The 122,020-nt window shown below is 51.3% G+C and overlaps 1 protein-coding gene across 2 annotated transcripts; it reads right to left on the reverse strand.

Moving 5' to 3' along the window:
* Window positions 1-46,197: 46,197 nt before the first annotated feature.
* Window positions 46,198-120,173, reverse strand: FGF18 (fibroblast growth factor 18). 2 transcript variants are annotated; one of them, XM_082006212.1, is made up of 6 exons: window positions 119,695-120,173; window positions 119,380-119,416; window positions 97,961-98,098; window positions 91,954-92,134; window positions 64,798-64,904; window positions 46,198-47,265 (listed from the first exon to the last, which is right to left on the reverse strand). In XM_082006212.1, exons 1-6 carry the CDS (start codon window positions 119,724-119,726, stop codon window positions 46,999-47,001), a joined length of 762 nt encoding a protein of 253 aa, XP_081862338.1. In that variant the 5' UTR covers window positions 119,727-120,173; the 3' UTR covers window positions 46,198-46,998. The 2 variants fall into 2 exon arrangements, with proteins under 2 accessions (XP_081862338.1, XP_081862339.1); XM_082006213.1 differs by lacking the exon at window positions 97,961-98,098.
* Window positions 120,174-122,020: the final 1,847 nt, after the last annotated feature.

Here is a 122,020-nt window from a genome sequence, read left to right on the forward strand (position 1 = left end):
AGGTGAGCACCGGGAAGCCCTGAACCCCACACACGGCGCAGCCCGGCATCAGAACAAGACCACAAAAACGCGGTTTTCCCGTAAGACACTGACTTTTCCTTTGCCCACAAATCTGAATGGCACTGCCGAAGGTTTCGATGCTGGATAACCCTTGTGAAGGAGCGGAGATGGCAGCGAAGCCTCTGCTTCAAGCAAACTGGAGCAGTGATGGTGCTGAGGTCCGGAAAGACCCGAAGCGCACGCGGGGGGAGCTCAGACGACGGACATCCTTCCCTTCCCGTCCTAGGCACCAGCCGCTCGGTCTGTCAGGGTTCAAAAGCGCGGGCAGGGAAAACACAGGCAGGTAGCGGGCTGTGCCTTGCCATCAGAGCACCGCGCCTCCGTCCCTCTCCGTGCGGGGCTGAGCCGAACTGGCGCGGTTGAAGCAGTGATTTCAGAATTCAGTCAAATCTCTGCATTTCTGCCAGCAGCCATCCCAGTGGACGGGCCGTATACCTTTAAGTGCTGCTCACTTGCCCTCTAAAAGGGAGAAAATAACTTTAAAAAAAAAAAAAACTGTTAGGAGTTATATTACCTACAACAGCTGAATTTAATTAGTACCGCAATCACAACAAATATTTAAAAGGTCTAAAAAGCCGTGAAGGGAAATTTGCTTTCCTAGGAGAGAGAGACCCGTGCCTCGTGCGCGCCGTGCACAACAGAGCGCTGCCATGAGTGACTCACGTTGGAGACACTTCACACAACCGCGGATTTTTGTAATCATAGCGTGAGCTGGAGTATGGAGGCCGGAGGTGGAGGTTTTGGTACAAATCAGAATTTCCTCGTCCTGTTGCCGTGCCCTTTCCAAGCGCTGGCCCGTTTCTAGGCACGTGGTCTGTTGGTGCTCTGTGCAATCCAGTCACTGCAATCTCTCCCTTAGCTCTGCCTCCAGATGGGGGGAAAGTTTTTTCTCCCAATACGATAAAACCTGAAAAAACAGCAACAAGAAGCAGAGAGTAGAAGTTTTCCTGCTTAAGACCCGAGAGCAGCGCAGCAGCCCCAAGGGAGACACCGGCGAATACCGGGACAGTTGGGCCATTTCTGCTCCAGAGCTGGACTTTGGACGAGGCGGGATGGAGAGACTCTCTGCAGCCCTCTCCCCAGCACCCACATCGGATCAGCAACCAGAGGTGTTTGGCGAGTTGGGTAACGCCAAGACCTTTATCCTTACCAGGTTTCCATTGTGTGTGTGCCTACGTGTATTTACGAGACCATAAAAAGAGTAAGGATAATGGCTTTCTCCTATGGAGGGGCACAGCAGACAACAGCCTCAGCGTCCCTTAAAATCCTCCTGGCAGGAAAGTACCCCAGGTGGAGGAGGGGTCCTCGCAGCCCTGGGGACTCAGGTGATGTGGGTTGTGACTCTGCCCCAGAACATGAACATGGAGCATCCAAAGAGTTACACTGGCGATGTCGGGAGCAGTTTAGTAGCCCTGACCCCAAACAGCCCAAACCCTTCTTTGTCACCGGTCCCACTGGGCTGCGCCTCCCGACGCGGGCAAGCTCTCCGATATTTGTGGCCATTGCACAGGGCCAACGATCGACATCGTTACCGCACTGTGCTGGGGGCCGGGCCCAGTCCTGGCGTGGTTACCGCATCCAGGGGTGCTTTCTCCTTCCCTCAAGAGCCACAGGGCACCTTCTGCTAAATCACCCCCAGGGCCACGAATTACAGGGGACTGGGGAGAAGCGTCCCTGTGGGGGAGCATCAGGCAACGAGCCTGATTCATCACACGCTTCCCGCATTCTCCCACCTGTCCCACCTCCCCAGAAACCCTTCGAGCAGAGAGGCTACGGTCGGATGAGGTGTTGGTACAGGCAGCAAGGATGCGGTTCTAGCAGCAGCTTCTCGCTGGGCTGCACCGCTCAGCAGTGGAAAAGGAGCTTTCAATACCCTACCAGAGTAGACGGGGCAGCGCCTTAAACGAGCGGAAGGCCAAGGAGAAAGGCTGGCTGCCCTGGCAAGGAGCTTGGTTATTTACTAGCCTGGGATGACAAAAATGAAAACAGCTCTGTGTCTGAGCAAACAGGAGAAATAAATAGCGCAAGTGATGAAGGCAGCGCAGGCAGCCTGGGAGTATCTGGTGTTGCTTGTTGTGGCCTCTTCCAGTGACCACTGCATCCGTGGAAAGCATCTCCTTCACAGCAGCGAGCTCTGCCAGGTCCCAGTGTGGGACCGAGGGAAATCCTGGCCCCCGGGAAGGAGCAAGTGGGCTCCCGCGTCGCGTATCGTGCCGGGGCGAATTCCTCCCCGTGGTTGCGCTCCCACGACCTCGCTGAACTCGGCAGGCGAGGAGGGGACGTGGCTTTCATGTCTGCGCAAGCACACTGCCTCGCCACGCGCGGGCTTGCTGCCCCGCGCAGGCTGTCTGGACCGGAGGTCTGGACAAGAAGCAACTGCATGTTACGTCCTGATTTACTTCTTGAGTTGGAGGGGTGCGTAGGAGTGAGGAATTTGAGGAGGTTTTGGTTTATCTCCTGCTCCCGTTTCCTGCTGCATCTTGAGCACGTCACACTTGCTGTTGATCTAACCCAGCTACTCTCGCCTCGGGGCAAGAAGAAGGAAGAAGGACTCCAGGATCTCGCTGGAGCAGCATCTCTGGGGCGTCCCCTGAGGCCCTGCATTTCGGTCCTTCTTCTTCAGGGCACTGTGCCACAGCCTGCCCAGGCAGCTTGCTTGGTCCTAACCCTGGCCAGGGAAAGTGGATATCCATTCTGTGCTTCACCAGAGAGTCCCTGGATGTCTTCTCACCCAGCAGTTAGAGTTAACTTTTTAAACGTGTTTAGGCACCCATGCCACAACTTATATTTCACTTAAGTATTTCCTTTTGGCTGGCTCTAAACTTTCAGAGAAACCTTAACCAACAGTTTGCACAGGGGCTTAGGTGGACCTTTGCCATGCAGCTCTGGGCTCTTACTGAACTGAGAAGGACCTCAATTCCTGGTTACCTTTAAAAACCAGCAAACTAACCCTTGGCTTCTTCAGATCTCAGGTTTGTGAGGTGAAGGTACAATCCTTCACTGTGACAGAACGGCAGACACACGGCACTACACACTGCGAGGCACTCGGATATTACAGACATGTCAGACCTTCAGAAGAAGGTCACATCTTCTTCCTTCTTCCCAGAGGACCGAGCTCAGCAGAAGTTTGCTTTAACTCCTTGGGCTGGGACAAGGCTTCAAGCAACTGAGATCCCCAGGAGAAAGGCGTGACCGCAGTTTGGTAAGATCCATGCCTACCTCCCCTTCCAGTGAGCACCTGGGAAGCCACCCAGTTCTGTCGTGGTTTAACACCGGTTTCTCGATGTCTCCTGTGGAACATCTCTATGCCAAGGAAGGACACGGGAGTCCCAAGCTTGGCCACCTCCACCCAGACCTCCCCCAGCCCGAGCCAGCTCGCGGAGCAGCAGGAAGCTGAACGCAGCCCCAGGCTTGGCAGCGGCAACGCTTCGATGAGGGGTGTCAGTCCCATCATCTAGCAGTCCCCCCGAACTCATTGCCTGCCTTCCGCCAACACGCTCCCGAGGTGGAGGGGGATAGAAGCCTGGAGCCAAGCACAATGTCTGGAGCACTTGCTCTCCTGCAGCGTTAGGAGCAGGCCCTCTGCCAGGCGGGGCTGGCCAGGGCCATGGGCTTCTTTTTTCAGAAGGTCTTGGAGAGGCAGAGAGACCCTAAAAGTGTCCCCTTGGCTCCAGGCAGGGCTGAATCCCCTGCCTGCAGGTATGTTGGCAAGCCCAAAATTTGCCATTTGCACATTTCCAGTGCCTTTCCCTTCATGAATTTGTGGTTTTTTGGGGTACAGAGAAGAGACAACACAGACTTTGACTTCATCCGCTAGACTCCATCACTTGAGAGCAAAAGCAAATGCACTTTGAGCTCTGAGACCCCGAAGTGTCACTACCCAGGCAGGGTGACCATGTGCCACACGGGACGTGCAGGGCTCCGGCTGGTGCCACCATCGCACGCGTAGAAAAGGGGCATTTCTCTGCCACGCGGTTGATGAGATGCTGGGAACTGCCTGAGGGACAACTGGGTCAAGGATCCGGGTGATCCAGATCCTTCCCAAGAGGAGATTCAGGGCGTCCCTTGCAGAAATGGGAGAGAAAGGGGCTTTTTCCTGCCGCCTTGTTCTATTTTAAGGAAAATATATGACACAGTATGTGGTTTAACACGCTTTACATACCAAAAATGAAATGAGTACAAAAGAATCATCTGTTTGGGGAGGGAGTCTGCTAAAAAGGAACCAGCGTGGGGCAAAAGAACAGCGTAAATAGTTAACTTAAACAAGACACAGTTTGGTGCAGCTTGGCTCCGTTCGTAACCAACACGTGGGAACTCTGGGCAAAACCATATTGCACTAGTTATAGACTCATCTCGTAGACTTAGAGTTGGAAAAGACTTATTAGGTCATTGAGTCCATCCCACCTGCTAGTGAAGGATTGTTCCCTGCAGAATTTTCTCTATTGCTTTGTACGGTCCAATTTTAAATGATCCAAGCGACGTGGTCTCAGCCACTTCCTTGGGGAGACTCTTGCACAGATATATTTTGTTTAACTCAGTCCTTTAAATGGTTAACCCTTTTCCTTCCCAGCTCACCTCGTGTTTTCATTTTATGTTTCAACTCGCTGAGTCGTGAGGAGTTTAATTTTATGTTTCCCATGTACTCTACTTACACAGTTATGGCCATACAACTATCGCTGCTGCCCGCTCTGAAACAGAGCATCATATCCAATGGCTAAAAACATGATAATAATGTATCACAAAAAATAAAACAGATTTGCTTTAACCATGCATGTAGATGAGCTTCTCAGAGCCACAGAACATTCAGGATGTTCCAGTACGACACGTGTCAGCGTGGTGTGGGTGCTCAGCTGTGTCCCTCTTTGGTAGAAAATTAACTGATTTCTAGCTCAATATATTTCACCTTCACAGGTAGGATGTAAAGTCACTATAGCTTAGAGCTCAGTAAGGTGTTGAACGCGGGCAAATTCATCTGAGAGTATTCCCGTTAAGTTCCAAGGGGCAAATTTAACCCAGGGACAAGCCTGGCTTGTATTTTGCCCATCTCAGCGAAAGTGATTCTTTAAGAAAAATAAAATGCTAGCTAACCACAGGCCAGGTATCGGGAAGAAAAAACCCTGACCTGGTTCCTCATCGTTCCTCTATCTTTCTCAAATTCCTTTCTTCTAGCATTGCACCGCGAAGTGCGCCGTGAAGACCCATCGTTAGCTATCGGCGCATGGCGCTGCTCCCGCTGCTGGCACAGCTCGGCTCCGGCGGAAGCATGTGAAAACGGACCCAACGCGAAGGCGAAGGCAGGGACTGACGCAGGATTCTTGAATGGAGGATTTGAGAGGGTTTTTTTTGCTTCACGCTGCAAAATGCAAAGACATCCAAGACGTGCAGCTCCGTGACTTCAGGAGTTGCAAAGAAGGAATGCGTGCAAGGAGGACGATGTGTAGGTTACCCAGCAGCGTCTGTCCCCAGAACTCCAAGAACGCAACAAAGGATGTTGCAATACCTTGCCAGTTTCCCACACTTCAAAGGTCAGGGATTGCTCCATTAATCTCGTAATCCGTAGGAATTATGGAAAACGTGCAGTATACCTTTCTGGAAAGGGAGATTTGCAGAGATAAAGGTAGTATATTTTATCAGGCAAACTGATGTAGATGAAAACCACCTGCCAAGCCTTTAGGCCTACAGCACAGATATGTAAGATCTTACTTCTGTCTGAAAAGTCTGGATTTGTATTCCCCCAGCCCCCTGTGGTGGGAACACAACTACTAACGCTTTCGGACAGAGGGGGTTCTTACCTTTTTCCCTTACACAAAAAGCAAACAGGTCCTTCCAGTTCAAATACTTTTTCCTGTAAGTGAGTGTCAACAGAAGGAGCAAAGGATAACCTGCGAGGGAGGCAGCCCGAGGCACGTGTTCTCCCTAAGGATCTGCGGTCTGGTTTGTGTTTGAAATCTTTGCAGTCCCTGTGGAAAACTCACACCGCAAACAATTCTGCGCTGGTATTTGTGTTTTATTGATACGAAGAGGCATGCAGCTTGGGCAAGGGATCAATCAGCCTTGGAAAAGGCACGGGAGCACCCGTCTGAGTCTGCAAGCACAGAGCGTTGCACCAGGACAGTTATTTCTGTTCGCAAACACGCACTTAGCACAACCCTGTTCATACCCATCAAATTTTCCAGCACACTCCGGGCTGCGGATTCCTAGAGGAAAGCGTCTGAGCGGAGCGTTGAACAGCTCCCCGCTTCAGGCAGCAACGCCTGTAGGGGTTTGGTGACCCCACCACGGGAGCACTGGCACAGCCGTTACATGGATGAATCCAACCCTGCCGGACACTCACCTACAGCAAAAGGCTAAAGGAAGGAGGAAATTAAAGTGCCGTAGAACTTGTAAAGAAAAGCGAGAGATGGCAGAAGAAACCTAATAACCGGGGCAGCCAGACAGTGAATCATGACCAGACAGTAACTTCAAAGCAATATATTCAGCCAAATTTTTCTTCACTCAGGGCTTAGTGTGAATAAGGTGAGCAGGATTTGGTCCGTTCAGTGAGGCCAGCGCTGCTCGCCTCTTGTGCAAAAGCCTCCAGACAGCCAGCGTAGCCATGGTGGCACCTTGTCATGCCAGTAGAGTCCATGAGACTCCCATGTTTGCCCACTGCTGGAAGCAGGGAGCTGGAAAGCTGCCGGGAGAGACCCTGCCAGGATCCAGAATGTGGGGTTTTACATCAGACAAGTTATGTTACTGAGGTATAATATGTATATATTTATATACGCACTAGTACATTTAGATTTTGTTGTTGTTGTTGCTTCTGAGACCTTTTCCCTGGTTACGCAGCCGTGGACCAAACAGTGGAGGTGTCACACCTAAAGACAATTTTAGTTCCTGGGCATTTCAACGACCATTTTCGCTGCTTCCCAACAGCAAATGCAACCCAGAGTGCTACATTCATCCCATGTTGCTTAAGCTGGTGGAGAACAACGCTCCTCACGTGATGAACAAGCTGCTCTAATGACCACCTCTGAGTTTTGTTTTCTTTACCCGTAACACAGAGCTCATAGGGTGGGGATGGGAGAGGCGTTACACGGACTGTGCTCCCTCCTCTGCTGGGACCACCGCAGATGACACCCTCCCACGGCTGTGCCAAAGAAGTACCATGCCTCTGGGTTCTTCACTGGCTTCGTTCTGTGCGGTGCACAGCGATGTCTTTGTGCCAAAGGTGGTTTCTCGCCCTAGGTAAGCGCAAGAGAAGCAGCGGAAACCACAACCTTCCACTGTTTTTTGTTTGTTTGTTTGGAAACTCCCAAACCACGGAGCCTATTTTTAGAGGGAGGATCAGGAAGCGGTGGAGAGGGAAAGCTGGAAGGTAGGCATGAGGTGAGAGCTGGCTAGGGGAGGGGGTCCCAGGCGGAGGCGAAAACCATGCGAGAGCCAAACTTTGCAAGAGCGAGCTTGGCCGCCGGCGAGCGCCCGGCCCCAGCTGGCAGGAGGGGACGGGGCGAGGAGGCCAGCGCGGCAGGAGCGAGTGCCGGCTGGAGAAGGGAGAGGGGAGATGAGGTCAGCGAGGTGCTGGTGGGTGGAGTGGGTCCCGGGAGGGAGGTCACATCCAAGAGTGCAATTTCGTATAAGCCAGAGCGAGCGATGAATTAGTCTGTTTAGTGCAACGCAGATAACAGCGACGGAGGCTGAGGCTGTCTCTGACTCAGGTTTCCTTATTCTGAGCTTTCTAAAAGATCACCTTTTATTGCCTTGTCTACAGCCAAACAAATAGATAAATAACCCTGTGCCTCTCCCCCAAGCCGCCTTATCATAAGGGTGTGAGTAAGCCTTGGTGCCTGGATCCAAATTCACCCTCCCAGCCTCCTGGGATGTCCGTCACGCTACCCCGTTCAGATCTACGTGCATCCTCAGGACTCGAACGTACCCCCATCGTAAACACCACACCACTTTCTATAGGAGACCTTCTAGGTGTACTTCAGTGAGTCCTCCTACAGTCAGCGGTAACCTGGTGGGCTCCCGCGAGCTCCGTAGTCAGAGAAGTTCGCTCTCAGATGAAAGGAGGTTCTCAAGTGTAGCAGGATCCTCCCAAACTTCAGACCCAGTTACTGATCAATTATTAGTTCTATCACCACAGGGCAGAGGGGACCCGGCCATCGACCAGTTTGGTGGGCATTGAGCAGAACAAACCTGCTGCGAAGAACTAAAAACTCCTCACCATTTCTTCTGTGGAGACAACAGCTCTCCCCATCTACCTTCTTGGTTTTCCTTAAAGCAGAGCATACATTAAAAGAGCCCTGTGTCTTTACTCCCATAGGAAGGTGGAGGTGCATAACAGTTGGTAGCGAGACCCCAGTCTCGACGTGCTAGATGATAAACCACTCTGAGGCTTGTGAAAGAGTTGATGTAAATGAATGGTAACAGTCAAGATCAGACAACCGCAGCTGTGTAAACACACTGCTGCTGCTAGCTCACAGCTTTGCGTAGGTGACCCACCGGGCCAACAGGTCTCGCTAGCTCTGGGGTGCGTGAGCATCACCATCCGGTGCTAAGTCGGCGAATCCAGCCTACGGGGCTTCATTACCATCTTCCAAAGCCAACACGCCTCCATCTGCTACAGTCGGGTTTCGAGCCTCTGAAGGTATTTAGTGCAATCAACGGGAATCAGGGAGCTAAATATCCTCGAGGATCCTGGCCTAAGGCCACAGTGTTTAGAGAAACATTTAAACACGTGCTTCACTGTCAGCATGTTGGTAAGTGTTTTCCTGCATAGAGGGACTTACCCAGGCAGTTAAGTGCTTTTCTGCACGGCTTCTGGCCCTGCTGTTGGACCAAGCCCTTGAGGGCTCAGCCGTGGTCCCGTTACCACAGCAAGCAAGTTCAAGGGCAAACCCAAACTTGCCAGGCCTGAGCTGACCTGTTGTAACCTGTCAAATCACAGTAGCTCCACACATCTCAGCCCCGAGGGGTGCTCCTGTGCTTCCTACCTGGTCGCCCACTCCTGGCCGTTGCAAGGTGAACCGGGAGCTCCCTGCGGGGCAGCTGTGGGGCAGCTGTGGGGCAGCATGACTTGCCTAGGGCACAGTTACAAGTGCTTGTAGGGCATGGGTACCCGGCTGAGCACTCACGGGGCTGCAACCACGCTTACTCTGCTCACCTGGCTGACGGCAGGCACTCCTGAAAGGCGTTGCTGCCTGACAGCTTCCCCTTGGTAAAACGAAATCTGCTCGTCCCTTCCCTGCGGCGAGTGCTGCCGGCGGGGGTCTCAGCCACCCCAGCAGCCCCCAAGCCGAGCCTGCTCCTCCGTACGCAGCATGAAGTGCCGCTCCTCTCGCGGAAGGAACAGGGCTGCCCACAGGGCACTTATCCTGGGCGTTACGACTTACATTTGAGAGAGCAGGAAGGGCTGAGTAACGAATGTGCTTCCTCGCTCCACAGAACCCCAGTGATTCTAACACGAATCCTCCGATTTTAGCTATGCAGAAGCCAACAGAGCGCAACACACCGACGGATGAAAAGCACGTTGCTCCTACGTTGCAAGCGATGAAGTTCGTAAAGCACATGTAAAGCTCACCACCCTTCAGCTAGAAGGTACCAACCTTCAGCTGAGACGCGGTAGCAGCGGTTTGGATCCTCATAGCAGGTACAAACATGAAGCACAACGGGGTACTACTGCGGCTGGGGGTGCACATCACCAGTTGCCATGTCTCAGCCGAGAAGCCAGAGGTCGGGAGCTCCTGACCTGATGCAAAAAAGTGCCAAATGCTCTCCTTCCCTTCCAAAGGAAACAGCAGAGTCAGCACAATCCTAACCTACACCCAGGCTCCAGCGAGTCAGCTCCGGACTGGAAAATCCCATTACCACCCATCGAGACACCGTTAAACAATTTCCCAGATCACGGATGGGCTGCACGGGAGCCCGGGCTGCAGCAGCACATCCACGCTTCCAGGCTGGGCCCTCCTGGGTCACGCGGACGCTTTGCCCGACCTGTTAAATCCACCCGGTTGAAGAACACACCTTTTTGGCCCAGCCAGGCTAGGAAGCGGGAGCACTCAGCACCTCCTACAACCGGGCTTGCTCCTAACCTGGGATTTTTTGGCCTGTTACAGGTCTGGGCCGTGAAAATACCGAACATACCATGCAAAGTGCAGTGCATCTCCGTGCTCGCTTGGCTTGAGGTAGAACTCTTCCCAAAGCAAGTATTCCAGGCTTGCATATAAATTAAAGCTCATAAATCGGTGGAGGAAAAAAAAAAAAATCTTTTGTATGGAAATGGCCAGCTTGTTAGAAGGGAGTTAAAGGCTACAGGCGGTTTTCGATGGAGCCTTGCTGGCTGTCAAGAACGTGCGAGGCAGCGGAGTTGTTTGGGTTGGGAGCACGAGTCAGGTTTTTCTCCCCTCTTTTGAGGACAATGAAATGTAACAGCTTTCCTTCCCCTCTGAGCTGCGCCGAGCGACCCGAGACGGGAGACAACAGCACAGATACAATCTCTGGAAATCATGAAGTGACTGCAGAATGGCTGAGGAGTTCTGAATAACTAAATAAAGTCCTCTGTGTTTTCTTTAGCAAGTAAAGAAAATACTTTTAGCGTTTTAGTGTGACTTTTGGGGTCAAGGGGGAATCTCGAGTCCAACTACAACAAGCCGGTGTGGAAATTGCTGCCAAGAGTCTGATAGTTAGGCTGTGAGCTTGCCTTGAGGCTCAGATGTGCGAATACCGCTCACGGGAGGCAGGCTGAATTTGAGGTTTTGCCCGGATCATGGGAATCTAGGGCTTGCTGTATGTCCTTGCTTTCAAAAAGCTGACCGGGGCTGCTGCCCCGCAGCAGCCCGTCGGCAGGTGCCGATGCTCCGTCACGCTGCGGAGATGGAGGAACACCCGGGAGTCACAGAGCCTGTAGAGACATCAAGGACACCCAGCACGGAGTCGCTGTTTTGCAGCCTACAACCACCTCCCCGCCGCAGGACACATCTCCCCCCCCGGGGATTCTCGGGTCTGCTTCAGTCCGCCTGAGGACGAAGCGCTCCCAAGCTGCCAACCGCAGGTCAGCGTCCGAGCAGCTCGACCCGCTGCCCGGTGCAGACGATTGCATCACGAGCCAATGCATTACAACGTCGTGGGTTTGTTAAATTCCTTTAGGAAATCGCTAATCAGCACAGAGCGGCGGGGCCAGGGTCACAAAGCATGTTAAGGGGAGAGTCAGGAGCCAACCTCGCAGCAGGGGCTCTGGAGATGGAGGTCCCTGGAGGCTGAATGTTTTTTAACCGCAGTTTCTGACTCTCATCTTGCTGTTTCTGAAAAACCCAGGACCATCGTGCTTTCACCAGACTCTTCCCCAAACATAGTCTTTCAGCTTTCCTCCTGTGTCTGCCATGGTGAAAGTGGCAACAAGTGTGGCACAGAAATAATAGTGTCCAGGGGAACATGTTCGCACTGGCACAATATAGATGTGAGCCAAGGGGAGCTAAAAGGCACAATAAACAGGAAAAAAGTGTTCCTATTTCTCAGCTTCCTGATGTTTGATGCATTTTACTATTGGAATTGCCACCTCTACACATCCGCCTTGAAGTCTTAACCTTTGCTTGGCTTGCACTGTATAAATCAGAGCCAGAATCTTCCAATTCTGAATAAAGTAAAAATTAATAATTCTAGCTTCAAATATACATTCAAGAGATTTTTCAGGGGGTGGGGGGGGGCTTACTACCTTGCTTATTCTAGGTAGTAGACGCATGCTTGTATTAGCACATCCACCAGAGGCACGCCAGGCCTGGTTCCAATTTCATTTACCCCACCTGTCTCCATCAGCATGGTGGAACAACCCGGCCACCATGAAGAGCAGAACTGCACTTCACCGTTTATTTCTCATGCTAGCAGTAGTATTGCTGTAGCCACGATGGGCTTTTGTTAGACCAATAGAGCTGGAAAAAAAAAAAAACAGACAATCTTTCAGTTGTACAAGGGCTTCTTCTGCTTTTCTGGTATCATCACAGTTAGCCTAATAAAAGCTACTACCTCTCCCTTCAAAATGGTCTTTCATGATGATTTCGTGACATTCATGACATTCAGGCAAATGAAATCCAGGTTACAAGAAAGACCATGGGTATTTTGTCTTATTTTCTTCCGTTACACTACGGTATATGCAAACAAGGAGCACCTCGGGTTCAACGGCGTTGCCTGTACCTCTTGGGCGGTTATAGCATACAGCTTCATCCCGAGGCCATCTGCTCTCACAGCGAAAGCCAACATCTGACATACCACGTGCCATGAAACAGCCTCCAAAGGACAGTAGTGGGCAAACGATACCCCGCATCTGCTCAGCTCACATTCATTTCTCGCCACCTAAGGTTTGGCTGAAGCAGCTTTTCTAAACCCAGATACATATGTTGGCTTAGAGGCACCATAGTAAAGTAGCCTAACAAACCAAAGCAATTGGTTTTAATAAGAATCTTGGCTTGTTTTGACAATGCACTGAATCTTCATGTTGGCACCACCGATGTTTTTTTAGGAAAATGTATGCATCTTTGCAGCACTCGGCAACTAAATCCTCTCTTCACTTCATGGAAAGGGTTTCCTGGCTATCCACTTTCTAATGCATTCCAAGTCCCTCGCAGCTGATTGTTGTCTGAGCTGGAAACACTTTTGGGTTAAGCTCAGCCATGTGCCCCCGTTGCACGCCGCGTGCGGGCCGGTGAGCGGGGCGTGCAGGTCGCAGACTGTGTCCTTTGTGCTTCCTGACGTGCTTGCAGAAGCGTGCAAGGCTAAATGGAGGCACTGCGATGCTTCCTGCATCACGTTGTGCAGATGTGTTTGCAACAGCTACGGAAGCGGCTGTCTCCTGCTACCCTGCCTTATTACAGGCAGTAGCAATACTCCCAGAGTTCAAAGGCATTTCATGCTCGCTGAGCGTTTTTCAGCAAGAAATCTGAGATTAAATAAACTTGAATCCTCTCTGAGGAGAAAGCAGAAGATGGCGGGAGAGGAGCTGACTCTCCGCTGCGCAGCATGCATCTCGGTGTACCTTGGAAAAGACCCAGGCGAGGTGCACCCCAAACCCACGCCTGGGCAGGACGTGCCACTGCTGGGGCCAGGTCTGTGCCTGCCGCGATGCTGTGGATTCTAAAGCGGGTTCGTGCCAGGGCTGCCAACCTGCTCAAAGCCCAAAACAGGCCCAAGATGTTTCCTAGCCTTTGTCCTCGCATCTCTGGGCTGACTCCCGAGGGCCTTGCTGAGGACAGGATTTACATTGGGTTTACAGCTTTTCTCCCATTTTCAACCGTAAAAGGTGATAAGTTAGCTTGTCACCAACAGAAATATTTAGCTTTAGGTGGGTACAGGCACAAGAACCTGTCTCCCTGGAAAGAGTAACTGCTGACCTGCTCATTAGCAGAAGACCACATTCTGCTCTGGTGCTGAAGAAGCAGTGCCCAGGGCACATCAGTGGCTGTGGACAAAAAGGTGACGCCGAGTGTTGCTCATCCAGGATCCCGAGAGCACAAGGAATCAAACTGATGCTTTTCCTCTTCCTAACAACTCTGCCTCTGTGGGAAAAAGAAAATACTTGAGTCATACAACTGCCTGAAGCCATTCCCGCTGGCGAGGGGTGTTTACTCAGCTGCTAGAACACTGCCCTCAGCAATTCGGAAATGCCGTTCCTGGGCGCCCTCCGCACCCTGAGCTGGGGTGGGCACGGGCTCCCTCAGCAGCAGCTGAACCCGGCTGAGCTGGGACGTTTCGTGTCCGTACGTCTGCAAGACTGAGGTCTGGAGGTGAGACCTGTCCCCAGGAGCTGGGGGAAGCCGCGTGCTCAGCTGCGTGGTTGGGGCTCACCATCACCAGCTTCTAAAGGTGTTTGTGCTCCTAAAGATGCAGGTAGCTGTGCAGACGTATCCAAGAAAAAGGGGCACGGAGACCTACGCCTTCGATGCCTCAGTGCTCAACTCCCATCGACTTCACCGAGACAAAGATATATAATACCACTGAGGCTCTGGGCCCAGTGTGGTTTGGAAAATCCCGCTAGATACCATTCCTCGTCTTTAGGTGACTAAATACTTCCAAAATCCCATCCCAAATACCCTCAGAGATTTTGGACGGCCTGCACCTAAGTCTTTCCTGGGCTGCCTGGTTGAAAGTCACTGTTACAATGCTGGAAAAACTTTCCAGGTTAGGAAAAAGCCATCAAGCTCATAAGTTGAGAACGATGCAGTGGCAATTAGCACATCTTCGCTGCTGTAGACAATACGCTGTGAGTCCAGGACGGATCTAAAAGCCTGAGAGGCAGACATACAAGAGTGTTATGTCCTCTGTCTGAGAGCCGAATCCCAGGGAGGGTGGAAACAGCAATGTAGGACAGCTGTGAGTATGCTTAGTATTAATATCAAATATAATGGTAATTCAAAACAGAGTCTTTTGGTACGGAGCTGAAACTGCACAAGCCAAGTTATGAAATGATATTAGCATCTGGATCTGAGAAGCAGCTGAGACTAAGCTGGCCAGCGTTTGCCATATGTCTCATCTGCAGAGAATATTTAAATAAGTAAACACAATGAGTTAATAAATACATGAAATAACTTTGCAAGATAAGCACCTCTCTGTGCTAGTGGCATGGCAGATTGTCAGAACTATCACATCCAGTGGAAAGTTTGAAAGGAGAAAATTTAGATGGCACAATACTGGGGCTTTTTTTTTTTTTTTTTTGAGTATTCAACTGACTGAATAGCATAGCCCAGAATGGTGAACATTTACGATGATCCTTATCTGCTGGCAGGTGAGAGAATCCTGTTGCCATTGCCAAAGCCTTAACTCATCAGAAAATCAGTGGTTCTTCTTGGAAACATAAGCTTAAACCTTTCAAAGACCTTCTAGCTACATCCCTGTGTAGGCAAAAGGGACTATAATTTTAACAGCATCAAAGGTATAGAAAGTCGTGCTGCTTTCCAGTAATTCCCTGAACACCTAGAGGGTGAAATAAACCTGCTGGTGGTCTAATCTGTACAGGAGGGGAAAAAAAAATGCTGAATGCTGATTCTGGGAAAGAAATTATTCCTTAAAAACAAGCCAGAGAGATCCAGTGTCCTCATTTCCTTTTTATATGTGCATGTATCTAAACGTCTCCAGCGAGGACTTAACCTAGAGAGGATTTCAGGATTTGGCCCAAGAGAAACTCTTGAGGGACCACCAGAGTTCAGGCTTTTTATTAAGAAATCTCTCCCCTTTGAACAGCGGATCGAGGGCTTGAGCACAAGGTCAATGGCATCCAGTTGCTTGGCCATATCCACAGGCTTCTAAACACATCCAACCCCCTGAGCAGTTCACTCTGACATTCCTTTATTGACAGAGAAGGGAGAAAGCTATTAATTGCATTCCGAGGACATTTTTACCCAGAAATTTTTTTTGTAAGCTCAGCATCTCCCTAGAAGATGTCAACAATTTGATTCTAATAGGCTCTGGCAATGCATCGTACTATCAGTTTATCAGCCTCAGCTTTTTTGCTTTGGGTGGTACAAAACTTCCCTGAAAATTGACGCCACTATTAGCAATAGGTGCTCAAAGTGATCACTTGCAGTAAGCTTTAGAAAAATTCAAAGACTGCGTTTATTTTGGCTCTCCAAACTAGAACACATAACATCATTTTAATTTAGAACAGGACCTTGCTTCAGTTCTTGCGTGGATGGATACAAACAAGACCGAACATCTTAAAGATGCACTAGGTGAGTCCTCCTGACTTCATTCTTGTTCGCTCCCCTTTTACAGAGGATACGATAAATTGGGTCATTCAGTAGAACCAAACCACATACATTCAGGTCTCGTGGGTTTTATTATTTCAAACAGGTGTGAAGTCCCATTTTTCCACACAAAGCAGTGGTGCCTCTCTTCACGAAGTCTTCCACCACCGAGAAGCGTCTCCCCCATGACAAACAAGGCGGGAAGGCAAACAGATGCGTAAAGATCTGACGCACAAAAGTAGGTCATATCTGCACAAACTATCGATATAACTTTTTCCTTGCCTCTTGCATGTAAGTCGTGAACAGAGTTGAATTTTATACCGGCTAGTTGCGATGCTTAGTGGATTAAACGGTTATGCTGCTTAAAGGATAAATGCTTTAGGATTCGGTCTGCATGGTTGAAGCTGCACAAAAAAATTCAGTTGCCGATCCAGCCGCCTTTCCCTATTTTGCTCTCTGACAGGGAGCTGCACATCTGCCAGACAGGTAAGGCAGAAGAGCCCTGTATCACGGGATTGTACTTCGGTTCACGACGCCTTCCCCCTTCTCCTAGCTCTTGGGCAATAATGTGAAGGCTCCATACTCACAAGAACTGACCACAAAGCTAATTTGCACTTCCACCGCCTGATTTGAAGAAGCAAAGCACATTGAGTGGGATTTTGTTAGTGATACAGAGAGGTATAAAATATATTCTAGTGCATGAAACAGAAGGGTGAAACGGCTTGAACCAACTAGACAGAGCAATCAGCCCAAGAGCACAAACACACAGAAATATGATGGGTATGAAATCATTCAGAGCCAATCAGTAAGCTCCCAACTTCTAAAGCAACTTCATAATTGAGTAATGGGACACAGCAGGGTCTGAACTATTGTGTATTATAATCTGAATGGAATGCTGTGAGAAGGCTGGAGCAATCTGATCGCACCGAGCCCTCGCTCACCAGAAATGCCTTTGACATATTTCCTTAAAGCGCAGCAACGAGCGCGGAGTAACTGCTTGTTAATGACACCCTGATGGGTTGTCTGCAGCACTGAAACTGAGATAGCATAGATTGGAAAGCATGTGCCTCTCCTTGGCTGGAGTTAACACACCAGCCCCCCCAGACTGCCCACCCACTTCAACCTTAATCGTCGGCGTGCCTGTACAATCACCAGTTTCACTTCACTACATATTTCCTCCCCCAGAACGTAGCTTATAAAACAAGAGGCACTAATAATCCGAGATGATACTACGCCAGCCTCCTGTCACGGCTTAGTGCTCTTGCTCCGTGCTGGCTAACCCATGGCTATCCGCACAACTATGTAGGCTGGGCTCGTTCCCGTTCCTATTTATCAGTCCCTGCTTGGATACGCGTTAACTCCACCAGAAAAATATCACCTAGTATCACCTCTTTCTGTTTTTAAAGACATCACCCATTCTGACTCCTCTTCACCCCTTTTCTTTCCTCTGCTTGCAGGCAAGCCTGGAAAGGAGGCAAGAGCTGGACTCTGGAAGTGTTTGACAGTGATGCAGCACGGATGGTTTTGGGTCTGGACTCCAAGATGTGCTGTGGGAGGGGGGCAAACCCTCAGCCTGCTGTGAGGTGAAGGCTGGAGCACGTCCTTCCCGTTCAGACCTGTTTTATAGACGCGGTCCACTGTTCCAAGGGCTATTACCGGGCAACAGACCTTGTCCTGGCTCCTGTGCTCCAGGCCAGCTGGAACCACCCTGGGCAGAGGGTGCAGCTTCCTGGAGAGCAAGGGACAGGCTCTGCTCGAGAAGGCTGCGGTGACAAGGGTGGGGACAGCAGCTGTGGCAGAGTTTGCATCATGAGAGCAAACTGGGAGACTCCTGCAAGAAGCAGGAAGCCTGCTTGTGGTGGGGACCAGACTCACAACCAAGCCTCAGAGGTGATGGAAAGATCGGGAACCAGAAGGGACTTGTGCAACTCATTGAACAAGCTGTTGAACCTTCCTGGGTTGCAAGAGATCTCCTTTCTTCCCGCAGAGCTCAGTTTGTTTTTTCAGTGCTTACACTGTTTCAAGAAGCAGCTTGGAGCACTCTTGCCCTCATTCAGCATTTCTGTGCTCTATGAAAACATCAGTTTGGAAATCAGGAATATCCTGGTGTCCTCGCCATGTCAAGGTCCTGGCCAGCTCAGGCTGGATGAGAGCAGCCTCGAGGCTGGTTCTCAGCATCCCAGTGCTCTGCGAAATGGGTGCTCATGTTTGTCAGAGTGTGATCTACTGTCGGAAGGGAGGGAGGGAGGGAGGGATGCTGCACTGCCCATGAGCTCATGGGGACCATCCCGGCTCTGCAACACACGGCACGTGTCAGCGTATGGTGCATTAACCTCAGAGTAACTTTGGCCAGGCTAGCTAAGGCCAGCCGTATGTGTAGTTACAGCTCCTCTCAGGAGCTGCTATAAAATATTACCACAGTTTGGGTTGTGGGCTGCAAGGAGTCTGACATGCTCCATCAGCCAAAGCCCCATCGGACAAAGAACGCACTTAGAAATTAGAAGTGCCTAAAAGTGCTCCTGGGGACAGTCAAAGGGATTAACGCTTGCAGAACCAGACTTTCAAAGGTGCCTAAAGATACGAGAAAGCTCCAGCTGGGGGTTCATAAATGGGTTTCTAGCCCTTGAAACTAGCGGGACTGGATGTCCCAGGAGCTCCACTCCCAGCAAGTCTCAGTACCTCACTGTAGCTGGTGGGACCTGTGGCCCAGACGTGTGGGTGCCCAGTTCCTTCCGGGAGATTGCTGCAGGAGAGAGATGGGCAGCATGGTGCTTCCAAGGGTTAGGAGTCAAGAATAAAGCCAACAAGAAGAGCTGGAATGGGCAGATGTAAGAGATGGAAGATGTAAGAGAATGGAAGGAAAGTGGGAATTGTGCTTCGAAACTGGAAAAACGCTTTCAAAAAATTTATCCCTCATAATTTTAGTCCTCTAAATACCAGGCTGCCTTCTCTCCTCCTCTCAAGAAGTTGTTTTCACAAAACCCGTTAAAAAATCTCTTGCTAAATTCTGAGCTTACAAAGATGCTGCCCAAGGCTCACTTGTGCTTATTGCCAGAGGAGTTGCTGAATAGGTTTGTTCCCTGAAATGACAAATTTTTTAAGCCAATATTCAAGAGTCTCAGCAAGCACAATGGATACCTACAGCCAGGCGCAAGCATAGGAGAAACCTGCTTCTGAGTACTGCCTGCACCCTTTAAATCAGGAGGTCCACTGCATGGGCCACCCCAGCCCCCTGCAACGCCAGCAGGAAGGTTCCCTCTGACTTTGGAGGGACTTTAATCAGGCCCATGTGAGCTGTGTGCATGCATGCAAGACAGTCTGGATTTGGACTGTCCAACACTCACAACAAACAACTCACTAATAAGCTGCAGACCAGGATTTTCTTTTTTTCAGAGGTTATTCAAAGGAACATTTCCAAATAACAAGTTTCTCTGGAGAAAATCCAGCCTTTTCATACAGAAAACTCACATACCGGAAAAAAAGGTGGCATTATGCACATAAACTATTCATTACAAATGACTTTTGCTTTTCCTGTACCTGGAGCTGTGCAATAGCCAAGTTAGCGTCACTGTCTCTCACAAGAGAGAGGGCAAGGGTCTTTATAACCAGCCGTGTGGCATCCAGCTAGACTGAGTTGGTTGTGGGACCTCCTGACACGGCGTTTGTCACTGAGACCCAGTTTGCCACCAGGATGGGAGGTTGCCCCCCGTCCCCTCACCCTCTCAAGCACACCTGGGCCGGCAGAGCTGACGAGGGCAGAGGGGCAGCTCGCGTGGTCGGCTAAGCCAGGCTGGACGGCTTGTTGGAGATCATGGCAATGCGAGAGCACTGGCAGGAGAAGGCACCGTGCTGCCAACTCAGCGAAGGGTTTGACATGAGCGAGAACCTGTGACTGGGAAAGGGCCTAGTTCCGCTCGCGGTTGCTTCCCAAAGCTAGCTGTTTTGCAACACTAATAAAACCAGTAAGTCCATCTTTTGCAATACATGCTCTAATTTCTCTCGCAGACCCAGCAGGAGATGTTCACTCTTGAACCAGGGCATCAGTAAGGCTTCTTCAGAGCTTTCCCTCTGCAGAGGAACAAGGAGGTACAACTGAAATAATACACAATAAAAGCAAAACTCATAACACAGACTACAGAGAGGCAATCGGTCAAGCAACTGAAGGTATCCTACAAGTTCGTGGAGAAAGGCTTCACCAACGCTGCACCACTTGGCTGGGGCTGGGATGGCCACAGAGCAGCAAACAGATTGGGTCTACATCGGTACAGAGATGAAGGTATCTTTGGGGCCAGCGTGGGAGCTTCCTTGCTGCCCTTTCTGTGAATCTCACTTGGACAGCAGCTTCCACCGGGAGCCCCTGACCTTTCTCCTTGGGAGAGGCTTATGGGGAAGGCACAGAGTGCTACTGAAGCCACAGCAGAAACTGGAACAGAGCCAGTGTTAGTTTGCGTGCGTGTTTGTATGTAGACGCCTTATTTTCTAGGTCTACAACCCATTGCTGTGCACCAAAAAAGTCTCCTTTTTTTTTCCCAGCAGCGGTTTGCCTGCCCGCCTCTAGCTTTCAGCCCGCATCGAGAAGCAATCCGAAGCAGCCATCCAACATATTCCCCGCACATGGTCGTAAAAAGAAAAAAAAGAAAGCGCGGGCTGTATCAAACGGGGTGTTGAAACAGGTCTCACCTGTTTACTGAGAGCTTCCCCAGGGTCCGTGGAAGCAAAGCAATAGGACTTCATTGCAAAACAGGGCAAAGCTGTGTAGGTTTCTCCCTTGAAACATAGGTTATCTGCAAGCAGCACCGTCCACATTTACTGGGATACCGTCGTTCACTGTCAATGCCAAAGTCATAACAGAAAACAAACACAGCCCGCAAGGGGAACCCTGTGAGGGCTCCGTTGTCTCAGCACCATGAAGGCTGCATCCTTCACTGGCATGTAACAACTTCCATCTCCCAGTCCTGAATTGCCAAGCTCCCGCGTACCGTCAACGATGTGAGGCACGCCAAAGCTTCAGTGCAAACACGCGCCGGCCTTGGGGTCACAGCCTTACAGTGCATTAGGATTTTACAAAACAACAAGGCTGGTACAATTCCAGACTTGTATTCGTCCTTCTTCATGCATCCAAAAAAGTTCTTATCTATTACCGCAAAACCATCACACACGTCTTCCAACCGCGAAGCTCCTAAGACAAATCCTCTTGTCATGTAATAGTCCAAATGCACGACAGTTGAGGAAACAGTAGAGTCAGGCCTTATTCTGCATCTGCTGTCTTCCCACGTTTTCCCAGTGCAGTGGCAGTCGGACTGTACGGTGTGTGTGGGTGTATGTGGCAGCTGCACCTCCTCAGGTGTAAGTTGAGCCTGGGATGAGTTTTGCGCATCATTAGGTACCCAAAAATGGGGCACGTGTTTTTCTGATTGACAGCTCTTCTTAAGTGTTAGATGATTATTATTTTTTAGCATATACTTCAAGTACATACTTTAACTAGTTTAAAAGGAATTACTGGAAGTGAGGCAGTTGTGGACTTCAGCATCTTTGTTTCATCTTCCTCTGAAGCTGACAGCAGAACAATGTGGACTTTCAGCCTTACCAGACAGTTAAGATCCGTGTGCCACGGGTGTACACGAAATCCCTTTTGAGGAGATTAAATGTCAGTTTGAACCAGCAGTTCCTCAGAACTGATGTTCTCCTTTGGCAGAGGCCCCTCCAGCAGAAGACACGAGTGCACGTTCCAGTACGTCTGTTCCAGCGAACAACTCTTCTTGCCATCTTCCTCCTACTTTCACATCTTGCATCTGCTTGAAATTTAGAGGCTGCTTTAGCAGACCTGACTTTGGCTCCTACCAAAGGCATTCTGACTTGTCAATCTCTGCAATGGCTGCTGCGAGAAGCCTTGATAACAACTTGGGTCGTATCCACTCGTAGAAGCCAGCGCCTAATGCTAGGCCATCTGGACACCCACAAAGTGCCAAACACTGTCGTTCTTATTTAGTCCGGCTTCCTGCTCAAGTCAAATGGTATTTTGATGAGTGACTGCTAAAATGCTCAGGCTTTGACCCTCGCATGTTTGCCTCGCCGTCTCCAGGCCCTCTCCAGCAGTGACGATGGTCTGCTCATCAGCTGTTGACTCAGTTTGCAATAGAGCCAGCTGAAAATTTTTCAACAGAGAAATTTCTCATCCAGTAAAGTCTATTCAAAAATCAAAATATTTCTCAGCAGTTTGTCAATTTCAATGAAATTTTACAACAGGAGAATGTCAAAACATGGTGTTTCATCACCGCCGCAGTGGTTCTTTTCAATGGTATTGACGTGTTTCGTTTCATTATGGTCTTTTTGCTTCCACTGCTGCAATCATAGTTGAATATTGACTCAAACCTTATACAGATTTTATGTTTTGCACTGCCTAATGTCTTAATTTTTCCATTTTTGTATAATAGGAAAGTAGAAACAAAACAAACGTCATTTAAATAAGGCTTTCTTTTCTGAATAGTTTCTAAATTTACATTTCATGGGAAACTTCCAAATTTCACCTTTTCACCTCGATACAGAACAAAAAGAACTGGGGAGTGTCCAAGCTTCTCCTGGAGTGGAAATGCCACCTTCTGACCGGCTCTCCTTACCACTCAGCCCTCACCCAGCTGAAACCCTTGGCTCTGCAGGAAGGTCCAAGGTAGATCTGATTCACAAGCCTAGCAAGAGACGGCGAACACAACTGGCAAACCAGCCTTTTTCAAAACTCAGTCAGTCATCACGGCTTTGAGGCAGCCTGCTATCCTTGCAAGGAAAATGTACCTCAGCAACAGAAATCAGATCTTAAATCAAATCAGATGCAGCTTGAAATATTTATCTACTGCTCTGATGGGAAGAGGAATCATCGTGGAATAAAGTCTCAGAGTTATTTTACTCCTAAAATGGGAGAATTTTTTTTTTTTTCTGAATGTAGTTTGACCAAAAATGAGGGCGATGATACAGGAATGTGAAAAAATTCAGGCCACTGAAGTAATAATACCATGTGGCATTGGACGGGCAGCCTCCCACAGGCTTTGGTTGAGGAGTTAGAACCCACACCGGATCCCACCACAAGCAGAGGAGATTCTTCCTGGAGCGAGTCACGTCACGAGTGCTTGTGAAACGCGAGACCACTCAGCACAGAGCGGTGTATCATCTGGGAGAGATTCAGCCAACCTCTCTTCTTTCAAAGGAGCGCTCCTTTGGACAGAGATGCTCCTTTCTTTCTGAAGGTACCTTCTTGACTACTGGAACTCATCTGCCATTTGCTCAAGTTTACTCGTTTCAGATGTTGTAGCTCCTTCCTGTGTATTTGGTGATCACCTGACGATGCAGTGGAGGAGAGGGTGAGCGGCCATATAGGCTGGTGCAACACGGAGTGAAAGTCATCCGCAGAAAGACAAGCCAAGCATGAGTTTGCAGGATGAGATCTGATCCAAAATGATGTTGGCAAATCAACCACCATTTTCTCTTTGGCTTTCCTTCATTGTCCTTGCAGGTTCCACACTTCTCTAGAGGAGCCATCCCAGAAATCCAGTAGTACCCAGGGGACTGTTTGCCTTACAAAAAAAACTTTGGACTTGTTCTAACCTAAGGCCACCTGTAAAATGACTTCACCCCTGCAAGGCAAACCAGGAGTGGTGGTGTAGTCCTAGGAGCTGAAGAACCTTGCCCGCTGTTGGTAAGAGAATTTAGAAGATCAGGTAATTCCAGGCTGATCTTGACCAAATTGTTCCAATTCCCTCAGCCTTTGCTTCTACACCCACCAATATTTGGTTGTACCGAAGCTACAGCCTCTGGAACACACTCAAGAAGCATGTGTCCAGTTTATGACCTGCTCGTCTGTCCACTTTCCTGAGGGCCCTACAACTTTTTCCACTTGTCATCCAACTGGATGATGAGCCCAGTTGCGAAAGGACCAGGCTCCCATCGCAGGAGCGGGGGCGTTGAGGTTCTCAGGCCACAGGTGCCCACCCCCATCCCAAAGGATTACGAACTACAACTTTAGATCACAAGTAGAACAGGGTGGGAACTTCCTAGCAGAGATAGGAAGCCTCTTAGGGCAATTTCAGTGCAAATAATAAACAAATAATCACATATTTCAAATGTGACTGATATGGGGCCCCCAGCGTTTGAGGTTGGCTACCCTCAGGCAGAGCCCTGAGGACCAGAGGTCCCCCCGACGCGCTGTGATCAGCGTGCGCTGACCACGTACCAGTAGGGAGCAAGGAGACGGAGCCAGGCTGCGGTTTCACAGCTGCACAGCGCTGGCGATGAACTAAGGCCCAGACAGGAAGCCGTTTTCCTCAACAGTAAGGTGCTATTTTTACCCGTCTCCGTTCTCTGACCAAAGAGATGCTTGAAGCCGGTGGGCTCTGCTCCGCTGCAAGTCCAGCCAGCACCAACCTCCCGAGGTGTCCCCTTGCCCGCTGAGGGGCCGGGACAAGGCGCACTCCTGGCTCCCCGCGCTGTCGGCTGCCTGCTGACCACCACCGTTGCCTCCACAGGTCAGACCATTCAAGCCAAAAATCCCACTGGACATATCTGCCCTGCGTAAAGAGGAGCAGGACGGGTCGTGAATGATCTCCCGTGGGTCGAGTAGCCCGCGGTGGGCGCAAGAGCCTGCAACGAGGCAGCGGGGGGTGTGATGGAGCCCGCTCCGTCGCCTCACCAGCCGCTGGCCCTGCTGCTGCAGCACCCAACACGCAGCGCTCGCCCCAAGGGGTTACAGCGGCGGCCACGGACGCATCCGGCGCGTTACTATGGCAGCTGCTGCGTGACGCTCTCGTGCCGCTCTCTACACGCGCAGGCGGCCGTTGCCCATAGCTCCCCGCACGCCCCCCACCCCGGGGGCTGCAGTGGCAGGCAGGCCCCGTCCCCCGCTTGCTGCAAGGTGACAGCCCTGTTCATCCCCCACCTCTCCTTCTCCCCCCCACCCCGGCGGCGATGTGGGCTGAGGGAGTGGCAGCACTTCCCAAATCCCAGAGCAACAGATCTGGAGTGAAGTCACGAATAACTGCAGCTCCACGGGAACGAGCTGGAAAAACGAGCTTGTGAGGGGGGAACATGCTGTTTATGCCAGAACTGCTTGACATCTAGTAACACCGAAAAGCAATGGGGGGGAATATTATCGTCCCTCCCTCGAGTGGCTTATTTCCCCCCAGTTTTGGTGCCCGAGTGCGGGAAATCTGAGCTCAGCCGGATTGAGATGGAGCGAGACGGGCAGGGGTCTGCAGCTCTGGGAAAAACGAGCCCCTGGCCCCGGGTCCCGCGGAGGGGTGGTCAGCGGAGGCTCCTGCGGGCAGCTGGGGCAGCTCTCTGCCGACCCGTGCCGTCCTCCTCCCCGCTCGGCGACATCACGCGCGTCATGTCGGCTCCTTCCAGCCTCGCTTGCCGCACCTGCACGTGCAACGACCCGAGCGCCTCGCCACGCCGCTGTCGCACAGGCTGTCACGCTCCCTTTTCGGCGGGGGTGTTGAATACGAGAAGACGCTCTGACCTCCAATGCTCTTGCCAAAGCTTCGGTCCCACCGTTGTCTCCCCGGTGACCCAGGACCCTGCAACGCTGCACAGATCAAGAGGCTGAAGACTAGACTTAATGAAAACATATAAATTAACATATGCCTCCTAGGGGGGTCGTTAGGCTTAGCTCATTAGCGGTTTAAAGCACATCCAATGCTCTGAGTTATTTGTTTGTTTGTATTTTTGCAGCTGTCCTTAGTTCTCTTAGGTCAAGTAGAGGTGTGAGGTCCAAAATAGCATCAGGATGGCTGAGCTTATGTTTCCAGCCCTGAAAAAACAATGAAGTGCTAATAAAAAAATAAAAAAATAATAAAAAAAGGCTTTGTGAGAAAGATTGCACTCCAAAGCCCTTCGCAAACAACACACACAACAGCATGGAAATGCAGGAGCCTTTGCTCCCCGGGGAGGGGAGCTGCCGCCAGCTACTTTGGGAGGAGAAGCGGAATCTCCGTGGCGTGGGGAGGAAACTTTGGACACGGATGCTGGAGTAAGAGAAGTCACTGGATCTTTGCGCCTTGTCTGCAGCATTGCGGCTCGGCGGAGCGGCTGCCGCGGGGTCAGGGGACGCCGTCCGCCTGATCCGGCTGGCTGTTACCACGGGGAGCCAGTTCTGCCGGCTCCCCGGGAGCACCACCAGGTCCTGCAGCGTGCGTGCCTCTCTCGAGCGGAGGCACTTTAAGCCCAGGCTCATTCTCAGCACATAACCCAGTGAGAGAGAGTTGCTTTTCCCCCATTACCCTGTCCTTAAAAACAAAAACGTTCTCGAAGCAGACCCGATCCTGTTTTAAAGTGTTACTCCTTCTTCCGGCTGAGCACGGCAGTACGGGGCTGGAAGTGCACGTAAAGGCGTAAGTAAAGATTAGAAGCCTCAGAAAAACGACGTAGAAGTGCCGCTGCCCCTCTCTGGAGTGCACTGAGCGCTCGGAGAGACTCCTGTGCATCCCTTTGTGGTCTCTGGAAGCGAAACGCCGTGTTTTCTTCTCCAGCCGGCGACGCTGGAGCGGACCTGCGCGCCTCCGCGTCCTGGGATGGACAGACGCCAAACCGGAGGAGAGGGTCCGCATCTCTGGAGGAGAGCAGGGCCGGTTCCCCAAGGGGCTCGGTCCTGCTTGGCCGGGCGAGTGCGTGTCCCCGGCCTGAGATCCGCGGGGCGAGAAGCAGCGCCGTAGGGAGGCAGTGGCTCGGAGAGGCCCGGGCCGGCGTCGGCATGGTGTGCGGATGGCGGGGCAGCACGTGGCTCCGCGTGGCGCCTTCGCCGCCGAGTGATCTAAAATTGGACTGAATGTTAAGGCAAAGCCGGCGAACCAACAGAAGGGTTACGTGAGGACCCCTCCACTCGCTCCGGTTAACTCCACTGGCGATGTGCCGCCATTTTTTAGCGAAGAAAATCCGCTAAGAATAAGTGACTCCCCGGCTCGTGGTGGACTCTCGGTTCCTGGGTATAAACATCGCTGGGAGGTGATGGAAGAACAAACCGCCAAGCAACACTCCGATGGAAACCTTATCCCCGAAAATTACGCCGAGCGCAGCCTTCAAGCAGAGGTGGGGGAGCGTCTGCCCGCAAGGCCCTGCTCCTGCTACAGCAATCGTGACATGCAGCCAGCTTTGCCATCAAGTGAAAAAAGCGCGTCCTTAGAGCCTCGGAGGTGAAAGCCAGCCCTTCCAGAGAGGGTTTGTGGCAGTACCTAGTGATGGGGTGACTTCCTGAGCAGCTGCGAGGCGCTCGGGCTGTCCTTTTAATTTAACACCAGCCTCTTACCCAGTGATCTCCTCCCTCCCCAGGCAGCCCCGTCCTCCATTGGGTTTAACCTGAAAAGTCACTAGCGGGGGACTCAGCCCGGGCAAAGCCACCAGGACTTTCATTTTCTTCGGCGGAGCCAGAACCCCACCGGGCAGATTTTGGGATGGGGCAAGAAGAGGTTTACTTCCAAGCAGGAGAGGTGCCGTGTGGTTGCGGGAGGAGCTGAGGAAACCTCGGGGGCTGCGGCCCCGGCGAAGGGGCTCTGCAGCTGCCTGCTGAGCCCCGCTCCAGCGCGCAGGACAGAAGTCGGAGGCAGGATCATCTCACGCCGGTCAAACGCAAGCCCGTTCCGGGAGAATTTTGTTGTTTCGTTCCTTCTTCGAGGGAATGAGCTCAGATGAAACTGAAGCAGGTGCTAATTAAAACCAGGACTATTCTTCAAACTGGGCTTTTAATTACTGTAAAAATATGTCAAGGAAAGTTGCAAAGGGGAAGAAAAATAGTAATTTCTTGTGCTACCTGCCATTTTCACTTGATTACCATCACACTTTTCTGTAGAGCAAAAACATCAGTCCTTCATAACAAACTCCTCTCTTGGGGGCTAGTGTGAATTGAGAGCTGTGAGGCCCTGCCATGGGTTCCAAAACTAGCAGCATAATGTCTGTAACAGACATGCTACCTAATTAAATTGTTAGGGAACAGGCTTTTATATCTTTAACACCTAATTTACTATTGTTTCTTTGAAAGTGTTTGGCTTCCCTGTGGTTTTTTGGGCCTCCCTTCTCAGTTTTACGACGGCTTTTAAGTTTTCCGTGGGTGTTTCAACTAAATAACCATTTTGGAGGTTTTGTTAGGGTCCCGGCTCGAGTCGGACCAAGGGAAACAGGGGCCTGTTTTACTGTTGTTCATGCTGGGTGAGTTACCACTACCGTGCTAATTATGTAATTACCCCATTTTAATAGCTATTGTATACCGCTTTATTGCTAACAAATCTTATTTCCTCTTTCTTTGCTCGCTGATCGAACGGTAAATGTATAAGGACACACACAAACATTATACTGCGCTATAAACCGCAATACAAGCCTTGCAAGAGCTGGCAGGGCTCTAACCATAAACTAGCATCTTCAAGGCAGCAGCGGGTTTATCCAAATCTACGTGACAGTAATGATGATATAATTTGTGCCTACAAAGTTGGGTTCGTCTCTCAAATAGCGAGCGCTACGGCCGTCGGTCTCCTAATGCGAGTTTATGTAGCGCTGGCCGCAACGAGCACAGATGATACCGGAGATGTTTAGACTGTGCTGTACCAGAAATGAGTAATGAGCACGTTAATTGATTATTTCCTCCCTGATATTTGAAGCAAGATGAAATATTTGGCCCCAGAGAGGTGGGGGAACGTATGTTCCACGATATTCCTGCATAGTCGGTTGGAGTCCACGGCTGACAGGGCACGGTAGGATACCGTCCAACACACGGACGGTATGAAAATGCAGTGGGGCGGGATGAAAAGGGGGGACGGTACCAAATTCCTAAGGGGGCATCTGAGCACCACAGGAACCAGAAGATGTGAAGAATTATGCTTGAGAAAAAGATGAAAAACATACCATATTGAGAGTAAAAAAAAAAAAAACCACAACAGCAAACCATACCCATACCAAGGGTGCGGAGATGAGAGGAGAACAGAATCCAGCAGTTATTGTCCCTAACAACACGGTGTTACGGACGTGATGGACCTGTGCTTAGCAGGCCAAACCAAACCAGCTTGCGGGCTCCGACGGCTACAGCAAGAGCTGGAAAGAGCTGCTGAAATTATACCGGAGGCCAGCACAGCCCGGGGAAGAGTTAAATATCCTCCAAGATCCTTGTATACCTGCAGGTATTTAAGAAAATGAGCTGCAGGGGGGAGAGGAGGCTTTCATGGCAGAATCCCAGCTCAGGCAGCAATCCCACATCCCGAGCCCATTGCCTGGAGTCAGAGCAGGGAACACATCTGGCGGGGAGCTAAAAGGTCCGGAGGGCTGAAATCTCCCAAAAAAATCCCAAAAGATGGGTGGCAGCACCCAGGACTAGAAGAGGGCAAGTGTCTGGCAGGGACGGAGGGGTTTCACTGTGCATCGGAGACCCCGGCATGCAGGGCTGAGGAGTGGGACCGAGAGAAGGACGTTGTCCAAGGAGGAAATTCACTTGTATCTTGATTTCTGAACGCTAAGCTCTGTCCTTGTATTCCCTATTTATAAATACATATATGTACTGATGCTGCGATCTCTTAAGATTAAAATAAGGCTATCCCCTATGAAATTCCACTGTTGAAGCAAAACCTTCTTGGTTTTCCCCTCTCCTTGTTTTTCCCCACGGCCAGCTCCAGATCTCATGCCCCGGTTTATCTGAAGGGGATCCAGTCTCCAGGTAAAACACACACTGAATTCAGCTGGACTTTCACCCGCGTGATGCTGGTGTCGAGCGCCGTGAGCCATCACGCCTGCTCGACTCCACTGACCCCCACGGGCCCCGGTGCCCCCCTCCAGCCCACCCTCCGCACCGGGAGGATCTCTGCAAGCAGCAGCAAGCTCTGCCACTTCACATTCCTCCTTAAATCCGTCCTTTGCCAGCATATCTACCGAAAAACTGACAGCAAAAAAAAATCGAATTAGGCTGCTGGTGTGCTAAGACCACTGTCTATCATAGTGAGCAATATTGGCTCATCGTCTCCCTGTGCTCGCTCTCTGTCTGCACCCATCTGCTGCCTTTCCCCTCCTGCTCGGGTTCGGCACGCTGGCACCGCACGTCACCTAGGTCAAGGACAAAAGCTTTGTGATGCTGTGGTGGTAGCAATAAAGGCGAGAAGCACACACACACACAGGTATATGATGCATATGTATATGTGTGTGTGTGTATATTTCTATTTCTATTTCTATTTCTATTTCTATTTCTATTTCTATTTCTATTTCTATTTCTATTTCTATTTCTATTTCTATTTCTATTTCTATTTCTATTATTTCTATTGCTATTGCTATTGCTATTGCTATTTCTACTTCTATTGCTATTGCTATTGCTATTATTGCTATTTCTATTATTTCTATTCCTATTCCTATTTCTATTCCTGTTCCTATTCCTATACCTATACCTATACTTATTCAGGGGTCCAGCCTTTGGCAGTCAGTGCCTTGTTTCTCCTGGCTAGGTGGGAAAAAAAGAAAAAAAAAAATCAGAAAACAGGACTTCACCGAAATCGAAATGTCTGCAGAGCGAGCTCTGTTTGAGTAGCTTCTTCCAGCAGGAAAATCGCAGTGTTCCATTTCGTGCTGGACCAAAAGACACTTCCAGCCATCACAGTGGCTCTGGAGACCCACTGAGCAATGTCAGCATGCCCTGACGTAGCACGAGGTAATGGAATTTGTCTTGCCCCTCTGACCAGCACCAGAGCACATCAGGCACAGCCCACTATCATTTAATGGCTCCAAAAAACACTGTGACAGCCTATTAATATGTGGTCATTAACGATCGGATCTCATTCATGCTGGCATAAATGCAAGACTGCATTAATTTTTAAAAGTGCCGGGCTAGCAGAGCAGAAAGCAGAAGCTGATCCCCTCCGTCTCCATTTCTGATACCCAGCTCGTGTCTCAGCCAGTCTCGCTGCTTCTAAGACGTGCTGGTGAGTTTTCAGGAGAAGTTCTGGAGTCTTTTACCCATGGACTATCTCTTTCATCCAGCCCAAAGCAGGTCAGGAATTACTGGAAGCCACCTTCGGAAGACCCAAAAGGGCACGTGGAGCCCAGGATCGTGACGTTTTCCAGCCTTTGGCCAGAAGCATCACCTCCCTCTGCTCAGGGCGCTTCTCTGCATCGTGCTTTGCTGCTTGGGGATCTCGCACGGCAGCCCCATCACCCCGTCTTGGTCTGCAGGGTATCGGCCCTGCCATAAGCCATGCCACGAAGCGGCAAAGCCCCAGCCAACGTTGCACAACCCACATCTCCGTTATGTACCCCCCAGCCTCTATCCTGAACTGATGACCACCCACTATTAGTTTACCACTATTTTGCAGCTGCTGGCCCATGCCCTGGCTGTTCCATCCAGGCATGATGCCGAGGACTAGTCCAGAAGAGCAGCCTTCTACCAGCTACTGCTGTCACGACATCGCCCAAGACCGGTCCACGACCTCTGCGTTTCAGACCCCTCTCTCATTTCCCAGCCAGGTTTTTAGGGTGCCCCTCTGAAGGGTCAAAACCTGATCGATTTGTCGCAACCCCTACTCCCAGGAGCTGTAGGGACATTAGGTCTCTGAGTTGAGATGCCACCTGCAAAGCACCATTCCCCTTCCCTCATTTCACAGATGATTTCCACTGGCTTCTGCCTTCCACCCGCACATGCTGCCCTGAAAGAGTTAAGAAGAATTTACAATATTTTTAACTTATATTACTCACTTGTATTGAATTATTCTTGGATCAGATATTAAATGGAGATTTTCCATATAATATCTGTCACAGATGGAAAAAAACCCATCATCTATGGATGAGTGTGATCCATTCACTGGTTTACGGATATAGCCCTCTCCAGGGATTCTCAGAAATAAACACGATGTCCCTGTTTGCCGGATTTTTGCATTTGGATTGCTGAGCTAGCTGAAAAAATGTGTGAAATCGCATGTAAGCCGACAGCTCCCTATTGACTAGGCATACGAACAAGCTCCCATGTGTTATTTATTCCAGCAAGCCCACGGACTGTGTCGTGCACATGAAATGCTAGCCCGCTCTGAAATTCGAGGGGACAATAATCAATAATGCTTTGTTCGTAACGCAGCTTTCATCTGCAAAGCCCGGAGCAGCATTGGGGCTTGCAAGGGAAGAAGCTGGCTTTGGGGGGGTGCTGCACAGACCCTCACTCCAAAGGCAGAGCTAGAACCAGTCCCTTCAGCCCAGCAAACACCAGGACAAGCTGCCTGCTGACAGGCATCTCTCAGACATGCTAAATACGTGGATTCTTGTTTGTTTGTTGGTTGGTTTTTTTAAGGAAGCCGTCCCTGCCAGAGCAGCTTTCCAGTTACCTGCTATGAGGTACTGCAGTGGTTAAAAACTACTTGTTCTTTTGGAAATTCCCGTGAGGAATTGAGGTTATCAGCGTGCCCATAACAAAGGTACGGCGAGACGGGAAAAGCCAAGCCTAGCTCCACTCCAGCCCCGCTAGCGCCTCGCCATCATTCCCGAACACCACGTTTATGGCAGCATCCTCCTCCCAGGCTGGTCACGCCGCGTCCCCGTGGGTCACCCCCAAACGGCTCACCCCCACCCGCACCGAAGTGATGCCTCCGCGCCGCCGCGCTGCGTGGCACGGCTCCAGGACAGCATCGCCCTCGCCGCACGGCTCCCGGCTCGGGGGATAATTAGTATCTCCCCCATCTGCTAGATTAGCTTGGGGAGGGGAGGCAAGGGAGCGCTGCCAGCGTGTGCTTAACTCTTCCGTCCTCAAGCTTTTCTCTGCTGCTCCCCCCTCGCAGGCTCCCTGGCAAAGCTGGCCGGACGCGGCAAACACCAGACGCAGGAGGTCTGGGGCGGGCAGCCAAATCCTGCCTCGGGGACGGGGCTGCTCCCCTGAAGGGGTGGCACAAATGGGAAGGGTCCGTCCTGCTCCTGCCAGGCCACCACCAAATCCCTGCCAGAGCCCGTCCGTGCCAAAACACCCGCCGTTGTGCCCACGGACAAGCAGATTTGGGTTCCTCAGCTGGAAACCCCCTCCCCACCCCGGCCCCCTCCAAAAGTCCCCGGCCAGCATGGGGGCCGCTGTGCCCGAAGCAGCACCCTCCAGGCTCTGCTTTAAATGGACGCTTACATCGGGGAGACGAGGGAGGATGCTAACAACGGCGGCCCGAACGCAGACGCAGGATTAATGCTGCTCTCGGCAGCAGACTCCTTTCCTGCATTAAAGTCAACACATCACCCAACACTTACTTCACACCCTCCCCGGGGTGGCCGGAGAGTTCCCTTTATAAGGTTAATACCTTCTCCTCCCGCAACCCCCCTAAAGAAACGGGATATTTCCTAGCTAATTTGTATGTGTCTAATTTTCATATCAACAAAACAAAAGTCGTGATTCGGGGCTTTTTCAGGTTTGCTTTATTTCTCGCCGCATTCCCGCTCTCACTGAGCCTGTTTCTGTTCCTCCACTCCTTTCCCAGATTCCAGTATCCACAGGTTTCTGGGTTAAAAACAAAATAACACGAGCTGGAACCTGTTCAGATGATTTTTAAAATTTTTTTTTTAATTTTATTATTTTTATTTTCTTGCTTGGAAAACCTTTTCCCCTCTCTTTCACCCTCCCCGCTGGGGAGTTCAAAGGGACATGTTCGCAAACACGGGCAGCGCTCTCCACACCCACACTTGCCACCTTGAGGGAGGGAGCGGCACAAAAACTCGCTGGTGAACATTTGTGCAAATATTCATTTGGCATCTGCTAATGTCAAGTCTGGCTGGATTGGGGCTGGGAGCTGTAGAAAAGCATAAATGAGTCGGGCAGACAGCAAAAGCTCAGCTACTTCGTTATGCAAACAGGAGCCTCTCGCAGAGGCTCTCGCTGCACGGGGAAGGGGCTCGTGCTCCACCGCGCTTCGTTCGTCCTTTCTCCTACCCTTTAGTTGCGACGACTTTTCTCATGCAAAGACCCTAAACGCTATAGAAACCCCCGGCCCAAAAAAGTTTAGCCTCAAGAAACCAGAGCCCCAAGCGGGGAGCTTTGCCCCTGTGCACAGGCAGCCATGGCACCCGCCCAGGGGCTGCTCTCGCCCCTCTCCTTGCGTCTTTTCCTGCTGTTGCAGCCACGGAGCTCGGCAAAGCACCGCAGGGCTGGGCTCCGATGGCACGCACCGCGCTACAGGAGCGGGTGGTGATGGAGGTCTCGCTGCCGGCGTGAGCGAAGCATTCCAACCACTGCAAAAACCCCTGCTATCCCAGCCGCCGGCGGTAACGGGGCAGCCGTGGCCGGCTGGCGCGTCTCATTAACAGAACGTCCAGGAGTATATAACCGGCGTATTACTGTGCCGGAGCCAGGCCTGGCTACCGGGCACAACCGAAAAGGCTGGAGTCAGTTGCCGCCCACTTGCCCGGTGGCCAACCTTCCCTGAGCGTCTGTGGGACCTTGGGTGACGTGGTCGGCCCCCCCACGGCCACAGGAGGGTCTTCACTGCAGAAACTTTACCCCTTTCATGGAAATTCGGCAGCACCAGCACAGCGGCTGATGGACCACACGCTCTATAATTTACTAGTCAATTAAACACAACCGGTATTGCTTCCTGGAAGTGATGCCTGCAGCACCGAGCGCGCGGGTGTGGAGGGTCCGAGGAAGGGGGTCACAGCGTATCTTGCTCTGGGGCTACAGACGGACGGTTCGGAAACAGCCTGATGGCAACAGCCGAACCAAAAGCTGAACCCCTCGCTCGTGCCCGGCTCTGGATGCGTGCCGCCCTGCCACGGGTGATGGGGGCGGCAGGAGAGGTCCTGGCACTGCACTTCCGACCACGGGAAAATTCAGCATTTCTATTTCAAAATCTACAAACCAAACAGTCTGTGTTAGAGCTGGCTGGAAATTTCTACACGTTTACCGATAAGCAAAAACTTTGTATTAAAGGAAAACTTTATTTTTGTCAAAAATAGAAAAACTGGGACCTGAAATGCATTCTTTTCACATGTCAATATTTCTAGACTTTGTTCCTAGTCTGGAAAAATGCAAAGAACTTTCCAAAAAAAAAATCTGGTTAAAAAACACAAAACTTAATCCTCTAGCTTTTCAAGGCAAAAAGGGAAAAAATTCCCCGTCACGTTTCACCACCCCCCTAGCTAATTCCGGATTTAATGTTTAGTCCTTGTTGAGGAGTTGACACCGCTAATAATATTCCCATTTTGGGGTTGGAAAAGCCCAACAGGCCCACTGTGCTCATCAGGGCGCTGCACAGGAGACGCCGAGCCAGCTCCCGCACCGCGTCTCTGAGCCCCTTCACGTGCTCAGCGCGAGGGTCTGCAGCACCGGGCGCGTGCCGGGAGGCTCCCGCACCGGGGCAGCAGGACGCAGCCCGGACGCAGAAGCCCTGGTAGAAAACCCAGGCTCTTCCAGGGCGGCGCGGAGAGCAGCGGCTGGTCGCTTAACGATTGCAAACGGCTAACGAGCCCGCGGAGCAGGACTCGCGATGAGCTGAGTCTCCCGCTCTCGCCCAGCTGAGCGTCAATCCCCACCGGCGTCCCTCCCCACCCTGAGAGCTTCCACCCAAAGCAGCGGGGTCTTGGATTCCTGGTTTTGACTGGAAACATCGGGGAGATGAATCTGAATTCCTTCTCATCAGCCTAAAGTCTTCTTTATTATTTATGACTGGGAACGATTCCCACCAGGAACGTGTAGCTGGTTATAATTTAAATGTTTCTTCTAACTCGGGAAATTTCCAGGAAGGTCGAGTAGTAAACACAACAATGTGCCCACAAGTTACAAATCAGCGGTCCTGTTTAATTCATTCGCCCAGAAAAATAATTAATGCAAAACTGATGGTGGTTTTTGTTTGTTCCCTAAAACAATGTTATCGGTGCATGCCCTCAGTGCGTTTTTGCTGCAATTATAAAGGTTTTTCCAGCTGGAGAGTGAGTCAGCTTAACTTTTTTCTTTTAAACTAATGACCGTTTAATGGCAGATAAAAGGTTTAGAGGAAAGGATTAGGTACCACTTTCAACAGAGACGGTGGGAGATAATTGACTCGATTTACCCCTGACATGGGTGCAGGGCACCCGTGCACGTGTGCGTGTTGAAGCACAGCGGCGCGAGGGACCCCGCCGGAGACCCGGTGCTCTCCCCACGTGCGTGACCGCTCACTTTTCCCTCCCCATCGCTCGAGCGCGTCCGACTCGACGTCTCTAGTAGGTGTCCCTGTGCCCAACGGGGAGACGCAGCAATTCCCGGTCCGGAACTAGCGATGCCCTTCAAGGAGCAGAGGAGAAGCTGCAGGACAGATGCGAAGCTAATAATAAAATCCTAAAAAGCAGATAATGAAACAAAATGCTCCAACTCCGATATTTGCCAGCAGACGCAGGCACAGCCCTCCCCTGATTCCCCAGCCTCCGGCCACAGCCACAATTTTGCTCACACCCACCACCGCTTCTCTGGAAACTTCCAGACCAAATAATTCAGCTAATCTTTCATCTCTGCATGCTCCTTTGATCCATTTTTCGTGCCCCCGTCACTGCCATTTTCAAGGACTTGGGGCAGTTTCTCCTGAAGCGATGTTTTTTGCCCTTTTCTCCCCCATGGGCAACACCTTTGCGGGGCAGCTCCAGGCGCCCACGCTCCCATCTGCTTGCTGCCAAACCTTCCCCGGAAGCTTTTCCCTGCGTCCCAGGGGACAGCGCAGCCCTTCTTCCTCTGGCTGGGAAGCCGCCGGGAGAGGCTTTGGTCGCTGCTCTGGTGTACGAACCACTTGGCGCGGGTGGAAGGGTGTTCAACAAAGCACATACACACCCTAAAGGTATCTACCCCGTCACAAAGTCCTGCTCCCGGCTCCCTGGCAAGGCAGCACTAACGCAGGAGTAAATTTAAATGTCACGAATTCCACCCACAGGCAGGGTTTTGGTCTATTCCCCACGTCAGTCACTTTTCGAAGGCGATCCCTCCCTCCCGGGGCAGCCACGAGCCGGTATCTGGCTTGTCCCAGGCATCTGCAGACCAATGCCCCAGTGACGGAGAAGGGCTTGTGATTGAGCTGGCGGCGGCCCTTCTTCCCTTGGAGAAGCCAGCTGGGAAAGGGTGAGGGTCTGTTTTCGTTGTCTTCTTCCGAGAGCATGACGTGATCTCGGTTCACACCTTGAAGAGGTACGAAGCAAACATCCAGCCCTGAATCACTTGGCTGCTACAGCAGATCGTAGATTAGAGCACCTTGGGCCGGGTTCAGACCACCTACTGCGACGTCTGACGGCAGCACCCCACAGCTGGGCTGGCCTGGCCAAACCCGCACCCCAAGCGGGCAATGGAGAGGACACCCAGCTACTCCGCAGCGCCCCGGAGCTTTCGGAGCCAGACTCGCCTCCCACCTGGCAGCTATTTTTGATGCTTCCCAGCAAATCACGCTGCGCAGCTGGTCGGGTTCCCGTAGCAAAGGGCCCGCTGCGTGCACGGATCTCCTCCTGAAATCGCGGGAGGAATCCGGCTGCAACATGCCAAATGGATGGGACTTGAACACACAAATCCTCCGGGCGACGAAAGATCTCAGCCCAAATGTATGCGAGGAGCTTGTACAATCAGGCTTTGAAACACTGAGCTCAACACTTGCCATGTCCAAGATCAAACGAGTAATCTCAACTTCTCCACCCCCGGAACGGGACCACTTGCACTTAAGTTGCCTGGCGTGGCTGGTGTGAAAGGCAGCAAGGGTTGGAGAAGACCTGGGTGACCCTGTGAAGGCAGGGGTTGAGAGTTCTCCTCTCCAGCTCCAACTAGGTGGTGAGGGTGGCCGTACAACACTGCCACGCGCCAGCGCTGGCGCCGTCTCAACAGTGAGCAAATGGGATGGTGCCGGCGCGACCTGGAAGGGACTTTGGGATCCAAAAATCACCAAGAGAAAACACAAGCGAGGGTTTGCAAGCAGGGTGGCTGCCACCTGGGCAACGGTCTCCCTGAGGAGAGGTGTCTGTGGAGCTTCTTGTGGGGGTGGAAAGGTAACGGCGGGAGGACGGACCCTCCGAGGGTCCTGTGAGGCCATCACAGAGCGTCTTTGCTGCCCTTTCAGCCAGCAGAGGCGTGTGAGAAATGACAGGCCTGTGCGATAAGACTGGGAAAGGACCCCAAGCACACCTGGAGGTACCTTGTGCTTTCTGCAGAGCTGTTTAAGAAGGAGGAACCACCACGGCTTTCGCTGGGTGGGAAGGGAGAAGCACCCAACCGAAATGGGGGTACGCTGCCATAGCCCTTCCCTCCCGAGGCCAGTCTCCAGGCTCTCTCAGCCTGAACCCAAAGGTTCATCGCCGTGCTGTATGTTAATTTTCCCAAGTCAAGTACCACTCTCTTTCACCAGTTTTGAAGTTTGCTGCCTTTCACTGAATTTCCCCGCCTGCCTTAGGAGAGCAGGTGAGCAGGAGATCCCAATTTGCTTTCTCTGCAGTCTAGACTATTCATTACTTTCCTGTCTCTAAATGAAGCAGGCACAGTCCTTTCAATACCTCCATAAAGCATTCCCTCACCAGGCCTCTAATCATTTTCATTGTCAGCCTCTGAACACTTATTATTTCCACTATATCCCCTTTTGAGATCGGATATCCAGAGAGGAGCCCGGCATGTTAGCAAGGGTCTCCTCTGGATCTCTGCTGTGAGCAGGCAGGCTTTCAGGAATATTTTACATCCCTCCCTTTAGCCATCCTCATATTTTGCTTCACTTTCCTGACAGCGAAAAGGGAAAAAAGACCCCGGAGTCGTTGTGGATAGCTTAATAGAAGCGTAAATTATTACGATTAATTCGGAGCCCGACGACGTGCATGCATAGCTCGGATTATTCCTCGCCGTGCCTTGCCTTGCAGTCGTCAGGGGTGAATTTTGTCTGCCATTGTGCTGCCCATTCACCTAGCTTTGTGTGGTCTGACAATATCTCAACCCAAGGTGGTATATGGTTGCAGGCACTGCCGCTCTCATTATTTACAATGGCTAATTAAGATCCTGCTACAACCTTCATCCCACCCTTAATTCTTATGAAGCAGCCAACAAAAGGTTTTGATTTCCTTTTTGGCTGGAAGACCTTTTGGCTTCTGCAAAAAGGGGATTAAGAATGAAAGCACATAAAGGTATGTGCACAATCACAAAGTCATAACAGCTCTCCGAGTGCAGTCTCCCAGGAATGAAACGCAGCATTAGCAAGAAGGGCTAATTGGGACCGGTTTAAAGAGCGCACATTGTGTAACCGAGTCCGGTAACACTTTTGATCAGGCAGACAACACAGCCACAAATTGCTTTCTTCCCCCTCCAAAATATCTGACCCCGCAGGAAGCGGTGTTTTACCTTTCCCAAGTAGCCCAGACAGACAGACGGGCAGACGGACGGTGCGCATGAGCCGGGCGAGCGCCGTGGGCCGCACCAGCTGCTCCGCGGGGCACGGCCGGGACCAGCCCAGCCCCCCGCCGGCTCCCCGTCCCCCAGGCCCGGCCTCAGGGACCCCGGAGGCCGGTGTCGGCTCTGACAGCGACCGCCAAGGTCACCGTCACTGTGGCTGTAGGATCAGATGGAGCCGGCCGCACGCAACTCGCCCAGACGTTCTCTGCAGGGCGTGTTCTGGGCGCTGCCGCCGGCTGCGGGTTTCAGAGCAATCGCTCTCCGTCACCTCTTTGCCTTCAAAGCAGAGGCGGGTGCGGGTCCCCGGTCTCACATTGCCTCCAGAGAGCCTCCCCGTCGCAAACCTCCTCCTGCGAGCGGGCACCCCTCGAAGGCTCTGCCCCGAGCGCTCCGCTCCCCGGAGCCTGTCCCCAGCCCGAAGGCCTCCCCTCTCGGTCCCCCGTCACCGAGCCAGCTCTGCGAGCCAAGCCTGGGAATCTGGTTCGTTAGCTCTTGGCAATGCCATCCTCCAAAATGTCATGGCATGCAGAAATCTATGAAAACCAGAGACCCGAGACATGTGTTTTTGTTTGTTTGCATGTGCCAACATTTCCAATGGCTCAGAAGTGTGCGCCTGTGAAGGCTGCGTGTGTGTTATTCATTTAGGATCGTTTTCAGCCCTTATAATAGGAGGCTCATTTTATCCTTTTGAAAGCTCTCGAGCAGGGATGATCACAGCCCCAAAGCCTGCCGCGGCTGTAAACAACATTTAAGCTCCGCATCGCTGTCTCTCCTTGGAAAATAGTCCCACAAAGGAGCGGAAGAGTTTTCAGTACGTGCCCGTGTCAGATGCGTGGACAGACAGGGAGCCCGTTCCTCCAGGCTCCTTTGTAAACCCCAGCCAAGGCTTTTTACATCCCGGTTCACGCAAATACGACCATACGATCCAAGTAACGCGTGCTACCTCCCAGGAACTAATGCGCTCATCGCTGGCGTGCCGCAGGCCGCGGCCGATCTCACGCCGTCGCTTTCCCGCCTTGCTCCTGACACTGCTTCCTCCCGTCCTCGCACACAACAACCCCTCAAGCCGACGGCGGCTCAGAACCGGCCGGGACGGGGTGCGCTCCCAGCCGGCTCTCCGCTGCCTCACGAGACGCTCGTCTCTCCCAGCTACCAGCGGAGCGGCGGTGTTGTACCCCAAAACGGGTGCGTGACTCCGCATCTCCTACCCGGGGAGTCTTGGGGTGAAATGTCCCAATTACAAATGTCCCCCGTGATTTCCACAGCTCCTGCGGTCCTTCCCCCGGCCGGGCCATGTTGTCCTTCATCCAGGGCATCCCTCAAAACGCGCCGGGAACCTCAAGACACTCGTGCTGCTTGACCGAAGAAGAAACTCCCCTTAGAGGCTTCGAAGCGGTTACACCTTCTGTTATTCCTGGCCGCCGCAGCTGCTTTTTTCAAAACAAAGGCAGTGTTTTCTATCCTTTAGGCCTGAGCAGACCAATTCATCTCTCTTCACATCGGTTTGATGTGGCTTGGGAAACTCAACCGGCCGTTTCCCAAGCCCGGCGTAACTCAGTTATGCTTCCTGTGGCTCAGCCGTGGGTCCCCCAGGCTGGCAGACACCAGCGATGTGCAGACAGTTGCCCTTTTGTCTGGTCCGAAACTGGAAATCAGCTCTTGCCCAGGGAGGTGTCGGCCACCTTCGGGCTGCCCTGGTCGGACGACAACTTTCCGTAACCTACCGAGTAGAAACGAGTCCCACCCAAAACAAACATGGCCAGGTACTGCAGCAGTGGCCACCAGCCCCGAGCTCACGGCTTGGCTTGTCTCTGCGGGCACCCACTAAATCCGTGGGTCTTGACTGCCGGGGAGAGACCCCGGTATGTGCCAGACCTTGCTGCGGGCCAGGGACTCTGCAGGTGACGCACCGAAGGGGACACTCATGGTCTACATCGCCTCGGGTTGGCACCTTAACACGAGCGTTGCGAGCTTAAAATGCCGTGGGAGAAAAGAAACGGCGTTACGAGCTTTTTTTCCCCATCACCCAGGATTCAGCCTCTGAAGAAAAGGGGGTGGCAGCAGAGGGGCAGCAGAAATGGGTGAGACATGGCCAACCTGGAGAAGGTTTGGGCTGTGGGCCCCTCAGCAGGCTCCATGGGAAGGTGGTGGGTGTTGTCGTCCAGGGAGACAGCGGAGCGAGGTGGCGTTTGCTAAAGAAACGGTAAACGGGGACAGAAGTGGAGTTTCAGAGTGGGGGCTCAAATCTTTTCGGAGAGTTTGAAAACAGCGTCAACTGAGAAATAGGCAGGTGAGATTTTTTTACACATCAAATATTGCTTTTTGCTTTCAAAGTGAAGCTTACGATTTCCCTTTTTTTTTTCCCCTTTAACATTACCTATATTTAGAGATGAAGTAAATTGTTAAATAGAGTGAATTAAATGTTTTTGGTAAACCCAAATCTCTCCACCCAGTACTTTGTCTCACTTAAAAAAAAGAAAATTTCAGTTTGACCTGATTTTTCCTCCCTAATTTTTCAGCTCACACCGTTGGAAATAACAGAGTCTACGTAGGTTACATCATTCGTGAGGAATCTCCTCTCATCCGTCTCCAAACGAATAACAACAAACATTCAAAAAAATAATTGAAGTTTTATATATATCCCTTGGCCATTCAGGTGGTATGGCTGGCACGAGACGTAGGCACTTGAAACAGCTGTTGTGTATCTTAAGTATAAACTTCCACCCTTTGGCACGACACCAGGAAATTATGCATAGGAATATACCTGCTTCCCCGTGCAGCCGACAAAAACCACCATGCTTCACACCTTGAGAGTGGACGGGAGAGAAAAGCTTTTTCCCTGGGGGACGCCCGTGCTTTGTCTGGCCCCTTCCGCTGTGTCGGGCGAGCGGGACCGAGCGGGGCTCTGGGCTGCGCCCAGACAGGCGAAGGGCTTTGCAAGGGAGTATTTACAGCTACACCGACATACACACACCTCCTCCTCCTCCTTCATCGGCAGATACCTGCATGGCAGAGCAATTCGGTACCCTAAAACATAACAACCATCACTCCGCACACACACACTTTTTCACATATTACGACCTCATTTTTCAAAGGTAGATATGGTAATACAGCATGCTCCTAGAGCCAAATTCACGTATGTTTTCTGTTACCCAGCTTGTCCCACCTAGAGCCGACCCTGTTGTTTGCTCAGAGTCAGATCTTCCTTGGTGGACAAACTCTCCTAGACAACTCAAACTGCTAGAACATCTTCTCCAGCTGGAGGCTGAGGTCCTGGCTGAAATCTCATTCCACTGCTTTTGTGAAAGTACGGAGGCGCCGAAATGCTCAGTGAATCCGGGAAAGCTGATGGACATCCGCGGGGCAGAACACGGACCGTAGCACAACGCACGTGCCTGTCAAGCCTTGCTCCGAGAGCCGGTGTTGGCTGGGCGTTGACTTAAACCAGACCTGACTTCTGCCTTGCCATGTTTCTGCAAGCCAAGGTAAGTAAGCGGCTGCAAAGACCAAGACGATTCAAGGCCGTGCAGCCGGCCGGAGTGAGCCGAGCTCAGGCCTCACGGTGCTTTCCAGAATCCCCCCCAAGCTCTGCTGCCAGCGCGTCACCTTACGGACACGCTGCGTTCACTGGCACTAGGGCATCCAGCTCATTTAGGCCATGGCTTTAACTCCAGAAGCCATGGATGTAAGAAATTGGTCTTATCTTCTCATCACTGAGCATTGGGGGAGCATCCCTTGCCCAGACTTCGTTATTTTTGGTCGCTATTGCTTCTTCCTCACCCTGCCTTGCCTTGTGACGTTTATTGGAGGGGTGTATCAGCTACGCTCCCGAAAGCTAATGCTAATTGTGCAGTTACCATACACGCTAGCGTGTGAGAGGTGATGTAGCTGAAGGGATCATCCCTCTGCATAGGTAGGCTGCACCTTTGGGCAGGTGCAATAGTCCCCCTCTTGAAGAAGGGCTCACCTAAAACTGCGAGCGTGCTCCTGGAAGAGGCTTCCCTGCTGCTTCACATCCGCAAAAAGCTGAACTCTAACTGTGAGCCTGTGAACCAGCGCTACGGAGACGATCCTGAGCTAAACAAGACAGCGAGGACAGCCCAGGAAAACGAGCACCACCTCATGTGCTTGTGCTCCCAAAAGACACATTGACAAATGCCGACTGTTGGCAAGAGGGGCAGATCAGGCTCAAACGGGGCAGGCCTAGTGCAGCGACCGCCTGGCTTCATGGCGTGGAGCCCACAATGGCACCTGAGTTTGCATCAACAAGGCAGAGGCAGAACATTACTACCGGCTGCGGAGCAGGAAAGATCACACCAGCTTCAGGGCTCCAGCTGCAGGGATGCCAACTTGGTCAACTCGCTGTCTGCTCCGTGGTCCAGGCAAGGTCCCTGGTGAGCTGGAAGACACCTTGCACAGGAACCAGGACACTATCTTCTCAGCCAGTGGTAAGCCTCACGCAGGCCATTACAACACCATGAGGAAAGGTTTGTCCTACTTGGACCAGAGGCAGAGCCCGGCTGAGCTTTGATTGCCAACCCTTCACCATCACAGGAACAGCATGGGAGACCCACCACCCAGAAGGTCTCACCAAACAAAGCTCTGGACCTACAAAGCTTCCCTCCTGGGATGGACTCACATTTCAGCGTGCCCGGCGGTGCTTGCGCCCGGCTTCATGACAAAGCCAACCGCGGCGTTATCAGACTGTGCCACTATCTGATCTCAGCTATGAAAACATTGCTACAAATCTAGCAGTATTTCTGAAACAGTAGCTACAATATGCTTTTATTAAATCCAATTAAGCAGTGTATTTGTTTAAAGTGTGCCCACCCAGAGCTCCACACACATTAACGCCATCAGTTGCTTCAAGCAATCGCCTAGCATTACGCTCCTCGCTGTTGAGGTTATTTCCACAATAGTAATTAAATCCTCATTAACACTTTTCAATTATAACATAAATCAAATGTAATAGCCTACACGGGGAATCTCAGCTCACGTTCAGGGAGCCCGAAGACTTTCTGAAAGGAAGAAATGTTAGACACCACAGGCAGGCTGCTTCTTCAGTCTGGAGGTCGGCAGAGAGACTTGTCCAACAGGGATGTTGACAACCACTCGCAGCCTCTGGCCTAACCCCCAAGCACAACCCAGGCGCAGAAACACCACGTGCCTGGCGGCCACAAGCACAAGGCTGTCCGTCACCGGGCACTTGATGGATCTCCTCTCTTTCTCTTCATTTCTTGAACATCTCCTCCCCAGAGCACCCTTTTGCCCAATGGGAAGGTGCTCTGAAGGGAACCCGGTGTGAATTCTTCTCATCTTTGCCCCTGCTTTTGTTGTTGTTAGCAAAACCTAAAGAGCAGATGTTTAAACACGAATACTCAACGCACACCATTCCCAGCCAACAAACCTCTCCGACGGCACCTAACCCAGGTGAGCACATACCGCTTCACCCACTTTTCACAGCCCAAGGAACCCGTCTCCCTACTCTCCAGCAAATATCCTTGTAAACCAACGACCCAAGAGCCAGAGGCCCCCAGTTCCCACATGCCAGTCTCCAAACCCAGTGGGCGTTGCAGGACCGGCAGCAGATCCTCCCTGGTTGCTGTCGGCCTCATGGGAGATCCCTTCCGCCCAGCCTTCACCAGCATTTACTGCCTCCACCCCCTCCGAATTTCCCCGACAGCAAACCAACCCTGTCATTCTGACAGTGAAACCATCAGTGCCACGGGCCATGGTGATATTTCAAGGAGAAAAAAGGCACCTGTAAATCCTTTCTCACTCTGGAAATCAACTGGGTTTCTCCTCTTGGAGGCACTAACATGGCAAGTCTCCAGCCGCTCCGAATCCCCCACCGCCCGCGCTCTTCTGAACTTTCCCCAAATCTCTCCCACGTGAATCAATCTGAAGGCAAAGCTGGCAAAGCCTTCCAGCCCCCACCAACCAATTCCACCACCGTGCCATCAGGTCCCGCTGCCGCGCTGGTCTCCAGGTGCGCCACGAGAGCAGCTCCCAGTACATTCACTGGGAGAGGGGCTGCTTGAGCGACCGTCCAGGGGGTGAAGGCATCACCCGTAAGGCTGCCCAGCTTTTCGTGGAGCAGCATGCAGTGACCCTGTTTAGCACTGTTCATTTTTCTCTAGGCTTGTGAGCTTTGGAGATTGGCTCAGATAAGCATCCTCAAGCTTGCGCGCTTATCTGCACCATCTCCCAAAGGGCTTTGATCTGCAGGATTTGGCTGCAGCTCTCAAAGGTACCTTGAGAAAGCTTGTTCTGGGGAGAGTCATTCTTCTGATAACAAGAAAAAGCTTTCTTAGTGGCTTTGAGCATTTTCAGCCCTGGCTGGAATCAGGCTGCACACAGAGAGTAGGAAAAAGTCAAGCGAGCTTCTCCTTCAAGCTTCCCTTGGGCTCAGCTGTCATTTCAGCTAAAATTTGAGGTCAGTTATTCCACCGGCCGCCTTTTTTCCCCCTCTCTGTTTCATGCTGTCTCACCCAACCCACCGCGTGGGTCAATCCATACATAGAGTCACCCCTCGTGGCTTTACGTCGTCCGAGTCCCGCGCAGAACAGCCGGGAGGAAGGCTGGCTGGAGCGACGAGGAGAGCACGTCGCCGGCGGGCCGGGAGAGCTACGGGGGGCGAGGGAGAGGGATTCGGTGGGTCTAGGGCGAGTTTTAAAAGATCTACAATATCGAATTAAATACCTGAAGCAAACAGCCTCTCTCAAAACCTCCGCTGAAGGAAACACAAGCCACACGTAAATACGCGTTGAGTCAGATGCTAATTTTCCAGTTTGCCTTCTGCTTGGCCAAAGCGTTAGGAAATATTTGTTGGGCTGAAAAGCATCAAGTTTAACTCCTGCTCTTGAAAAATGCCAGCGTGGATTCCCCCACTCTCAGGCCACCATCACCCCATGCAAGATTTCTTCCTTGAGGGAACAACCAGGGACGAGGAGGAAGACGGTATTAATAAAAAGAGGAATTACAGAATTAGCAATAAAGTTTATAGTGGGGAAACTACCCCGAACATGTCCTGCTGCCCTCACATAAAATATAAATACGCATTAAAAAACACTACTCAGGGAGGGGAAAGAAGTGTGAACAGCAAAAATATGTACATGTGTTTTAAATAATTTTTTTTAATTGTTGAGGCAGTAATACTTGGTTCATGGAACTGCAATATACAGAGAGGTGAAATAAATAGCTTATATATATATAATATATATAATATAGCTGGTTTTAAAATATTCCCTTATCATTGGTGTACTAGGTCATCTTGTAGTCACTTGAATGTATTTAGCAGCATTCTCCAGAACTGAGCATAATGCAGGATCACAGAGCCGTGACACCTTATGTCGTCAGAAAGGTTACAGAAGATCGATGCGTCGAGAACTCCACGGAAACTCAACCACTGCGGCACACACCATCTTGTCTTGGGCCGGCGTGCAGCAGACAATAAATAGATTACTGCAAAACCGGCACTTTTCGGGGCAGGGTCTCAGTAACTTTGGGAAAGAACTTTGGTTTTCTTTGGTTTTATTTATTTATTTTTAATAATTACTTTTGTGGTTTGTTTTTTTTTTTTTTTCCCTCTGGGGATATGCTTGAAAAGTTGTCCTTTCCAAAAAAGCGAAATAAGCACCTGTGTGTCATCAACAACAAGAAGTCAATTTAAATAGAGCAGTTCATTTTGTTTTTCAAGTCACAATAAATCCCTAACAGCTTTTCCCCAGCGTTTGCCATCTAGTCTTTTATTAATTTTTTTTATTTTTATTTTTTTTTTAAACACAATGTACAAAAATAGAGCTTCTTCCTTATTTTTAATGTAAAAATATTCCTCTGGTGCAGTTTTTTTTTTTTTTTTTTTGTGGTTTATTATTGTGACACTGGTTTTGTCGATTTTTAACTGGGGTTGGTGGGTCGTATTCTCTTAGTCCTCTTGGTGACTGTTGTGTACTTGAAAGGTTTCTGTATCTCCACTTGCCCCTTTGGGTACCTCTTCATAAAATGTACATCTTGCTGGTTTTCCCGGGTCTTGGGCCCTTTCCGTGGCCTCCCTTTTTTGGTGAATCCAACATACCAGCCTGAATATTTTGCTGACATCAGTGCTGTGTAGTTGTTTTCTAGGACTTTTTCAATGAAGACACACTCCTTGCTGGTGCCATCAGGCTGAAAAAGGAAAAAAAAAAAGGAAAGGTTCATTATCCAAAGGCAAGCTCAGTGACCAGAACTCTATTTGGCATAAATAAAATCATCAAATCTGGACCTTGTTTTTGGTTCAAACGTTAAAAGGAGCCGTAACAAACGTCAGCTGAAATAGAAATTAATTTAAAAAAAAGCACGAAAGCATGAGGTCATAATTTCATTTTTTTTAAACACTCCTATCCAAGGAGAGATTTTTCAAAGATAACAGTGAAGTTTACCCAGTCCACCTCCTTCAACTGCTTTAGACATTTCGCTTTGCCTTTTCCGTTAGGAAAGGAGGATGAATTGAACTCATGCCAGGGAAACATCACACTTAATCACAAACACTAAAAAAACCAGCATCTCATAGGGGCCAAACAACAGCGTTGCCACTTTGACCGCTCACTGGCGGTACATTTTCCGAAATACCTTGCGGGCTTGCATCCATAACTACCCAAATCCCACTGACATCATGACAAGCCTTAGCCTAAGCCTTCCCAGTGCTTTGGAAACTCTCCCCCACAGCATCCCGGGCGCGACACCAAAACGGCACGTGGAGCTCCGGGATGAGCCAGAGGGGTGCCGCGGGCGTCGAGGTCCCCGACCCCACTCCGGTCCCTGAATCCAGTTATTTCGCTACTGAATCCAGTATATTTCGTTATAATTGCGGTTATTTTGGAGCCGCGTCGCACACCCCAGGCTTGGCTCCAACTCGCATCCCTGAGCGGCATCAGCAGCGGAACGGGCCGCTGCCGTGCTGGAGCGGCTCCCTGGACGGGCCGGCATCCTGGTGCGACCGCAGCCGGAGGACTATGGGGCGGCAGTGTCCTCAGCCACCGGGCCCACCGCCAGAGCGGGCGACGGAAGGGCCCGATCTCACACCCCAGCTCTGTCACATTTGGTTTTCCTTTGGAAGAGTGTTTCGTTTCTGGCGGCGGAGGGGACGCGGTCCTTCCCCTTTCCCCACCTTTCAATCTCAGCCTAGAAGCAGCCGCCCAAGGGAGCTGCAGCATCACACAACGGCATCTTTAAGAGGTTCGGCACAGAGGAAATTCTTCGCGCCTGTAATCTTCTGCCAAGAAAATATGTTTTGTCCTTTAACTGCCGAGTCACTGGCGCTGCGCCTGGCACGCCACCCGCCGCCGCGCACACCGGCACTTCGTTCCATGCATCAGAAGGTATAAGGAAGTAGATACCGGCTCACTTCAGCCCTGGATGTCATCTCCGCTCTGGGCGTTTTGTGGATTCCGGACAGGGATGAGCATCATACCCGACGTAATCTAAATGCTCAGCAAAGCCAGAGGAAGGATTGCCACCATGGTATTAGCCCGACCCAACCCCCTGCTGAAGTCAAACACCTCCTAAAACAGTTCCTGCATAATCACCGCAGAGTTCGATGCCGTTTGTGGGAAGGGGCGGGGGACAGGAGGGAAGGCCCCCAGGCCGAGCTGGCTCAGGCTTCCCCACACCTCTGATCCCCCAATAACCACGTAGGAGCTACAAACGGAGCTGCGAGATGGGAACCATCAGGCACGACAAGCCAAGCTGGAGTCATGCAGGCAACGTCAGGGAGAAGCTTCGGCACTGCCAGCCTCCAGGACCAGCCATCCCTCCCTGGCCTAATACCTTCAGCAGAGCGTCAATTCAATCGGTGCAACAATACATGAAGTTTACCCTAAAATCATTAACGCACCAACCTGCTTGAAGGGTTTCGTTCCCACGGGTCAGTCCCCTTGAGAGTGCCGGGAGATCACGGAAGCTTCTGCATCAAACGTGCTCATCCAGCGTCCATGCTCCCTATACGTGGCCTCTATACAGGGCAAGCCAGCTCTGCCGCAGGGCCAGCAGTCTCCGTACCGGGCTAGGCACAAAGGTCCTGATTTTGTCATCTATAGTTGGAAGCTCACAAACACTTTAATGAATGGCAGAACTGGGCAAAGCTCAGTGGTTCCAGTTCCTGGGGGGGTCGTCGTTCTCCAAGCCCTGGGTTTGATCAAAGCCACATGAGTGGGGAAGGGGGAAATCAGTCGACACCATGGGGTTCCACCAGGTTTCAATGGGAAGCCATAAAACCAGCCCCAGGTTTCTCAGGGCTCAGCCCAATACAAACCCTTCCCCAGTGAATGGAGAATTTTTAAACAATACCATGGCTGAGTTTCAAATCCACCCAAACCCAGGTGCTGAGGAACCGACCGGATCCGTACCGCAGGGGGAGCAGGTAATTGGAAGGGCCATTTCCCCCACGCTCGAGGAAAGGTCCTGGATTTGAGCCCTGACCTTGTTGCTAGGAGAATTAAGGCATTTTCATGCAATTTGGGAGGCTTCCGCTTGTATTGCAATGTCAGTTTCTCATGGAAAACGAAGACTGGAATGAAAAGAAAACGTGTGTGTAGGAGGGGGAAATTATTCTATTAATAACAAAAAAGTATTTACTTATACCTTCAAATTTGCCAACAGAGCCTAAGACGGAGACAGGAGGTGGAGGAATAACAAGGTGCAACTTCAGGCCAACCTCAGGGCTAATTTGAAGTAAACAAGGTGCATGAGATAAAATAACTTCGTTCTGGAAGAGGAAGAGCTAAATGATTTGATAACGTGAAATTACAGCAACATTTACAAGCACCTCGAGATAAATCAGGATAAGGAGCTCACTTCCCCAAACAGAGCATTCCTATACGTGCTAAGACACGTCAGAGACAGACAAATGATTTTCTAATACTTACAAGACGATTTTACGGCATCTGTTACAATCCCCAATAGAATAAATCACTCACACATGTTACCTACACCACGGAGAGCTGGACCCATGGTAATCTGTTAGGGGAAAAAGCCATTTATAAGGGTTTTCAATAATTTTTACGTGTCACCTTGTTTTCACCAGGTGCCCATCGCTTAAGGCCTAATCACATCCCTATTTAAACGACAGCGTAACACTCACTGGGTCTGTCACCCATGCCCTCACTCCTCCAAAGAGAGGAGGACGGGAGAGAAAAGGGAGACGGCTTTGGCCAAGCATCGCTCCCCGCTCCGGCCGCCCTGCCCCAGGAGCTCCCAGTGCCAACACTTGGTGCCGATACGGGGCTGCACCCTCTGCTGCCGGCATCAGTCGGGAGGTGCTGCCAAGCCGCATTTCAGACGTGCTCAGCTGTCAGGATGCACCTTGCAGAGCGCTCGCCCTTCCAAACGTGGAGGTTCAAGTTTTGAACGGATTCTTTAAAATAAAGAAGAGTCCTGGAAAGCCTCGGAGCTGTGGAAGAACTGCCCGGCCTGGTGCCACGGCACTGCCAGGTGACGAGGGAGGACCAGCACGCAGCCCCGCATCCCCATCAGCCCCGCGGCGCAGGGCGGCTGCAAGGGCTCTGCGGCACCGGGCGTCCCGCACGTACTTGGGGGATGAGCTGCTCCCGCGTTTTGCTCACCGCTGGTCCCACAGGCAACGCCTCCAGCCAAGCTCCCTGCGCGGGGCAGGGCGAGGGCCGTCGCAGAGGCACGACTCCGCGCCTGCGAAAGGCACTGGCTCTCTTCAACTCAGCACCTCCTTGTACCTGTGACGAGCCACCCCCGAATCACCGATTTTGCTCCTGCGAGCTGCTGCCCGGCCATGCGACGAGGCCCGGCCGCCGCAGAGCTGACAACTTGCACCCCGGTTCTTTGCATAGAACTAATTCGGATTCAGAGCGTTTCTTTGTTTAAACACACCCCTAACAGCAGTGGGAAGATGCAGGAGCTGTTAGCCAGACTTTTGATAGCCCCGGAGACAGCGAGCCGCTGCCCGGTGACAAGGCGGTGGACCCGAGCGGTCCCGGTCCCTTCACCATGCAGGGCTGGAGCGGCAGCAGCCGCCTGCAGCGCCCGCTCCGGAAGGAGGGGGTGCGAGCGCGGGACTGTCCGTACACCATGGGCTGGCTCTGCGCGGCGCGCAGCCGGAGGCAGCGGAGCTGCAGGAGCCGTGCTGGGGCCGGGGGCTCGCCCAGCACCCCGAGCTTGCCAAGCAGCGGCGCCGGGTTGTTTGCGCAGAGCATTTGGCGACGGGCTCTCCAGTATTAAATGCGAAACACGCTGAACTGACACTAAAGCAGAATGAAGTGCCAAAGCATTTGCTGCTTCTACAATTACACTCCGGAGCGCTTTGGAGCTCCCGCTCTCCTTTTTATGACCCAACTTGGTCTTATTGTAGTTTGGCTTTCTCGTTTTAAGTTCTCCAAATGGAAAGGATCAAAGGGCTCTTTGTTGTCGTAGCAGGAGCGCTCCTCCGCGCCAGGCACCGCTGCCACGAACGGCTTGCTGCTCCGGGGGAGCTCGCCGCAGCCTCTGTGCCACCAGCCGGAGCCAAGGCATCAGCAGGTGCAGCCGCCTTCTCCCTGTTAGCCGGCCACACGAAGCCACTCGAGCAGCCTTCGCTGGGAAAAGGGAGGCCAGGGCAGGTTTTCTCATTCACGCTTCACAAGTCTGGCTCGATAGGCACCGACAAATCCAAACTTCACTCGGCTTTTACAGCAACGATAAGCTCGCGCAAGCGGCTCGGGTGACAGCACGGTGCGGGGAGAGATGCCTGCGAGACTGAAAGGTTTCTCTGTCTGCAAAGATCGGGGCACAAAGGAAGCCCTCCGAGCGATGCTGCGTTAAGCTGTTCTTAGCTAAGCTTATGCCAAAACGCTTCCCCCCTCCCTCAAGCGATGCTGCAGTTAGAAGCTCTCTGGGTAAGGCGACGCGCTGGTGATGTGCTGCAAATAACAAAACCCACGAAACCACAGGAAACACCTCTGTGACGGCCCAGGAACGCCGGCTTGGCACAGGGTGCAGCGAGACGCAACCTTTCCAGTGAGACAGGGATGCCTCTCCTAATGATCACCTCTCTGCAAGTTCAGCCCCCTCCAGGCTCAAAGCCAGGTTGTGGAGACAGGAGCTCCCCACACCAGCGGGATCGCTTCCCTCTGCAATGCAAGCAAGCCCTCGCTTCCTAAAAATCCTGGAGCAGGGAAAGCTGCCGCTCAGGCAAAAGGTTTCCAAGAGGTGTACGCACCTAGGTTTTTTGCACCCTGAAAATGGACCCTTGCTGCATCCCTCCCTCCCCCTCCGCAGACAGACGGACGGACAGACAGAGGGGGCTCCCGAGCAGAGGTACCCCATGGTGCTGGACCTCACGCCACCCCCAGGGGCGAGGCACCCGCCGAGCTCAGCAATTATTTCAAAGCCTTGCTGAAAATTTCCCTCCAAGGGTGGCAAACTGTTAGATTCGCACACCGCATCACACGGAAGAAATCCTGCCCCGTGCTTCCTAAATTTCGGCGCAGTGGCGGCGCGGAAGGCTGAGGGTTTTCAGGAGACGTGTGGCTCAGCAGTCCCAGGAAGCCACTCCTGAAGCATCCCCAGCTGCAGACCAAGGGCTGGCCCCCCCAGCGTCACTGATACCCCCAGAGCTCTTTACACAGCACGTCCCTAGTGACAGGATTTTCCCGAAGCATCTTACTTCTCCGTCGTTTTGCATAAGCCTAGCTCAAAGTCAGGGCTCAGGCTCCCTCCGCCTGGCTTGGAAAATCCCCAGTGGAAGACGGGAAGGCAGGAGCTACGTTAATGTTGCAGCTTTTAGCACTGCCACCTCTCCCTCTTCGCACGTACACCTTTCTAAAGGTAGGCCAGAAAGTGCGACAAAGCAGCGGGTAAGGCAGCTGCCAGCTCCAGCAGTGCTGCGAGAAATATTACCGCCCGCAGCATGGCAACTCTGAGTGCTCTGGTAAGCTGGGCCCAGCCACCCTCGTGCACTTTATAGGCATTATGAGGAACAGATCCATCACAAGCACCCTGGCGTTCAGCATCCTGGATTTATGGCAAGGCACCCGCACCGCAAGAGAGACCTCTTGACCCAAATGCACATTCTTGCTCCTAGAAAATCAGGGAAGCTGCATCTGTAACTGCCAAGAGTTACTCAGCTTCATGTGCGTTTCCTCCAGCTCTCTGGCCTCTGAACCCCCACAATCCTCCGAGGAAAATACTTAGGAGTCATGATGGGCAGTTCAATAAAAGCGTCTGCCAGCGCAGCGGAGAGGTTAATTATGTATACAGGACATCTAAGTGCATTCGTGAAGCAGGGGAAGTAATACAAAACCCACACGGAGGAGGTTCTCCGAAGAGAGGGTACATCTCCCATCTGCGCCAGGGGAGGTTTAGGTTGGATATTAGGAAAAATTTCTTCACCAAAGGGGTTGTCAAGCACTGGAACAGGCTGCCCAGGGAAGTGGTGGAGTAACCATCCCTGGAGGTATTTAAAAGACATGTAGATGTGGCGCTTAGGGACGTGGTTTAGTGGTGGACTTGGCAGTGCTAGGTCAGCACTTGGACTTGATGACTTTAAAGCTCTTCTCCAACCTAAACGATTCTATGATTCCATTCAGAGGCCCAGTTTCAAAGTAGTGTTGCTCGTTTTTGCACCCACCTGCCTGTACGCACTAGGGGTACAACCCTCTCGCCCGAGAGCACGCGAAGACAGGCACGGTCTTGCATGCGTGGGATGGGACCTACAGGCTTCGCCAAGCCCCCGTCCCTATTTGTGCCGGATGCAGCACAAGCTGTAAGAGCCAAAGAAGGAAGAGAAGGGTTTGAGGTTTTTCTTTCCTTCTACCTTTCGTTCAAAAATTCCACTTTTCTAACTAATATCTGTTCAGTAATCCTCACACTGCCCTGGAAGAGCATTTTGTCACAGGATGCATAAGAGGATACAGAGATGAAAGGAGTGTCTGTTGGGATGAACCAAGCAAGGCTGGGGCTACGCCAGGACATGCCTCCTAACCTGCTCCTTCCGTCCCAGGCACGTTTATTGCCAATGGGATGGCACATATCCGTAATTAGAGCAAACTAGGTTGGCTTCATCTGGGAAGATGTACATTTGGTTAGTAGAAATTCCTAACTGCATCTCAGAGCGCTACGTGCCCTTGCTATTAATGATGAGAAACGTCAATTGCTTTTTAAATGAAACTTAAGAAACCAATAGAAAATTTGGAAAAATGTACTGTAAGTCAGAACTGTGGGTTTCCTACAATAGGAAGGTATCGCTTCCGGAGATCTGAAGCCACAGGCAGGTTTCAGATGTGACAACTGAGCAGATCTAAGACATCTATCATTACCTGCACCTGCCCGATCCGGTTGCACATACGCTTCTAGCCGCTGGGTAAGAGCTGAGAAGGCATTTTTACCCATCCGTACAAAGCACAATGTTGTTGGTTAAATGCAGTGACGGGGTTTGCTGTATTTCCTTTTAGAGCAGTCATTTTCAGCCTCTACCGAGACTCACCAGCTAGTCCTCCTGAACTTGCTATAAAAGCCAACTAAGATCAGCAGCATATTTTGTGTAGGCTTAAATTCATTATATAGGGACCTATGACATGATAGGAAATTTTAAAGAAAAATAAAATGTTTAAAACATCAGGTCTAGACGATGAGTGGAGCAAGAACACGGGACTATAACGGTTGCTGACCCCATAGCAGGTCTAGTAAATCCCAGATTTATACACATTAAAGAAACATACACACTGACTTTTTAAGTTCTCATTTCCAACGAGTGCAATCTCGTTCAGCTGACATTCTGGTAGCGACACCAGTTTCCCTCTGGCAAGTTTAATTCAGTGGAATTTAGGACGAAGAAAGGTCATTGACTGTCTGCAGGATGGCATTAGTTCTCTTCATGTCAAATTATATTACTAGGAAAAAAGAGAAATCCGTGAGCAAATCAAGGGCCATCCAGAAAAAATGATCATCAAGAATTGTTCCGGCCTGTGAATGACAAACTTCCTTCTGTATACAACAAGTGCAAGGCTTTTGAGACTTGTCTTCCTTTAGAAAAACATACTATCTTTAAGTACCCAAAACGCAACGTAAGAAAATGTCAAGAACAAAAATGTATTTAAGCAAGATCTACTTTATTTTGACCTTAAATGTTTTGTAATGGCCGTATCAAATGGACTATCTTTTGCTGCCGTTGGAGCATAGGCTTTTTTCTCCACTTCATAATTAGCCTCCGTTCTCACTTCACCTCCAAAAATGAATTGAGAGTCAAGTGGAAACAGCCCTTGAAGAGCAGGATCCATCTGAATGTGCATCTCAGCTGCATCCAGTTGAGGAAGACAGGGCTGCATTGCTTTGATGCTTGCTGCAAGTTAAATACATCAGTGTATTTATTTGCAAAGTAAAGTTTAGAAGAAACATCACCCTCATCTTAGAGATGCTCAAAACCAACTAAAATTGCACTTGGGAGATAAGATGCTCTGAGGAAAGCAATTACATTCAACTTGATACGAGTGTCAGCACAGGACGCATACAGCACACCCTCTCTACCCAAACAGGGGGAGGCATCACCAGGGCTCAGGGACCCCCTCTCAATAATGTTAATTAACATTTAACCTTAGGGAACGGAAATATTCCAACATGCCACACAGCTGTGGCCACCAAGAAACATGGGGGACAGGATGTTAGCAGCTTTATGGTGACACTTGCTCCTTGAACAGAGAAAGGATTAAATTAAATTGTCATGTAGCTTTCAAGAAGGTAGCATTTTTTTCCCTAGAAGGGGATATACAGCTTCTAGCCACGGGGTAAGAAAAAGCTTTAGAGGTCAAGCTTGGTCTGCGATGTGAACTTTGACTTTGCAAAACTCCAATTTAAGAGAGAGAAATGGTGCTTTTTAAGAATTTCCAATTGAAGTTTGCTAAAGAGGAATCACAAGAAATCCATAAACCTGTTAAACAGCACTCTGGTGACCAGAGACACAGCGAGAGATAAAGCCCAACGCCCACACCCTCAGCTGAGCAACTGTGACTCCCTGACATAAAACCAGTATCATGAAGAAATTCATTTTTTAAAACAAAGGGACTTTTTGCTTTATTTTAGAGCAGACACTTAAAGCATTGTGGCTGTGCTGAGAAGCTTACGTTGACTGGAGATATTCACATACGATGTGACTACAAGGACCTCTTGACCACCTGGCCTGGCCCGCGAAATGATGTGTTAAGCACTAGTCCCGTCTCGGATGTTCCCGCTACCATCCGAGGAAGGCCTGCGCACAGGATTCGCAGCTCCTGCCACGCACAGCTCCCCTACCCACAGTTTCGTTAAAGCAAAACCTCCTGTCCTTGCTCAGCCTGAGAGGATCAGCATCCATCCGGGGCGCTTAGAAGACTGCAAGAACTCATAGTAGCACAGAAGGACTTAGCATAGATCCTAAATATCCCCATTATTGTTCTAAGATGTTAGACTTAGCATAGATCTTAAATATCCCCGTTATTGTTCTAAGATGTTAGACTCAGCGGAGATCTTAAATATCCCCATTATTGTTCTAAGATGTTAGGTGATGTCCAACGAACGCTGTGAATATTCCGCCTGGCAAATCCAAGCCCAGCAGCACAGTGTGGGCTTAAATGTGCTTAACGATGTGCTCCATTTATGAAATCCGTGACCGAAATCCATCAGACCATGCTGGTAAAGTCTACACACAGCACTAACAACTGATCGGCAAAGGGGAGACGTCGGTTAATCTCCTGCGTGGTGGCACGAGCCCCCTCCTCATGCGGTGCCATGAATACCACAGTCTTCTGGCTCAGACAGCCTTCAGGGCTTTGGCATCCAAGCTTACACGCACCCCCCCACCACCCCCCGAGGCCATGATCTGTTAAGAACCGATGCGGTTTCTAACCATTCGTGAAATAAAGGGGTCTTCTCCATATAAGCACATTTCTTCCATCTCCCCAGCCTCTCGCGCACCACGTGAGCTCGCGCACCGCCAGCGTTCCCAAGCTATCCCCACTCCCTCTGCAAACTCTCCCATCTCCCCTTCCCAAGCCTTGAGGCCATTCAGTGTTTATCTGTAGGCACGAAACTGCTCTCCCTCTTCTGGACACAAGGAGCTTCAAAACGATCTCTACTCTCCCTGCAGCACCGAGATCGGCCGCCTGCTATCCCACACCACCGCAAAACATCTGAACTTCTTCCGCAACATTCATTACCCGCATTCACGTCATTTTTCCCTCTCCTCCCCACCTCCAGAGAAGCTTCTGTGCAAAATACTGCTGTAAACAAATCGCCACAAATACAGAACCAGGACAAGGCCCATTGCTCATAGCAAATATTAACGTTGCAACGGTCCAGCGAGCTCGCGCAAACTCCCACGACTTTGAAGGAACCACTGCGGCATCGCAGCCTACCCACTTTTGTGCCAAGGCAGCCTCCGTGCAATAAACACTGGAAAGTAGTTGCACTGGGCTCAACCACAAATGGCTTCTCAGGGATCATGGCACGGTTGTGCCATCCCGAGCGAGGACTCCTGGAAAAGCCGGCGAACACTCCGCGTCTCGACGGCTGCCTCTGCTCAAGGACAGCTGTTCTCTTCGCCAGGGATGCAAACCCAACGCAACCATACCCATCTCAGCCTGTGACACCCCATCCCGGGGCTACCTACGACGGAGGGCAGAGCCACCACAGCCCCTTCGGGAAGGTGTACGACAGGGTCTGGCCAGCCCTTAGCACATCACGCCTCCCGAGAAATAACATGACAAATTATTATGTCCACATACCCCGAGACCGCATGATAACAACATCCCTACCATAACATCTCGCAACCCCTCCTTGGGGAATTCTTCTGACATTTCCAGCACTGCAGAGTGCTGGAATTGCGTGAAATTGTGAAAAAGATTGGAAACTGCAACAAATGAAGCAGATGGTACAAATTCCACCAGCATCCACAAAAGTTTGAATGCTTTTCAGGTAGCCCAGCAGTGGGAAAGGAGCAGTTTTGGGGGCTGAGAATGGAGGAGGGTGATTGCTGATTTCAGCTTCCACTTCTGCTTTTAATTTCACGAGAATCTCAGCTTCTACGTTTTCAGCACAATAATACAAAATTTTTTTACACTGGTTGCAGGAAAAAGCCGGATTAGGTGAACGCAGAAGATTCTAACAGCTCAACCGCAAGAAAATTGGTTTTGTCATCTCATTGTTTTTAAGCCCTTTGCAGTCCTGCAGGCCCTGATTCAATACTTTCGGACACTTGAGGCTGGTTTCGGATCAGGTCCCTGTTCAAAGTATGACAGGGTCCAAAGTTGTTTGGCTCCAGGTTCTGCTGAAGGAGTTTATTTAGATGACTTAAACTAAAACAAACCCACAGGGGAGTGAAAGCCTGGGAACAGTTCACTTTAAAAAAGGACCAATCCCACCCCATAAGAAGAACCAGACTACAGTCCAAAATGAGATCTGAGCAAGATCCAGCAAAAGTCATGTCAAGTTTTGCTTTCACGCGAGATGCCAAGTCAGAATAGTTTATGGCTGAACATGTTACAAAGAGATCCGCAAAATGAACGCTATTAAAACCCGACACCCCACTAATTCTGGTCGTGTTTTTGTTGCAAATTCAGCATTCAGCCCCAGAAATTGTTAGGTTTTACAAGCCCCTTTCAAGCAACCCAAATACCGTGCAACTCCGGGAAAAATTCTGGATAAGCATCAAAACGCTGTGAAACTCAGAGTTCTGCCCCAAATCCAAGATGCAGTTAGGCGTGGTTTTAAATATACAAGCTGAGGAGTGCAAACACCTCATCTACTGCATCGAAGCTTCAAACTGCAAATCTCTGAGTGCCCCTCTGCCCTTGCCACCTCCTGACATCTTTGCAGCACGTTTGGCTGTTGGGACGGACCCTGGCGCAGGCAGGCACCGGGGAGTACTGGCGGCCAAACGCCTCGCAGGACTCGGGCACGCGAAGGGCATCAGGCTCGGAGCTCACCCCTGAGTCTCCTTCCCTCAGGCTAACACGCACCCCTGGCTTTACGGCAAGGCTGTGGTTTGCCACCACCGGTGTTTCAAAGGTAGCTCTTCAAGAAAGCTCAACTTCAGTCTTGGCCAAAGTCAAGTGCTGACAAAGCTGGTCCAGATACACTGATAAAGCTCTGGAGAACCCACCTGGTGTCTCCTACCCGGGTAAGTCCCTTTGTCCTACCAAGGGTGGCTCCCGTTGAACCACCTGGAGCTCCTGTAACACAACACGCTCCTTCTCCTACAAGGCCAGAGGTATTATAAAGGGCCAAGACCACATGCATGGGCCGTAGCGAGCGCCTTCACTCTTTGATGCCGTCATGAGTTTTTTTAGCCAACTTTCCTCACTAAACACACACATGCTTCAAGAAAACCCCTATTTTAAAGCTGTAATGTAAACAGCCCCAAATTATTACTATCCCCTAAAGGCTACTGCTGGCAGGCATCAGTGATAAAGCTCTGCCAGAGCAGTCTGGCATCTAGCAACAATTTGTTTGTTGTCCTGCAAAAATACAGAGAGCCTTGCCATATGGTATTAGCAACTTTCTGGTAACATTGAGAAATGTATTGGCTTGGAAAGCAGTTATCACACCAGAAAAAATCTTACGTCTCAGAGGCAGGTCGACGCCGTGAGTGGTATCAGCACCGCGGTGCTGGTCAAGGGTGGGGGAGAGGTGACGGTGGCCAGCAGAGCCGTGCCACCTCCAGCCTCCGGCACAGATGAACTGCCTGTGGCACAGCCAGGCTTCAGCTGGCAAGGCTTTTCTTCAGGAGCTGGACCGTGCTCAAGGGCACACACTCAGCACTGCTCGCCTGCGCTTCGCAAGCGCCGGGAGGGCTTCAGCGCTAGAGACCTGGCGTCAGCAAAGCCGTGCCCAGCAAGAACCCGAGTTACCTGTCATCGAGCAGAAGCAACGCCTCAGCCACCCCAAACAGCCAAGGGGCTCCTACCTTTCAGCCAACAGCTTTTTCCCACTGTTCACGTTAAGCACAGAGAAAGGAGAAATAGAACCGAACTCATTAAAATGCTTTTCCAGAAATAATGCTTATATATTATAATGATTTTCTGAGAGGGTGTGCATACCAGCTCACTGAAGATTTTTGAAAGAAAACCCAAACGGAGATGGTGCAAGCCAGCATGTGGATTTAGTGGGAAATCACTTATTTTATCGTATCGTGTGCTCTCAGGTTTAAGCTCCCAGAAGGCGCTGAACAGAGCTAATGAGCAGGGACTTCTCAGGATACAACTTTACTGCTCTGACTTTCTGTAGAGCTGGCAGGGATGATACCTGTGACAGACCCCATTCTGTCTGTCGCTTTTCTAACTCTGCCCCTATTTCTGGGGTGTTCTCCGTAGCCACATCCTACCTCAGGAGAAGGACTCACCCCCACACTGTGGTGCGGGCGTCTCCTGCAGGCTCGCAGTGCCGAGGTTACAGCCACATTTTGTGGAGCAGCATCGCACAGGAGCACAGCAGACAACTGACAGTCGCCACGCTGTCCCCACTCCACCTGCCCTCTGAGTCCCATCCCACCCTGAGGAGATGGCTTCAGCACCCACCGCCTGCTTCTGCTTCCTGGGAGAGCTCAAGGAGCGACTCAATGCACTGAGAGGTGGAGCTGTTCCCAAAACGTTCTCAACGGAGAACGACAGAGAGAAACCAACAGGGAACAATATTGCTGCTGGGTCTGGAAAAGACGTAATCCACCTAATGCCATGAAAGAACTTTAGTGGGATTGCTTGGAGCGTCTTCTGAAGAAATTTCTGGATCAAATTGAGGACGTGCTTAGCTCTTCCCCTATCCTTCTCAAATCTTCAGGATTCCCTCCAGTCATTACTTGCCTTCCCTGCTTCTACCCCTTGCTCTGCAAACTGATGTCTCCCTCGCTACGGTCTGCAATACGCAGCCTCCCCTTCCGCTTGGCAGCTTTGCAGGAAGCCAAAGTCCACTCTCCTCTGCCCTTGGGCTGCCCAGAAAAGCAGACCTCTCCCTTTATAGCTCGGGGTGCAAAACACTTCCCTTCCGGATACCTGCTATAACCTGAGCTGTAAGGTTGACGGTTGGATTTGATGATCTTAAAGGTCTTTTCCAACCCTAATGACTCTGTGATTCTGTAAGGAAATCATATATTAGAATTACTAATTCTAATAATTCTTAATTCTCTTAAGCAAGAGCAGTTAAGAGGTGGCCGAACTAATTAACAGGCACCTGCTCACACCCCTGCCTGCTCTTCCTTGCTCCAGAGACTTACAACACTTGGACTTGGACACCAAGTCCCCACCTTATTGACATCCTTATCTCAATGCAGGAGATAAGAGAAGCTGGGGCAGAGAGAAAAAACACAGGAGGACCCACCAGGAGAACCACAGTTAGAAACTCAGAGCTCCTCCAAAGAGACCGTTAGCTCCTCTTCTCCCCTAACATTGAATTATTGCAAATATTCAGCGTTCCTGTGTTCCAGGTGACCAGTCACACCATGCCTTGTCACAAGCCGGCAAGTCACATTGCGTCTCTCCTTGGGAGGAGAGCTGAACCTTCCGGAGTCCCTTTCTCCCCCATTTTTGTAAGAAGCCTGAGATAAACACACAGTAACAATAATTTTTAAAAAAGACAAAAAAGTTTTTCACAAAAGCACCTAGTATTCCTCTTCTGAGTTTTCATATAATATAACTCCACCATGAAGTTCAGTGGTCCATAGAAAACTTCAGCAAAATCAGAAAACTCAGGACCCACAATTTCCACACGTGTATACAGAGGCACCAAAAACCCACAGGCAAAAAAAAAAAAACAAACCCCATGGTCAGAAGGAAAAAAATAAAACAAAATCTTTCTCAGGCCTGCTTCAACATAACACCAAAAATCAACGAAGAAACGCAATCCAATTTGTTTTCCCCCGGTGCTGGTCACCTTTAACAGAAAAGTCACTCCCTGTACACCACCTGCCCTGTCTCCAGTTTTCATAAGCAGCACGTAGAGCGTCGGTGACCTCAGCAGTTGCATGCTGTGACAATAAATTAAATTAGAAGCCTGCCCGAAACACCTCCGAGCCCTTTGGACAACGCTGGCCGGGAACACGCATGCGGTAACAGCGGAGCGAGGGAGAAAATACACGGTTTGGGGCTCCTGAGAAAGCTTCATCGGATGGCCTCCGCTCAGAAACGCTGGTGTAGGTGCAATTTCTGATAAATAAATAAAAAGACGCAAAGGCTGCTCTTCTGTTAGTGGGTTAGTCTGTGGCCTGCAACACAACCGGCTCCGAGGTGGGGAGCAAGCCCCGGCTCCGGAGCTCCTGCGTGCACCACCAGCGCCAGCTGAGAACAACAAGAACCTGCTCCAGCCTGTAATAGCCTTTGTAGGTGATTATGGGAAACAAAAAGGCCTAAATTCAAAGCAGGTTTTCAGCTGGGGGGGATCCAAAGCTGCTGACTGAGGAGGAGAACAAAGCCAGATGGCATATGCTGGTACTGTCCGGGATTATGCAGCGTAAGGCAATAGGAAACGAGCAGAGAAAAAGACCCGGGTTGGTCCCATGGCTCCTCTCTTGCCAAATGAACATACCGGGGCGACCGTGAAACAATCAGTTTATGGGTTTCATTCCCCTCCACCCCCAGACTGCACTTAAATATTTGTATAAGCCCAGGCGTAACTTTTATCTAATGTTTTCCTTGGGGTTTACTAGCTGTTTAGAGCATTCAGGCTAAAAAGCATTCCCTCAAACTCTTGCCACAAAAAGAGCTGAAACTATGACACTAATTAAAACCACACTCTTTGGTATCAAGAAGACATGCTATTATTTTCTTTTTTTGCTCATGAGAAGCTGCTAATATGGGCAACGCGTCTGGAACATTTTCCTTCCAAACGCCACGCTCCGAACCCCCTCCTGCCCAGGTCGGGTGGTTTATGAACTTGTCAGCGGTCTGGGGCGGGAAGGCTCATATTTACAAGAATAGATTTATTTTTTTTTTTTTAGAACAAACCGTTTGCCAATTCAACGTTACGAAAAGCACATCAAGAACAAAACCAAAAGCTTTACGCTGCATGAAAGGTAACAAGCTGAAGAACTGTCCTTGCCCAACGGGCCAAATCAAGGGATGAATCTTGCCAAAATAGACCCCACGTTTTGCAAAACAGCCTCTGACTTTGCCGGGACGCTCCTGGACACTCAGCTCAGACCAGGAGAGGACGTGGGTCACGCTGTGTACCACCACTGATCCGCCCTGGGGTCAGGTCTATTACAGAAAAAGGTAAGATTTCATTCTCATTTTACCCGATCTAATTCGGACGCTTCTAAGGTCTCCATTCCTGCGGTATCAGCACCTCATAAACATTAACAAAACCATCCTTATAACATTTCAGGGCAAAAAAATGCTATTATCACATTTAAAGGATGGAAAATTAAGGCCAAAAATAAAAAAAATAATCAAGGGCTAGGTTTGGGTTCAGGGCAATATTCAAAAGCATCCACGTGCATCTTGAGAGGTCTAAGTCTGCTTAAAAACCAAATTTCCTCGTCCAAGATCAAGCAGCAGTGCCTGATTCGGAGCAGTAACTGCACCACAGAAGTGCAGGAAGGAGAGAGAACCGGCTGCTTTGGTCCAGTCCTCCCAGAGCACCAATTTCCAAGCCCCCACCGATATCAAGCAGCGTCCTGGGCGCTGCGCGCTTCGCCGGCGCGGCTCGGCAGCGGGTCAGGCAGGCTGCCACGGCTAGCGGCTGCCCGCAAACGAGCTGGGCTTACTCTCAACAGAAGCATCTGCGCTGCTCACCAGGAAAACAGAAGTGGCAGGAGGGATCCTCCGAGGAAGGCACTCGTCCCGCAAGCGTCGCTCTCGGGACCACAAAAGTAAATAATGTTTCGTCAGAGCAAGTTGGTTTCTGGTTTCTGTTTGGGAGCGTGGCTTTCGCTGTGTCGACTCAAAACAAAACTCAGCTTCCCTTTTTCACAGCCACAAAGATGCTGGGTTTTAATTCCTGATGGTGCAAGTGTGGGCAGTGGAGGAGGGGCCCCTTGAGGGCTGAGATATTTTATTTTATATTTATTTTTTTTGTGACGCTTCAGCTTTGCGCAAGCTCCTGCCTGGTTAGCAAGCTTCTAGGTTCGCCAACAACACAGAAGAGCTGCCTAAGTTACAAAAACAAGTTAATGCATAAAAAATATGACTTCAGCAAAGAAGTTAAGCTAGATGGGTGAACATGCTGTAATTTGTTGCATGCTTCCATTGTGCGGGGATCCAAAGTAATGAAATATTCCTGTAACGCTAGAACCGTGAGGCCCAGCCCCAGTACGACGTTCGGATTCCAGTACTGGCTCTGCCACACCATTCCCTGGCTCACCACTGAAAGGAGCCTTATGTTGCCTGCCTCCCCAGCACGGCGCTCCGCCTGCCCCTTTCCTCCGAATTTCACTCCAAAGATCAGGTAACGAACTTACTGCGGAGGTGGCCACAACACAGGGACACCGAAATGACACCTCGCGTCAACTTAACGCAACCGTAAAGCGCAAACCCAGCCGCATCACCAGAGGATCCCAGGGCTGGCTGCAAAGCTCGGTTTTACGGATGTCGGGGAGGGCTCGGAGGGGCACAGGCTGCCTCGCAAACGCCACAGCCCCTCCGTCCTGCTTTTCATTTGAGGCTGACAGGCGAAGCTCGAACACATCGTTACAGCCTTGAGGAGGCTGCTAAAGGTAACACTCATGTTACAAATGAATTAATAGGAAACACTTACCTTCCCAACTAGCTTGCCTTTCCTGTTCATGCAAAGGTAGAAGTCGGTCTCCTTCCCTTTGATCCGGACTTGACTGCCAAAAGTGTCTGTTTCCACTAGAAGCTGGGCTTGTAAAGGAAGAAGAAAAAAAAAGCATTTACCAATGTGGTCCCATTAAGTCCGAGCACACAAAGCTCATCAACACGTTGTCCCATTACCTCTACTCGAGCCACCCCACGCTGGGACAATCTGCAAGGGTACAACCCAAGGAACCCCCCAGAGGCTGAGCTCCAGGCTTGGTCACAAGTGCAGCTCTGACACCTCTCCACCGACGCGGATGCACCAGGTTTGATGCCGGTTTAGCACACACTATGCATATGCACGTGTGTGTGTTCCACCACTCCACACCAACCCCACCACCACAGCAGCACTATAAAAGCTAGGGGCTCTCCTTCACGCTGCAGGAAGGTTCTCAGAGGGTAAGAACAGGGATTTTATTCTCATGAAAATTAAAAGATTAGCACAACAAGAATGAAAATCCTTTCCCCACAGCCAGCAGCCCTCAAACACTTGACAGAAGCGGTCCAGCCACACGCTCGTGGTGCGAAACATCGCAGTGATGTCCTGAAGATGACCTCAACAGCTAGCCGGGGAGAGGTATGGTGCTGCTCATTCTCTCTGATGAACAGCCACCCTGCAGACGTCCCGTGTGTCTAGCTATGTTCCCAGGAGGTCACTGCTTGCTTTCTGGCAGTCCAGGTCCGTGACTCCTGCTCCAGCTGGGAGAAATACAGCCATAGTGCCTCGCACGTTTATTGAGGCCGGAGCTGGTTTGCAGCATTGCCAGGAGCCGTGGTGGAGGACAGATTTCTGCTGCATCTTCATAAACCATAAACCACCTGCCCTGACACAATGGCGTTTGCAGAAGCGTCCGAGCTGCCACCCAGATGTGTAGTGTGCCATCACCACCTCGAAAACCTAGACCCGTCCAAATTCAGTGTCTTATTCCGACTCTGATCTAAACACGAATTCCAGTCATGCTCAAGGTTTGGATTCCAGGAATTTCCCTGGAGAGGCAGGAATAGGCAGACTGGACATTTTGGTTCAGATCCATCTCCGATACGGAGGGGTAGAAAGGAGACATGGTCGAAACACAATGCAAAAATGTGTAAGTGTCAGCAAGTGCAAATCCACGGTCCTGCTCTGGAAATACTCACGCTTATAAGACCCGAGCCTGACTGTAGAAACACGGCTTTTGCCAAACTCTGGAGAATGTTTGATCTGTGCTGCAAAAAGTCACATTCTTTTTGGCATTCATATTTCAAACTTTAAAACCCTCTAAGAGCAAATATGTTCGCTGTAAGGATTTACCATGGGGATAGAAATAGGAGTTTGTTTCATTTAAACACATTAATATTTTTCCCACTTGTAAAGTCAGCTTTTGGCTTCTGCAGCCGTGCAAATATCACAAATCTTTAACTCACAAGGGCCCTAAACGGAGTTTTCCCTTTGCAGCTCAGTCCAATATGCAAGTTCAGGGTTTTCCAGTTACTAGCTGTTTACATTTATTTAGATATATTTGTGAAACCTGTTATCACAGGGGATAGTTAAAGAATAACTTCTTTCTGACAGCAAGTGGGATAATGCCTATATTATAGAAGAATATTACTTGTAATCACGCATAAATAAGGATATTTATCCAAGTCTTTCAGAAACGCATCACGTTTTTGGCTATCTGTGCTGGAGAGCAGCTTGCCAGCGACAGCCGGGTGCTGCAGGCTTTCCCTCCACACCTGCCAAGGTGGTATTGAAACACAGAATCCTAGAATCTTTGGGTTGGAAGGGACCTTTCAAGGCCATCTAGTCCAACCCCCCTGCCATGAGCAGGGACATCTTCAGCTAGATCAGGTTGCTCAGAGCCCCGTCCAGCCTGATCTGGGATGTTTCCAGGGATGGGGCATCTCCCACCTCTCTGGGCAACCTGGGCCAGGGTTTCACCACCCTCATGGTGAAAAACTCCTTCCTTATATCTAGCTGAAATCTCCCCTCGTTTAGCTTAAAACTGTTACCCCTTGTCCTGTCACTACAGGCCCTGCTAAAAAGTCTGTCCCCATCTTTCTTCTAAGCCCTCTTTAAGTCCTGGCAGCTGCAGTAAGGTCTCCCCAGAGCATTCTCTGCTCCAGGCTGAACCCCCCAGCTCTCCCAGCCTGTCCTCCCAGCAGAGCTGTTCCAGCACTCGGAGCATTGCTGGGGCTTCCTCTGGCCCCACTCCAGCTGGTCCATGTTTCTCATGTGCCAAGGGCTCCAGAGCTGGATGCAGCACTGCAGGGGGGTCTCCCCAGAGCAGAGGGGCAGAACCCCCTCCCTCCCCCTGCTGGCCATGCGGCTTTGGATGCAGCCCAGGACACGGTTGGCCTTCTGGGCCATGCGGCTTTGGATGCAGCCCAGGACACGGTTGGCCTTCTGGGCTATGAGCGCACATTGCTGGCTCACATTCAGCTTTTCACCCACCAGTGCCCCCAAGTCCTTCTCGGCAGGGCTGCTCTCCATCCCTTCATCCCCCATCCTGTGCTGATACCGGGGGTTGCCCCGACCCAGGTGCAGGACCCTGCACTTGGCCTTGTTGAACCTCATGGTGTTCACGTGGGCCCATGCCTCGAGCTTGTCCAGGTCCCTCTGGACGGCATCTTGTCCTTCAGGCGTGCCAACCGCACCACTCAGCTCTTGGTGTCATCTGCAAACTTGCTGAGGGTGCCCTTGATCCCACTGTCTATGTCATCGATGAAGATATTGAAGAGTGCTGGTCCCAGTACAGACCCCTGAGGGACACCACTTGTCACCGATCTCCATCTGGACATTGAGCCATTGACCACTATCCTCTGGATGAGACCATCCAACCAATTCCTCATGCACCGAATAGTCCACCCATCAAATCCATATCTCTCCAATGTAGAGAGAAGGAAGTTATGGAGGACCGTGTCAAAGGCCTTACAGAAGTCCAGATAGATGACATCCGTAGCTCTTCCCTTGCCCACTGATGTGGTCACTCTGTCATAGAAGGCCACTAGGTTGGTCAGGCAGGACTTGCCCTTGGTGAAGCCATGCTGGCTGTCTCGAACATCATCCTGTCCTCCATGTGCCTTAGCAGAGCTTCTAGAAGGATCTGCTCCATGATCATCCCAGGCACAGAGGTGAGGCTGACGGGTCAGTAGTTCCCAGGGTCCTCCTTGCTACCTTTTTTAAAAATTGGTGCAATGTTTCCCTTTTATCCAGTCTCCAGAGACTTCACCTGACTGCCATGACTTTTCAAATATTGAAGCAGGGACTACCCACACACTTCAGTGAGGAAGGGCCACACAAACCAGAAATATTCCATCGTGGTAAGGCTATAAAGATGAGTAAAGCCAGGATGGGGGAGGATGGCACAGGGTCAAAGATGGGTCTTCAGGGGAAGATGAGCAACATGGTATATAACTTGGTGAATGCCCACTGCTTCAAGAAGTTCAGGGAGACTGCTCAGAGGCAACGCAACATTAACGAACCGGGGAACAGCCAGAGGTAGGACTACCTTTAACAAGGTGACAGTGAAAGGTCTTCCCCTCAAATGAACAAGGGCACTAGAGAGGACTAATGGTTAGCCTCAGATGGGGAGAGCAGCAGCCCACACACGATGGAAGGTTATGGAGCCAGCACAAGAGGCCCCAAAGATTGGCTCAAGAACCACGGCCAACACCCAGGGTGCCAAGGAGTTGCCCACAGACCTACAGTGTCGAACCCACCCAGGTGCACAAATGGACCCAGGGCCACCCATCAAAGTGGTCAAGTGAGGGCTCCACAAGCTTGCACACAGGCAAGAACAGGACACGGCACGTTTCCGTCCAAGCTGCAAAGCATCCCCCATCTGTTCCCGTCTCAGCGCTGCAACTAAAGCTGCTGAGAGTAACGCTGAATATCAGATATGGGTTCCGGCCTGCCAAAGTAGGAGCTCATGCTGATAAAGCACTCCAATGTGAGAGCCTCGATCCGCGGTCCCACCGGACAGTCGGCAACCCGCACCGCTCCGACGCAGGTACCCCCGGCAGCCCACGCTCAGATAGACAAACACGGGGCATGCCGGCTTGCCTTCCCCACCCCCTCTCTCTGCAGCCAGTATGAGTAATATCCAAGCTGATTTTAATTTGAAAAATATCACCTTAAAAAGATGCCGGTTCCCTGCTGTGAAAATTAAAACCATCTGGATGGAGTGATTTCAAATAATTAATCTAGGTCTCCTTTGACACCGCTACTAATTAAAATATGATACCTTCCTCCCCCTTTTTAAATAAAGAATTTAAATAAAGTTTAAAGATCTAATAAAATAATGTCATAATTTAGAACTAAATGGAAGTCACCTTTCCTGCAGGCTGCAAAGGTTATGCTGGTGCTGAGACCCCTCTCGGGCTAGTGCCACAGCACAGAACAAGCAGCAGCAGATAGGCAAGCACCCAGTGCGGCACTCACACCCGTAAAAACGCCGGCATACATACCCCAGCGCCCCAAGGAGGCTCGTGAGCCCCAGAGATCATCCTGCACCCAATGTCAAGGAGTGGGGAGCAGCGGGAAGGAGGTTCAGCAGATGCTGGCTGCTCCTTGCTGTGATCCTAGCTGCTGAAGTACAGCCTAAGGCCACCCATGGGTACCCACTTCTGCAAAATCCAAGTCTTAAGATGTTGGAAACACATTCTTATTTCTAGGGATCCTTGATCTCTTTTCCTACAAGAGAAATCAGTGCAGCTTTAGGGTTGGGTTCATAATCCAGTTGGCTTCCAGCCTAAGGCACTCATTTCAGTGGATTCTCCTTGTTAAAACAGGCATCTCCCTAAATTCTCTCAGAAGCCAAGACAGGGACCTTGGACAACACATCTAGTCAGCTAAAATCAGCTGGGATGAACCCAGCCCTGAACGCTGCAACAAGAGTTTCTGGGGGATGGAGGCTGGCCCAGCAGAAGGGGCTGCCGAGGTCTCACACCCCACTCACACGCAGCAGGGGAAGAGCTCAGCCACCACCAACAGCATTTAAATTAATGTAAACTGGACTTGGCTCACTGTCTTGTTTCTACGATGAAGATGTAATGGCCACAACAAAAGCACCAGGGAAAATCCAAGTGAATGTCCGTTGAGAGGTCAGGTAAAATAAGTCCCACCAAGCTGGAGCAGTGTCCCCATGGCAGTCTCTGCTGCTCAGGACACCTGCCTTCCAGCTCCATTAGTCCCTGGATACACCATAGAGAGATTACAATCTTTATTTTCAAAAGCCCTGCACTCTAGCCTTCAGATCAGGTATTATTGTTTAAATTCTTTGACAGCTAGATATTCTGATACATTTTCCAGGGGAAAAAAAAAAGAAAAAAAAAAAGAGTTAAAGAGAAAAGATGTCTTTAGAGGGTGAGATCTTCTGCTACATGCTTTTGCCTTATTGGCCCATTTAACCTAAACCTTCCTGAAAACTCCCACTGGAAGAGGCTGGAATTCCTCACATGTCTAGGTGAAAAGGATTACATATATACATTGAAAAGCTATCTTCCAGCTAAGAAAACATGAAGTCAGGGAGATATGTGAAGGTGGCAGAAAATATGCCAAATTATCTTTCAAATATTTCCTGGGAGTGGGAGGACAGGAGCCAGAAAAGCACAGGGAAAGAAAGGAGAAAGAGGGCACCTGGGAAGTGTGAGGTTTACAAGTACCTATCAGAAAAGCCTAAGCGCCAGCCAGTTTCAGATAAATAAAGAGATAAAGGAGAAAACACAAGGAAGGTGCAGAAGGACTGGATACTTTGAGTCTATCCACCATTGCCTCTTTTTTTTTTTTCTTTTTTTTCCCAGGTACAAATCCCGCAAAAGGAACTGCAGAGAAAAAGAAGCTACAGCCATTTACACTGCCCATGGGCATCTTGAACCAGGCCAGCTAAAACGGATTTCTGGGGAAAAGGTTCTCAGAGGGGACTGAGATTTTGTTGCTTTTGTTGCACTTTTTTTCTCATGCAGTTACAAAGGCAGCAAAACCATTCTTGGCACTTGAAACCTTTTCCAGTTAATGAAGAAGAGGTATGTGCAGATACGCTGAGGCTGGGACCACAGCATCTGTGATGGAGAGCAGCTCTCCAGTTTAGTAACCATTGCTTTGAACCAAGACAAAGTGCATTTCCATAGTTCCCTGCATATATTGCACCTGACAGGAGAGTAAATTTACTTTCTGGTAAGATGGAAGCTTCCAGCGTGAACCCCAGCATGGCCAGGGGTGCTTAAAATAGTAGAACCCTGTTCAAACACTGCCTACCCCCTTACCAAATCCACGTGAATCCTTTACAGGACCACAACGTAGGAGAGAATGACCCTGTCTCCACTCCACATGACGTAATGACGAGGGAATAACGCCAAAATTAGGTAAAGTCTGGAGGGTCTAATAAAGCCCACAGGCTACGAACAAGTATGAGGGAATCTAGGCTGCATCCTCGAGTTTTCTTTGCACAAAACCTGTATACTCCTCCAAACTGTGTCATTTTAAATAGTTATAACCCATACAACCCAAGTCCCTTCTCAATCATTCAGGTCCAAATCAGGAATAACCACGGAAATCAATAAGGCTGGTGCTCAGGAGGGCAGAGCTCTGACCCACATACCACTGCAATTAGCTCATCGAGTCTGTCTTGAGCGAGCATAGGATATGTATGTCAAATTATTAAAAGGGATGGTTGTGGGGAGGTGGAGTAAGAGCAGCTCCAAGACCCAGGCTCCAGGTATTTTCTTATTTAAGCCATCACTTTGCACGAGCAAGGAACTACCTGGTTTTAGAGCAGGGGGACTGCGCAGAGAGCAGCGTGCTCACCCTTAACCCAGCCTTTTACAACCGCTGTCTCTCTAAATGCAGTTTTCTTTCAAATTTCATTTAAACATCGTGTCTTTTACTCAGTCCTCTGATGCAGTTAGGGAAAAAGGCATGATTTGGGGGGCACAAGCCCTTCAGAGCACCAACACATTAATAGACCCCCAGTGCCAAGTCCCCCGTGGCGCTTCTCCATGCCTGATTTTGGGGCGGGAAGGGGAACAGGACCGAGAGCTCTGTGTGAACAAAGGAAAGACTCCAGAGACAACCTGCCACCCGCGTAACAGCCTTAGGAGCTCTCGGGAACCAGACAGGTTAAATATTTGCATGGGAGACATCAGAAGAAAATCTATCATGCAGCCAAGACCTCAAAGGCACTTACACTGCAGCAACCTGATCCTGCAATAGTTTCACACAAAGGACTTCACAGACATCGGAAGTCCCTTGAACGCTGATAAAGACCCCTGCATGGCTTCAGGGTCCCGCCTCTGCCACCGGCTGCATGGTCGGACACGCCGGGAGCACGGCTCTGGAGACGGAGGTGCGAGCTCCCCGCCTCCCCAGCCCTCCGCAGGGCTGTCTCCTCGCCCTGCCCACCCGCAACCGCCGCGAGGGCTCGATGCGATGGGGAAAAGCGGGGGATCGTCACATTTTTAACAGAGAAGGGGCTAAAGTCCCCCTTCTTGGTGCACTGCGGTACATCCTCCTCTGAGTCCCACCTCTGCACTGGTTGACAGGAGCTTCAGCCTCCGGGAGACGCCTTCAGGCACTCTCGTCTGCAGAGAACCACCCAATGCCGAAAAGGCATCCTGCCCCATTTCCAGAAGGCTGAGCTATCCCCTCGGCGCTCACTGGGCACGTGTACGTGACACGAGGCCAAGACGTGTGGAAATACCCGCGCTGGCGCCAACCACGCCAGCCTGAGTACCCAGCCCAAGGCAGAGGTGCGAGCATGACGCGCTGCTGCAGCAGTTAACCCCACGAGGTGCACAGACCAAGATATTTGGGCAATAAAAGATCGCTTGCCCGCTAGCGAAACCTCTGCTATTTAAGCCTGTCGCACCATGACAGTGGTCTTGCCTTTAGGGACGCCTACCCAAAAAATTCCACTAACAAAACATGCCCAGGGAACGATGCCGAGCCGCTGGTGTTCCCCAGGCGTCTCGGGGACCAGCTCTAGGGAGAACCTGCCTCCCTGCCCCGTAGGAGATGTGTTGCTTATGCCAGAATGGTAATATCGAGGGAAAAAGGAGATTCTGAAACAAAGTAGTACTCTTTTCAAGACTGCCCACTCTGGCTCCTGAAGGGTGACAAGGCTTCCAGATACGGTCTCTATAAGCTAACTCTATTCGCCACATCTTGGGAGAAGCTTAAATGAAAATTTACTAATCCGAGGTCTTTAACCAGTCCATGCATATGAAAATCGTTAGATAGTTTAGCCGATGTAAAACCAGAATAAATGCCCAGGTAGATCTTAGAGATCTAGCCCAACTTAAATAAAAATTTAATAAATCCTTGAATCTGCAATTCTATGAAAAACAAAACATAAAAAATATCTGAGGACAACGTTAAAATTGCAAGTACCACGTTACTGGCCCAAGCCTGCACTACCCAGAGTCTGGTCATCGTTTACTCATGTGAAAAACGAACATAAAGTACTGTCATTCTGACATGGAGCTACTTGCGCCCGTTTGCAGATCTAAGAAAACAGGATTAAGCAGTGGGGAATCAGACTTGGCCTCTTGCAGATGTTTTATACATAATTTACCATAAGAGACACTGAAAATATTTTGGCAGTTGCTTCAGTGATGGTGAATAAGTTTATTTAGACAAGATTCAGTAAAACTGGAGGCGATGGGTTGCATGCTTTAAAAACGCTCGGGCGGGGAGCGGCAGTGAACAAATTCTGCACTGAACTTTGCCACCTGCACGCTCGCAATGACTAAGAAGTAGGCTTGGAAAGAGAAACGCTAAAAATGTTAGCACAGAAATTCCTCTATCTCACCAGGGTGTCTTGCTGCCTCCAAGCACTGCTCAAGTGGACAGTATTGCTACAGAGGCAGGAAAACTGCTTGACAAGCTGCCAGGCTCCAAGTCTGGAATTAGTGAAGGATGAGCCTCAAAAAAGTTCAGAAGCTCTGTTATGCTTGAAAAGGCACCTAAAATGAAAAATAAAGGGCCAAACCCTGATGTCTTTGATCATTCTCATTTGAATAAACTCCTACTGACATAGTCAAGCCCAACAGACAAGGACCTCAGAACCTGGCCCGGCGCGCCAAGCTGAAATGCATCCAAAGCACTGGAGTCTCTTGGGTCTGGAAATAGCGTGAACCTTTCCCGTCCCTCAGAGGGTTAGAATTACCACAAGAACAAACCCTGCTGAAGTTATTTTGACTCTCTTGTTCCCAGTCTCAGCTGAACCCAATAAAAATACTGATGTACAGAAAAATAACAATAAGCGGAGAACGACAACTATGGGAACCCCATGTACTCTTGCTTCTCCAAGGCTGCTTTGTCTGTGGCCAGAAGCGTAGGACAAGACCACATTTACTCTGAAGCCCTCGCCCATCCCTCTTGGGCAACCTGGTGGTTGGCTGCTCGTCCTCAGCAATGAAGTAGGTGTGATGTTAGCACCACCATATCCTCTTACCGAGGAGTCCCAAACACATAAATCTCTCCCGTATGCCAACACCGTGATGGTTTCACATACTCCAAAAGTTAGTCCCATCCAGGTTCCACTGTTGTATTTGTGAGTGCTCTAAAACGGGGCTAATGAGGAGAAATGCGTAAAGCATTTGCAGTGTTAGTTGGAGTAAGATTATCAGCCATGCCTGATAGACATAGATGTTAAGTTCTACCAAGCAGGTTTCTTATTCTGTGCCAGTAAAAGTCGAAATTATGACAATTAATTTTATGGATAGGACTATAAGCACGCTCACACATTTTCTCAAAGGGGCTCATTGTAACTTTCCTTTCTTCCTGCAAGTAAAAAATACGCTGGAAATAAAGTTGCGGGATGCTCCGGTATTTTTAATGGGATTCTTGTGGCTCTGGAACATAGAGGAGCAGAGGCAGCAGGACAACCTACCAGAAAAAACGTTCTGGCACATGGAGAAAATTCCTCTATGTTTTAAGATTTTAAACAGGGTTTGCTCTTACAAGAGGACGCAAAGACAATTTCAAAATTATTGGACTTTTTAATGCTTGTGCTGCTGAAGCTCACTTTTGCCAAATAAAAGATAGCATATTATTAAACGAAGCATAGCAAATTGTCACTCTTAGATAAGAATATGAGCGTGACTATTCTTGGGTCAGGGTTGAAAGAGGTGGACAAGAACTGATCTTCTATAGCACCTGGGGGGACACAGCCTCCGGAAGCAACTGCAGCCAAAGCGAGCCCCTCGGGTGAAGCGCCTTAGAGGAGGGTCCTCTGCACCAGTCCCTTTGAAAAGGTCTCTCCCTACAGACATAGCACTATTCTTTCAACTATTCTCAGAGCAGCAGCAAAAGCAATAACAACGTAAAATCAGCTATCACGTTAACTTTGCCTTTAGCACCTTTGGTTTCATATATTTATTTTTGGAAACACATTCATTCCGAGGATTTTCTTAAACTATTACCCCCAGTCCACAGCATGGGTAAAACTATTTACTTGCCTTTTACTGCATTTTAATTGCATGAGAAGTTTTAAAGGTCTTTCTTTTTTTTTTTTCCCCCTAGAGTCACTTGGGACAAAAGGCATCTGGCACTGGGTATTTAAATAAGACCTGTCAGAACTGTAAAATTAGTTTTACGTTTTAATAAAGGTACTTTAAAAATCTCAAATACAATTCTGCATTCAAACCATAAGTGGAGATCCAGTGTTAAATCTCAATATAAAAAGTAAATCAAGTGCAGAACTAAGCCAGTCCTCATCTGTGGCGTTACAAATGAGAGCAGCAAAGGAAAGAGGCAATATCTCTAATAGCTTATTTTAGGGTATTCTGGGTTTGAAGAATCAGCATCGACAGCGTAAAATCAGCATTATATTATTTGTTCCTTATCCCAGCTTCAGTTTATCTAGAGAACCACGTCACCTGTAAAGCTCAGACTCAGTCCCATCTCTCCATCCAAAATTTTCTCAGCCCTTTTCTCCCCTCCCTGCTCCAAAGCACCCCTCCCTCCCCTCCCCACCCCACAGGGGCGGCCCCGTGGACCTGCACAGCGGACGGTCCCTTCAGGCAGCGGGTGCCACACTGGCCGGGGACACCGCTGCTGGAGGTGTCCGGCCCATACCCACCTGAAGACGGGTGGGCAGGGCTCGTCTAGCTCGGAGGGCGCTTCGGCCAACTCTTCACGCGGCACGGAATTCACTTGGGAAATCCTCAGACCCAAAGGAGAAACCCTCGCCCCAGTGCTCACGCCCCGTGCCTCCAGCACGCCGCTCCTCCCCGCCGGGACGCCGTGCCACCCTCCCGTTCTATCTCCCTCAGCCACCTTCGGAGCGGACAGAAGGAAATCCCCCGCCACTACCGACACCCCACAGGCAGTCCTGCTGGCCGCCTCTCTGTGCCCAGCCCGTGAGCAGGGCCACCCCTCGCCTTTGCCACAGGACGAAGTCACCTCAGAAACCCGCCTGGGCTCAGCCGGCCACCGCTGCCGGCACCACGGGGCCCAAGGGCACGCCACACGGCCCCGCATCTGCAACGGCTTTATCGCCCAGCGCAGAGCTGCAGCCACCCCGCTTCTGACCCATGGCAGAAGAGAGTGGCTTCTCCACGCGGGACCCCAGCGGAGCACAGGAACCGGCTACCTCCAGCTGAGGAGCTGGGGAAGGCAGACGGCTGTCCCTGCAGCCAGGCGCCCGCCGGGCCTGGCTCTCCAGCGAGGTCACAAAGCGAGCAGAGACCCTTCGGAAGAGAAGGGCCGCAGGGGCGCGCAGGCCGAGGCCTGCCTCCAGCCTCCCCACCGCAACCGCCACGCCGGCCTCCGCCCGGCCTCCAGCCGCCCGACCCGCGCTGTCGCTGCAGGTCCCCCTCTGGCGTGAGGGGTTAAAGCTCATCCCCCAGCAGGCAGGAATGAAAAGGAGACAAAAAAGCAGGATGCTGGTGAATGACAGCAGTGGGTGGCCGACGGCCCCCGGCCGGCGCGCTCCGCATACAACGGGCACAGCCGAGTGTGTCTGGCACCAGACAATTATTTCACGGGAGGTGCGTGAGGCGGGAGCGCCAAGAGCCGTTCTCACGGCGAAGCAACCAGCCATGTCGGCTAACAAAACTGCGCGCCGGGAAGCGTCCCTCTCCTCACCGGGGTTTGGGGTTGAGTTGGGTTTTTTTTTCCCCCTGTGTTGTCCTTCCTGCTGGGGCATTTGCAGCTCTGAAAAAAAAGGAGGTCAAACATCCTCAAATGGTGTATTTAGTGCTTCCCCTTGGGTTTCTGCGGCTTCCCTGCCATTTTCCTATGGGCTTGGGAGCGCAGCAGTATTTATGGGGTAGCGAGCTGACCCCTCGGCTGCGGTGGGCGAGAGTGCCTGACGTTAAGTGCTGCTAATGCGTTTTGCATTTGTGCTCGGGGGCAGGAAATCTCAACTTCCAGTGCCAAGGGGTTAATTATAATTTATATAGCAAGATCTTGGGCCGCGGGTTGGTGGTTTTTTTTTTCTTCAGCTAATTAAGAGGTACAATTACCTTCGAGAATCAAAGGGATATTTTGGTACCCGGCTCTTAGAAACAGATTACAGGCACTTAAAACACAAGGACATCTTTGCTCTTCTGCCTGTGCTTGGTTTTTGATTTAGATCATTAACAAGAGACTGTCATATTCCTGATCCGCCATCACCACGTGCCGGAGACCACCTATGGAAGCCATTGCAACAGGGTAACTCCAGCATTGCTGCTTTCCCAGTGATGGCCTACGCTTCCAACGACATGTTTTACTGATACGTCACCTGCCGCTCAGGGCTCTGGCAAAAGTTTCTGCTGATTAATTAACAAAGCTTCATGATAACCTTGAGGTAAGTAATACCCAAACACACCAGTCTGTGCTCAGACTGCAAGCCCAGGACTACTTACTCCCAAGACAAATAGCAGGTTGATGAATTATTGCTGTATTGATAAGAACCATTACTAAATCGTCCCAGACAGCATGGCAGCCTCTCCTGCCCAGCGGCCCAGTGCAAACAGGGGCACCCACTCACCACGCAGTCCTTGCGCATGGGAGCCGAGGGATAACTAGCAGCACCGGTACCCAGGGTAGACACGAGCGCCCAGCGTGGCTGGGCGGCCAGGGAGGCTGGCGGGCAGCACCCATGGGACCCACCTCCAGCAGCCCCGGCCATGGGGATGCATAGGGCAAACAGTGCTGGGCTCTGCTGGGCAGCATTGGGCAGGCTCAGCCCTGCCCAGGGCGGGGGATCTCTGGGAGCAAGTCCATCGCCTCCCACAAGCTCCCTCCATCAGCTCCTTGCCTTCATGTTTGTGCAGAGGTTTAACAGTTACAGGTCTCTCTTTCTCACCACCCCTGGCGGTGTTTGCTGAGCCATTTGCAAAGGGTTAACGTAATTGAATATTCAGATGTAGGGAGAGGGGGGTTTGGGCTAAAGACAGCAAGAAAAAGTTCTGAGGAGCCCTTAAAGTCCTGCTCCAGGGAGTCCCTAGAATTACGCACGCAACGCAGGCTGCGACCTCAGCTTGACCGGGCGCAGGCTGCGCAGATCCGTCTTCCACCATTGGTTATTTTTTAGGGATGCAGTGGGCTATTGCCCTCTGGGAAATCAAGCGCTTGTGTTAGATACAGATGCCATATACTTGTCAGCAGACCGCATAAGCCGCAGGCTATCACACAGCTGTACCAGCAGCCTCCACCCTGACCCAAAACACAGCTAGCAGCAGACGTGAGGCTGGCAGTGGCAACGAAGACCAAGCCCTTCTCTAAAGAGGGGGCCAGCATTAGGACCAAGAGGAACATCTGTCCCTGTGGGTTAGAAAGGAAGCTCATGCTGCCAAACCCAACAGGGGAGCTCAGCAACTGGTATCCAACAGCAGTGACCCTCTGCCTACAACCTGATGACCTTGTGGCGGGCTTCTCGGGCTGCCCTTTGATGTGCCGACAGCAGCAAACCTGCTGTGTTGAATTTGCTGCAAAGCAGGCGGAAGCATACAAACCAAAAACACGCCGTGTGAAGCATTATTGTTAAATTAGGAGGAGATAACGTAGTCGACACCTCGGCATGGGGAGATGCCGACTGGTACTCCTCAGCTCAAAGGAGAGCTCCGAGAAGTTCATTTAGAAACTTGGCAATCAACATACCCTACAGGTATTTCCATTCCCTGAAGCCACCTTTTGATAGGTGATTGCCAGAGAAAGGCCACACCAGTTGTCATAAGCCATTTGACAGGAACATCTCTAAAACTGTAGATGCAAACCTGTACCGAGCAGAGCGTTCAGGAGTACTACAAGAGTCACCAAACAGAATATTCTGTTTCACTGCAGGAGACTAAGTGCAAACCAGGAAGGCTTTCCTACGCAAAGGCTGAGGATAATCAGGGTAGAAGAGGGGATGGTATTTTTTAGAGGGTTTATTACTGTGTTCAGTAATAAGGAAGGCACCTGTCTCTCTCCTCGTGCCAGGTACGGCAATGGGTGCTGGTGCAGACAAGAGGCTGGGAAAGGACCTGGCTCAGCACTGGAAAAGGCAAGACCAGGATTACAAAACCGTTGCTGGTGGTCCCAGCTTAAGCTGCTAACCTGCATGTGGTTCAGTGAGAAGGACTTGTAAACGCTTAACCAGCAACACGACTGAGTTATACAGGAAAGAAAAAAAAAAGGAAGGGCAGATCCAGAGGAAAATACATATATACCAGCATTACCTTTCCCTACAGCTTGCTGTTTGTTGAACCAGCAGCAAAAGCTCCAGTGCACTTCAGAATACAAACGCTGACATGGAAATTCAGAGCCCTGAACCGCTTCCAACAGGGAAAATATACTGACCGCAGTCTGTTTGGAGGTCAAACAAAATCAATAGCCTTTCTCTCCAGTCTGTCTCTAAACTAAGCTTCTTTCCAAGACATCCAGTGAAAATGGATCACCTTTTGTTGGTGTGTGTGGTTTTGGGTTGGGCTTTTTTTGTTTTGCCTTTTTTAAGTGGTCAAACATTCATACAAGTATAAGAAACTCCTTCCTCCCTCAACATACCGAAAGGATTGTAGACAGGTCAAAACTGCCCATCAGTTTTACTACACAATAGATGAGTTATCCAGCTCTTGGGGAGGAAACCAAGCTGGAAGCCGCTTAACACTCAGTAAGAGAGGAAAAAATAAATCAATGTATTTGCTTGATCGAGGTACGTTTAAAAGCTGGTTGTCAATTAGTTCAACACAGTTTGCTGTTACAGAGCACAACAATTTAGCCCCAGGAACTGAAGCTTGCTGCGTTTCCTCAGATTCCTCCTGCTGAGAGACAGATATTGGCTACAGCCAGGTCAGGCACCAAGGAGGAGGAGGACTGAGGCTGGAAGTCCCAGCGGCAGAGCAGGAGCCAGTGACAGGAGCCTGACAAGGGATACGGCAGGACTGGGGACTCCTTCCTTCCATTCAAGGTACACAGTAAACCCGAGTCATATCCAAGAAAAGAAGCGAGATGATAACTGGTTATCGCACTGGTACGAAGTGTGCCTCTCCACTCCACAGCACACATCTTTTAAGATAAACTACAGTTTATCTACCCTTGTGCAGCTGGTATCATCTTTACAAATGTAAGTGGGTCACCCCAAGCTGAGGGAAAGGGCAGGAGCACTGAAGTAGTAGAATGGAAAACTTTGCCTACATCAAATTTTTGAAATAGTATAAATTCTTAAAAATCTCAGTACAAAAATCACAAGGATAAAAGAGGAGGGACAAACCATGAAAAGACACTTCCTAAGGGTCCTGCTGAATGCATCCAAAGGAGAACCACTGCCCTCAAAGCAACAGATCGTTGATGACTTTATCTGCCAGTTCTGTTCTGACAATCAGTGCTGAAAGGCAAACCACAAAATAAGGCTCTCCAGAGGTCACCCAGCTCAAGCCTCTGCTCAGAGCAGGACCATCAGGGCTAGAGAGCGTCACTCCTTAGCTATGCTCCAGCTCCCCTGCAGCAGGTTGCTCTTCCCGAGAAAGCCGACATACTTGTCTTGATTTAAGCATACCTAAGGATGCGTGCTCCCCGCGTCAGAGATGTGGCTGGAAAGGACAGACATGCCTGCAGCTGACTTGGGCCCCAGCACCACTGAAACCAAGAACAGACCGTGAGACGCCCACGGCCACGACCATGAGCCTGTGCCATCCCTGCAGCCAGGATCCACGGAGCCACACCGATTCACGTTAACCTAACGGACACCCTGCACCGCCGCTGTTTGCTGCTGTCGGGACCTGTACTAGCTGTATTAAAGCTACTATATGTCTCTAACTCCCCTTCCGAGCGCAGCACCCGCGCAGCATGCCAGCACCCTCAGCGACGCGCATCCTGACTCATCTGCCACCCCACGCTCCCATATGCCGTAGGAAGAAGGGTTTGTTCCACCAGCCGCCGTAAAGGGCGCCTCATTTCTGAGCACACACATTTAGCATCTTCTAATTAGGATCTTAGCTTCTTCTCGTGCCCACACAGGTCTAATAGTTCCGGCGCTAGAAAATCCTGGCAAAGCTCAAAACAGGTTACAGCAACAGCAACCGTCAAATGTTTGGGTGAACATTATGGCTGCAAGAACAACCATGGCTGGTAGCTAGAAACAAAAGCGCAGTTTCTTTCCAATGCTTTTTATCTCCCCTTCTCCAAGTCCTCCCAGGTGGAACAATTTACCCGGTGACTACACAGCTCTTACTTGTTTGCTTGTTAGCACCCCCAAATTAGTAGGTGTAAAGTCAATATCCTTTTGCCTATTTACTCCTAATGAGTCACCAGTCAGAAACTTAACTTGAAAAAAACCCGTTACAAATGCAGATGCAGAAGCAAACGAAATAAAAGCAAGAATCACCGCTGAGCAAATGTTGCACAAAGGCAGGGGCTGGGCACACCACCCAGCACCCTACCATTGTCACCGGCTAAAGCCTAACAGCTTTGATTTGCCTCCCACGGGCTAAAATGGTTTGAAATGCAAGGTCTTAACAAAGGTGCAAGACGCAGGAGGAACGGGAGGCACTGCTGGGCACTTAATCTCCTTTCAGTCTCACGCAGGAGCTCCAGGAACGGCTCTGCTGAGGTCGGTGGAGTTTCATAAGCGTAGGAAAGAGGATAATCAGGCCTCCGCTGTAACAGAGATCCAGCCCCGCGATCCCTCCACGCAACCAGCAGAAACGTTACTTGGGATTTATACTGAAGTTACCTCTAAGCAAGCTCCTTCGCTGCTCGAACCTGGGACAACATCACTCATCCCAACAGGACAAGACCAGCTTTCAGCAGCTGCAGAGCTCACCCTCTGCCTCGACACAATGCACGATTTGAAACTAGGAATCCAAAGCACCCCTCCGGCTGCTTCAGCACCCACCCCTGCAGGAATCTGCCAGAGCAGTAACAGCGGGTTTGTGTCACACCCATACCACAGGGCAGGCATGGACACACCGTGAGCCTCATGACCGCCCCTGGCCAAGCCTTGAGGCCATTTAGACATTATTTTTTAGATTTATCGGGTTTTTAGACGCCATCCTATTCTTAGCCCTTCCCTGCTGCTTCTCCACACTGACGTCTTCACCGCCTCCAGCGGCTGCGGGTGATGTCCCCTGCTGCCAGAGCTTCCCCTCTCACATCCGACCACCCGTTTCCTCTCTTGCTTGTCCTTCCAAAAGCACTTGAGAACATCAGGTATAAACCAAACCATACCAGCCGTGCCAACTTGAAGCCAGGATCCCAAGCGTATGTCGCCTACCATACGCTCAAACGCCAATGGCTTGCGTCACCATCGTGCCGCTCAGGCACAACATCTGCTCCTCCTCAGTCCCACCAGCCTAGATCTTGGATGAGGAACAGAAGCAGCCGAGCAGCGTCAGAGAACAAGGACTCGCCTCCATAGTGCTACCTGGGGCCAGATCCTTCCAGCCAGCACAGCTGCCATCCAGTTGTGATCGCTGGGAAACTGCTTGTTGGAGAAGACCCAAAACTCGTTGCAGCTAGAAGAAGGCAGGGTCACAGCAGATGGCAGGATTTTTTTCTTATTGCTTTGGGAAGAAAGGCGCTCTTGCTGGCAGCTGCGAATGCAGAGGAGGAGAAGGCCTTTTAGGCACTTCATTTCAGCTCTCAGAGACGAGGGCGAAATAAATCTAAGCACTACCCAGTGATAAGCTCAACCACTCCAGGCAGCATCAGCAAAGGACAGGCACATCCCCAAAACGACTACAGCAGAAGTCATGGACACAAAGTTCAGGAGACATTAAGAAGGTCTCTGCTCCTGCGTCACCACAGAAGCATGAATTGTCTGTTACGGGCATCCAGAAAATACTTAAAATTCATCAGGGACCAAAGAGTGCGCTATTTATTGCTGGCACAGCTCATTAAAAGGGATGCTCATAGAGCGCAGCCATGCGACCATCTCCCTCCAACCCCGACATCCCCTCTCTTCCTCAGAGTAAGAAAAAAATAGGGTTTTTTTACTGCGCCTTCCCACTCCCTTTACTTCCAGCTCGCCTTCCCCGTCTTGTGAGCGCTGAGACCGCAGACACTCTACACGTGTTCTCCTCTGCATCCGACTGGCAGGCAGGCTGGAAAATGCCAGTATTGGAACGGCCTGAATTCAGCGGTTTCTGAATGCTGATCGGACACTATTTCGTTCAAGCCACAGATAGTCATTTTTGGGGGGTATTTTCAGCTCCCTTTTTGGACTCTTCCAAATTTCCAAGCGTCATGCATCAGCAATTTCTCCTCTTCGGAGCTTCATTATTTTTCACCTTTCCGCCGAGCCTGAGGCTCACTGCAGTTTTGTAGCGGACTGAGCTCTTCCCTCGTCTTCCAGATGGCCACGCAATGCTACTGGCGTTGTTAATGTTTGCTGTGCTCCACCTCGCAGCTGCAGAAACTCCTGACTATCTGGTTTTTAAAAGAGCTGAGGTGAAATCCGAGCATTAAAATGCCTTATTTTTTTATGAAGTTTAACACCTTTCTTGAGGAAACCCCAACTTGAAAACAGGAACGGTCTCACTGCATCTAAAACCACCAAATGATTCCTTCTCACCAGGCTACCGATGTGGTCTCCATTACCACTGTCTCTTTAGCATCCCTCCATTTGCAAGGCTTTTATCCTGATGGCACACCTATGAGGTACGGGAATGGCGCAACCCTTGTTTTGGAGATGATAGAAGGACACACGAGAAGATTGAGGATGAAATTTGTGCCGCCTCATTATACACAAGGAGCAAAGGTCCTTCTCTCTCCATGGTCCACAGGGCCCAGCCTCAGTGTCCCACCACCTAACCTGGGCAAAGTGGAGAGACTTGGCTAATGCCACCAAACCTTAAGTCTCCAGCAAAGCAAGCTACTGACTTCAGGTCTCTCAAACGGCAACCTAGTGAGATTCCATGTTACCTACAAGCTGAAGTGTGCTCTTTACACGCCAGCTTTCGATTTTCCTATCCTGTCTTTAATTAGGCATGGTCTTAACGGGGTTATTGACGTTTTTTGTTTCTTCCAAATGTTTCTTATGAAGGACAAATCCCAGTGGCCACTTGACAACGTGCATGGTAATGTACGCCAAAGCCAAAACTTACAAGACAATTTATTGACAATGTTTTCCTTCCCACTCTCCAAAGTAAAAGCCATGTAAAAACCCTTTCAGAAATGCAGATTAGCCTATTAGCAGGGTATTTTTAATTGCATCCCAAGAACTGACTCGAATTCATGACTGGCTGAATGCTTAGATATGGGAAAACCTCAGATACCACAACACAAGGCTTGATAACAGACACTAACATAAAACAACAGTGATAAACTCAAAGGAGCTCTCTCAGCATTTGTGCACGGAATCACTCATGGCCTAGAAATATATTTAAAATTCTGAAAATTTCTTCCAGAACTTCATCATAGAATTATAGAATGGTTTGGGTTGGAAGGGACCTTAAAGATCATCTCCCAGTATCCACCCGGCAGTCCCCAGGTACAAATTTCAGATAAAAGTCACCTTTGTGCTAATATGCACAGTGCGTTTTCAGAGTCACGGAGGAGAAAGGGAAGCCCTAACTTCATTTCTGTGTTATTTCATCACAGCCAGGGAAGAACATTTAGTAAAGCAGCTCTTTGAGCTACATGGGAAAATAGCGTAGTCACAGCAAGGCAGGAACAGCTAATACCATATTGACCTGTTTTCAGGGCCTGGCGTTCACATTTTCATAAAGTGTCTCAGAAGATAAATCACTATACTAATAATATTTGTATTGATTATCTAAACTGAAGCAGCAATCAACTCCATTGTCTCACTTCCTCTTAAATTGCTCACAGATGGGATCCTATTTCCTATTCTGCATTTCTAATGGGAACGCTTAAATCACAGCACAGAATTATATACACACACAAACTGTTAACAAAAACCCTTTTATGACTTGCATGAAAATAAAGATTTTTCACTTTATAGTTCACTTGCCACTCCACACAGAAATTAAAAATGACAAATTATCATCAGACCTCTAAATTACTTCTCGTTATTTCCGGGTCCCTAATATTTACTGACAACAGACAGGCCTATGTTTTCCAACCCCTCAGCAGTGATTACGGGGACTTGAAGTTTGGACACAGAGCTAAAAGGTGATTTTTTTTCCCCATGAAAGTCAAGGCTCTTTAAGCTATCTCAAGGCCAGAAGTAGGGAAATTAAAAATTACTGTAGTGTCAGAGGAAAAAGAAACAACGGCTTCTGCTGTTGCTACAGGTACAAAACGGGGACCACTGCAGGAAGAGCTGAACTTCAGGTGTGAAGCTGGCCACAGTGGGAGTTCGGGGTAGCAGCTATCAAAACCAAAAGCAAGGAAATTGGCAATAAATACAGCGTTTGAAATAGGTTTGTCATGAATGAAAAAGCAAAAGGCTTGGATTTTTCTTCCCAAACTTCTCATCCCGCCTAAGGGGAGCTTTCCCCTACCCTGGCACAGGCACAGAATATGGCAGAAGAAAAAAGAAAAATGTCTTAAATGTGCAGGCGGTTCGCATAAGGTGCTTCCAGTGCGTTTCAAACGGCTGACGAACGGAAGGTGAGGGCAGCCGAGGCTCCTCGCTGCCTGCCGCAGCCCGCGAGCTCCCGCGCCGGCTCCGGCTGCCCCGTGCGCGGTTCGACGAAGCAGCGAGCTGGCCGCAGCGCTCCGCTTCATCCCCGCGCCTGCTGTCAAAGGAAAACTTCGCCACTGCCCCACTGCAGATGAGAAAGGGAGACATTTTAAGGGAAAAAAAAAAAAAAAAATAAAGCTATCAGGGGATGTTGGGCAAGAAAGGAAAAAAAAACCAAAACCAAACCCAAAACCAGAGCCACAACACAGCAGCTGGACAGCGAAGGCTTCTCCGGCGCAGGCCAGTCCCCAGGACCCATATGACTGTACAGCTGCCATGGTGAATGATCATCCCCTACGCCGAGGTCAGCTCTGCCCCCGGGCTAAGTAAGTGAAAATAAATGGTTTAGAAGATAAAAGGTCTTTTAAAAAAATTATTTGTCTTGTTGTCATGTCAAAACTGTAATGGGAAGAGACTGGAGGCAGCGATACGTCGTTTAAATAGGAAACAGCCATCCTGATGGTTCAGAGGAATAAATTACAAAGGAAATCACGGTTCACGCCGGGTATCGGCCTGAGCCGCACCGGGACGGACAGCCCCTCTGCACGTACCTGGCTCCTGGGAAGAAAAGCAGGTTTCTGAATGTCCAGCCTGTGGAAATACAGCTATATTTAACTAGCCCCAATGGCTACCTGGGCTACATCTCACGTCTTTCTTGCAGGTTAATTCTGCGGCTTCCAGCCACAATGAGTTTAGTTTTTTCTTCCCGGTCTTCCCAGGAGGGGGATCAAAATTGATTTTAACTGCTTGAGGAACGGAAAGGGTTAATCAGGTTTCCCAAGGCAGCTTGCTGTTAAGGTGCCAGAAATACTGAGGGGAAAGAATGACTTGCTAAAGATGGGACAATGGCACTGGTATTTTGCATTTGTTTCCAGGCTTTGAGATAGAACAAATGGGAGTCATTAGTGAAATGAGTTTAGGGAGTTCTAAATTAGCTGTCAGGCTGCCAAACCCGAAGAAGTGCTATGTCAGCTCATTAATTCTGGAGAGCACAGGATTACCCAAACCTAGGAAGGAATCCTGCAAAATTGAGAGTCAATTAAAGGAGGCTATTTTGCTATAATAATATTTTCCACACATATTACACCTCCTCATGGAACAGAGCCCACTTCTACCGCAAATGAAATCTCTGGCGGGATGGAGTGTGGCTGATGTCTAGACAGCTGTAACGTGCTCTCCATGGGCTTGTCCACTGGCATCTCTGGGAAGCTCCAGCTAGAACAGAAGGCAGGTCTGCAAAAGCTGCGGAGCACATCACCCAGGCCGAGGTGGCCCCAGGAAGGAGTCACCCGTCTCCCCGAGCTCTTCTCTTCCCCCCGTACGCTTGCAGTCACCAGTTGCAACCCTAGACGCTACAGATCTGCCCACTCAAAAAAAGCACGTCTGTACGGGGCGCAACGCTCTGCACCAGGAAGGTCCATGACTTGTGGAGGTGATGCCTGGCACCACGCACGCACATCACCTCTTGAATTTGCTTCGCTCCTTGGTCGGCCTGGCCCCGGATTTGTCGGTGCCCCGCCAGCAAACCTCTCGGGAGCACCTCTCAAGTCCTGAGCTAAAACCCGCTGAACTCAGGGGAAGTCTTCAAGAGGACTTTGCCGGCTCAGGGTCCATCCCTCCGGGCAGCCGAAAGTGCTGGCAGCGACGGGATGCTGAGAAGAAGACCAGGTCATATCCGTGTGCTGTGGGATGTCCTCAAACAAAGCCTCCCATGCTATAAACTAGGTTCATAAACTAGAAGGTCTAAAAGACAGATGGTTTATAACCTTCTAGGGGACTCAAGGCTTTTTAGAACTGTGATGGACTAAGTCAACGGACGAAATACCGGCGGCTGATAACCCGGACCACGCTGACCAATTACCTACCCACACATACTGCAGCCCAGCCTTCAGGACACCCAAGCGCCCACCACAAATAAAAGTCACCTCCACAGAGAGGGCGAGCCCCCAGACCCCTCGCGTCCCCCTCGCCTCTCTCCTGATGGCTATCGCTTCTCATCGCCCCGCAGGACAGCAGTAGCCAGGGACAAATTCAAATAAACAAACAAAACAAAACAAAACAAAAAATCACACGGCTGTGAAATACAAATGAGGCAAAAAATGCCTTCACCCGACCGAGAGAGCTCAGTCTCTCCAACTGCGCCGGATACAAAGATCGTGAACAAGCAGGATAGAATGTCTTCTGCCTTTTGTGAAATGAAAATAAATGAAGGGATCTAAGGTTTCAGGTCACTGATCCCTCTCTTCCCTATCTGTACCATTTATCGGAGGTAGAATATAAAAGTTCCAGGTCCTTTTCTTTTTTTTGTCAGCACTTTAATGGTTGTTTTTTCTCCTTCCCCCTTTCATTTTCTGAATGAAAGGACCACTTAGGAACCTGTAAAGTAATAATAAGCTTATAACAGGAATATTGTTTTTCTGGGCCAGTGCAAACTCCTTCTGAATAGGTTGAAGAGATTAAAGTAAAAATGCAATCTGTAAATAGATCAGTCTTTTAATTAGTTTATACTCTGTTAAGAGATAATATTTTGCTCACATAGATCGACTGTTATCTAAAGATCTCAGAGCACTTTAGGAACATCAATTAAGCCTTAAAAAAAAAACCAACCTTGGGAGATAGGTAAGTGTATTTAGATTAATTAGTGTTGCTGTGAGCAGCAAGCATTATTATTATTAGATTTAATTTAGTCCAATAATTGACTTATCTGTTAATGAATTCTAATTCATCTGAGAAGGGATCAAATCCATCTGATTAAAAGGATTACATCGACTCAATTAATTCTATTAACTGACTTAATTTGCCATTTAATAATTCGACACACGGGGCCAGAACTTGGCCGCGAAGAACGCATAAACCAAAAACTACATACCAGAATTATTATGCCAGCAGAACTATGCATTGCAGAGCATGCGTTTTTCCTTGCACGTGGCATTGGCAGACCTGGATAAAACATTCAAGGGGGCTTCCTCCGGCTGGATTTCCCCAGCCCTGCGGTAGCCTCTCTCCCCAAGCCAGGGCTGGCTGGTGATTTTGCTGTACTCGTGATGGCCGCCTGGAAAGGAGCGATTCAATGCCTGAGATTTGCCACTTCCCCGCTTTCCTGGGCATTCCCTTCAACCGAGAGGTGAGGAGTTTTACAGAAGTCAATAAAACCTTGCAATAAAACTAACCTCCCTTCAAAGGCAGGACAACCCTCCCACGCCAGCCATTTGGAAGCTGTCTATGTACAAAAAAGGAGGAAAAAAAAAAAGAAGAAAAAAAAAAGCATCTCTTCACTTGGACGCTCTGTTCTTTAACCAGTTGTGAACGTGTGTGAGGAGAGGGGAAGGAGGTGCTAAAATATTATTAGCTCCTCCATCCTTAAAACGGGCTAGTGCTAATTGCTGGTGATGAGCACTGTGGACCGTAGCCAGAGAGGCGGCTCGACAGAGCTTCCTGCATTAAGGCCGAGTCGGCGTTGCCCTCGCCTCGTGTTACCTTCCCTTCACGGGACTGGGGTGTTGGGATAACTCCGGGCTGGAGCCGGCGCACGTTTCACCTCCACCTTTTGCCATATCCCTTGCCTTTCCTCAGACATTGGCTCTCGCTCGTCCTCCCAAAGCTTTCCCCGGGCTGTCGTCCTTAGGCCATCGACCCACGTCACCTCCACCTTTTGCCATATCCCTTGCCTTTCCTCAGACATTGGCTCTCGCTCGTCCTCCCAAAGCTTTCCCCGGGCTGTCGTCCTTAGGCCATCGACCCACGTCACCTCCACCATCATCTGCCCTGTCAGCGGGGACAGGGCAAAGACAGCGGAGAAGCTGCGGGAGAGCACACCACCTGCGAGGGCGACACAGCCGAGAAAAGAGCCGGGCGCTCCCCGGCACTCAGCCTGGCTCTGACTCACCGTGCCAGCGTAGAGGCGGCAGAAGAGGCAAGAAGAGAGAAAGGGCAGGAGGAAAACCAGCCATCTGCTGCACGAGGGGCAAGGTGTCCTCCTTCAGAGGCAGATCCGACCAGCACGAGGGAGATGCGGAACAAAAGTTCGCAACTGTCGGGATGCCCAGACCTGGTTTAAGCCTCTCTCTGGTCTTGATCAAAGGTTACTCCGTAATAATGCCTCGGGGGAAGGGGTTCCCAGCACATAATGAATCCTGTGTGATTGCCTTTGTATCCAGTTTGGGCTGTAACACAGATGGTTCTCACTTCAGTAACTCTGACATCTCTCCCCCCTTCATTATCACAGCTAGGAGCAATGCGTGGTCACAGCCCGGACCTCCGTGCCCCACCTCGCTGTCTCCCCGATTACCATGCTCTAAGTGCTCCTGTGCCAAGCAAGGTGCTGAACAGATTTCCATACCCTTCCCGCACGGCTGGGCGGGGGAAGCCTCTGCAGCTTGATGCATCGAGGAGTTTTATTAGGAGGCGCCAGGGAGGGAGTGGGCAGGGGCGCCGGCAAATGGCCTCCACGGCCAGAGTGCGCCGGGTTGCAAGAAGGACACTGGCAAGCAGGAGCAGCAAGGGTTCGGTGGCCAGCAGCAAGGCGGGCACCAGCGTGCTCGCCCGCTGGGAAACCTCAGGCTCTGTAATCGTGCGGCATCACCACCGGTCAGGAGCGCGCTCCTGCGCGAGCGTTTGTCATGCAGGCACGATTGCATATGCATGAAGGGGACAAGATGGGCTTTGACACATAAATTAGCACTTGTCAGCTGCTCACGGGCACACTTCCCTGCTGCACCCCACTGTAAATGCCGCCTTCTTTTATGGGGAGGAAAACTACATCACGTTACCTGACAGCCACCGTGGGCAAGAGCGTTCCCCGGGAAGCCAGCGGCGAGCACGCAGCGACTAGTTTACATATCAAACCTTCGGAGGATGAATGCAACAAAATGACACAATAATTAGCAGCCAAGTGGCACTTTCCACTCCTGTTTTATCTGGAAATTGGGGAATGACAAAGGACAAGGTTGATGAAAACCTCGGGGCAGGGAGAGATTGGGAGACTCTACGCAACAGCCGGGGGGGGGGGGGTCATTTCACACCAGCCAGGTGCCGTCTAGCTGTCACCTCCCGCGGCACAGCTCACCCTGCTCCTCCGCCCGCGCCGGCAGCGGCAGTAGCGCCCTCTGCGCTAGGCACGGCGTGTACCTCACCCTGCCTGAAGCTCCTCGAGGCAACAACCGTTCCCAGATTTTGACCCGCCATTGTGGTAGCCCACCTCCATCTCACCAATGCTGCCCGTCAAGTCAACCCTATGTGGACGTGCATGCTGGCCAACATGTGCACATACCTCTGCAGCAATGCATGAATGCACAGGGCTGTACATGCCTAAGAGAAAAAGGACCAGTTCTTTGAACAGCCCTAAAACCCTTCCAGCAACCAACCTGAGCACAAGTCTCTCTGCCGCAACCACCTCAAAATGTATCAGGATTACAGAGTTTTTTCATAATTCAGCCAGCCAGCAGCATTTCTAGCATGTTGCTTGTGTACAAATCATTATGAGAATAGTTGAACACACTGCTCGTCCAGGGAAAGTTCAATTATTTTAATTCCTGCAGGATCCACACGCCCTGAGATTCAACTTAAGCTCTGGGGTAGTCTTAAAGCTCCAAAGCCTGCTCAATTTCAGCACCAAATATCCCCCCCTCCCCCCAAAAGATGCAAGAGGAAAGCTTGGCATCTTCACTGGCAATCACTGAAGCACTGGATTCACCCAAACTTCAGTCCAGAGATCCTAGGGAAAGAACATCCCCAATCACCAGCCTGGCAATCGTGTCCAAATTACAGTAGACACACCGTGAGCTCATCTGTTGGGCAGAAAAAGATTTTTCGCTTCAAGCACCATCACACATTAATAAATTGGGACATGACGCTACTGTGGGAACTGCCTGCAGCTGGGAGCTGGGCTGACAGCCTGCTCCAAGGCAACAAATCCCACATTCTTAATCCGGAAAGGTTTTTTTTCCCTTTTGTCCTCTGGGTTTTATTGCTCTTCTCATTTTTCTCCCAAGAGGCTCTCATCCCAACATGCAGGATTAAAGTTCTTGAACCAGAGTCTGGGGGATCCCAGTAAATATTCTTACCATACTTATCTCCATCTTCTCCTTTGGCACTGATCCTCCTGCCAAGCACTTGGATGTGTTTCCCGCTTGTCCTGCTGTAGAGCTGATAGAGCCGAAGCTGCTTCCGGCTCACGTCGTCCCTCGCTCGCGTCTGGTTCTCCACGTGTATCCGAAAATCTACATTCTCCTCGGCAGCAAACATCTGAGAGCCGACGGGGAGGAGGGAGAGAGAACAGAACAGACCATGAAACAAAACAAGCATCTTGGACAGAAAGACTGCGCACCAACCTGCCAACGGGCACGTGGCGCAGGAGGACTCGGATTTGGCTGCCCTTCGCTTGACAGCTGCGGCCGCGGTATCAGGCACTCAACATGTAATTCTAGCCCAAGCTGGCTCTCGACAGTAAACCAGACCTGGGTTTTTACAATCAAACTGTGGGTTGTTTTGGTTTTTTTTTTGAGTAAAAACTTCTGCTCCGTCCCGCTTTGATTTAATCCCAGTCAGCCATGCTGGCCGTAAATTAGGCTCTCTCTTGCATATGCACAGCCTCTACCAGGTTACGCGGACACGTATGGGAGACAGGGGATGGACAACTCCATTTCCGAGAATTCATGCTTCACCTTCAGAGGCGGCATTGACTCCCCGGATTAACGGCAGGGAAGAAGTCAAGGGAAAAAAATATTTATGCTGACATTAGCAGACTGGCCTCCAGCTTCACACAGGCATAAAATCTACCATGATAAAAGTGTCGTTTGTACACAGGCACTCTTCAGCCTAACTTTTTTGCCAGCTCTGCTTTTCAGTGAAGCCAGCTCACTGGTGACTGCCTATGGATGCATCTCTGTTCGCCACAACAGGGCCACAGCTTGGGGAGAGATCGCGAGGACCAGCGAGAGCCAAGCCAGCACGTCCAACCGCAAGGCCATTATCAGCAGGGGTCTGGTCATTCGAGCCACTTCATGTGCTTTTTCTGGCCAACGGATTAAATTAATCTTAGTTCACTACAGCCTTAAAAACGTGGCACGCACATGAAACCACAGCACAATAGGCAATTTTTAGTTTGACCAAGAGAAAGATCGTTGAAAGTCTACTCGCTGTTGGAGAGCTCTAATGCTGTGTACCACTTGCGTGCAAGAGACAAAACCCACCACAAAATAAGACTCACATGGGAATTTAATGATGCCTAAGTTTGGGACTGGCAGAGGAACGACGTCTACTTCTAGCAGGGTTGCTGCTTCTCCTCCTAACACATTCCCTCTATGGCACGCTTGTCTTCCTAGCCTGCAGTGTTCTGATATATTGGTGTGGGGACAGCAATGCAAATGAAAAAGGGACGATAAATCCTCATTCAGGTCCACCCCAGGCTAAAACACGTAAGAGCAAGTGGCCACAACAGGCAAAACGGCCCCACTTCAGCCTCCTGCGTATGTCATCTCATACCAGCAAATATTTCGAAGCCAAATGCTCCCTGAAAGTCAAAACCTCACAAGAACTTTTTAGCACTTCCAATTATCGCGTAGACACACAGATCAGCAGCAGGAGGAAAACTCTGGGCAGGCAGTGCTGCTTAGCACCAGACCTTCACTAAGCAACCCAAACAAAAACATTCTATTCAACACAGTGGCAACAGCAAGGAGGTTCACAGGGATGCTGCCGGATCGCCGTCGCTGCCCTTATTGAAGGCTGGGATTACGCTATTTGAGTCCCCAGTCCTGGGAGAGAAAGCGATTTAACTCTCTTATTTTACTGTCAGAAGTCAGGAGGAGACTGCAGGAGCTGAACGCAGGGGCTGAGCAAAAGGAGATTCAGGGCGACGCTGAGGCTAAACGGTCATTCCAGGTGACGACAAGAGGTGACAGACAAGAATTATGCAGTGAATCGCCGCAAAATTTCCCACTCTCAGAAACAAGCGCGCCAAGAAGCCGTGACCCCCAGGTGAGGATGCGAGAGGAGAAGGAGCCATGGCACCTGCCAGGAGGGCACCACGGGATGCTGACGGAGCTGGTGGCCGTCACCAAGCCAGGCTCTGCTCACTCCCCTCTCCCCCGGCACCGCAGCTACGTCTGAGCACAGCAAGCAGGACTTGGCTTTTGAAATGAATGATATTAATTTCTTTTTTTTCTTCCTCCACCTCTTCTCGCTTTTATTTCAAACGATATTGGTGCAAAGGATGCTAAACTACTAAAACCAGAGATGCCCGAGTAAACGTTGACAGTCTGCCTCGTACCCACAAAAGCGAGGATATTTGCAGTTGAGATCCTGGCTCCATCATTTTAAGATTTAAAACAGATTTTAAATCAAGATGACGTCGTTACATTGCTTTCACCACATGTTAATGAATTTCACATTTTTCTAGGAAAAAAAACAAAACAGGTGGGATCTGAAGCTGGGGGAAGGGCAGGTTGCTTTGCTTTCTTGGAATCTTGAAATAGAAAAGGCAATCTGTTTTCCAAAACATGTTTGAATTCTCTCTTTCCATTGTCTCTCGAGCACTCAGACCCACGCCGAGGCCCCAACCTATAGCCACAGTGCCCGGGTGGACCCTGGAGCACCCACGGAGGCATCCTGAGCTGCGATCAGCTCTGAACACGCCACGAACCCACCAGCGGATATTCTGCCCAAGACCAGCTAGTCCAGGGTCTCCTCCCTTGGCAAGAAGGCTAGCATCACCCACAACCCCAACGCCTTGTCCAAGCCCAGCGGTAGCCGGCCGTGGGGATCAGCAGAGGACACCGACCCCTGAAATAGTCAGCCCCGGCGTGTATCACTCCATCCCTTCTCCAGTAACAGGCCCAGCTCTAACCTGGGGAAAGAAAGCCTGGAGGAGGCATGTGCTACAGGTTCTCCTTGCAGCTGACCTGTCCCCTGGTCGAGAAGCCATGGTCCAGAGCAGCAGTGAAACCCCCAGGATTCAGCTGCCTGTTTAAAGATATGCACGTGCTTAACCGCTCTGTTGAAACAGGATGCTCCGCTGGAGCATGGCCAAGGTGAATTAGCCGTGCCAGCCTGGGCTGCAGCTGGCCCGCAGCAGAGAGTATCAATACTCTAAAATAAAATTTCATGCAGTGTCGATTTCATCAGATAAAACCTATTTGATCATTGCTGAAATCCATTCCCACAGTACCCCGGCCCTAAAGAGTATACTCCCTCAAGCAGCTAACTTTACTGAGATAAGAAAGTCCACTGGTATATAGCATAAGAGAGACTCTCTTTCATAAATCTCAAAAAAATTAGTAACATATGCCTCCTTCGCTAACTGATCGCCAACACTCACTCGAGAAGGTCACCTAAAACCAAGTCCATCCACCCCCAAATACACTTCCGTAACAATCGCAACCACACAAAAACGAACGCAAAAATATCTCTAAGTCCCAGCCCCACTTGAAAACTTAGGGGCTTTCACTTCTGTTCACCAAAGCAAAAGGAAATCTCTTTTTCTCTTTTTTTTTTTCATTTTACTATTAATATGTTATTACTGCGTATAAAACCATCACACATACTTTTTTTTTTTTTTTGGCCTTTCAATCTGATCATCCACGCTCCCATGCTGTAGGTAGCCAAACCTACAGATTCTGGATCCAGAGTTCAGCATGAGTCGCCCCTGAAATGAATGGCTGCTTGCACCTTCTAGCTCCTGACCGGCAACGCGCCCTATGGGACACTCTCTAGGGACAGCAAAGGGATTTCCTGCACTACTTTATCTCCTCCAGCGTTTTGGTGGGATTTGGGGTTGTACTGTGTTCTGTTTTGCAAATCTATCCAAGCGGTATGGGCCGCTGCCTATGCAGCGCAAGTCCAGCATCTCAGGATAGCAGGTTTCATATAACTCCATTCTCATTCTTTGCCAACGGTTTACAGTCTGCAAAATCCCAGTCACTAAAACACAGCATCAAATTTGGTTTCATTTTTGTTCTTCCTCTCTTTTTCTTTTCAACCAGTTCCTCATCCATTTATTACTTATTTATCACCACGTATTTCAGTGATAATATACAGCTACAAATACTTGCTAAGAATACAGTTGGTCATACAGAGCTTATGCAAGGGAATAAAAAGCATTCCTTTTAAAAACAACCATCACCTCAAGGAACTGGTGCATCAGAAATGCCTCACTCACCCCTGAAAAGAAGCAGCTCTCCCTCCTCTCTCTTGTACTTGCCCAGTCATTCAAGGTAGGTGCATTTAGTCCTACCTCCTTTCCAAACAGCCACAGAAACCAGAAGAGACATCTGTCTTCAGACAGCCCACACGGGGAGATCTTCAAGTGCTTTTTTGCTGAATGATTCTCAAACAAAGAGTGGATTTCATTTTAAATGGCTTTACGACAATCCTTCAGCTTAAAGAATGACTCATTTGTTAAATCCCAGGTGGAGGGTGAGGGAAAGACCATTTTGCTGATGCAGCCTAAGGTTTCACCATTAAGTAATGCAAGAAATGCTCAAGAATGGCAAAAGCCTCTGACAGCAGCACTGCGACGTTGGTCCTACACAAGCTTGTGCCACATCTCTGCAAACACCGAAGCCTTGCTGTGAATGGAAAGCGATCCCAGCCCCGCCAAGGCCAATGAAACCCTTGCAGCGCCAAGCCATGTTTACGGCATTTGGCTTTCCATCCAATCAACCTCTACACGCTTTGAATTTTCTATTTTGAGCTTTCCAGTAAAAGGGGACCTTAATCTGTTATTGTTCATGTCATAAAGCGTTACAGCATGAGATGTCCAAGGCCCCCAGTGTGGCCAAGTTAGCTGGGAGCTGGACTTCAGAATTTCCTGATTTTTTGCTTTTTATCCTATGGAGCCTCCAAGCCTCATCAGAGAGCAAACCATATGTCATTCCCCAAACTGAATTAGGAATACAAAATCCCTCTTGCTAAGGGCCATACCGATTGCAAAAGATAAACACATCAAGCTATTCAAAGTCCTTTCAAACCCCATCTGATAAGCAGGAAATACTTACTACGTTTCAGCCATCAAATCAGCCTAATATTAATTATTTTCTCCATGACCTTCTAAACACATGAAAGTTAACTTGATAAGGTCAACAAGAGGATGTCCAAGACGGATCTCTCTCAAGCCCACAAAAGCAAGGAACAAATCACTTCGCTTCCATGACTTTGGCAAAATTCCTCTATGCCAATTGCAGCAGGATTTGTTAGCTCACCACGACAGCCACCCTCGACACACAGTGAAACACAATGCGCTCCTCACCTGCTGCTTTTTCCTCCTCTTAACTGCAAAGTCAATCCATCGCCAGGATATTGTTACCTTCAGGCTACAGAACCTGGTTCAAAGGAAGACAGAAGTGGATGTGCACTGCTTCAGCATATTTGCTTCTTTGGGCTTAGAAGCACATTTAGAAATTCATCTAACACAAAGCGGCTCCATATTCCCACGCGCAGCAGGAACCTGGAGCAAAGGGAACCAGCACTTTGGAGTGAATCCTGTGCATCCAACAGGAGAGAGGCTGTGGCCTGACAGTGTCAGAACTGCACAAATGTAACTAAGCTTTTCAAAATAACGGCACTTAGACCTTTGTTTTGGTGTTTGTTTCTTCCTGCTATCCACATACCCGTATCTAAAAAATATTTTTTCCTTGAAATGTAAATATCCGAAAAGCTAAGTTGCACTCTCAGTCTTGGGAGCTGTCACCTTGAATGATGACTGCATACCCTCCAGGATGCACTGCGAGAACGGGCAACGCGGTGCACCATGGAGGTAGTCGTTCAAAACGATGCAGGCATGAGACTCCACAAAAGACTCCACCAACGGCGTTTACACAGTACTTCACTTGGAATGCTTTTTGGTTTTGTGGTGGGGTTTTTTTGGTGGGAAAAAATATTTCATCAGACAACCACGAATGTCCTAGTTAAAAACCAGATGCCAAAAGATCTCACTCCACGAGAGCTGTACCACTCTATAGCCCGTTCATCAACCAAGTTATGAACCATCCTTTGTCTTTGCTTCCTTAGAAGGCTGTTTCAGAAACACTTCCCTAATATTCTCTGCCTTAATTTTCCACTTCATATATTTACATCCAGTTTACGCCTGTTTATTCTTGTACCAAAAGTGTCCTTCAGCTTGAATAATACTTTTCCCCCTTGTGCTTCTCCTTGTGATACGTGCAGGCTGCTCCCTTTCTCCGCTCTGTTCCCAACCTCCATTTCACCAGGAGGAAAGCCAAGCACCAGACCACCTCCACCTCCCCTCCTGCGCCTGCCCTTGGCGCAGAGGAGCTCCTGCCCGCACCGAGGACAGGTGCCGAGCTCTCCCTCGGCACGGGCCCACGCAGGAGACATCGGCCCATCTCGGGGAGAAACCCAGAGCTCTCCCCGCTCCTGCACGGATACGCTCTGAAATTGAGCCACTCGTTTCTTGGACTTGAGCGCTTTCAAGTTGCTGCAGTATGTGAAATTCAATGATGTTTGCTCTTTGTTTAATGCACTCTAAGTGAAGCGCATGTAGGGATGGAGCTGGAAAGGAGACGGCAACGGGGTGATGCGAGGGTCGAGCCTGCCCATCCCTCTGGATTTCAGAAATGTTAAACAAGACCCAAAGAGAAGACGTTTCCAGGGCTTGGAAGAAGGGACATTCAGCTCAGCGAGGTGACACATACTTGGATCCAAAAGCTGCTCTGCAAGCGGGGCCTCCTTTTCCCCGGAGAGCTGCCTGCCGCATTCAGAGAGGCCATACATTAAATCTCCTCAGGCAGCGTCAGACCTTCATTCTCCCGGAAACATGCAGCCCCCGAGAAATACGGTTGTTGCTCAGCCAAACTCCCCGGCATCTCCCCGAGATCCCACCAGCTTTCCAAGCCAGGTACCAGTGCTATCCAGCTCCCCTAAAGAACGTGTCCACCGACGCTCGGGTGGCAGACAACGGCATTACTGAGCCCGGTATGAAACCACGAGGAAGGCAGGAGGGAGTGCCAAAAAACTGCAACCTGAGAGAGTTTGAGGAAACTAATGTTTTATGGCCCATCAGTCAGTATTTGGCCATTTTCTAGAGAAAGATGATGCCGCCTTCAAGAAAACCAAATTTCTCCTTTTGATGACGGAGTGAGCCTTAGCCAGAACTCTGAAAACGCACCATTTGAGAGATGGTGACATTTTAAACTTGTTCCACCCTGGGCAACAGTTCAGCCTGGGGAAGAGCAGGGTTTCAGCTTTGATTAATGACTTTTAAAACCCCAGCCGCACTCGCGTGCAACCGGAGGAGAGGAAGGCGCCTCCGGCCAGCGCTGCCTGCCGGCGCAAAGCCCAGCACGAGAGCGTTGCTAAACGCAGCTCTCTGAAATGGGCTCCAACACCCCCGTCGGCCACATCTCCACCATTGTCACCGATTTCAGAACCCGGCCACTGGCTGCAGCCCCCACGTCACATCGTTAATAAAATCACCGTGAGCAACAGCAGCTCAGGAGCCCACCCCTCCAGCGTCCATCCTCCCCACCGCAGCCACCGGCGGCGTGCCGTGGCGCAGCAGCGCCCAAGGGGCCAAGACCGAGTCACCTCCCAGCACCAAAAGGCACCTCTTTCCCAGTGGGACCAGTTCCTGCTGCCTGTGCTACCCAAAGCAAACCAACCCCGTGCACTTCAGCTGCAGGGGTATCTGCAGGACACCGCCTCTCGCCACAAGCTCTTGACAGTTTTGATTCTCTGGAAATACCATTCAGACTTTAGTTCTTTTTCTTATTTTTCTCCAGTTGTGATAGATTTTTTTTTTTTTTTTTTTTTTAAATTCAGGGCTGGTATTATTTTACCAGAGCTATCAATCAGGCAACGAGCAAGCAGGGCTTTTTCTTTCTTCCTTTCTTTCTTTGTCTTTCTTTCTCTTTAATGCTTGTTATATCTCTGCTACATACTTCCTCTCCACACAGAAATATCCCTTCAAAGCTTGATATTATTGAGCAGCTTTCAACCATGCCCAGCAGAGCCATGTATTCTCTGCATTTGTCTGGCCTTTGTTTCTAGGAATGAAATACCAATGGCTGAACAGTGTGACTTCATTTCACTCCTTCATTCCAATACTTGTTCTATTTCTATCCCACTGGGTCAAACTCACCTATTGTGAGACCTCACCGATTTCAATTACATCAGGGATTAATTTGTTCCATTGCGTTGAAGCTGTTAATACAATCCTTGCTGGCTCTAGATGAGAAAAGGCACGGTGGAGACCTCCCTCGCAGGCAGTGTGTTTAACAGCGGTCTTGATCTTCATTTTTGTTCAGCGGTGGGGTTTTTTTTTTCCTTCCCTTTGTGCCCCTTTGCCCCTCTTTTCACAATCTTCCCCTTCCTTTCTAAATTGCCCTTATCGGAACTGGGTGGTCCTTCTGACTTCCCCTGCGGCTGGCAAAGCGTTGCCTTCCAAAGCCGCTGCCCAAGGCTTGTGAGGGAGGCCGGCGCTGGAAGGAAGGTCCGACACGGAGCCACCCAATGCCACGCAGATGCCACCACTCCAGCCTTGGCACCTCACGACCCCCAGGATGATTTCGAAGGGTCGCCACAGGTCCCCGCGTACCCAAAGGGATCTGCCGGCACTCGGTTCTGCAGCTCCGACCGTTGGCTGACCGTCAGCCAACCGAGGTTTCAAGGGGCAAACGCACATTTGTCAAGTAACTCTCGTTGTCCTTTCTGGGCTGTTCCCAAACTGGGACACAAGATCACGACAGAGCTTTAAAACGCCCACCCCTGTGGTCTCGTAGGACATCTGTGATACCAGTTTAAAGTGAGCTCTGCAACCCTGACTCAAAGTTGTTGTTTACCCTCGCGATTTTGTCGCAGGGATTTTGGATGCAGGGAGACTTGGGGCCCACGTGGGTGCAAAGCCACTTAGCTTTGCCCGAGTGCTGCAATTCTGTCCCACAAGATCCACTGCTTTTCCATTTTAAAAAATCCAACCACGTCTTCGTGAAGCTGTATTTTTAGGAAATACTGTGATGATTCCAAAGTAGTAAGAATAAGAGTTTCAAAAAGATAAGTAGGGGAAAAAAATAGAGGATATTAAAATAAAACCAAACAAACAGCTCAACAAACAGATTCCTCCCTTGCTTACTGAATTACATTAGATATCTATGGTGGCTTCATGAGGTCACCTCCAGGCTTCCATGGGGCATCTCTGTGCAGCCTGAGCTGCAGGAAGTTGCAAGGATTAACGCTGTAGCTGTCAGACTCAACAGACAGAAGTTGGATAGGCTGGGTTTCAGGGCTCCAAATTTGTTCCCATGTTCAGAAACCAGTTTTCCAAAATGTACAATGTTCCCATTTACTACTGCACTGATTTTTTTTTTTTTTTTTTTTACTGGAAGAAACATAGGAATGTTTCTTCTTTCCACAGGGTGAAGCCCCCACTTGCCCTCCAGGCATTGCCCCACCTGCCATCTCCCACTCCAGCCACCCACTCAGGTCTCATCCCCTTTGGTCCCAAATATTGCGGTAACAGCACCGCCTTGTAACTACACGGCCTGGACCTCGACAGTGTATGATTACGGCAACCTAAACCCTGGTGCCAGCAGAAACCCTCGCACCTCCCCAGGACTGAGACCTCACTGTACGTACATTGCTCTGGACACATCCCACCACGCAGATCAACCCACCCTGAGACACACAACCCATGAAGAGAAGACAGGATCAGCTCTGGAGGATGTGTTAACACTACAATGGCCTTCACAACAGTCCTGATCTGCAAAAATCACTGCTTCCACAAGCATAAGCTTTCCAAAATATTCCCCATTATGGCTAATATCTCCTACTGTGGTTTCTCCCCAGACGGTTTTGCTGGGGAAGAGCTAAGCTCCCATCGTTGCCATTTCACCACCGTTATTTCTGACACTGTCAAGTTCAATCACAGGGTCACAGAATCATTAAGGTCGGAAAAGACCTCTAAGATCGTCAAGTCCAACCATCAACCCAACATCACTATGCCCACTAAACCATGTCCTGTCCACACGTTTTTTGAACACCTCCAGAGATGGTGACTCCACCACCTCCCTGGGCAGCCTGTTCCGACGCTTGACCACCCTCTCGGTGAAGAATTTTTTCCTAATATCCAATCTAAACCTCCCCTGGCGCAACTTGAGGCCATTTCCTCTCATCCTATCGCTGGTTACTTGGGAGAAGAGACCAACACCCACCTCGCCACAACACCCTGCCAGGTAGTTGTAGAGAGCGATGAGGTCTCCCCTCAGCAAAACAAAACCCAAAACCACTCCCTCCACTTCCCGCCATGCCTCCCAAAGGGTACTCTCTCTGCCTGGGGGGAAGTTTCAATATCCATTAATCCCCAGACATTCTGCTGACTGGTGGCAACGTCCTTCAGGCTTCACACAGGCCACGCGTGACCCAGGATCCCGGCACGGCCCTGTGCTACTGCCGCCGCTCCTCGCCACTCCCACCGGGACGTACGTATTTTTCAGAAGTAGTTTCATGCCTGTGTCCCACCTCACGGCACGGGTCTGGCTGCAAAGACGACTGCAACAAGGCTTTGCAGAACAGCCCCAACCAACCTCTGTGAGGTCATGGATCCACCAAGCCAGCAGTTGGATTCGGGGAGCTTGGCATGCTACAACTGCCTTCGCTACCTGTACATCAACAACAACGTGTTTCTTTTCTTTGTGGAGAAAATACTCCTGCTGAAATAAACTGCCCTGAGATGCAGGAATTAAAACCGTTCAGCAATTCAAACCGTTGCAAGTGGTTGTCTGTCAGCATTTTTCAGTGGTTGAAACGGGCATTCAAGAAACAAAACCTTGAGAGGAAACGGTAAACTCTCTCCAGCCCAAAACACACCAAGAGCAAACCCGGTCCCCGACAAGGCAGCAGCGCAGTAACGCGCATCTGCGCAGGCGTCACCCGCACGGCGAGCCGTGCAGGCATCCCTTTTGAAGCAGACCCAGCAGCAGCAGCCAACTTGCTCCCAAACAACCTAAAAGCCTTTGTACAAAGCGCTGGGAGCTCCACAAAGGTGAGAAACGAGGGTGAGGGGGCTGCCTCTCCCCTATCCCCGCTCGTCCCCAGGGTGCCGCCGGCCAAGTGCACAGCTTGTCCCCATCGCTCTCCGCTCCTTGCCCCGCTTCTCGCTCAGTGGTGGAGGAGCCCAGCTCGGCCGTGCCGGTTGGGTTGCAGCGGAGACCAGGGCAGTCCTCCCCGTGGGGTGCTCCCGGGACAAAAGCTGCAGGCACACCACTAAAAATACCTATCAGCCGTTTGTTCACCTCTTCAAACGAGACCTGAGCCCAATTGCTGAAAAACCTGCCAGGTTCAAAGCACTCCTGACCTCTTCTCTCCTTCCCTCCATCAGCAGCAACCTCCTCCCGGGGCAGATGCTCCAGCTGCAAACCCGTTCGGCTGCGGCAGTGGGGCAGAGCGGACACCCCAAGCCCGCTCCCCTGGAACCAGCCAGGGGTTTTCCAGACCCTGGAAAAAGGCAGAGTCATTCATCCCTAGGGCTTAGGACGCCTGTTTAAAGCACGGGCCCATCGGGTCCAAGGTGACACCTCCGGCTCTTCTGCTCGACACCAGCCCAGCCAGGACCTCCACGAAAACAGGAGCAAAAGCACAAGACATGGGAAACCCAAGCAATACTCGGGAAAACACCGCCGTCAGAAGGAGACAAGAGACCAAGCTCCCCATAAAAGAAATAAACATTCGCAGCGGCAGCACCGCGGCAGTGATCCGGTGTTTACCCTGGTAGCTCCTTTCATCCCAGTCCCCCGACATCATCCAAGGAACACACAGATCCCTGCTCCCACTGCAGAAAAGCAACTCCCTCTAGGGTAAAACATGGCAACTGCCGAGCAGCACACACGAGTTCAGGGCAGGATTTCCAAAACACTTTTTTTCCATTGCATTTGCAAAGAAAATAGACATGTGGCTAACAACTACCGCCCTGGACAGCAGCTCCCAGGTGCTGATCTGACGTGAAAGGTGGCTTCCCCAAAAGCACGCCGCTGATTCAGCAGAGATGCCTGCTATCAAATTAGCCCGTGCCACTGTTCCTCCATCAAGTTCCCCCTCTGGAAACCTTTTACTAAGCTTCAACTGGTCCCGCTCCTGCTCATTCTGGCAAGATAACACCTAGTGACCCTACACGGGAATGGTGCCAAGGGGAAAGGGACCTCCTCAGGTGTCACTGCTCACTCATCCCACAATTTGGCAGCCTCTACAGGGTGCTGGGATATAAGAAAATGGTTGTGACCAAGGACGGGGAGGTTAATCCATCTACCAATAACTGGAGGCCAACGGGGGGATTTACTGAAATGGCAGGAGCCATTCTGCTGGGAATGTTTGCGCTGCTGATACCTTGCGTTCATTCCCACCAGCCTGCCTCCAGTTTTTTTGTACCTGTTTTTAGGACTGGCTGACATGAGCTGTTTGAGACCCAAAATCCCGCCCCATAGCTTGCACCTTCCCCTCCTACATTTAAAGTTTGTCTTCTCCATCACTCAACTGAGCATCTTCTTTGCTCCCACCGCCTGAAGGGAGGCGTTTGCAGGTTCAGGGCAAGTACCAAATCCATGTTATGGAAAACACGAAAACATCACTGGAAAGTGGTAAATACTCAGCAGCCTCAAGTGGTTACTTGTCTCCTGAATACCAGCCTGCTAATACCAGTTTTTGAGGGGGAAAAGTCCTGCCTCTCTGGGCTGAGCTCTCTTTCTGAGCCTAATGATAACGCCCGATGGGGATGCCCGGTTTGGGGGACAGCCTCTCCGGGCTCTTCATCCTCACCCAGTGAAATAAAGCCTGTGATGGCAGGGCCGGGGCCGCCGAACGTGGCTGACGCGTGGCAGCGTTACGAGGGCTCACTGTGGACCTGCCCCTCGCCAACTGCCAGGAAAAGGAGTTGTACGTGAAGAAGAGCTCTGCAGACTTCAAGCTATGATTCACAGAGGCAGTGACTTCACCTCAGGTCCAAAATCCCAATAAAATACCGACCACCACCGGGCATTTCCTTTTCTTCCTGCATTTCCCACTCGCCAGTGATGCTGGCAATACGTAGTGACATATTGTCTGCCCTTGGACCTCACCCACCATATCCAGGCTATCAGACGAGCCCTGGCGTGGGATACTGTCGGAAGAGCCAGGGGCACAACCCTCGCTTTTTAAAGAGCAAAGTACACAGCGGTATCAAAACCCAAAATTCACAGAAAGGGGACAGAGGGGACGCAAGATTAATCTGCCCTGTTCATGCAGGGGCCCAGAGCTGCCCAGCTCTGAGGCAGGGAGCTGGGACAACAGCAGAGCACGATCCAGCAGGACCCCAGCTCCCAGGAACTGCAGCTCTTTGAGCCCACTGGGGCTTGGTAAAGGCAAGTTGTCCCGGGGTAACGGTGTTGAGGGAGAGCAATCAGGGTGAAAAGCGGAGTAGGCCAGCAAATCACCTAAAAATAAATGGCAATTTGTGAAATCACAGCCATGGAGATAAGCACCCCCTCGTCCTTCAAGTAGCTTTTCCCCATTCCAGCTGCACGCTTCGCTAACACATTGCTGACAAGTTTCCTTTTCCTCTCCCCAAGTTACCATGACCAAGCACCTGCGATATTCGAGTTGTTCCTGCATAGTTCTCTTCCCATCTACATGAGAAATGTCTTTATTTACAAGACTCTTGCAAACTATTTATGGAACAGGGCTTTCCAGAGACGATTTTGATCGGTAATTCACTTATTTGAAACACAAGATGCAAAATTTCCTTCATCTCTGTGAGGGAGATACTTTCCTTTGACCTTGGTTTATGCTTTGCTTGCCTCGCCAAACCTATTTCATGAACTGTAAGGCAGGATGGAGCTCTCTGGATGTCCTCTGAACCCCAAATACATCACCACAGGAGCCCTGCTGAAGTAGGAGGTGGAACAGAACCAATTTCCATTCAAAAACGTGCTACTTACTTCAAATAAACCTCTTCAAATCTCTTACCTGGGAGGACCCACTTTTATTCAGCAAAACTCAATTAAAGTCATCACTAACAACAAGCTTTTCCGTTTCCTATCATTTCTCCAAGGTGGTCTTACCCGAAACCGCCGTCTGAGACGCCGCACAGCGACCCGCCGCAGAGCTTCCAGGAGCGATCAGCAAAGCACGATTTCACCCCAAAAACATCCCCGACGTAAGACCGATATACTCAAAAATGGCTTAGAAGTTCACATTCAGTGAACAAAACATATGGCCACCTCCAAAAGCTGCAAGGGCAAAAAGAAGAGATGGGAACCACCTCTGTTTCAGTGGTGGCACCCAAGAGGCTCCTCACCAAGCCCAGCACGCTCGCAAGCCCACGGAGAACCTGCCACCCCTTTCCCCCCCATGCCCTGCCAAAGGGGGTCAGCAAACCCGGGACCGAGAGGGAGGCAAGCGCTGATCTGTTCGGCTTAAACAACGTACCCCCGACGCAAACCCCAGTCTGCTGTCTTGGGCTAACGGGCTCCACGTGCGTTTTCACTCTGACTTACCAAATCTGCGCCAGGCTGCTCCACGGGGGCCCACAAAATCCATCAGCCAATAAGAGGGAGCAATAAAAAAATATCACGGCTGCACCGGTCCGTAAAGGCTCTTCCTCCACCACAGCCAGCCATCACCTGCCAACAGCCACGAAACTTCTCTTTCCCCAAAAGTTCTTTGAAATACATTCTCAAGCCCTATTATCTCTCCTGTTCCCTCTATTATCCAGAAACCTCCACGTAATTTATAAGCCCACGAGCTCCTGCGCTAGCAGGACGATAAATCACATTTATATATACCCCGTCGCCTACTGTTCGGAGGGCTGGGGTGCCGAGCCGCTGCCTTCCCCGCGCCCTCCAGCACCGCAGCACACTGTTCACGCCGAGGAGAAGGCGGTTTCCGCATCGGCCGGACGTTTATTTTATTAAGTATCATCTGGAGAGGATTCCAGCCTGTGCCCCACCTCGTGTTTTTCCCCATCGGACACCAATACAGGCGCACAAAACCTGAATCAAACCAAAGGAGGAGGATGTTTTTGGCTATTTTCCTTGAGGAAAGAGGTTGCCCATCTAATAATCCCTAAATGGGCAGCGGGTTGTTGGGCTTTCATGCGTGCCTCTGAGCCTCCTCTGGCCGTGCCAGGTCGCTGGTTTTCTTTTCCACAGAATTGCAAAACCCCTGAATAACAAGGTTTGTGCATGGAAGTGCTGACACAAACCTTAACTACAGCATCCTGAACATGATACCAGAATAAGGACGCTCCCTGTGTGGCCCAGCGTATGGATAAATAAAGCATTTCAGCAGCCAGCGCCGACAGATCATAAACCTCCACGAGCATAAATACCAACAACAACCCAAAAAGATTAGAGGGCTTACGGGCGAGGCAGGCTGGGATGATTTAGAGTTGGGGTGGAAGGGTCATTATTGCTGAATAGGTGGGGGCGAGCGGGCCAAAGAAATCAATAAACCATTCTGCTCCCAGGGAAGGAAGGGGCCACACTAATTGTGCAAACAGACGTTTTCCGTTTGAGGCTGGAGATCTCCGGCTCACCCAACACGAGTGGATATAGGGAACTCGCACCGTCTTGCCGAGGAACAAGGCCTTGACCCCGAGCCACGTGCCGCGGGAGCTCCGTCACTCGGAGGAGAGCTCACCCAAGCACCTCGCTGGGTGCAACTCGCTGCTGGAGGCAGCTTCAGATGAACTGCAGACCCAGGCAATGCCCATCTCCAGCTCCATTAATTTTGTTTTTTATGAAGTTAATATACAGTTGGGATAAGGGTCTCGGTTGCTTTTGGCATCGCCGTCAGGTCAGAGCTTTTCCGGTGCCCGGTTCTAGCACCGTACAACCGACAGGTCCTGCCAGCACCGGTTACCTTCAAGCACCAAAGACAAGCTTTGGGACCAACTTCACCCCTGATAAAATAACCACGAGCGCAAGTTGCCACGCTTGCATCGGAGGTGGAGGTGGCCCCAAAATTAGCCACAACAGATCGCTGCATCCTACGGCGAGGACGGACACAAAGCTTTGCAGCCGGGTTTCCAGGCACACAACCGCTGAGCCGCAGGGCTCAAAGGTGACAAGCAACGCCTCCTTCGCCTCTTCTCTCTTCTTCTTCAGTCCTCCCAATTCCCAATTCTTCTACCTTTTTTCCCCACTTTCTTTCGAGGGAACAGATCAATGACAGAACACAGCAGCTCTGAAGAGTGAAGCCCATTTATAAACGGAATAAATACATACTATACAAATAAATAACTACTCGTACCTAATGGGCCGATGTACCTAGAAGCCCATCTTGGGGGTGGTTCAGGAGGTCGTTCAGGGAAGCAGTGGATGGCAGCGATGCCCGTTATTCCCGTGAAGAAACCCGAGCTCACAAGCGCATACAGGTGCAAACGGCGATGATCTTCATTCCAGGCTAACCACAACTGTGAGCTGGTGCTGCTGGTAAAAGTACAGGGACCTGCCCTGGTGCCTCTGCCTGAGCCAGTCTCCTCCTCTGCTGCCTTTCCAAAGATATTTAAAGAAAATGCTCTTTATATCAGTTAATAAAATCACTTGAAACCTGCCCAGGTCACATCAAACTGCCTGCAGTTAATGGATTTCAACTTTACTTGCGATCTTGAGAGTTTTTAAAATCAGTAAGTTCACCTTCCCTCCAGAAGTAAAATCCTCAATGGTTTCACTGCAAAAAATATTCCTAGGAACGGGCAATTTTGCTGCTCGTGTACTGAGGACCACGCAAAAAGAAAAAAAATCCGATTAATATCGAGCCTTATCAAAAGTATGGCATAAACCATGTGTTGAATTTATTCCAAACCAAACTGTCAATCTGCCTTCAGGATCAGATAGAACAAACATGGGAGCCTAGGGCCAGAAATAAAAAGCACGGTTTGGTTTCTAACAGAAGATTTGTACTGATCGCTGTTAGCTGCGCTCCTGCATGGCAACCTTTACGCTGCAAATGCTGGACAAATACGATTTCTTATCTTTCTGCTTTGTCGACTTAAGTAAAAGTTTCATTTGGTTTTAATTAATTTAGATTGCGGGTTTCCCATGTTCAGGGACCAATTCTCAACAGTTTTAGAAAATAACATGTTAAATAGGGCAAAAAGATGCCCTAGTGTTTTGGCTGCTGCAACCCCGCGCAGCTTGTGGGTACCAGGGAGAGCCCTACACGCCTTGCTCCGTCCATGACCCGTCACCAGCCGTGGGAAAAAGTGCTGCTGGGGGCAAATTCAGGCCAGCCATGGGCGAACACGGAATGGAGACCTTATGACGTGAAGCTGGGGATTCCCCAACAGCCCTTTCTTTGAACCACCGGCACTCCTGCCTACAGCACCGGGATGCTGCAAAGGTCCAGACACCCTCATCCCCCTGCTCTCCGAGCATCCTTCCGCACGGGGACCTGCAGGAGCGGGGCAGAGCCCTGCGGGCGCCCAGCACACAAACGGTGCTAATGGAAGAGTACAGAGAGTCCCCGTTCGGTCCGAGAGTGCCTATAGCTCCGCACGTCCCCGCGCCCGCCGCCCGGCTAACGGAGCGGCTCTGCGAGCTCAGCCTTGCTGGCCCTGTGTCGGAGGTAGCACGGGTTGTCTGTACAACCGAAACCCCACGACTCAACGCGGTGCTGTTCAGCTTCTCGGCACGCATGGTGATGGTGCACGCTGGGGAAATCAGGCTCCCCGCACAAAAACTTGCACAAATAAATTCCATTTTCCTGTTTGCTAAATTCGAACGGCAATTAAATTCCTATTACCTACTCTTTCGGTAGAAACGGCACAAAAGCAAGCCCTCCGCCTCTCTGGCAGGCTATCCCCATTTATTTGCTCCCTCTCCAAACCAGCAAACGCAGCCCGGCTGCCCCAGGAGCTGGAGGCACCGCCGTGACGCTCACTCCAGCAGGAGCGAGGATGCCGTGCCCGGGGTGCTTCAGGGGCAGCCCGGTCCCGTCCCCCACCTCGCCCGTGCCTTGGTGGCTCAGCTGCACCTACGCAGGTTCGGGGGGCAACCCCAGCGAAGCGCTGGAGCGGGCACCTCGCTCACCGCATCCCCGGCCGCGGGTATCCACACATCTCTCGGTGTTCAGCCCTGCAGTCTAGCCGTCGGTTTTGCCCCAAATCGGTCAGTTCAGCTTGCAGGGCAGAGAAGTTCTCTCGTAGGGGCCGAGTTCACGCCATTTCGCACTCACAAAATAAATATAATACAACCAGGGCGGATGCTCCATGCCTGCCCTGCAGACCGTGGCTGGGGCTGGCCAGAGCCACCAGCTCCTCCCTTCCGACCCGAGCCGTGCCAGCCTTGCTGATCGCCCAAAACCCCGACGCGGGGTCGTGCGCGCTCCCTTCCGCACGGCAAAGTTTTCCATCCCTGCTTGGCCCCGTGGTTAGGCCGGTTCGTCGCAAAGCGGAACACCCCGCGTGGGGTTCCACATCTAATTTTCGGTGAAGTTTGTAGAGCAGCTGCCTGTTCCCCCGGATAAAAATGCCATGTGGACGTGGCATCAAACATTATTCCTGTAAAAGGCCCCAACACTCAGACCTGCTGGTTTTTCTATTGATTGCTGGGGGGCTGTTTGCTATTCCGATCTCAGCTGGTCGGAAGTCTCCCCAATCACCCCAAGGTCGCGACCACGGGGTCAGAAACCTGCACTACATACATCATAATTTATTTTACAGATAATCAATACCACACTGCACCATGCAATCTTACGGCGCGGCCTCACATTGAGGGACCGCTGCGACTCATACAGGATTGTAACCTTAAGGCCCGGCAGCTTAAGGGAGTCAAAATTCACTTCATAGCTGGAAATCATGGCTGGACGTCGAGTACGCACCCCCACTCACTGTTAGTTTGTACGTTCGTGTAACCGAGTCAACTTCTGCCTGTGGTACGAATCCAGGTTGGGAAAACGAATAGCAGCATCTGCTCAGGGTGGTACCTGACCGCGGGGCAGGAGAAGTCCCAGGAGCAGCACGGCTAGCGATTGCCCAGGGTTTGCGGGGAAGGAGGTGGCCCCAGTCCCACCCGCAGGTGAGGGAACCCGTGCTCCCCAGACCATCCCTCTCTTCCGACGGATTAATGGCACCAGAGAAGCAGCAAAATGCCCTTCTATCAACACTGTCCTTTATCCCATTCTCTAACTTGTGTTCCCAGGGCTTCATATTCCGCCAGCCATCCCCGTGGTCACCCAGCACGCACGCCGCAAGCCCAGTCGGTGCCCAGGCTCGCCAACACTCCCTGTGTTTTTCTGTTAATTCTGGATTTCTGCAGAAGAGCAGCTCAGGGTATTCCAAAAGATACAACAGCTTTTTAACAAGCTGTCCTTAAAAATGACGCCAAAGATAGTATTTTAGCAGGAAAGGAAGGGATTTGAAATATGCATCAGGAGAAAAAGGAACTGGGAGGAATGAGGAGTGCTGGAAATTCCTCGCAGGAAGAGCAATCCGTTAGTACTGAATTGCTGCATCCTGGTACTTGTATCCACGCAATAAGCAGTTCCTCGGGACCTTCACCAAGGTTTAGCATTCACCAATCCCAACGCGGTTTGGATTCTAAAACATTAATAGAGGAATCACAGGGCACACCCGGCCCCTCGCCTCTCTGCTTCCCCTCGGTGCTGCCCCCCCGTCGTTTGCAGGATCGGGCCCCTCCGCCCGGCGTGGAGCTCTGCTCCGCCTGGGGCAAGCGCCGGCACCCCCAGCCTGCCCCGGCAAACCCCGGAAAGCATGGCCTCGCCTTCCCCCTCGGCGTGGGGCGAGCCCGAGGGCCAGGCTCTGCCTCACCTCCCATTGATTGCTGGCCGCGTGGCGGTGAGCGGGATCCCCCGGACTGTTCCCCACTTTTTACCCCATTCCAACCGCCCCCCGAGGCAGGGGCTGCCATTACCCAGTGCCGCAGCCTCAGATCTTCCCCCTTGCCTCCAAAGCAGAGGCCCCCTCAGCCGGCATCACCAGCGGGCTGCACGGGCTCGCGCTCAGCTACAGCCACGAAGCGGGAGCAGCACCACACCGAGACAGGAGCTAGAGGCGGGAGGACGCCGTTAGACGCCGCTACCGTGCTCTGAGGTCAGTATGTTAAAGGCATTCCGGGTCTCCCGGCAGCATGACCCCCTTTTTCGCTGGCTGCAGCAGAATAAGGCAGATAACCTCCTGAAAAAGCAAATGCCAGCAGGGTGTAAGTGGAATTTGGCAAAGGGCACGGTGCTGTGCCGGGGGAGGATGTGCTGTCGCTACCTGGAAACCACTGCCCTGAGGTTTAGCTTGAAATGCAGCTGTTTGCGGGCAGCACAGGCAGGAGGGTGTCGAAGCGCTGCCTGGGGAGCCCAGCCCCGTGCCGAGGCGAGCTGGTGGGCCCAGGCCGGGGGCGCGGACCCCGCGGCCTGCCCAGGCCAAGCGGGGAAGATCGGCACATTGGCTCCCACCCACCGCAGCCCCCGGCGCGGCAAGGAGCTCGCACAAAGGGAAACACGCAGACCATGACAGGCTAAGCCTCCTCCTTCCTCCCTCTGTTCCCTTTTCTTTCTCTTCATGCTATGGCGAGGCTGCTGAATGCCAATAGCAAAATACTTTGGCAGAGCCAGACAGTCTTTTCTATTTTGTTTTGGTTTTTTTTTTCCCTTACTTTCCCTCCAGCTGCTTCGCTGGATGCCTAATCCTCCACGGACATCTGGAGAGGTACCAGGACACAGAAGCGACATACCAGGTAGGCACCGTAATGCACAGCTCTGCATAATTTCTGGTTGTACCTGCTGTTATGGCACAGCGGGTGACCAAAACACAAAAACCCAGGGAAGGGAAGGAAAAAAAAAAAAAAACAAAACATTCGGACCTGTCGGGGCCGCAGGTTCCCAGGTGGAAGCCTCCCTGGGCCCAGCAGCAGAGCACGGGAAGGTCAGGCTTTGCAGCAGAGCACCTCTCCAAAGCACCGTGGGGGCTCCTGCCTGCCAGCCCCGCCGGGGCCGTGCGCCGGCCTCGCAGCAGGAGCATTCAGGTGCCTCCCTGTGCCCAAGGGGTCCAACCCCGCCAGCACGCGTGGCGTGACCTACCCCAGCCCTCCCAGGACCTGCGCAAGTTTGCAGAGACGCCAGGCAAAGGCCCTGGCAGCAGGTATCCACCCTCACGTACCCCTGCCCAGGCACCAATAGCAGCCACTCCTCTTTTTTTTTTTTTTTTTTGGTGCCTTTTTAAATCATGCTGTTCCCTGAGCACATTTTTCACCTGCTCTTATCACAACTGATCTCTAAAGTGTCTGTATCTGGGGAAAATCAAAGCGGAAGCAGCTATTGCTCAGCAAGGGTGGAGGGAGGAAAAAGCGAGGCAGGGGATTTCCCAGCTCCTAAGGAAGGGAAGAGACCCATAAAAATACTCCCAAGGATCCGGGAAGTAGCTTTAATAGATGCAAGAAAAATGATTTTCAGCCCCAGGGGAGTCTTTCTCTTGAGCTCAGACTCCCGCAGCAGCAGGAGATAGCCACTCGCCCGGCTGACCAGCTCCGCGCTATCAGCTTACAGCAAAATCAAATATTCTGAGTGGCCACCTGAGTCCCCCCAGTGCTGCTCATCCTACCTGAGCCCCCGGAAGCCCTCAGCAGTCACCCCCCCCTCCTCCTCACCAAAGGACCCGCCACCAGCTGCATCACCATGTCCCAAACGCACCCGCAGTGTTCGGGAAGCGTCACCCTTTGCCCATTCCGCTCTTTTCTTTCCTGCCTCGGTACACAATGGCCAAGCTGCTCCGCGAGGAGAAGACAAGTGGGGTTCGAGTGGGCGTCCCTCCTGCGAAACCCAGCACTGCTCCCAAGCCAGCATCGCTTGCCTCCGTCCGGCCTGGGATGTGCCAGGTGCAGTAAGTAAAGCAAAACAGAAATTAAATAGAACCACCGCGATGCATCCGTATCTGGAACAGGGGAAATCTGAACCCCGCACCTACTGCACCCTTCGACGTGCTCTCCTCCACAACACCCGAGTCCCCCCCCGTTTCTCTGAAGCACCTTGCACATCTCTACAGCTTTGAGAAGGCAAACTGCAATCCATGTGGGTGCGCGGGCCAAAGCCTCCAAGCAGCAGCTCCGCTTTGCTGCCCGTTGCCACAACACACCCAGAAAATGCCAAGCCCCCAAATGCTGGAGGAGTTTAGTTTTGTCCTTGCAAATCTTCCTGCTAAACATGTGCTTGAGGGGTCTTCTGGCAGAAGACCTGTCCCAGCATATTGAAGGGCTGGGGACCGTGGGAAGCGAAGGCAGCATGTGCCCAGGGCAGGCAGCCGACAGCCGCCATGGGGGGCACAGGCTGCGTACCCCTTTCTGCGTAGGAGCAAGACCCCCATCTGCGCTCACCCCGTGCTAATCTTGGTCTCCCACGGGACAACCAGCGCGTGTATCAGCACGAGCACCAGGCCACTGCCGCGCAGCGGGGCCGGGCTGCCCCGCTCCAGCCCAGGCGACCGCTCCAGCGCGTCCCCTCCTCCTCCAGGAGCCCGAGCTCTCCCAAGAGCGGGAGGCGCACGGGGCAGCTTCAGGACACGACACGAGTCAGCAGGGGTGAACAAAAACCCCTTGCGGCAAGCAGCACGGCCGCTTCCTGGAGAGCAAGGGGGTTTGAAACGGCGACAAACGATTGAATACGCAAACGAGCCCTGCCTGTGCGGGCGAGCAGAGCCACGCGAGTCCAGCAGCAGCACGGACCCGGAGCTGTGGACCATCTCATCAACTCCAGCTCGTGATGGGGTCACGCACTTCATCAACATCGCCGAGCGCCAACTCCTCTAATTAAATCAGGCTTTGCTTATGCAGTTTCTCTTGTCTTCTCGCTGCCTAATAACCGAGAGTTGGCTGTGATCCGAAAAACCAACCGAAAACCTCCCAGCTTTTCCCAGACCACCTTTGCCGTCTTTTGTCCTGCACAGCACAGCTTCCACAACCTGCGCGCTAGCAGCCCCGCAGCAGCGCGGCGCGGGCCCGCTCAGGCGGGCGTTGCGGCACGGCAGGGGCCACGGCAAGACGAAGCTGGAAAGCGGAACGTGCCTCAGATGTTTTCATGGAGGAGCACTGCCTTCACCGGAGGGGGTTCAGACGACAGGAGCAGGAGGCAGGTGCCGGCACGGGGACGCTGTGCCGAGTACTCGGGGGCCGCGCTCCAGGCTGAGCGGCCATGGCAAGCGCAGGATCTCCCAGCCTGGCAGCCGCAGGGCGCCGGGCCTCCGCCAAGCCTCGGCACGGAGGTCTTTGCCGCAAGGAGCGGAGCCGTACGCCGCGTCAAAGTAGCACCTGCTCTGTTCCGCAGGGTGAGCTTCAAGAGCGACGCAGCGGTGCCCAGAGCCTCCGCCCCCGGCAGCCCACGCAGCCTTGGCCGCCATCGCAAGAGAGATGCTCGTGCCACCCAGGGAGGACGAGGGCAGGTGGGTACCCACCTGCAGGGAGGGTAGAGACGGGAACAACCCCGCTGGGGCCGCGCTGGCCACCGGCGCTGCCGCCAGGAGGGCGAGGAGCAGGGCGGGCAGGGACCCTTGGCTCCCGCGCCATTTCACGTGGGCTGTGACAAGGACCACGCTCCGGCTTGTCCCCGGCAGCGCTGGGTGGCACCCGTGTCCAACTGGCCCCGGGGAGGACGGCTGCGGAGGAGCAGACGGGGAGAGGGGAGGGAGCCGCTCAGCAGGTTCGCGACTTCGACATGTGCTGCGCGCAGCTTCGCCAGACCACAGGATCTGGCTCACTGAACGTGTGGAAGCAACACTTCTCTGTGTCTCACTTTACAAAGCCCCAAACAATAACTGTCTGTCGCTGCACAGGAGCTTAGGAGAAACATAAGTTGCTATTGGCATGGCGCGCGGCAGCCTTCCTCTTACACAACACCAGCAGATGTGAAAATAGCCCGGTGCTGCCTTGTGCGCTCCTCTGACCTCCCGTTTGCTTCTGGATCAGATTCCAAAGCTGGATCTTAACCTACAAGAGCCATAAAAGCAAAGGATTTGGCCCTATCAGGGACCTCTTCATAATCTAAGACAGATGCACTTCATGTAGAAGAGCACGCTGAGGTTCATCAGGGCAGGGGAGCGGCCGAGGCACCATCAGCCTCCGCCCCACGGCACGGCCGGGGCAGCCCACGCTGGCATCGCCCCATACTCCGGCTGAGAATGCGCTGGAGGTGGCCCAGGGGCAGAAGAGACGGAAGCTCTTGCCAACCAGGACAGCACCCAAAACCTCGCATCCTACTGCTCAGCCTACACTGAAGCTGCCTCTAGACCCTACCTGCCCCGGCGAAGGGGGAACCTCTGAGCTCCTGAGGTCCCATGTCCCCAACCCCCATGTCCTAAGGGCCTCCAGGGCTGCCGGAGCCAGCACAGCGTGGGAAATCCCCTCCATCCACGCGAGGTGCTCCTGGGGCTTCTCGCCCACGTGAAGAGCAGGGACTGACTGTGAAGCCAAACCCAAAACCGGTCTGGGACGTACGGAGGGAAAAAGCACACGGAGGACAAATTGCTCCTGGAAGTGCGAAAAGGCAGTGGGAGAATTAAACAGAAGGCTGCTAAGGGCAAGCACTAGAGGGAGAGTTTAGTAACCAGCGGTGAAAGGGCATCCCTAGGAACAACCTGCGTAAATAAATTAATCTCTCCAGTGTCCCCAAGGATATCCAGCGTCCCTGCTGCCTTTGGGACTGCACCAACTCCAAGCTGCAGAGGAACTTCCCAAGATGCCAGACAAGAAAACAAGGCGGGGGCATTGCTGCCACGGGGGAAGGGACTGGCGAACGAGCTGTCCTCCTCGCAGCCCTGCGAGGTACGGGGCTGCTCTCGTGGCCGTGCCGGCACGCAGCCGCCAGCACCCACCGCCTGCGCTCCGACCCACCACCCGCTGTCCCTTGGTGGAAATGTCACCCGACGACAAAGCCCTGGAGAAGTCCGCCTCGTCCAGGAGTGTAAAACCTGCTCCCGAAAACTCCCGTCCTGCCAACCTCCCCACGGTCCGGGCTGGGGAACGCCTCCCCGGTGCCGCCACAACCCGCCCACGGGCGATGGTTCACCCGACGGCGTCACCTACGGGCGGCTGCGCAGGCGGGCTCGGGGTCTACAAGAAAGCTTCTAGCCACCAGCTGAGCCACCACACCACCCAACTGCAGGCAGCTTGCACGTCAACGCACCGCAGTCTTCGTACACGAGTAACTAACAGAAGATACAGAATACCCGAGCTGCAGTATTTTGCCCCAGAATCCCTCCGGCCCCCACGCATGCCGGAGGGATCTTTGCCGTTGCGTGCAGAGCCACAGGGTCACAGACGGCAGCAGAGGAGCATAATTCTAAGACTAACACGTGGGACGACCCGCTGATCATGGCTTGCCCAGGAGGGCGAAAGGCAGCCTTAGAATATAATCCATTTCAGGCGCTCTTAAATCTCCCCAATACAACACAGAGCCCTTTAAGCAAAACTAAACAACTTCCTTTAGCCTAAATAAATATTAAACCTAAGTGATGCATTAATTTACTCCAGTTCACCAAAGGCTAACTCCTACCCAAACTGATCATTATAAAAGAAATCCTATAATCCCTCGCTCCCATTCAGGCTCAAAACATGTAATCCTGTGAATAAATCCAGAAAGAAAGTGTAACAAAATGGGCAATAAAAACTTACAGCATTCACATCTTTTCATCTACCATTAATACTGTAAACACTCACTCGAAGGCCCTTGAGTATGACTAATCTAATGTCTTGGCTCCCAACGCTAATCGCCGAAACAGCTCGCCTCTCGGTCTAACACCCGGCAAGATCCGCCACCCCTCCAGCCGCGGCCCGGGACACCTCCGCAGCGCCCATCCGCAGCGGATCCCCACCTCAAATCCCGCAATACGCTGCAAAATCAGCACGAAATGGAGCAAGTATGGTTCTAATAGCACCAGAGCGCAGAGCTGCCTTTTTTTTTTCCCCCCCTGCCTTTTTTTTTTTTTTATTATTTTATTGCTTTGGAAGCCTGCAAGCTCCAACTGTATAAATGCCAATAACTTCCCAAGTTTTAAGGCTGCTGAAGTAAAAGATCAGATTTTAGCAAGTGCTTTCCAGGCAGCCAGCCAAACTTTTTCTGATTCACTAAAAGCACCAAAGGGAGGGGGATAGGGAGGGGGCTGGAGGGCTGATTAACTTCAGTTACCGCACAAGCGCAAAAAAAATGTCTCCCCGCTGCAAAGGGTGCTGTCGCTGCGAGCCCTGCGCAGCCTGTTATTCCTCGGACTTGGGAAAAAAAAAAAATTAAAAAAAGAAAAAAGTAAAAAACACAACCACAAAAAAAACGCACCGGAGAAATACAGCAAACGCCTTCCAACCGCAGGGTAATTTACAGCTGTGGATCCTCTCCCGACGAGGAGGCTGCTCCGCCGAGGGGAGGCTCTGCTGGTGTTAGGTTCGAGCTGCAGTTTTCAGAGGGGATGAGAAAAAAAATGTGACCGGGGATTTTTTTCTGAGGGGTGGGGGAGCAGGGGATGGGGCCGGTTTGGGTTTTAGCTTGGCTGGAGGGATGGAGCCCCCTCCAAGGCTGCGGCTGTGCCCATCCAGGACCAGCCCTCGCTGCCGTCAGGTACCTGTGAGAGGGTAAGCAGGTGCAATCCTGGCCAGAAAGCACCGCGCGGGGCCGAGGGGGTGGCACGAGCGGCCCCCGGCCCCAGCGGCACGGTGGCCTGGAGCCACCGGGGCAGCGGCACCTGCTCCGCTCGGCCTCACAGGTGGGACTGCTCCGGGGCGCGCAGCTAAAATCCCCACCCCGGGGAGATGCGCGGCCCCCCGGGGCTGTCGGGGGCCAGCGGCCACCCCGGAACCCCAGCCATCGTCCCCGTCCCGCGGGCGCCCGGGCTGCAGAGCCTCGCTGCTCAGGGTGTTCCTCCAACGGCTCCATTCCTGCCGAGGCAGGATCAAAGGCAGGATCTGACTTGGACGGCTTTCTACTGAATAATGGGGAGGGAGCACGCAGCCTCCTTCTCCTGGCTAGGGAAACTCGTGTTTTTCAAAGTATCGGTTTTTGGGAGTAAGTTCCCTAGGAGGGAGAAAAAAAAATTAAAAAAAAAAAAAAAGGGGGAAGAAAAAAAAAGGAGGGTGAGCAGGAGCACGCCTGCTCTTCCAAGGCAAGTGCATCAATCAGCGCCGTGCGCAGCGGAGAGTCCAGCGCTCCCTCTCACATCATTAGCCAGGCTAATGCACTCCAGAGGATCCCGCTATGGCAGGCTACCGGCGCACCCGGCTGCGCCCCAGCCCGCACCGGGCAGCCCAGCGGCCGCAGCGGCTGCGCCCGCACAAGCGGTCGTGGACAAGGAGCTCAGAGCGAGCGTGGCAGCTCCTTCACAGGACGCGTGACGCTCCGGCATCTGGCGCGGGGATCGGTTTAATAAGGTTATTAAAAAAAAAAAAAAAAACCACAATAACTAGAAGGGGGGGAGAAAAAAAAGTGAAAGCCCTAGCCAAAACTGCCTGGCACTCCCAGGTCAGCACGCCGCCTTTGTTTCTATTTTACAACCAAAAGGGGAAGAGGACAGAAAGGACACGTACCTGTACCTGAAAGCACAGCAGCAGGAAATGTAAACATCTGGAGAGGAGAAAAAAAAAAAGCAACAAAAGATCAAATGATGCGGTAAAATGGGTTAAAGTTGATTTTTTTTTTTTTGCTTTGTTTTTGTTTGCGATTTTTTAAAGGGCACAGAGCGATGCTCTGCTTATAAAAAGGCTCGGGTCCCGATTACCACCCGATTGCAAGGAAAACACAACCGGAGCCTCCAAAATGAAAGTTTAAAAAAAAATGAAAACAGTAAAAAAAAAAAATTTAAAAAAATAAAAAAATATTTTAAAATATGCCATAATCCTTACAGGCAAGTGCAGGCGGAGAGCAGTGAATACATCGCTGGGCGAGGAGAGAGGGGAGGTCAGTGGCTTCCCGCTAGCGGAGTGCAGTCCCCCACCGCCGCCCTGACATGGGAGCGATCCGGCCGGCGAGCTCCGCTCCGTGCCGCGCCGCTCCGCGCCGCTCCGCGCCGCCGAGAAGTTGTGGTACCGCCCGCCTTGCCTCCTCCGAGTGACTCGCTTAGGCATCAGCTCTCCTCTCCCCCTGTCTCTCCTCCTCCTCCTCCTCTCCCTCTCTCTCCGCCTTTGGGGGGGATGAAGGTGCTTATTGTCAGTAACTTCCGACCGGCAGCCGGAGCCCCCCCGCGCCCCCCCGACCGGCCCCGCCAGGCGGACGGAGCCTGCGGGCGGGCGGCGCGGCGGGGCGCGGGGCGCGGGGCGGGACCCGCCCGCGCAGCCCCCGCGGGGCTGGCACCGCCGGCGCGGATGGGGCGCGGGGCGGGCAGGGGCGGCCAGCAAAGAGGTTTTTTTTCTTTTTTTTAAATGGGGGGGGAGAAAAAAAAAAAAAACAAACCAGGGGCGGCGAGCGAGCGGGGCCGCGCCGCTCCGCTCCCCTCCGCGCCCTCCCCGGCCCGACGGAGCGGGCGGCGCCGCTGCTCGCCCGTACGCGAGGGGAAACCCCCAGCAGACCGGTTGCCGCTCCGCGCCTCTCCGCGCCGCCGACACGTGCCAGCCGCGCTCGGCCGAGGCGGGGGGCCCCGGGGGCCCGGCCCGCGCGCTCTTACCTCCGAGCGGGCGGTAGCGCCTCCCGGCCCGTCCCGGGCCCGGCGAGCCCCGGGCGGGCGGCAGCGGGGCCCCGCCGGCCCCGGCGCAGCCCCCCCGCGGGCCGGGCCACCCACCCCCGCCGCCGCCGCCGCCGCCCGGGCCCATCGGCCCGCACCGCTCCCGCGCCGGGCCGCCTCCGCGGGGCCCGGCCGCCGCCGCCGCGCGCTCCCGCACACCTCGCCTGCCCCCTAGCGGCCGCGCCGCGCCCTGCGCCCGCGCGCGGCCCGGCCCGGCTCCCGCAGCCCGGGCTCCCCCCGCTCCTGCTTTTACACCGATTTTATTATTTCTGTAGGTGAAGAAAAAAAAATAATAATTCACACGCTGCGAGCGTGCGGTAACTCCTTCCCCGTCCGCGAACGCTCGTTTACAGCGGACAGAACGCCAGGAACCGTTAACCTCCACGCACGGCCCAACTCTCCGAAGAGGGCCGGGCGTCAGTTAACACCTTATTAAGCGGGAACACAACCATAGCTCATAACTCCCAGCCTTCCAAATTCTCCACTCAACTAACGGCGCAACTTCGGCGCAGCGCGTTGGGCCCCACGGCTCCCGGGCCGGTGGGGACCGAAGCACGGGGTCCCGCTGCGTTCCCAGCCGCAGGCCCAGCGGTGGCGTTAATGCCTGGAGTTCGTCGTTGGGGACCCTCCAGACAGCAAATCGCAGGGGTTCGCAGCCCCTAGCTGCAGGCCCAAGGGGCACAGAAAACGTTGAAGAAGTTTGAAAACAGCGCCCAAAGCAAGTTCTGACAAAACCCCCAGCACTAATACACGTATCTTATCTAATGGACTTCACAGTCCTGGTCTTATGGATCTACAAGTCAAAAAAAAAACCCTCAAAACCACCAAACTATTACCGATGCCACCGACATCAGTGGCACCACGCACCCCCGTCACTGTGGTCCCACAGCACCTTGCCACAGCTGACAGCTGTTTCCAACGATGGCCAAGACCATCAGAGCCACCTTCCAGAGCCCTACAAGCTGAACTCACCAAGATGGCTGCGCAGGAACGGTACAAACAGAATCTGGGGACTCGCAGGATGACAGCATTTAGCTTGGATCTGAAAATTTTCCGTCTATTCCTAATCATCACCAATGTCTCTTTTCCTGGCAGCAGTTTGGGTGGGGAGGAACCCAGCCTATGCCACCTTGTGCCATTGGGTGCTGCTCAGTCACCCGTGGCGTGGGGTCAAGCCCAGCGTTTCGGCGTGCATCAGCCCATCACCCCTCTAAATCCAGTATCGGCCGCCCAAGGTGACCCTGCACAATGCCCACGGCTGTTCTGCAAAGCCAGAATGCAGTACCTCCTCCCCAGCGCTCAGAGCCGCTCGTAGTCATCTGCGAGCATGAGATGTGATCGCTCCTTCTCGGCTTTCCCGACCACTGAAACTCAGAGCAATTAGAAAATTAATCCGAACTGTCTCGGAAACAGCCCCAGGGCGGGAGCCAGGCCCCGATGGGTTTTTTGGGCCCTCCTTAGGTCATTTTTTTTCCCCTTTAACTCTTCTTCAGACACAAATGCAAGGCTGT

The sequence above is a fragment of the Phaethon aethereus genome (genome assembly GCF_964289735.1).
Source record: "Phaethon aethereus genome assembly, chromosome: 14".
NCBI classification, from domain to species: domain Eukaryota; kingdom Metazoa; phylum Chordata; class Aves; order Phaethontiformes; family Phaethontidae; genus Phaethon; species Phaethon aethereus.

Excerpts from the sequence above, each read along its gene's own strand:
- FGF18 (XM_082006212.1), bottom strand. The coding sequence starts at position 119,726 with ATGTATTCACTGCTCTCCGCCTGCACTTGCCT. Across the intron at positions 119,417-119,694 it reads CTCTCCGCCTGCACTTGCCT|ATGTTTACATTTCCTGCTGC; the intron begins GTAAGGATTATG and ends TCTCCTCTCCAG. Across the intron at positions 92,135-97,960 it reads TAAACAGGCGTAAACTGGAT|ATGTTTGCTGCCGAGGAGAA; the intron begins GTAAATATATGA and ends GTCGGCTCTCAG.